This window comes from Leguminivora glycinivorella, chromosome Z (genome assembly GCF_023078275.1).
Source record: "Leguminivora glycinivorella isolate SPB_JAAS2020 chromosome Z, LegGlyc_1.1, whole genome shotgun sequence".
NCBI lineage: Eukaryota > Metazoa > Arthropoda > Insecta > Lepidoptera > Tortricidae > Leguminivora > Leguminivora glycinivorella.
The window spans coordinates 26,891,498-27,025,562 of NC_062998.1; the positions used below are offsets into that span (position 1 = coordinate 26,891,498).

Consider the following 134,065-nt stretch of genomic DNA (forward strand, 5'->3'; position numbering starts at 1 on the left):
TGTTTATGAACAAACATGCACATTTCACAAATATATAGAGAAGGAAGTGGTAACAAACCAAGTCTTTCAAAAAGCGGTCTGCAAGATTCACCTGGTCGCATCCCGTTTAATGCTCGAATGCATTTTTTTTGCGCGACAAAAGCTCGATTAAAGTCTGTGCTATTACCCCATATTATTAGGCCATAACGCAAAACTGACTCTACGTACGCATGATAGCAGGATAATGCCGTTTTAGCATCAGTAACTCTACGGAGTTGTTTGAGTGCGAACACATATTTATTTATTCGACTAGTAACGTTCTCCAATTGTGCCCTCCAGTCCAGATTCTCATCTAGAGTTATTCCTAGGAATTTTGTCTGCGTCACATTTTCTATGCTAGGAACTTGCAAATTAACATTTAAATTCGGATTTATTGATTTATTAAAATTTATATATTTAGATTTATCTAGATTTATTTTTAAGTTATTCGAATTAAGCCAGTATTTTACTTTATCGATCGTATATTCGTTAAATGAATATTATGTTAAATGACTGTCGGGCAAACAATAGACAACCGCTGTTGTGAGTACTGGCATGACGACGACTGTACATACGCAACCAATTTCAACGTACCTCCGAAGGCCGCCATCGGAACGAAAAGTGGACCAAATAGTCAATTAGTTAAAATGGTGGTTAAAGGCCACCACGCCTTACGCATTGTTGAGGAACCAGATTTCAAAGTTTTGTAGAAATGGTTTCGCATTGCCCAGGTTATAAATTGCCGTCTAGAAAGACGAAAATAATTTATTCAGCAAATAGGCCACAGGGGCACTTTTACACGTCACATGTACATATTTAGAAAATATTTAAAATTGAGTTGAAATTACAATTGATACTATTATACACTAATTCTAAGTTCTAACTAAAGTTAACTCTATACAATTAATTAGAGATGTAGAAGGTTCCGCACTATGCGTCCCATTTTTAATTTTGCAACGAAACATGTTTTCGTTGGATAGAAGTAGAACACGGCTAGAAATTATTTTTAATGAACTGGGAGACAGGGGACTGATGGATCGCCTGATGGTAAATGATCATCGTCGCCCATAGATCAGTATGTATGTTCATACGTATGAATGTATGTAGGTATGTATGAATGTATGTAGGTATGTATGTATGAATATAATTATGTAAATATGTATGTATGCTTGTAAATATACAGTGTTGGCCGAAAATCAATACAATTAACCATTATCATTACACATTGAAAACGTTAATTGCCAACATAAAAATAAGCCGTTTTCGTCATCCAACTCGCCTTGATGAGTTAATTGGGTGAGCAGTTTCTAAGATAGAGCTGGGTGGCTAGCCGAATGGCACAATCGCTCACGAAACGCTCACAAAACGAAGCGCTAGTAGATATCTATTTCTATCGCGCTTGCGTATTGGCGCGACAGAGCCAGCGGCGTATCGCTTTCGTTTGGCGTCGGAGAAATGCCATTCGGCTACGGGGCCTGATGCTGAACCCTGGCTTTTCCCAGGGGAACGCGGGTTTGGTTTAACATAGGCAAGCGCTGTTTTCGTCATCGGACTTGTTTTGATGAGTACTTGAGTGAGCAGTAACCAAGGTAGAGCTGATGCTGAACCCTGGCTTTTTCCAGGGGAACGCGGGTTTGGAGTAACATAGGCAAGCGCTGTTTTCGTCATCGGACTTGTCTTGATGAGTACTTGTGTGAGCAGTAACCAAGGTAGAGCTGTCCTGAACCCTGGCTATTCCTAGGGGAACGCGGGTTTGGAGTAACATAGACAAGCGCTGTTTTCGTCATCGGACTTGTCTTGATGAGTACTTGAGTAAGCAGTAACCAAGGTAGAGCTGATGCTGAACCCTGGCTATTCCTAAGGGAACTCGGGTTTCGTGCAACATAGGCAAACGCTGTTTTCGTCATCGGACTTGTTTTGATGAGTACTTGAGTGAGCAGTAACCAAGGTAGAGCTGATCCCGAACCCTGGCTTTTCCCAGGGGAACGCGGGTTTGGTGTAACATAGGCAAGCGCTGTTTTCGTCATCGGACTTGTCTTGATGAGTACTTGTGTGAGCAGTAACCAAGGTAGAGCTGATGCTGAACCCTGGCTATTTCTAAGGGAACTCGGGTTTCGTGCAACATAGGCAAACGCTGTTTTCGTCATCGGACTTGTATTGATGAGTACTTGAGTGAGCAGTAACCAAGGTAGAGCTGATGCTGAACCCTGGCTTTTCCCAGGGGAACGCGGGTTTGGAGTAACATAGGCAAGCGCTGTTTTCGTCATCGGACTTGTCTTGATGAGTACTTGAGTAAGCAGTAACCAAGGTAGAGCTGATGCTGAACCCTGGCTATTCCTAAGGGAACTCGGGTTTCGTGCAACATAGGCAAACGCTGTTTTCGTCATCGGACTTGTCTTGATGAGTACTTGAGTGAGCAGTAACCAAGGTAGAGCTGATGCTGAACCCTGGCTTTTCCCAGGGGAACGCGGGTTTGGAGTAACATAGGCAAGCGCTGTTTTCGTCATCGGACTTGTCTTGATGAGTACTTGTGTGAGCAGTAACCAAGGTAGAGCTGATGCTGAACCCTGGCTTTTTCCAGGGGAACGCGGGTTTGGAGTAACATAGGCAAGCGCTGTTTTCGTCATCGGACTTGTCTTGATGAGTACTTGTGTGAGCAGTAACCAAGGTAGAGCTGTCCTGAACCCTGGCTATTCCTAGGGGAACGCGGGTTTGGAGTAACATAGGCAAGCGCTGTTTTCGTCATCGGACTTGTCTTGATGAGTACTTGAGTAAGCAGTAACCAAGGTAGAGCTGATGCTGAACCCTGGCTATTCCTAAGGGAACTCGGGTTTCGTGCAACATAGGCAAACGCTGTTTTCGTCATCGGACTTGTTTTGATGAGTACTTGAGTGAGCAGTAACCAAGGTAGAGCTGATACTGAACCCTGGCTTTTCCCAGGTTTGCCTGTGTTACACTAAACCCGAGTTCCCCTAGGTGCAAACAGAGTTCAGCATCAGCTGGACTTTGGGTACTGCTCACTCGAGTACTCAAGACAAGTCCGATGACGAAAACAGCGTTTGCCTGTGTTACACTAAACCCGAGTTCAACTAGGTGCAGCCAGAGTTCAGCATCAGCTGGACTTTGGGTACTGCTCACTCGAGTACTCATCAAGACAAGTCCGATGACGAAAACAGCGTTTGCCTGTGTTACACTAAACCAGAGTTCCCCAAGGTGCAGCCAGACTTCAGCATCAGCTGGACTTTGGGTACTGCTTGCTCGAGTACTCATCAAGACAAGTCCGATGACGAAAACAGCGTTTAACTGGGTTACACTAAACCCGAGATCCCCTAGCTGCAGCCAGGGATTAGCATCAGCTGGATTTCGGGTACTGCTCACTCGAGTACTCATCAAGACAAGTCCGATGACGAAAACAGCGTTTGCCTGTGTTACACTAAACCCGAGTTCCCCTAGGTGCAGCCAGGGTTCAGCATCAGCTGGACTTTGGGTACTGCTCACTCGAGTACTCATCAAGACAAGTCCGATGACGAAAACAGCGTTTGCCTGTGTAACACTAAACCCGAGTTCCCCTAGGTGCAGCCAGGGTTCAGCATCAACTGCACTTCGGGTACTGCTCACTCGAGTACTCATCAAGACAAGTCCGATGACGAAAACAGCGTTTGCCTGTGTTACACTAAACCCGAGTTCCCATAGGTGCAGCCAGGGTTCTGCATCAATTGGACTTTGGGTACTGCTCACTCGAGTACTCATCAAGACAAGTCCGATGACGAAAACAGCGTTTGCCTGTGTTACACTAAACCCGAGTTCTCCTAGATGCAGCCAGGGTTCAGCATCAGCTGGACTTCGGGTACTGCTCACTCGAGTACTCATCAAGACAAGTCCGATGACGAAAACAGCGTTTGCCTGTGTTACACTAAACCCGAGTTCCCATAGGTGCAGCCAGAGTTCAGCATCAGCTGGACTTTGGGTACTGCTCGCTCGAGTACTCATCAAGACAAGTCCGATGACGAAAACAGCGTTTGCCTGGGTTACACTAAACCCGAGTTCCCCTAGGTACAGCCAGGGTTCAGCATCAGCTGGACTTCGGGTACTGCTCACTCGAGTACTCATCAAGACAAGTCCGATGACGAAAACAGCGTTTGCCTGTATTACACTAAACCCGAGTTCCCCTAGGTGCAGCCAGGGTTCAGTACCCTAATAAAACATTTTTGCCATTTTTTATTTTTGAACTTTGTTGGCGTGATTGATGTACATATTGGGACCAAATTTCAGCTTTCTAGTCTAATTGTTACTGAGATTATCCGCGGACGGACGGACGGACAGACAGACATGGCGAAACTATAAGGGTTCCTAGTTTACTACGGAACCCTAAAAAGCAGCGTTTGCCTGTGTTACACCCGAGCAAAGCAGGAGCCTATCATAACTATAAGTATTTGGTATTGAAAATTGAACCTTATTTTATCTACAGCCGTTTCCATTAAACAGAAACGCGCAAATATCACACACAGTGCCGCCATAGGTAACGATCGTATGTTATTTCGTTCGGAGTAATGTGTGCTTTATGAGCGAGGAACAGGATTTAAACTCGCACGATATGATCTATAAGGGAAAGCAAATAAAACCCAATATAAGGCTCACCCTTATGGCGTTAGGCTGAGCCGATGATAAGGGTTTTGAAAGGGTATTGGGCTATTTTAGGTAAGCGCTTTCGTTAGGGCTTTAAAAGCAAAATGAAAGGGTATCGCGTCAAAAGGGTAGGGTAAGTTAAGCCTAACGAAATACCCATACAAAACCCCGTATAAGGGATAGCGGGCCGGTCCCTGCTTCACACCCTCGGAAGTTTAAAGAATTTCAGGATAAATTCTTAAGTCCCATTCTGTAACTCAATTCCTGAAGTCTGGGTCCAAACAAAGGCTTCGTAAATATGTCAGCGAGTTGGGTTTCGCCAGGAACTTGTTCAACGCTGAAGTCTTCATTGTTCACACATTCCCTAACAAAGAAGTGTTTTAATTTAATGTGCTTGGTGCGCTTGTGATATTCATATTTAGGATTATGCGCTAGGTAGACAGCTGATTTGTTATCCAATCTCAGAACTGGCTTTTCCGTTTTAGTCAGATCGCTGAACAATCGATTTAGCCATAATATTTCTTGGGCTGCTTCGCTTGCTGCTATTACTTCAGCCTCTGTCGATGAAATGGAAACAGTAGTTTGCTTTTGGCTTCGCCAGCTTATTGCGGCGCCAGAGAACAAGCAAACCATACCAGATGTTGATCGTCCAGTATTCTGGTCTCCTCCGTGATCTGCGTCGCTATAGCAGACCAAGTGCGGCGGTGTCTGTTTTGTAAAGATTAGGGCCTTTTCTTGGGTCCCTTTTAGATATCTCAATATGCGCTTAACAAGCATCATATCTTCCTTAGTAGGTGCTTCCAAATGTCTTGAGGCTACTCCAACAGCGTAGGAGATATCAGGCCTCGTACCTACAGATAAATAGGCTAAAGCGCCTACGGCTTGCCTATAAGGAAAGTTTGATTTGATGTTGTCGTCTGCTCCCGCAATATCTTTTATCATCGGTGATGGTGCTGACTTGCAGTTAGACATACCATATTTTTCTAGTACTTTCTTGATGTACGATTTTTGAGATAGAGATATGGAGTCTTTTTGCACGTTGATTTCCATTCCGAGGAAGTAAGACGCTGGTTTGGTGGTTATTTGGAATCTGGCTCTTAACTCATTCAAGAACTCGTCTCCTGCTTTTGTAGAGTTATGCGCTACAAGTCCATCGTCCACGTATAGAGCTATCACAACCTTGGACTGTCCTCTGGTTCGCATAAACAGGCATGGATCCGCCTCGCTCTGCTTGAATCCGGTTTGCAGTAAATAGTCTGCTATGCAGGTATTCCAGCAGCGTGGCGCTTGCTTTAATCCATACAAACTTCGTTTCAATTTACAAACTCTTTTGGTACCATCACGATATCCTTCGGGTTGTTTCATAAAGATTTCTTCCTTGACTTCTCCGTTTAGGAAGGCGGTCGTGACGTCAAACTGTGTCAGTTTCAGATTTTCATGAGTAGCGATGGCAAGCAGTGAACGTACAGTGCTCAGACGAACCACTGGGCTGAACGTTCTGTCGTAGTCCACTCCAGGTATCTGGGAATAGCCTTTGATGACCATTCTGGCCTTGTACCTTTCGACGGAACCATCAGGGTTCATTTTTACCTTGTACACCCATTTGCATGGTAGGGCTTTACGTCCTTTGGGTAGCTCGACCAGATCCCATGTTTGGTTGTCCTTCAATGAGCGAATTTCACTTTTCATTGCTTCTTGCCATTTCTTGCTGTCTGGGCATTCCATTGCCTCTTTGAAAGTTTCAGGTTCTTTCGGTTTATGAAGATTTTCAACTTCTTCAGCTGCAGCCAAAATGAAATCGTCATACCTTTTTGGAGCTGCAATGGTAGACCTGTTTCTCAAAGTTCGAGTTGGAGTTGAAGTTGAAGCATGAACATCAATCGTCTCAGTTAGATCTTCTGCGTCAGCAGGATTAGAAGGTTCGTTATCATCGACAAAGTTGTGAGAACCGGAAAGAGACTCGTACTCACTTTCATAGTTTTGTGGTTCCTGTTGTTGAACACTATCAGTGCTGTTGACCGAGTTTGGTTGCAACGTATTGTCGAGATATTCATCTTCGGTGTCACTACTGGTGTTAAGCGGTGTCTCGTCTCCATCTTCATCGTCGTCAAGTTGTATTGTCACTTGTTTATGTGGTAATTTTGACGGTTTTGAAGGTTCTGGAGGTTTGGTGGAGCAGTCATCGTTGAAAAGGTCGGTGATGTCGTTTTTGTTTGTTTTGTCGTAAAACATGGATTTCATCACGCGGACGTCCTTCGATACAACCACTTTATTTTTAGATGGCAGAAGAATCTTGAATGCTTTTGATGTTTCAGAGTAGCCAACAAACATGCCAGGAATTGCTTTTGGTGCGAATTTGTGACCATTTGTGCCTTTAATGAGAACAAAAGTTTTAGAGCCAAATACATACAGGTGGTGAATGATAGGTTTTCTACCAACCCATAGTTCGAATGGTGTTTTGTTTTCGATAGCACTGTTTAAGCTTCTGTTCGACAGATAGTTTGCTGTTATGATTGCTTCACCCCAGAAATTTAATGGTGCTTTTGCGTCGATCATCAGGGCTCTTGCTTTTTCGATCAAAGTGCGATTTTTTCTCTCTGCTAATCCGTTTTGGTGAGCTGTGTGAGGTGCACTTAGTCTTCTCTGTATCCCACTACGTTTGAGATAAGCGTCGAAGTCCCTGTTGATATATTCTGTGCCATTATCGGATTGTAGTACCTTGAGTTTGTTCCCAGTGTGCGTTTCCGCTAACTCTTTGAACTCTTTAAATTTGTCCAAGACTTCGCTTTTGGATTTCATTAAGTACACTCGACAGTATCGGGAATAGTCATCGATGAATGTGACAAAGTACTTGTTCCCGTTTATTGTGGGCGTTCGGATAGGTCCACAAACATCTGAGTGAACAATTTGTAAGCGTTCAGTCGTTCTCTGAGTTGTTTTCTCACGAGGAGCCGGTACTCTATGCATTTTCGCTTGAATGCATGCTTCACATTCCGGTAATGTTTCTTTAGGGTTAAAGTGCAAGCCAATGATATTTTGATTTTCAAGTGCTAATTTCAAGTCTTTGGTGTTCATATGTCCCAATTTCTTGTGCCAATCTTCGATGCTTGATGATTCAGTTTTTTGTTTAGTAGTTGGAGGTGTTTCATCGTCATCTGTGGTCAGGTTGTAGCACTCGTGCTTGCTTGGTTTTATGTAGTAGAGACCGTTTTCTTTGAAGGCAGTAAGTACAATTTTCTCTTTTGGATTGTTTACTGTGGCCTTGTTCTTAGTAAATAGAACTGAACATCCAGCGTCTGTTATTTTGCTCACAGACAGTAGGTTGGTGCAAAGACTGGGTACATACAGCGTGTCTTTCAGGTGCGTGAGTGCATCACCGCTTCCATTTTTAGTTGTGAAAGAGACTGTACCTTTTCCTTCGATCTCTGCGGTAAAGTCTTCAGTTGCGAAGTTCAGTTGTCTGGATGTTTTCTCAATATTTTTGAATAGGTCTCTTTGAAAAGTCATATGAGAGGTACAGCCGCTGTCCACAATCCATGTGCTGTTTTCAGGCTTCTTGTTTCGTGTTAGAAGACACTGGGTAGCAATATGGTTACGATGAGAGTCAATGTTTTGTTTCTGCTTTGGCTTCTCATTATTTTTCTTCCAGCAGCTTGTACATATCTTATGTGCTTTGCGTTTGAAGATATTGCCTCTTCGTTTGCAAATACGACATGATGCGTATAACGCTTCTTCTTGATATGATGTTTCAGGTTCGTCGTCATTGGTCACGATTTTATTATGACGGGCTTCAAACTCTTCTAAGATTTTGGTTTTAAGCACTTCAGGCTTTGGAAGAGTATCGCGCGTTTCAATAGCGACTCTGAAGTTCTCGTATTCTGGAGAGAGACTGTACAACATCATGATCGTTAACAAATCATCGTTTATACTAACGTCCATGTCAGCCAGCTTGTCAACTGTATCCATAAATTTGTTCAAGTGTGTTCGTACATCTTGGTTTTCTAATTTAGTTAGGATTAATTGCTTGAGAAGGGTCGCTTTACGAGCAGGTCCCTTGCTGGCGTAAGTGTCCTTCAATTTGTCCCATAATGCCTTGGCAGTGCTGCAGTTTTTTATTTGCTTGAGTTCGGACGGAGCTATGATAAGGATAAGCTCGGATTTTGCAAGTCTGTCCTTTTCTTTCTCTTCAGCAGACGCATCGTCGGTCAGGGCGTTTTCTACATATTTAAATAGTTTGTGACGTACTAGAACGGCTTCGGCTTGTATAATCCAAGTGTCGTAGTTATCTTTTGTAAGTGGATCTATTTTCGTATTAGACATTTCGACTTACAGTTTCACCTCTGCTACCATGTAAAGTTCTCACTGATGAACGTGGAAGCTGGCGTGCGTGAGAACTTGATTAACGACTATTGAAAAGAAAGCTGAAGCACATTTTATATAATATTTTATATTATTCTAGTATAATAAATATGTTAATGTTATTTTGAAGTATATTATGACAGGATAGTTTTTCTCTACTTAAATTATTACTATGGCAACGAGGCCATAGATGAATCCTAGAACATAATCAAGAAGGTATGTCAGGTATAGCATACTTCACAAAGGTCTCTAAATGTCGAATTACAATCAACTAAATATAAAAAGTACAAATACAAAAAAAAGTCTAAAATTACTTTAGAGGTGCAATTATTTAGAAGTTTTTCAAGAAATACAGAGAAAAATCGCTTATCCAGCCGTCTGTCTAGGAACGGATGGCTGGACGTTATCAACCACCGATAGTTACATAGCCGTCCCAACCCATTTCATTGACGAAAATACAACGACGTTGTCGTCTGCTCTACTGGGGTGTGTGCAATATAATGAACGGCATACAGGTGCCAATTTAATTACTTTTTTAAAAACTATAATTCACGACTGGCAGCTCACAAATAAGATCGGTTGCATCGTGAGTGACAATGCTGCAAATATTATGTCGGCCATAAGGTTGGGAGGTTGGAGATCGATAGGTTGCTTTGTTCACTCCTTGAACCTAATGGTTCAGCAGGCCGTTAATGATGTTATGGACATGTGCGGTCGTGGACAAAGTAAAAGCCATTGTCGAATTTTTCAAACGGAGCTCAGTAAGCTTCAATAAATTGCTTGAAACTCAACAACAGACGGGCCTACCGCAGCTAAAATTAAAACAAGAATGCCCCACACGATGGAATTCGTGTTACGACATGATAGAGCGAATACTACGAGTGCAGCCAGCAATTACATTAGCTCGCCACATTAACTGCAATCATGCGTAACGATATTTGTTGCTTCAGACAAGCGAGTGGCAAATTATAGAAGCCATGGTACCCATTCTGAAGCCCTTCTATGAGATCACGGTTGAAGTGATCACGGTTCAGAAAAAATGGTGACACTGTCAAAAGTGTTAGATTTGTGCAGTTGATGGAAAAGCATTTGGCAGCATTGCCGCCAAACGGCATTGCCGAGATGGCTATTTTTACCAACACAATAAAGGAACAAATGAAGCTGAGGTTCCACGATTTGGAAAAAAACCAGCTCTATGCCGACTGCACAATGCTAGACCCTAGATTTAAAAAGAAAGGTTTTCGTACAGAAGACTCTTTTACAAAGGCTTCCGATAGCCTAAAAAAGAGAATTAGCGCTATACGGTTACCGCAAGACAACATATCTGTTGCAACTGCCCCTGCTGCTCCTCTTGCTGGAACCGACTTCGACAAAGAAATAGAGTTCATTGTCAGGCCTGAGAATAACACTGCAGCGGCAATAACAGAATACGATGCTTATATGAGGGAGCCATACTTGCCGCGAAAAGAGGATCCATTAAAATGGTGGCACAAGAAAAAAGAGGTTTACCCCAGAGTGTATCGCTACATGTTAAAACGATTGGAAATGCAGGCTACATCTGTATCATGTGAACGGGTTTTTTCAAGCGCAGGTCAGGTTATAAACCAACGCCCAACTCTGTTAAAACCGGAAAAAGTCAAGGTTTTGCTATTTTTACATAGCAACATGTAAATAAATGTGTAAATATGTGTATAGAACAAAAAAAAAGCAATCAGCCAATCATTGTATATATTTGATTTTAAAATACGCCATTCTAATATTCAAATCATACCATACGAATACGACGCATGTCGGTAAAATTAGAATGACAGTCCTAAGCCTGTAAAAGTATGAAGGGAAATCAAATAGAAAAAAACAATCAAATACATTAAAATATAATAATTTCGCCCCTATACTTTTCAAATTTGCCGCCTTTTGAAGTGACACGATTTGCTTGACCGTCCATAGATTTCGCTCTTTTTACATACTAACATTCGGACCGGATCCATGGCACGCGCATATTCACGATTCCGTGACGCAATATGCTCAGTATGTCTCTCGCTCTTTCGGTGTACTACTGTCCTAAATGTCCTAAAATAACGAATTAGTACACTTCGGAGATCGTACTAGATGGGAGCGATCTTTTCAGTGAACGAGCAGGCACAACTCTAGTTCTCGCAGCACGATCAAATAAATGGTGGCAACGTTTGTCTCCAAATCGGGTCACGTCGCGACTACTCCTCCTGAAGACCGAAGAACGGTCGATGCTGATTGGTATACAAGTATTTTGTCTACCGATTGTCTTCACTAATCTCCGAAAAAATAACCCTAAATGCCGCATCATACTTCACTACGATAATGCCAGCCCTCTCACTGTTCGGAGAACAAAAGACTATCTGGATGGTGAAAATGTTGAATTTCTGGACCATCCTCCGTACAGTTCCGACCTAAGTCCTAATGATTTTTTTACATTCCCGAAAACCAAGAATAAGTTGCGTGGTCAGTGTTTTCAGACACTGGAAGAAGTAGTTGTGGGGGATATCCCACAGGTCTAACACTATATAGCAGAGATCTATAGCACAAGGAAACCAAGAAAGTGTACACCAGGAATTTATTCAATGTTTACATGAGAACTGTTATTGACCGACTGACTTACAAAACGTAAACAAACATATCAAAGAATCGGTTGCTATACCAAATACAAAATATGACAGTATTCCTTCAACAGCCAGTACTGTGGCCTCTTAGGCACAACTCGATTCTATCGAATATCTCATTATCATTATATTCAATACGCCCCCTTAATGTGCATATTCAAAATAAATTGTAACACAATAAAACATACAAACAAACTAAAGTGATATCAAAGAACAACTATTAAAAATGTAAACAATTAACAAGCAATGCCCAAACCGCGCATGCACGTATAATGCTTTTCTCTAGGCAAAGCCTTCGTTAATATGTCAGCGAGCATTGAGTCGGTCGGTAAGTATTTTAACTCAATACTCTTATTGTCCTTTAATACACTTCGCACAAAATGATACTTTATATCAATATGTTTGGACCGAGAATGAAACATTGGATCGCTCGCAAGACATATTGCCCCCTGATTATCCACATGTAAAGATAATGGTGCATACTTACGTAACCCAATTTCAGTAAGCAAACTGTTCAGGTATATAGCTTCCTTCATTGCCGATGCCAAGCTTATATACTCCGATTGACAAGATGAAGTGCTCACACATCTCTGTTTTTCTGATCTCCAGCTTACACAACCAGCTCCTAACATGAAAACATAACCAGAATAAGAACGCCTGTCTATCAAACAACCTCCCCAATCAGCATCCGAATATCCATGCAATGATTTACCTGTCTTTTTGTAAATAAGTCCATATTGTTTCGTATGCTTCAGGTATCTTAAGACACTCTTTGCTGCATTCCAACATTCCTCGTTAGGGCAATCCAGGAATTGACTCAATACAGCCACCGTATTCGTAATATCAGGTCTCGTTCCCGTAGAAAGATACATCAACGAACCTATAATTTCGCGATATGGGTATTGTTCACGCGCACTGCACTTATTTACCGGTTTTTCTATCTTTTGCTTAAATTCCATAGGCGTAGATATCGGTTTACATGTATCCATATTAAATTTAATTAACAAATCGTCAATATATTTTTGTTGTGACAATTTTATCCCGTTGTCAAATCTGTCAAACTCTATGCCTAACATATACTTCGCAATACCATAATCTTTCAATTCAAACTTTTCGGCCAGTTCCTTTTTGAAATTTTCGATGCATTCACCTCTTTGCGATGCGACGAGTATGTCATCCACATAAATTAATACAAAGAGTTTAGTTTGCGAGTCTATATTTTTAAAATAAAGGCATGGCTCATTTAAAGATACTTGCAATCCCATGCACTTCAGCTGTTCATCCAGTCTGATGTTCCACTGTCTACCAGCTTGTTTCAGGCCGTACAGCGACCTCTTGAGCTTGCATACATTGCCTCCAGACCTCAGGTCGCATAACAACTTGCTAGCTCTTTCATATATGAATGAACCTGGCTGCTCCAATCGTGTTAAATCTTGCAAACATTCGTCAAGAAGATCTGGTACTTTCATGTATATCTCTTCTTCTAATAATCCATTTAAATATGCCGTATTTATGTCCAACTGATGAATTTCAAGATCCAGTTCCACTGCAAGTGCAACTAATAATCTCACTGAATCAAGTCTAGCGACTGGCGCAAAGGTTTTCTGGTAATCGACGCCGTAACGTTGGCTAAAGCCTTTCGCCACCAGTCTATGTGGGGGATATCCCACAGGTCTAACACTATATAGCAGAGATCTATAGCACAAGGAAACCAAGAAAGTGTACACCAGGAATTTATTCAATGTTTACATGAGAACTGTTATTGACCGACTGACTTACAAAACGTAAACAAACATATCAAAGAATCGGTTGCTATACCAAATACAAAATATGACAGTATTCCTTCAACAGCCAGTACTGTGGCCTCTTAGGCACAACTCGATTCTATCGAATATCTCATTATCATTATATTCAATAGTAGTCAACGATTATAAAATGATCATTTTGACTTTTCCACTTCAGAGCTTCATAATTGTTTTAAAAACTGGTTCGAAAGAATGCTTCTCAAAACGATTAAAGTACTTTTAGTCCATTTGAACGCATATTCTGTATCTTGTCTTGTCTGTGTTCACGAATAAATGTTTATTCTATTCTATTCTATTCTAATCAATTCCTGAAATTTCAGGGCAGCCCACTTATATGGATACAAAACCCCAAATCGAGTACCTATAGTGTTTGTTGTTTTTCATAAAAAATATGGCGGGCCAAAAAAGATTAACAAATAGTCGAAATTAGCCGTCATAGCAATTTGAGCTGGACAATTTAAACTATCACTAAAATACTATTAAAACATAAAATTCAGGAGATTAAAGGACATAAAAAAATAAAATAGTGTATAATTATGCAACTAACTGTAGACAAAAATGTAAAACCACATTAAAACTAAACTTTATAGTTTAGTTTTAAAATACTTTATGTTTGAGAGGCCGTCTCTCACGCGCATGCTATTACAAATTTCGTCGAAAACTTCACGGTCATGTAATTAGATCAGAGATTATTTTGTCTATCAACACCATCTACGATGAAATTATGAAAGAACTTACACGCTATCTGGACATACATGGAACTACAGTAAATAATGCTAAATGTGGAAGATATTTCGATTAGTTACAATTCCCCGCAGATATTATTGCCCCACCTGACCTTAAGCATATTTTCAGTTCAATTAATATTTTTCCATCGCATGTTACGTGCGTCGTGCGGGTCGTGCCGTAGTACTTAGTACTTTACCACGTGAATTGTATCACATAACATGTGCACTTTGTCTTTGTTATTTGAGCCTAAGCTATAGATATTTATGTTCAATGACCCTCGAAAAAACTCTAGCGCTCAAGTGGAACCGTAAAAACGTAAATGCGTGTTCTAAACGTTTCCACGTTTCCCTGTGACCCTTTCGAGTGCGTAATAAATGACCTCTGTTTGTTCTCGAGAGCACTCGAGCATGTTTGTGAAATGTTGCCTGTGACTTGTGGTTCCATGATTTAAATCTACGACTAAACCACAGTATAATAAAGAGAACTATATCTGACTAAACTATGGCGGTGACTCGTTCGCCATTCTTACCTAGGTACCTAGGTATACCTACGTATTTGTTTTAATCTTTACGACATATTTGTGGCGATAAAGTCTACATATATATTTTCAACAGGTAGTATTCAATCCGAAACTCAATGCATGTTAGCATCCATTTCAACACCTAAGTAAGTGTTATATAGGTATCTACTTTCTGCTAGATAATCTAAATTAGATACTTACTGTACGGTCCAGCGCTGTAAATCCGGAAAACCAATTAATCTTTGACTCGCCGTTGTATACTTCTCCGAAGAGTTGGTCTTTTCCACTGAGACGGCTAAAGCTAATAAAAAGAAAGGAAGTGACTTTCATTATAAGCTTTTATTTAATTGGTGTCATACTTGCAAGCCAATTTAAAATTTAATCCTTAATGAACGCTGAAACTTCCCTTTCACTTTTGTTAACATAATTACTAATGTCAGACTAATAGATTCAAGGCATTAGCAACCACTCAATCTTTGATTTAAATGAACAGTGTACCTACCTCTTTAGTTTGTAACAATACTATTTTTATATGTGATTTATGTGCACGATCCATCCAAGTGTGGTTTGCATTGCTCTGGAACTTAACCCTGCCTCTCCAATCTGAATATCCAATGTACTTAATAGTAGCTCGTCCCGAACTGAGAACTCGGTACAAGCTTTTGCAATATTAGTTAAGCTACTCAACTTACCAAACAATTAATTGTCAAAAACATGTTTTTATGAATTTATTTAATATTGCTTGTTGGAAACGAGCTAGGTATCTTGAGCATCGCCCCGATTAGTTGACGTACCAACTGACAAAAGTCTTGGTCTAATCATTACGCTTTTTCTTTTAACTATAAAAAATAGATTATCTATGCTTAAAATTGTAAATGTGCCAGTGTATCTGTCTGTTTGTGGCTTACCTTATCACGCTTAAACCCCCGGACCAATTTAGTTTAAATTTGGTAGCTTGCATTCCGGGAAGTATAGAATATTTTTATCATGGTTTTATCCCTTCCTTATTCATTAAGATGTTAAAAATTGTGTAACTAAAGTAAGCTCATAATATTTTTAAACCAAGTACTTAGTACTAAACTCATAACGTCCATACTTTCTTTGAAACGAGATGAACATACAAAAATAAAATTATAAGTACTACCAAGTAGGTACTTCCACAAAAAATAATTTACTAAAATAAAGTACGTTAAATTGACGAAAACTAACGCCGGGTGGAAGTTATTTAACTACTAAGGCTAAAATAATTCTGGTACATCCCTAGCCAGCCGTATGAAGTCGAATACAACAGTTACGCTGCGCTACACCAGGCGGGCCATATGCTTGTTTACCACCAATTTAAATATACAGTCTGTCTGTTCTCACTACCACACACACATGCCACGGTTAATTATCCCTCTATCTAATCTTTTTCCGAATAAGTGATATGAAAAATGTGTGTATTTTATTTTAGTGTTTTAATATTGTACCTATGTACATAAGTCTTTAACTTCAGACTTAAGCTGTGTATTAGCTGTGTGTGTACGTTCAGCTTAGGCTGTAGCTCAAGTCCTACATAGCCCGCTGTAATTACGTAACGAAACTGAGTTGACCCAACTTTTGACTGTATGTAGGTAAGATCATTTAAATCGTAGGCATTAGGGATGTTGCCCAATAAAGCAAATGTTAGGGTAAATTATGTTAGGACAAAACTTCAGTGGAAAACGAGGGTGCATGACCTCTTCGGACAAATTGACGAAACAAAGACTAATAACAAATAAAATGTTAGGCACAAGGGTCCGATTAAAAACGTAAAGACAAATTATGTACCTTCTAGTCAGTTAGGTATTTTAGCTCAATGTTTTCTCGCCAACCAAGACGTTGAGTATGAAGACTTGCAAGGGCAGCGCGATGAACTGCAGGCCATTGTCAACCGGTTCCAGCAATGCCAGGATATACACGAGCTGGCGTTACAACGCGTCCGGGACTTGCAACAGCAACTGGAGGAGTCGGAATCAAAACATATTTGCAAGTATTGCTCCGGCAACCCCGTGCCCGCTGACAATAATATGAGTATTTTTGCTGAATTAAATAGTTTTGATGTAGATTTAGTTCTTGATAGTACAGTGTCCTCTCCAATAATAGAAACTTTAGATATTAAAAATTCTGTGCAATTTGAGGACCACAGTGATGTTAGAGTTACATTGAAAGGTAACAATAAAATTAAAAAATACTTGAAATTGAACAGATTCATTAAGAAATCAAAGCTTTTGCTGAAACGTCATACTTCACTGTTTAAGACAGTGCAATCTAAATGTAAAAGTGTTTCCCTCAGCGAGGAACTTTTAAACTGTCAATATCAACTAGACAGGACAACTGAGGAGCTGAATCTCCGCTCCGATGAATTAAAAAAATTAGAATTAAAGTTGATAGACTTAACTAATAGGGATGAATTGTCAAGTAAAGCTTTACAGGAGTACATAGCCTTTATGAATAATGTTCTAGAACCGGGCAGCGGCTACAACCTGAGCTTCGAGTCACCACGGCCACCGACGCGCCCCGCCGCGCCGAGTTCGCCCGCGCTGCGTGCCGTCCTAGCCGCGCCGGGATCGCCCGCGCTGCGAGCGCTGTTCGCGTCGCGCCCGAGCCCCGCGCTCGAGCCCAGCAGAGACCTTCACCCCGTCTCGAGCTTCGGGGATCCTGCGCCAGTACCGGCTCAACCGCCATCGTCACCGCCGGGCGTCGTCGAGCGGGTTCCATCGCGACCGTCCATCGCCGGGCCGGCTCCATCGCCGCCGGCCCTCGTCTCGCCGGCCTCGTCGCCGCCCAGCCTAGCTACGCTGGCTCTGGCGCTGCTGACCTATGTCTCGCCCGCTCCGGCGCCGCCACCCCTCCCCTCGCCGCCCCCGCCCCGCCTCGCGCCGCCATCCTCCCCGCCGCCCCCGGCCGCCGCCGCGGCGTGCTCCCCGCCGCCGCCGCGCGCCGCCCGCGCCCGCGCCGTGCTGTACAGCGACGAGGCGGGCGCCGGGCTGGGCGCGCTGCTGGCGGAGCGCCTCCACCGGCGCGTCATCAACCACTGTCACCCGGGGGCCACCGTCGCTCGTTTGGTCGAGTGCATCTCTGCAGGCGAGTTTGACCGCGATTCGACGCTTATAGTTTTTGTAGGGAACAGTTTAGACTGTACTAAACGCGATATTTTAAATTTGTCCGCTACTCTGTCGGCGCTCGATCGGGGAGAGGTAGGGAAAATAATTATGTGTGCGCTCCCATACAGAAGGTCGAGAAAGGTGAATAAGAGAGTTTACCATTATAATTCTTTGTTGTACAATCTCTCAGTATATAGTAGTACGATTTCGTATTTTGATACGAATAAATTTATATATGATTTTGTAATGCCCTGTAACAGAACCTACCTACCGAAAAGATGTCTAGTAGATTGTGCTAACCTGTTAGCATATAATATTGAGGACTCCGTCGTATCTAGGGCGGCGTCTAGTAGTTTTACTTCGCGTAGCTCTTTATGTCTCGGTAGCGTGGGTTCCGAGACGGAGTCGCCTGGTGATTTGTATTTAAACTAACCGCTACGACAACGTCTGCACCGGCCGGCTCTGCTCGTATTGATGCTAGTATGCTTAGTGAAACCGAGTTATTAAATTTAGTTCACCAGAATATTCAAGGCTTTGCCAGCAAGGAACTCGAAATAGATTTGTTTTTACAGTCCTCGAATATTGACATTCTCTGTATAACCGAGCACTGGCTTAAAGGGCATGAATTTATGTTTAATTACAATAATCATAGTATAGTTAGTTATTTCTTCAGAAGATCCTGCATTCGCGGCGGGTCATTGATAATGGTTAAACATAGTATAAAAAGTAAAGAGCGTAGAGACATTGTTGACTTGTCTGTAGAACGCGTTATAGAACTTTCTTGTGTCGAGTTGGAACGATTTATTGTTGTATGCGTGTACAGGCCCCCATCGGTGGACTATAATGTATTTGAATCGGTTATAGATGAAGTCCTTAGTCGTGTTTTTAGAAGTCAGAAAACTATAGTTGTATGTGGCGATTTTAATATTAATTTGCTAGAAAATTCGCCTTTGTGTGGAAGGTTACTAAATACCTTTAAATCTTTTAATTTAGTAAATTTATTTTGTGAACCAACTAGAATCACGGCAACCAGTGCAACATGTATAGACAACATCTTCAGTAACGATATTGCGATTAGTAAATCTGTAATAAACACCTTGAGTTCTGACCACTGTGGACTAAAAGCCTCTTTTGGCGGGAAGATAGAGGATATTCCACAAGACACTGTGTGCAGACTGATTTCCGAAAGGCGCTTACAGTCATTCAATCGTAATATTAGGAACAACTTACCTTTTCTTTCATGTAACCGAGAGAACCCTGACTGTCTGAGTTCTGAGTTGTTTAACTGTATAAAAAAGGAATTTGATGCCTGCTTCATCCCCAAGAAGATGCAGGGCAAGGTCAAGGTTAAATTTAGCGACTGGGCTACGCCGGATATTCACGATAAGAGACGCCGGCTCTATGATTTGTATGATCTGCGAACAACTGATAAAAGGCCGGAATTTATAGAGTACGTAAAGAATTTCTCGAAATCTTTTAAAAGGATGTGTGTCGCCGCTAAAGCTGATTATTTATCCAAAAAGATCTTAAATTCCAGCGATAAAGTTAAAACTACATGGCAAGTGATCAGCAGTGAAACAGGAAAGCGTAAAATAAAAGAACGGCACTACAACCTACGAGTTGCTGATACTTTAGTAAGTTCCGACCGTGAAGTGGCAGATCACTTCGAGCGATTTTTCTCGAATATACCGGCAGAGACAACAAAGTCTCTTAACTCATCGCCAATTGTCGCTGAAGAAATGCTGCAAGCTAATGTAGAAGAATGTTCAGAAATATTCACATTTTCTTATGTTACTCCGACCATAGTTATTAAAACGTTCAGATCTTTAAATTTAAAGAAAACTGAAGATCTATGGGGCTTGTCAGTTAAAGTATTACACTCAATAGTAGAATCAATCGCACCCTATTTAGCTGAGATTTTCAACAGATGTATTGAAACTGGCATTTTTCCTGATATTATGAAACACAGCAAAATTATCCCGCTGTTTAAATCAGGAACGAAATCAGACCCGACCAACTTTAGACCTATTTCAATATTACCAGCGCTAAGTAAGGTCTTTGAGAAGCTTATTCTTAATCAACTGTTGTCTCACTTTAACAGAAATAAATTGCTTGACAATAATCAATTTGGTTTTACCAGAGGTCGTTCAACTACTGATGCCGGTGTGGTACTTCTAAAACACATCTTTGACGCCTGGGAAAGAGCTCAAGATGCTGTTGGAATTTTCTGTGATCTATCAAAGGCCTTTGATTGCGTTGATCACGAGAATTTAAAGAGAAAATTGAGCCACTATGGGGTTAAAGCTGCTGCCCTTGACCTTGTTTCATCGTACCTTTCCGACAGAACTCAGCGAGTTGTTATCAATGGGACTCAATCAGCAGGTGCACCGGTAGCACTTGGAGTGCCTCAAGGTTCAATTCTCGGTCCCTTCCTGTTCTTAGTATACATTAATGATCTACCGAAACTAGTGCAAGATAAACATGATATAGTGTTATTTGCTGACGACACTTCTCTTATATTCAAAGTTGACAGAAAGGAAAGCAGCTTCGATAACATCAACGATGCACTGTCTAGCATAACAGACTGGTTTACGGCGAATAACTTACTTCTAAACGCCAAGAAAACCAAGTGCATCAGATTTGCGCTTCCGAACGTTAAGCAGGTAAATAACAGTAAGATCCAAATGAAAGGTGAAACGCTGGAATTTGAAGATCGAACGGTTTTCCTTGGAGTCACTTTGGATTCAAAACTGCAATGGCATGCACATATAGCCACTTTAGCTGGCAAACTTAGTTCTGCAGCTTACGCAGTAAGGCGAATCAGACAACTAACAAACGTAGAGACGGCCAGGCTGGTATACTTTAGCTACTTCCACAGTGTTATGTCATATGGGATCCTGTTATGGGGAAAAGCTGCAGACATTCAGGCTATTTTTGTGCTGCAAAAACGAGCAGTCCGTTCAATCTACGGATTGGGCGGTCGAGCATCTTTAAGAGAAAAATTCAAAGAGGTGAACATTCTTACCGTTGCCTCTCAATACATATACGAAAATATTATGTATGTTCGGAAAAATATCCACGAATTCAAGCTTAACAGTGACATCCATAACTATAACACAAGGAACAAACATAAACTTGCTGTGACCGCCCACCGTCTCCGTAAGGTTGGTACGTCTTTCGTCGGGAACTGTACACGTTTTTATAACAAAGTACCAACCGATATAGTGGATTTGCCATTTGACAAATTTAAGGCACGCATTAAGCGTTTGTTGTTATGTAAGGCGTACTACACTGTGAAGGATTTTATAGATGATAGGGATGCCTTTAAGGTGGTTGCTTGTCAATAGATGAATGAAGTCGTATATATTTTTTCATTTTCTCTGCATTGTGTAATTAAGCATACTAGTGTTCAATTGACGTATGAGAACATATTCTCGTCTGATTATATTGTTTTTATTTAAGTTTAGTTGTGGACACTTGGAGACCTTATACATCTCCAAGATTATGTGTTTAATGTTTATCTTACTTTAATTTTATTGTATAAATCTATATTTCCTTCCTTTGTAACATACGAGCACAGAATATAGTGTCTTACAGCTATGTTTTATTATTTGAATATTTAATTTAGCCTGGCAGCTTGAACATGTCATGCACACTTAAAAGTCTTTGCTGCGGTGGCGTCGTTGATCGGGTCGCCACCTTCCCGAATAAAGGTTGAGGGAGGCGATGGCTGAGATACGCGTCATACTCGTGAACGGGTGCCGTCTGTGAAGACCGGTCTGTTTAAGCTTACTGGGGCTGTTATAACTTAGTAACTTTAATTCTAATTTTTATTAAATTAGGACACTTTGTTCGGTTGTCGTTTGTTTCCTTTCTTTTAGTGAATATTTTAAATATATGATTTTGACTCATGGAGACCATATACATCTCTAAGGAGAATTAGATTAAGTAGATATACATTTTATTTTTAGTTGTGACATTTAGAGTCATTTGCACCTCTAAAGTAATTTTAGACTTTTTTTTTTTTTGTATTTGTACTTTTTATATTAAAATTTAGTGTAGTTCTTGGTTGTAATTCGACATTTAGAGACCTTCTACATCTCTAATTAATTGTATAGAGTTAACTTTAGTTAGAACTTAGAATTAGTATATAATAGTATCAATTGTAATTTCAACTCAATTTTAAATATTTTTTTAAATACCTATGTACATGTGACGTGTAAAAGTGCCCCTGTGGCCTATTTGCTGAATAAATTATTTTGATTTTGATTTTTGATTTTGATTTTATTGGGTTGGTAAGAAAGTAATGAGCGAATCATAACCAATATTGTAATTTTTATTTAATTTATTATTTTAATCATTTATCAAAAATATAACGGCCTTCGTTATCTACTACTTGTCTCCATCGTTCTGGTAAAGAATGAATAGCATCGGCGAAGAAGTTCTTAGGTTTAGATTAAAAAAACTCAGCTATGTACTGTCGTAGATGGGCTTGATCATCGAACTTTTTTTCATTCAAGGCATTGCTTAGCGATCTGAACAATGCGTAATCCGTAGGTGCCAAGTCTGGAGAGTACGGTGGATGAGGTATCACTTTCCAACCTAGCTCCAATAGCTTTAGCCGAGTCACTTTTTCAATGTGTGGGCGAGCATTGTCGTGTAAGAAAAAAACTTTAGCATGCTGTGGACGATTCTGACAGATTTTTTGGTTTCAATTTTCAAGCTGATTACAGTATACTGATGCGGTAACAGTCATTCCACTTGGTAGGAGTTCCCAGTGAATAATACCATGAATATCCCACCAAACGGACAGCATAACTTTTTTCGGGTGAGGCTCTGTTTTTGGTGCCTCTATTCCTTTTTCGTTTGGAGCTAGCCACTGACGTTTGCGTGTGTGATTTATATATAAGACCCATTTTTCATCTCCAGTGATAAGATGGTCCAACCAGTTGAATGTGCGGCAAAAAGACAGAAGTTGTATGCAGATATCGGCACGGCGGTTTAGTTGATCTCTATCAAGTTCGTGCGGTATCCAAACACTGTATTTGTAGTTTTTTCCCAACTCGTGTAAATATGTTTCTATGGTGACATGAGAGCAGCCTAACTCGGTAGCAAGAGTACGACTCGTTAGCCTCGGATCTCCTTCAATTAAGGTTTTTAATTTGGCTACATCAATCTTCACCGGTCGACCAGACTTAGGTTGATCTGATGAAAAGTCGCCACTACGAAACCGCTGGAACCATCGTTTCGCCGTGGCCTCAGACACAACTTCAGGAGCAACACGCTGCCATATATTACGCACTGCTTCGGCGGCTGAATGGCCAGACTGAAATTCATATAGTAAGCAATGCCTTACATGCACTTTTAATTCGTCCATTTTTTTCCTTATATTAGCTCGGCGACAGCTAGTGAATGACTGACGAGAAACTGTGCGACTCGCCCTTTATATACTTTCGACCATAGAAGATTCTAGAACTCTCTCAAAAATTTTATGTGGAATTCAATCGATCGCTCATTACTTTCTTACCAACCCAATAGAACGTACTCGCACCGCCAGGCAATCACAGTAATTACAAGTTTAATTCGCTACGGAGCCTTATACTTCGACTTCAGGCCAAGTAGCTTAAATCGTGAAATTTATGTAAGTGCAGAAGAATTTTTGAAGTATTTTGAATTTGGATAAGATTTACTTCTTTTATTTCGGATTCATTAGTTAAACATAAATTAAATTAAAGTAAAACTAAATATTGATACAACGACCGTAAGTTATGTTTATATCACGCCCTACATACATGTCTCGTGTATGTTATTACATGCGAACGTTTCGGGAAGAGCTTGTGTGCATGTTAAGGCTAGTGCTTTCTGCCGTTAGTCTTATGCAGAGGCAGTAGTTTAAACCTGCAAATTATAACACCGTGAAAAAAACGAGAAGCCCCCGTTAAAAAAAGAGAATCGATATTAGACTTTCAATGAACTACCCACGTCAGTGGTCGGACGCTGAAGTTCTTACTTTTATTTTTGATCAAAATTTTAACTAAAGTACCTACTGTACCTATACTTAATTTTTTTTTGCATTAGAGAGAACGTAAAAGCACGAAGCACGAGGTCTTTTACATGAGTCACTTTTGACACAACTGTCATTCATTAACTGTAAGTATCTTAAACAGACATTTTAATAAAATACTCTATTGTTTTTTACACTAAAATTATAAAAGTGTGTTTGATATTTATATATAAATAATACTTACAATTATACATTTAATTTGAAAGTATTTGTTTTAGTCTGTATTATTTAAAAATTCCTAATTTAGTTCTGGAAAGGTTGCATATTAAAAAACCGGCCAAGAGCGTGTCGGACCACGCTCACTACGCTCAGTGTAGGGTTCCGTAGTTTTCCGTATTTTTCTCAAAAACTACTGAACCCATCAAGTTCAAAACAATTTTCTAGAAAGTCCATATTAAGATCTACTTTTGTGATTTTTTTCATATTTTTTAAACATATGGTTCAAAAGTTAGAGGGGGGGGGACGCACTTTTTTTTCCTTTAGGAGCGATTATTTCCAAAAATATTCACATTATCAAAAAACGATCTCAGTAAACCCTTATTCATTTTTAAATACCTATCCAACAATATATCACACCTTGGGGTTGGAACGAAAAAAAAAATCAGCCCCCACTTTACATGTAGGGGGGGTACCCTAATAAAACATATTTTTCCATTTTTTATTTTTGCACTTTGTTGGCGTGATTGATATACATATTGGTACCAAATTTCAGCTTTCTAGTGCTAACGGTTACTGAGATTATCCGCGGACGGACGGACGGACGGACGGACGGACGGACAGACAGACATGGCGAAACTATAAGGGTTCCTAGTTGACTACGGAACCCTAAAAACATAAAGAAGCAGACATTTGAAACAAACTATTGGTTCATTTTATGAGCTGTCAATGTTGTTAACGGTATTTATTTATTTATACATATTAGGGACGTTATTTGGCGTTTAGAATTTCATGATACGAGAACTTATGTTATTACTTTATTATTAATATTCTATTTTGTGCTGTGTGTTTGGTGGCATTCGACTGTGATTACTGCAATGGATCTGAGGCCCAAGTGGCTTGCAAAAATACCGTCATGTAATCCTCTGAAAATTAGTTTCTCGAATAAATAAATAATCACTCCAATTATGTTTAGCAAATGATCAAATGATGCGGTTGATATACCTACGGGTGCAATTAAAAAAAACCGCTAGAAATAACTAATATAGCCCTGTTATGTTCTCGTTCTGGTTAAAATTGTTAACATCTAATATTTGTCCTAAGGAGACAGGTTGACGACGACTGCTTCCTTGTTTACCAAATTTCTAATTCTAAAAAAAAACGAGGTATAGTTCTAAGTACATGCTTTTAATTGAAATAGTGCTGTTACGTGTTTCCGAGATAAAGGGCATTGACAGGCAGTATTAATTAACTGTACATTTCATCAAACAAAATAGCCTCCAGTGATAGACTGTACCAACTCCACATCCCGAATTCCTTCATATATGAAGATTAACTACGGAGTAATATGCAAGCACCTAGTATCATTTCAATTTTAAGCCTTAGAGTCCTGAATTTAGAATGTAAATTTAGCTGAACACAACATTTAGTAACGGATAGATATTAGAAACGCAAATGTAGAACTGCAGGACGAAATGTTAAGCCTGGGAGTGTTTGCGATTAGCGAAACAATGTTATCTGCGTTTGTGCGGGCACAGTGTTTGAATTTCATATTTTCTTGCAAGCAGTGTAAACGTATTTGGTTCCACATTCTTTGTGAGTAAACCACATAACAAAATGAGAAACTACTTTAAAGTTTTTAAACATTGTATGTTGTACGAGCAATTCAAAATCAGTCAATATACAGCCGCGGGTCAGATCGTTGGTATTTTCTTTTTCGGCGATAACTGTATAATTAGGTATAATAGTTAATGTCTTGTAACAATCTAATATCGATCCGTAGTTTTACCTAGTGACAGTGCTAAAGACTGTCCAGAGAGCGCATTAGAGCCCAGGTCCCGTAGCCTAATGGCATATGTTAGAAAAGACTATAAGGATTTGAATCATCATCATTTCCTGGCCATTTCCGCCGGCCGTAACTTTTACCAGACGCTTGAAAGTCCCTCTAACTTACCCTAATTTCTCAAGCTACGGCCGGCGCAAATGGTAAGGAAACGATGATAGTCAGTTCCTAACAGTAGTTTCTAACACATATATAAAAAATTATCCTTGAGAATTTAAGGAACGTTAGTGTTTTTTAATAAAAACCTTATAGCAAAAAAATGGCCGACGGGCCGAACTAGGTAAAATGCAGACATTAAACGTCGATACGAATTCTAAATTTTCCCAAAGTTTCATCCTTGAGAAAATGAGAAAGGTCTGGCGGTCAAAAAGCTAAGATTTGATGCAGAAATATCGGAATGGCTATATACATTTACATACACAAAACAAAGATTCGTCATTACTGAACAACAGACAAACGAAAAGTGAGTTAAGACACATTACATAATTTGTGAAATTGCGCTTCTGAAAGTCTGTGATCGAGTTCCAGATCGAAAACGTAAACAAAAAAATGCACGTTATCCACGTTAATCACCTGAGCTCGATCACCCAGGTGATTGTATGGGCCGATTATGTCTTCTGAGATCCCCCAGGTGATCCTATTGGACCACGTGTCTGTCATGCTCCCCCGGGTGATTTTACTGGACAAAATGATGTCCATTAGGATACCCCATGAAATAATATTATTCCACGAGTGATCCTAGTGGACAAACTTATCCTGCAAGATCACCCAGGTGATTATTTTGGATTATGCTGTATATTATAATCACCCAGGTGATTTTTATGGACATAACAATGTCCATTAAAATCACCCGGGTGATCTATTTACACTTTTTATATTTAAGACGTTTATTACAGTCTGATTACATCAGGCTGATGTTTTTTTTAAATCGGTCTATTAGGTTCGGACCATATTCCAATCAAACAAGCAAATAAAAAAATAAGGTAATAAGGTTCAAAAGTGTAAACATATTTTTGGCGTCGACTGTACTAATTACTTGATAAGATAATAAGTGTAAGTGCCAGTGATGTGATGTCATTATAATCGTCTTTAAAAAGGTTTCTATGCAAACTATTAGATATAAGCCAATGTCATTGTGACAATGTCTGTTGGATTTGTTTGTTCTTCGATTGTCGAACAGAAATAATATCAGATCGAAAAATGGCAAACGCGGAAGGAAATTCTGTTAAAGAAATAAAATACGTAAATCATAAAGGCTTGTTGTTGCTGTATGATGGACACCAGTATCATCAAAAGAAAGTGTACAAAAATGGTGGGGAATTATGGCGTTGCTCTAACTGGACTGGAGGAAATTTAATTGTAAAGGAACTATAACACTTAAGGTCGGTCGGTTTATTTGACTGTCTAACAAATTTAAATAGTATAACATTTGCCCGCTCATATTTTTCCCTTAAAAGTTCCGATACCAAAACTCTACAAATATATGCAATGTTCTTTGGAAAGTAGCAGAGTAGATTTAGTTAGATTTAGTTTATAAAATCTGGGTTGTACAATGCACGAAATGAAAGCTTACAAGTTAAAAAAGCACTAAAGTTGGTGCTGGTGCGGCTGCATCCTCGGCTGAAGACCTCAAACGTCGCAAGTATGCCAACCTCGGAAGTAGCTACATATTTGCGGCGTTTGGGGTTGAAACCTTGGGGCCGTGGGGGCCTAGTGCGCGTCGCCTTTATGAGGAGCTGTCCAAACGCCTCATAGACGCATCTCGTGACCAGAGGGCTGGCCAGTATTTCGCTCAGCGGATAAGTGTAGCTATCCAGCGGGGCAATGCGGCCAGCCTTCTGGGCACCTTACCCACTGGCGACGATTTGAGCCAATTTTTTTATTTGTAGATACGTAGTATAAGTTTTTATTTATAAGATTTTTAGTATAAGTGTTTAGTTGTAAGTTTTTTAATATGTTGTAATTAATGAATTGGTTTTGAATAAAGTAATTAATTATTAAAAAAAAAAAAAAACTTTTAAGAATACTTCAGATGTAGAAATTCCAAATTTTATGTTGGACCATTTACTTGCAGATTTCTGTTCCGATGGTGAACGTATTCTCATTTTTTGTTCAAAGAGAGCCTTAAAAGAAATCCGTTCCGTGAAGCATATCCTTTGCGACGGGACATTCAAAAGTTGCCCAAAGCCTTTTGAACAATTGTATTCGTTACATGGTGATTTGGGTAGTACTCATACGACAACATTTGTTGTTCCACTCGTTTATGTCTTTATGACACATAAAACAACTGAATCATACAACTATATGTGGAAGCTATTAAAATCCAAAATTACTCGTTTTTTGCCAGTCAAGTTCACCCTAGATTTTGAACTTCCAGCCATCAAAGTAATACGCGAGAATTTTCCTACGGTTGAGATAAAAGGTTGTTTATTTCATTTTTCCAGAAATATTCGGAAAAAGGGTAAAGATCTTAGATTATTAAAGTCAAAATTCACGAGAAGATTCGTCACCTTAAGTGTCGCTCTGGCTTTTTTACCGAAATTTCAGATAGAAGAAGGCTGGTCATACGTTTGTGAACAGCTTCCAACTGGCCATACACAACTAGGAAAATTCGCTGAGTATATGAAAACATATTATATTGAGTCTAACAACTACTTACCAAGCTTTTGGTCTATTTTCGGAGAACGACATCGGACTACGAATTGCTTAGAGTCGTGGCACTCAAGTCTAAACAAAATGGTTGGCAGAAAGCACCCTAATTTTGCAAGTTTATTGCATATTTTGAAGAGAGATGCTTCCTTTGCTTCGGCAAGAATTATAAGGCAAGAATCTAACAAACGGCTTCAGCAATATATCGATTACGATAATCTTGTTTATGAGGCTCAAATGGATTTAAGTTCTGGAAAAATTACAGTGGGGCATTATTTGGAAATGATTAAGTAATAGTGTGTTTGTTTCGTTGTACGAGTATAATGTATTATTTTGTAACAATAAATTTATATAGTAATACTTTTTTGACTTTTATACGTAAGCTGATTTATTGTCTGAGGTTACCCTGATAGTTACACACATTAATGGAAAATTGTTTATGTTCGGATTAATCGCGTTTACAGACTTGATTCACCCGAACTTGAAAAGTCGGGAAGTATTCTAAAATTCATTAAAAGTGATTAATTCTGTGACGACCCGGCATCGTCACAACGGACGACATCCGAAGCGGTGTAGCGCGACGCGCGACGAGCAGACTACTCCGGCTACACACCCCACCGTGCCCCGCCGACGCCGCACGCCTATATAACCGCGCGGAGCGCGGACCGACCGGCAGTCGCTGTGCTGAGCCCGAGCAAGGCACAACGGCTCCTCCGCTTGGTGTGGCGGCGTGGAAGCCCGCGTTTGCCCCAAGTGTCCCTAGGTATAAGTCTTCCGGCCGCGTGGCGCCCCGCGTAGTTAGCCAGGAGACTTCCCCCCGTAGTATAACCTCTCCCGGCCGCGTGAAAGCTCGCGTAGTCAGCCAGGGTGGTTATCCCCAGAACCGTTCCCACCGTGAACCTATCCCGGCCGCGTGGAAGCCCGCGTAGCTAGCCAGGACGGTTTATTCCCGACCCTGTTCCCCGGGGAACGTTCCGTTATCCAACATTTCCAGGGCACGCTGCCATACCTCGGGTTATCACATATACGTATCATATTCATATATATCGTTGGATATAGCTCGCTCCCGTCTGGAGCGAAACCAGTGTAATTAGACTTAAGAGTTCTTTACAAATAAAAGGCGCGTAAGACGCCAGTTCGTTAATTTTAAGTGGTGTTTCTTATCAGCTCATCCTCCCTACCCTGAGTTAGCTTGGAAACCTTCACAAGGCCCCTCAGGCTGAAGGATATGTGTGGCTCGCCCTCCGCGACGACCATCACATTTGGCGCCCAACTTTAAAACTCACTAGGAGTTTCGTTAGCTCAGGAGGATTCTGATAGGCTAGGGCGTGCACTCGACGCGTCCCACCCACCCGCTTAGAAAGATTAATACCGAGACTTAGCCGCATTACGCCGGCAACCGCAGAAAGTCAATCCGTCCGTACCGATACCGAGAGTCGAGCGAAAACACTAGTCTGAAGGACCTAAGTATCCCGACGCGCCAACCGCACCAGACCGTAATGATGTCAACAGCCTGGATCTACCAGTTGAAGAGGCCAGAGCTAGTTAAAGCAGCTGAGGAAAGGAACATAGAGACCGAAGGGTTAACAGTGGATCAGTTGAGAAAGTTACTGGTAGACACCGTTAACCGCCAGACCGCCGAAGCCGAGGGAAATAAACCTGACGAGTTCAAAACACCAGATAAGAAACATAACGCAGAGATGGACCAGCCCGGAAAAATGAGTCGACCGAAGATCATAGGGAAAATAATAAAGGAGTGGAACCTTACCTTCAAACCCGGTGACAGCGCGGTCGAATTCATAGAGAGAATAGAAGAGCTAATTTCGGCTAGCGAGATAGCAAGGGAGGATGTCCTGCTCGCGTTACCCCGGATACTGCAAGGGAAGGCCTTACTCTGGTATAGGAACAACGTGGACACGTGGAACTCATGGGAAGAGTTCATAGCGTTATTTAAACTATACTTTTTCCCCGCTAACTATGAAGATAACCTGATCGCGAGCATAATGTCCAGAAAACAAAAGTATAAAGAAAACTTCACCGATTATCTCACCGATTTACAAACTTTAATGAGACGTTATGGAAACCTGTCCGAGAAAGAGAAACTACACCGAATATACGAAAACATGCAGAAAAATTATAAACTTTACGTCAAGAAGCAGGATTTCAAGGACCTACCAGGTTTACTACAGCTTACTTCCGAATATGAAAATATAATATACCCGTATGATAACCGGTTTATGAGGGACAAACCGCAAAAAGAGGAAGACACGGCTCCGCAGACAGACCAAGGATGGTCACCGCCGAAGGAAGACTCCGTGAATAGACGCCGACTACAGAGAAGGGGTACCGAACCAGACAAAGAAGAGAAAATAAACCCCAAATACGACACAGAGACGTGTTGCTGGTCTTGTGGAAAGCTAGGACACGCAGCGAGGGAATGCCGGTCAAAGGGAAGGCTATTCTGTAGCATATGTGGAAAACTGGGGACACTGAGCAAGAATTGCTGCAAGAAAAAACAATGGGGGAAAAATGAATCCGCAGGAGCCGCGGGTGACCGAGAAGACAACCGTATATACGAACGTGTGAGGTTCATGGCTAAAGAATACCGCTGCCTGGTGGATACGGGTTCTACAAACACGTACATAAACCAACAGACATACAGGGAGTGTATGGAGAACGGCGCGGTGCAGGAAGAGGTTCACAGAGAAGTGACACTCGCAAACGGCGGAAGAGCGCAAGTGAACGCTAAAGTGTTGGTAGACATACAAATAAAGGGCATACGAATCAAACACTGGGTTCGAGTACTGCCCTCAGCATCGTGGATAATCATAGGTATGGATGTTCTGCGACGCATCGGTATGACCATCACGTGGGCCGCAAGCGCTTCCGCTAAGGGAAACGGGAGTACACAAAGCGAATCGCGCAAAGAAAATATGCCGGAACTGGAATACACTAAGAAGTCCTACCCAAGGAACCCCACACAACGACAGATCAGAAACACATATGTAAAAGCTACCCTGAATCAAGGTATAATTCAGAAATCCGATAGCCCGTACAGTTCACCGGTCCGGAGTGGGAAACATAACCATATCGCGGACGAACTATCCAGAAACCTTATATGTACAGCAGAAGAACATAATTTGTGCGACAGAAAACACACAGAAATAGGAAACGCCGCGGACCAGCCCCAGGAATGCTGCGTCAAAAATGGCAAGCTTTACAAGAAAGTAACCAGACTTGAGCACCAGAGAACAAAACCAGACCAGACCAGACTAAAGCACCAGACTAGCGCCAAGACCTCAACTCCCGGCAACTGGAACCCGGAGGAAGACCGTACAGCGGCAATACTAGAGCCGCCAGGTGATCAAGGGAGACATATTAATCGACGGAGGCGAGATACTGAGGCATTGCGCGGAAGTACGAACCCAACCCGACACCGAAACCCAGGCCCGCCCGGAACCCCACATCGAGGTACAGGTCGAAGCGGACAACCGACCGATAGGGGACCTCGATGGGTATCAGGCTCAAGACGCGGCCTACATAAAGAAATATACCGACATGGATCACTGAACCGATTAGCAGCGACCGGCGCCGACAGAACGAACCGCGCAACAAGAAGGAAAAAGAAGAAGTGATCGAGGCGGCGCAGGACCGCAGACTACTTATCCGAACTAAACAAAAGCCAAGAGAAAGGCAATAAAAGGAAAAGCGAATTCCGCAAATAAGAAAAAATAAACCAAGAACGGTTTTGTTTTATTTTATATATATTATATTTTATTTTCACTTTCTCTCATTTACTTCCGTAGATACCGAAGATTTGACCAGTTTATTATTTTTCTTTTCTCCCCGGTAGACTTTATTAAAGTAGATAATATTCCAGAATACATAAAGCTAAGAAAATAATTAACCCTAATCCGTAAATAAATAAATACCAGAATGGAACAGTAGATATATACTTATTTCAATTAAAAAATTAAGTAAATATAACTATTTGGCGTTGCAATACCCAAATTAGTATTATAACTACCAGCAAGGGGTATAGGTACCTAACCAGTTTAATTAACGGTGATTTTTACCCGAGGCAAAAATCTCCTCGTCGGGGGAGGCACTGTGACGACCCGGCATCGTCACAACGGACGGCATCCGAAGCGGTGTAGCGCGACGCGCGACGAGCAGACTACTCCGGCTACACACCCCACCGTGCCTCGCCGACGCCGCACGCCTATATAACCGCGCGGAGCGCGGACCGACCGGCAGTCGCTGTGCTGAGCCCGAGCAAGGCACAACGGCTACTCCGCTTGGTGTAGCGGCGTGGAAGCCCGCGTTCGCCCCAAGTGTCCCTAGGTATAAGTCTTCCGGCCGCGTGGCGCCCCGCGTAGTTAGCCAGGAGACTTCCCCCTTCCTTCCCCCCGTAGTATAACCTCTCCCGGCCGCGTGGAAGCCCGCGTAGCTAGCCAGGACGGTTTATTCCCGACCCTGTTCCCCGGGGAACGTTCCGTTATCCAACATTTCCAGGGCACGCTGCCATACCTCGGGTTATCACATATACGTATCATATATTATAATTATATAGTTGGATATAGCTCGCTCCCGTCTGGAGCGAAACCAGTGTAATTAGACCTAAGAGTTCTTTATAAATAAAAGGCGCGTAAGACGCCAGTTCGTTACTTTTAAGTGGTGTTTCTTATCAGCTCATCCTCCCTACCCTGAGTTAGCTTGGAAACCTTCACAAGACCCCTCAGGCTGAAGGATATGTGTGGCTCGCCCTCCGCGACGACCATCACATTTCTAACAAACAGTTTTTCATTAATAGAATATTATCCATTTAGAGAATCACCCGGGTGATTTTAATGGACATTGTGATGTCCATAAAAATCACCTGGGTGATTATAATATACAGCATAATCCAAAATAATCACCTGGGTGATCTTGCAGGATAAGTTTGTCCACTAGGATCACTCGTGGAATAATATTATTTCATGGGGTATCCTAATTGGACATCATTTTGTCCAGTAAAATCACCCGGGGGAGCATGACAGACACGTGGTCCAATAGGATCACCTGGGGGATCTCAGATCGGCCCATACAATCACCTGGGTGATCGAGCTCAGGTGATTAACGTGGATAACGTGAAAAAATATCAGTCAAAGTATGCTGACTGCCAATGGTAAGAAATTTTAAAACTTTGGTTCATAAATCATAATTAAAGTTGTCATGTTATAAAAAAAGATTCGTAATTACTGAACAACAGGCAATGGCAAGTGAGTTAAGACAATACAAATACTCTTTATTGCACACCTCGACAAAATACAACAATACAAAATAAAGAAGCAACACAAACAAAGGTAAGACACATTGTGGAATTGCGCTTATAGCTTACTTATAGATATTGTTCGGCGGACACGAACCTAAACCTAAACTTTTTCAATAATTATAACATTTATAACTATACTTGAACCGGAATACCACACCTACGTACCTACTTAGGAATGCGGATAACTTTAGGGAATGTCCGATAATCGCAGAGCTCTGAATAATCGGTCATGTACCTAGTATAGTAAGCATTAAATAGCTTCAACTGAATACAATAATATGAGTGTAATTAATACATTAACCGTATTGTAACCTGTAGCCGTTAAGAATAAGTAGGAAAGTTTTATAAAATATAAATCCCAATGAACAACTTTAATAGGTACATTACGATATAAATGAGGAAAAAAGTAAGGTCGAAACAAGTGGCGATTAATAATATTTTTTAAGAAAAAAAGCCGCCACTTTTGGAGTCCTGGTGAAAGATACTTGTGATTGTTGGATTATCTATGTGTATTTATTTTAACTGTTAATTTAAAACTTTGATTGTTTGATAGAATTACAAATGAATAGACATAGCTGGGCATTAACTCGTTAATCCGTTAATAGTTAATGAACGAAGTTAACATTTCGATTAACGGATTAACTTTTAAGTTAACTTGAAAAAATGTTAACGGACTCGTACTACCGCCCAAAGTGCCACAACAGTCCCATCACCGCCAGCATCTCTCCTGACAGTCCTGACACAGCTCTTGGCAGTAGCTCAGGCGATCACTGCCTTCCACGTGCAGCCTAGAGTTCAATAGGCTAGCTATACTTCGGCCTTTTACAGAAATATAATACGTTATAGTGGATACTGATGCAACTAAATATTTAAAGAAAAGTTCATTTTTTTCACGTGTTAACGGATTAACGATTAACTTTAACTTACGTTAAATTTGTCGAAATGTATCGCTTTAACGATTAACGAAGTTAACTTTTTTAGTAACGGATTAGCGATTAACGAAGTTAACTATTTGATTAACGGTGCCCAGCTATGTGAATAGACGTATACCGTTAATGTTTCCCTTAATTCCTCATGAAGCCGATATTCCGATTGTAAAAAATCGAGCTTAACAAAATTTGATTTGAAAACTCAATTTGCTTAACAAACATAGGTAGTACCAAAGAGCCCACGTTAATGTCATGAGAGCTCATGTTAGGTATTCTCCTAACATGAGCTATATACGTCTCTGAGGAGTTCCGCACTGATCATCATTAGTAGTTCCACTTCATCAAATGTTACATTTGTAATGTAATTTGTAAGTGATTTTCTCATAAAAATACAAAAGTCACTAAGTATAATTGTGCCGTTCATATTTGAGGAGTTTCCTTGGTTCCTCATCACCTCATCACCAGAATTCGAACTGGTGCAAAATGTGACATGGAAACCCAACATGCTAAACAAACATAACAAATCTCCTAACATGAGCTATGCGCTGTTGAGGAGTTCCGTTCTGATTATCATCAGCAGTTCCACTGCACCAAATTTCAGTGTTCTGAACGTTAATGCACGCTGCTGCTCTCATAAAAATACCAAAGTCCCTATAAGTGTACCGTTCAAATTTGAGGAGTTCCGTTCTGATCCTCATCAGCAGTTCCACTGCACCAAATGTCACTTTTCTAAACGTAAATGCATGCTGTTCTTATAAAAAAAACACAAAAATCACTATAATTAATACGTATTGCGCCTTTAATATTTGACGAGTTCCCTCGATTTCTCCAAGATCCCATCATCAGAACTGGGTTCTGATAAAAATATGACCAATTTGTATGTACCTATATACATTCAATAACAAAAAAACTTCAAAATCGGACGACGGAGATATATCGAATAACAAACATAATAACCTAACCACAAAATTAAAATTTTGAAAAAATCCCTGACCGCGACATAGTGGACCGATTTTCATGAAACATGGCTGAGAACACTTCCGACTAATACAGAATACAGAATACAGAATCATTTATTTGTCCAACATAGGTGTACATAAGTTGTTACATTACATTTCAGTTCAGTTTCACTATGTGGCGCCTTACGGCATACAAATTTGAGAGCATGCATGTCAAACTATAAATTAATAATTACCTACATAATTATATCCTAATATTCAGAAGTCTTTATCATCTAAGAATTCTTTTATAGAGTAGTAACTCTTTTGAGCTAACAACAATTTTAAGGCATTTTTAAACTTGTTAAGTGGTAATAATTGAATATGTTGTGGTATTTTGTTGAATATTCTTGGGGCCATTCCGACTACATTTTTTGGAATAGCATTGTCTTGGGTACAACTGAATGCAATATTTTTCCTTGTAGTCGTATGCTTTTAAAGCTTAAGAATAAATGAGAGTTACATTTGACAAAAATACACATTTCATAAATATACAGACTAGGAAGTGTTAGGATCTTAAGATTTTGAAAGTAAGGCTTGCACGATTCTTCAAAACTAATGCCACACAGGGATCTAACACACTTTTTTTGAGCCAGAAAAGCTAATTCTCGGTCTGTAGAGTTACCCCAAAATATTATTCCGTACCTTAGGGTCGATGTCACAAAGGCATGGTAAGCAGTGAGCACTGCTGGCATATTCACTCTTTTTCTTAAATTATACAGTGCATAGGAATATTGGTTTAATTTCTTACATATAGAGTCAATTTGGTCTTTCCATGTCAACTTATCATCTACATACAATCCTAGAAATTTAGTCACGTCCGTCTCATCAACATTTTGCCCCTTATAAGCTACAGTTTAATTAGGTAAATAATTAGTCTTTTGTTTAAATGTCATAAGTTTCGTTTTGTCCAAATTAATTCTCAAGTTATTACTTGTTAGCCAATCTATAATTTTACACAAAGTTCCATTGATGTCAACCTCATAAGAGTTCAAAACACTATCAGAAAATATAATGGTGCTGTCATCAGCAAAAAGAACCATTGAATGGTCTGTAGCATTTGGCATATCATTTATATAAATCAGAAACAACAGGGGCCCTAGAACGCTTCCCTGCGGCACCCCATAACGAACTTCTCTTATATTCGATACATATGTTACTTCCATCTTCGACTTTGGACATAGTTGATTGATTTGAGTAAATTGTTTCCTACCGCTTAAATAAGATTTTATTAAAGAATGTACATTGCCGCGTATTTCGTAGCGATGAAGTTTGTCCAAAAGTATTTGATGGTCAACATAATCGAACGCTTTCGACATGTCCATATACAACGCTGCGACTGGGCGCTTTTTATCCAAATTCTTTAAGACGGTTTGAACTAAGTCATAAATAGCCATATTGATCGACATATTCTTTCGGAAACCTTTTTACTCATTAGCAAATAAGTTATTGCATTCAAAGTAATTTGATACGCTGCTATATAAAAATTTTTCTATAATTTTTGAAAATACAGGAATTAGAGCTATTGGTCTATAATTATTAATGTTTTCTTTGCTACCTTTTTTATGAAGAGGTTTTACAATGGTCAACTTTAATTTGTCAGGAAATTTACCACACGTGATACATTGGTTTATGATATGACTTAAAATGGGTGAAATTATATCAGCAACTTTCTTTATTATAATCGTACTAATGCCATCACAGCCAGTGCTGTTCGTATTTTTAAGAGATCCTATTATATTGTTAATGTCTTTGGGAGTACACGGCTGCATAAATAAAGAATTCAGTACATTAAATGTCAAATTGTTATTAGAACTAATTGTACTAATTGGTTGAATTTGGTCAATGAAATTATTGTTAAATTCTTGGGCAATTTGTTGAGGATTCATTATAACATTATTATTCATTGCTATCTGTGAAATATATTGCTTCGGCTGATTGAGTTTTGAATGATTAATTATTTTCCAGGTAGCTTTGGATTTGTTTTCAGCAACAGTAATTAAATGATTATTTTGTGACTTTTGGGTTAAGTTAATAATTTTTTTAAGTCACTTAGGGTAATTTTTATATTTCTCTTTGTCGCCATTTTCACGAGAGCATCGACATTTCCAAAGTAGCATTCTCTTTTTTTTGCAGCAGTTTTTTATACCTTTCGATATCCATTTAGGTTTTTTTGTGGATGATACTTTTACCCTTTGGAAAGGGAAGCATAGATTATAAAATAGGCTAAATAAGTCAGAAAAAGCATTGAATGCTTCATTAGGATCAACGGATGAGTATACTTCATTAAAGTTTAAGTTTTGCAAGCAGTCAGTGAACTTATCTATATTTTCCTGGCTTAGGTCTCTCCTTTTAATGTACCAATGGGTCAGAAGGTTAATTTTCTTTACTGGACATTTTAGAATTTGAGCTGTGTGATCAGAAAGTGCTAATTCAATTACTTCAGCTTTACTGCCCCGTACATTATGGATTATATTGTCTATGCAAGTGTTACTACATAATCTTGTCGGCTCCAGAATAGCTAGTGTTAAATTGTAGCTGTATAATATATTCTTAAATTCTAATGATGACGAGGTCCTTTTTAGAATGTCAATATTAAAGTCACCACAGATTATTATTTTGTTATTTCTACTACATATGTGGTTTAAAATGGAATACAGTTTATCAAAAAATATTCTTACAGAATTATTGTCATTCTTAGGCACTCTATAAATTGTAACAATAATAATTTTGTGATCTGTTAGCTCCACCGCACAGCATTCAATTATATTAGGAATAGAAAAGCCAGCGATTTCTGGTAGAATATTATATTTATGAATGTTTCTGACTAATATGCATGACCCACCATTTCTATTATTTCTTGAAAAATGGGCGGCTAGATTGTAATTTGATATCACTAAATGAATGTCATCTTGTAAGTTCATGTTATGTTCTGTTATACAAATAACGTCTATTGGCTTACCAGATTCAAGTAAATTATCTAAATGGACGCTTAATGCGTCAGCTTTATTAATTATGCCATTTATGTTCTGATGTAACACATCATGTATATGATTATAAGTTACAAGATCTGCACTGCTACTTTTACCAAGCTCTGGTTTACTAGCCTTGCGGCTAGTTACGTTATTTATAAAAAAGAACCCTTATTATAGAATGCTTCATTCACGCTCTTTAACACGTTGTTTATACATTTGGCCAATTTGTATTTGCCCCTAAAATTCAGTTCATTACCATTTAATTTATAGTCAGCGGGCCCTAAATAAGTACTGTTTGGTTGAAGCCAAACGTTTGAGTGTGTTAGCAAATTTCTTATGCAGGGCAAAATTAATCTTTCCTATATAACTATTGTAATCTTCAGCGTACTGGTTAACACTATAGGGTATATCACAGATGATCACATTGGTGTGAGTGGCATTTTTAACAGTACTTTCTAAGAGACTTACAACCTTATTTACGGAGTTAATATTATGATCACTTCCTCCGCACAATATTACCAAACAATCACTTTTTGTAAAGTTAGCAATTTTTTCTTTGCCACCTTGTAAGACGCGTTCAGTAGTCCCATACTTAATAATATCCGCTGTGAAGTCGTAATCATTACGTCTGATTCTAACTCAGCTTTCAGACAAAAAAAAACTAAATCAAAATCGGTTCATCCGTTCGGGAGCTACGATGCCACAGACAGACACACACACAGACAGACAGACAAACAGACAGACAGACAGACAGACAGACAGACAGACAGACAGACGGACGGACGGACGGACAGACGGACAGACAGACACGTCAAAAGCCGGGTCCAGACATGTATCATTTGCCCGATCCTATCACCGTATCCGATCACCGTACCGTATCTGCGTATTGTATCAAGCCCCGTATCAAGTTGTGGACGCCTCCGATTTGCTCCGTATCCGTATCTTCACAATAGTCATGATCGCGTATCAAATTGCCCAGTTCAGTTTCTGCTCTTGATCAAACATGTCGTCGCAGTTGGTTGAAGTGTACGAGAATTTAGCAATTTCATGTGCCTGTTTTATTGTCATTCACAATATTCTAAGTTCATCCCAGTTTAGAGTTCATCCCAGGCTTCCTGCTTCAGATTCCTGTTGTAATAGCTTTTGTGGCTGGGGTCCCATAATACTTGCTTTTCTTTATAGGCCTCGATAAATTTAATAACATTTTCATTGTTCCAATTCATTGTTTTTATTTCACGGCAAGGACACGAAAATGACGCGCACGTGCAACCGACCGAGCGTCGCGAGTGATGCGTCCAGACTGACCCCCGTCCGTATCTGTATCACCTTTGATGATCGGACAAAAACCGACATGACATGGGTCGGGCCGTATCATAACGGCGTATCGAGATCGCGTATAATGATACGCGTATCATTACCCGTCCACATATGCGATCATGATACGCGTCGGCGATACGGATACGGTGATCGGATCGGGCAAATGATACATGTCTGGACCCGGCTAAACTTATACCACCGCTTCGTTTTTGCGTCGGGGGTTAAAAAAAAACATACCGACGAAATTGAGAACCCCCTTCCTTGAGATTTGGCCGACTCCCTTCGGTCGTGTTTTTAATCGACACTAGTTACGAATTACCTTTTCACACGTGTGTCGTACAACATTTTTGAGTACAGCGGCTCTGAAATTTCGATTTGACAAAAAAAATTACCCACTTCTCGCACTAGTGCCATAATAACCTAACCACAAAATTGAAATTTTGAAAAAACCCTCGACCGCGACATAGTACACCGATTTTCATGAAACATGGCTAAGAACACTCCCGACTAACTCAGCTTTCAGACAAAAAAAACTAAATCTAAATCGGTTCATCCATTCGGGAGCTACGATGCCACAGACAGACACACACACACAGACAGACAGACTGACATAACACCCCATTGTTTTTGCGTCGGGGGTTAAAAAAACACTAAGGTACAGCGGGGCAAATGACTGGGGGGCAAATGTAACTGGTGCATTTTTGTATGTTTTATACAATGTTTGCATTATTAAATAAAGTGTGCACCGGTTATATATTATGGTAGGCGTGTTCAGTGGATACATGTAAAACTCAACATCATAGTGCAGTCATGGAAATAGTTAACTAGTTTCAATTGTCCCCCAGTCGAGATTTGCCCCGCTGTACCTTATCTGTACTGAAAAAACACATACCTAACAATCTTCTATTATTAGTTTTACTTTTTTTAATTAGGTACAGGTAATGACTGCCTCGAGGTCTAGTAAAAAAGCTATTGCCAGAGCAAAGTTCGATTTTGTCGGCAGATTTGGTGAGAAACTCGCAGGCTACCCATCCGGGAGTCGCGCTTTCTGGTCTCTCGCCAAAGCTGCCGAGGGGAACTTTTGTCGGTCGTCTCTACCACCACTGCGAAATGCTGACGGTAATCTGGTCCATAGTGCAAAAGAGAAAGCCGATCTTCTAGGTACTCTTTTTGCCTCGAACTCGACTGTGAGCGATGACGGTAGCACCGTGCCACCTACCATACCGCGGTGCGCACACTCCATGCCGGAAATCCGCATCTCTCAGAAGGATGTTCGGCGGGAGCTACTGTCCTTAAACGTTCACAAGTCGAGCGGGCCAGACGGCATACCTGCAGTTGTGCTCAAACGCTGTGCTCCAGAGTTGTGTCCCGTGCTAACGCATCTCTTCACGCTTTCTATTAGCAAACGGGAAGTTCCATCTTCGTGGAAAACGGCCCTTGTGCACCCTGTCCCAAAAAAGGGCGACAGATCGGATCCATCAAACTATAGGCCTATCGCTATTACCTCCCTTCTCTCTAAGGTCATGGAGCGTGTAATTAACTCGAAGCTCCTTGGATACCTAGAAGAACACGATCTAATAAGCGACCGCCAGTATGGCTTTCGCCACGGTCGCTCTACTGGTGATCTTCTAGTGTATCTAACTCACCGCTGGGCTTCGGCCATTGAGAGTCAAGGTGAGGCATTGGCAGTTAGCCTAGATATAGCGAAGGCATTTGATCGGGTCTGGCATAGGGGCCTTTTGTCGAAGTTACCATCTTATGGACTGCCCGAGGGATTATGCAAATGGATTGCCAGCTTTTTGTCCGGCAGACGCATACGAGCCGTAGTAGACGGTAGCTGCTCCGATAGCATGGACATAAACGCTGGCGTCCCGCAAGGTTCTGTGCTATCCCCAACGCTGTTCTTGCTGCATATCAATGACATGTTGTCTATCGGCGACATCCATTGCTATGCGGATGACAGTACTGGGGATACATTTTACACGGGCCGTGCTAAAATCCGTCGTTCAATGGTGCTAGAAAGTCGTGAAAAGCTTGTGTCGGACATCGAGAGGATTCTGTCCGGAGTCTCGGTGTGGGGTCGGGACAACCTAGTCTGTTTCAATCCCACTAAGACACAGGTGTGTGCGTTCACCGCTAAGAAAACCCCATTTACTGTGGTTCCACAGTTTCAAGGCACAGCCCTTACCTTGTCAGGAAGTATTGGGATCCTCGGAGTCGACATTTCGAGTAGCGTCCAATTCCGTTGTCACTTGGAAGGGAAAGCTGCGTTGGCATCCAAAAAGCTCGGTGTGCTCAACAGAGCGAGGGGATACTTTACTCCGGGGCAAAGACTGCTCTTGTACAAGTCGCAAGTTAGACCCCACATGGAGTACTGCTGTCACCTTTGGGCAGGAGCACCTGGATACCAGCTTGGACCCTTTGACTCGATCCAGAGACGCGCTGTACGAATTGTCGACGATCCCAAACTCACAGGCGGTATTGAACCCTTAAGTCTAAGGAGGGACTTCGCCTCCTTATGTGTGTTCTATCGCCTGTACAATGGGTTGTGTTCTGAAGAACTGTTTGACATGATGCCAACGGCCACTTTTCATCATCGCACCGCTCGCCATCGACAGGGCGCTCATCCACACACCTTGCAACCTAAATGGTCGCGCACCGTGCGGTTTCAGAGGAATTTCCTCCCACGAACGCTCCGGCTGTGGAATGAGCTCCCTGTCGAGGTATTCCCGATGAACTACAGTATGGGGTTCTTCAAAAAAGGAGTGTACAAGTTTCTAATGGGTCGGCAACGCGCACGTGACACCCCTTGAGTTGCGGGCGTCCATAGGTTACGGTGACCGCTTTCCATCAGGCGGGCCGTATACCTGTTTGCCACCGACGTGGTATATAAAAAAAAAAAAAAAAAAAAAAATGACTTTATTGTGCACATGCAAAGAACATGGGTATAATATAACATTAATAAGTTAATAACATTATGTACCTACACAAAAATTAAATAAAAACATAGTCTCTATACAGGGTATCACAAGACTATGGGACATGAATGGAAAGTACCTTAAATAGGTATTGCAGATAGGGAATTTTGCTGAAAGAAGACTTTATTTTATTTTAAAGGCAGTAATTCTGAATTCAAAGATTTTCTGAGATTTTCAGAGTCAGTTTCATGTACTTACTCGTAGGGTATGTTTTTAATTTGATTAAAATAATTTATTTCACGTTGTTCCTTTCTTTTAAAACACAATTTTAGTTTTCAGAAGAGTTACTATTTATGACTATTCTTCCGATTGGCACCATACAATAAAAACAGGTGTGATTAGTTTTCCACATATTCTCAGACAAAGGAAGTAAGTCTTAGAAAAACTTTGTATGTAAAATGACTAAATTAAAAAAAATACGATATTTAAGGTCTGGAATCGATCGGTCTATATATATATATATCTACTAGCTATTGCCCGCGGCTTCGCTCGCGTTAGAAAGAGACAAAAACTTAAAACTAAATCAAATCCATCGATTTATCCAATATTTATGATTTAAAATCATCATTTATGTGTAAATTACATCAGTCAGCTTAAGACATCAAGTTAAAATTTGTAAATTAATGTAAGAATATATCTATAATATAAGAATAAATCTGTAAGAATACCACAACATTCCCATTAATTTATATAACATTTATGTTTCAAAATTATCATTTAGAAGTCAATTCTAATACTAGTTCGCTTATGACATCAATTTTAAATTTGTATGGAATTACTTATTGTTGATAAAACACTCACCGTTACGATTTTTTGAATCAACAGAATCTTCATCAGTTGATGTGATGAAAAAAGATAATAGTCACTCAACCATTTCCTACAATGCAGCGCCATCTAGTTAAAGCGGAGTGAACTATTTGTGGAGCTTTCCCACAATCTGCCTTTCACCAGCGCCAAGAGATCGGAATACTGGAAAACCAACTTTATTTTACCGTCACCTATTACGCTAGCGCCTACGCGAAATGTTTCAGAATGAGGGCTTGCCCATTAGTTTGCTATTTTGCCACCGGTTACACGTATATTGGTGTTGAGATTTGGTTTTCAGAAGTGTTATTTCAGTCCGCGCTCGTCCGCTCTTTCGTGATAACGTGTAACAAAATATTGACGGTTAGAACAGTAAATAATATAGATTACAACGTACTAAAAACTATGATACATAAGTTTCAGCTTCTGACAATTATGTGCTGAAAAAAACAAATTAGGTTTAAGAATCCTTTACTATTTGAACATACAGTTATTATTTTGTCTTAATCAAGGAACTTCAGAAAGCATATATAAGGATATAAAAGGATAAACAAGTGAAGATCATGACCGGTGTAATTTAAAAATGATGGGCACCATGGCAAAAATGTGTGCTTCTTCTGAAAGGTAGGTAAAAAATTTAATCATTTTAAATCCTTTAGGTACTTTATTTAACTTACTCGTATTTCCTGGTCTATTTCGTATTAATTTTCTATCAATGTTTTTTTATTCTTATAAGTACTCGCTTGATCGAACCTTTTTGTTCATATTTCTTTGCATTTTCGTGTTTCACTTGTAGAAAAAGACTGCCTGCCATGCGAACTCGTATTAAGCCAAATTCTGAAGACTGTGCAAAGCGAAATTGTTATTGCATGTAGTAAAATTTTTTGAAATCGGTAAATTTTTGAAGGTAATAAATCATAATAAGAATTAAAAATATTATGACACTCTGTGCAAAACACCAGTCGAAGAGCTAAGAAGCGCATTATTATAATTACTTACTGTGACATACAAAAATCACAAGAAACCGAAATGCTTAACTTTGTAAAAATTGTAAATTTCAATGTGACCCATTTTCGCTGTCTAGGCATTTGAGGCAAATGCTAGTAAATGGTGTGTTTTTTGTTAATATTGTACTAATATTTACATAAACAGTATAATTATCTGACAGGTTCGTAAGAATTACAATTAATGTATCCAAACTCGATAAGGTGGAGTCAGACTAAGCTAAGTTGGCAACGATTTGTTCGCCTCGTCTGCGTAAGGGTTAAAAGTAAACGACACAATTTCATCGCCTTATTGCCGTTTGAAGTAACATTTGCATCGGCGGAATTGTAAAAATCGCTACCAACTTAACTTTGTATGATTATACATGGAACCGTCGAGTCACACGTGTTTTTAACACTCCGTTTATAGTAACCAAAGAATTAAATTTATCTTAACCTAACACATAAAAACTAGATATGACCTACCACTTAGCCCATGTATTTCATTCACAATAAACACTAGAACCTACAAATGTAAACAGGTTCTAAGTATACACGTTAATCTTGACAGATAATAATTATTCACAAATTCCAAAATGTTTGATTGCAATACCGAAGTAATCACGAGTAAATATGAATGTAATTTCATTTATGCTCAGGGAATCACCCTTGTACGAATTAATTTATTTAACCAAGGACGATATACAACCGGGACTGACAAAGCTCATACAAAAATGTGTACCCCTGAAATGTATGGGTCTTTTAGGGATAAAACTAGATAGCGCTGTTTCGCAGCCTGAAAGTGCAAATATCATTTTTTTTCCCTAATATTTTTCCGTGTTTTTATTTTTTAAGAACAAATTACATATTTCTTTATTTTTAAATCATGATATCACGTCAATAAACATTTTGTAAAAAATAAATTTGTAGGCATCATCAGTGTAGTTATGACAGTATTTAACTAGTGGCGCTAAAAATTTAGGTACGATTCTTCTTAACGAAGATTGTCCATCCTTTATAAATTATTCTTGCTTTAAATTTACAAGGTAACATTATAATTATGAATAATTAATGATTAAAGGACATGCTTAGTTCTTACACCGATGACTGAATCCCACGGTAGGCTCAAGGAGGCTTGTATTGTTTGCACTCAGACAAAGATATACAGGGTGGCTCAGCATTGGTTCCATAATAAAATTCAAAAGTCACTATGCCGTTTGAACGGTGCTTTTTATTTCACCGTGTATATCAAAATATGGGTCATTCTGATTTTTTGTATAGGTAGTTAATGGGTCCTGAGGACATGACAAAAATGGAGAAAATCTAAAGCAAAATGTTACATGCGGGAGCCATCTGTTTTTAAATAAAGACTGTATCGTTAAGTATAAATACAACTTAATCCAGGTATCATAAACTATCCAGAGCTTTAAAAAGAAAGCTGATTAGGTAGACATAATTGTATGACATTGATCACAGAATTGATTTCCTTAAATTTGGTGTTCACATTTTGTTCGCATAAAAAAATGCGAGGCCTTACTACGCAACAGCGAAAATCGATTGTGGACAAATGGTGAACTGTAAAAGGTATCACGTACCTAAAACTAGTGCGCACAAACGGAAGGGGTTAGTGTGGTGTGGGGGCAGTTCAAACTGAAATTCATAAGTACGGTGAAGACTGTACTTTCAATGACCGACAACGACCAGGGCAAAAACCAGGTCCATCCAACCCAAAACTGGACCAAAAGATAGTAAAGGCGTTTGCATCTAATATATATGTATCTATTCGAGACATCGCTAAAAAATTGAGAACTAGTATCGGAATGGTCCATCGTGCTACAAAGAGAAATAATTTAGACATCCAAAAAATAGAATTAACTGAACAGAAGCGATAAGCGCAATGCATCTGTCAAAAAACATGTCCGGAAGTTGTACTACTCAATTTTGTCTAAAAATCATACCTGTGTTATAATGGATGACGAAACTTACGTGAATTCTGGACTACAAGTCTTTGCCAGGTCCCCAGTATTACACAGTTCGCGAAAGAACAGAGGCTTCACAACCTGAAAAGTCAATTTGCTTCGAGAAATTTGGAAAAATATGGTTTGGCTGGTTATTTGTGAATGTGGACTGAAATAGAGTGCATTTTTTACTACTTCACCTATTGACGCCGATATCTATTCTACATGAAGGAGTGTCTCCAGAAGCGAGTGTTGACTATGATAAAAAAGCACGACTGTTGAACTATATTTTGACCTGACAGCGTCATGCCATTATGCAGCGAAGGTACTGAAATGGTACAAAGAACTTAATCTGCTAAATTGTCCCGAACTTCGCCCCATCGAGCACTACTGGGCTATAATGAAAGCCAAATTGCGTAAAACAGCCCGCAGTGCCGATACAGAGCAGCAGTTTTGATCAAACTGGACCAAGGTGGCCTATACTTTTGGTCAAGCGGCTGGCGGAACTTTAATAAGCAGCATGAGACAAAAGGTCAGAAAACTGACAAAAAACGAATTAGTTTTGTTTCGTTCTAACATAATTTGGTTTGTGTGGTATTTATCTACATAGGAAATTAGATATATTATGAATAAAAATACAACGTCGAAAAATATAGCAATTGGTTTTTGTATTTATACTTAACGATACAGTCTTTATGTATGGGATAGGTATGCACCAGAGTCGTTAAATTTTATAATATTGTCCACAAAAGTGATGTTTACTAATTAAATACTGTATGTTAATACCTAGGGAGGATACGAGGGTTGGATATGTATGAAAAGGCGAGTTCGCCCGCGCTCTTTTCCGCATCAACCTGGCCGAATTTTACATGTGTTATATCTAGTCGTCTAGTTATAAGTATATATAGCTCCAGCTTAAACAAACAAACCAAATGGAGCGTAAACAAGTTTTCTATTGAACTGTGTTATCTGAAGCAAAGCAAACTAAATTACAGTAGGCGATCAAGCTAGTCGTTTTAGATTGAGAGCGTAACTACGTTTATAACAAAAACCGAGCCTGCTGCGAACTCTTAGGTATCTTTATTCAGAGCTGAAAAATACCGAATAGGTATTTTAAATTCTTTTATAGTTATACCTAATAAAAAATACGTGGAACCTATCCTTTTTCCAAAATCGGATTATTCATACAAACCTTATTGATTGAGTTAGAAACTTTTTTTTGATGCCAATCGATCCCATTCCTATTCAGGATCAAAAGCTTGCATGGGACCAAAAAAAAATGTCGGCTAAGAAAGTCATAAATCGCGAAAAACTTTTCCCATACAATTTGTATGAATTTGCTTTTTACATGGTGTTTTTCTGATGTCAATCGATTCCATTAAGATTATGATAAAGTCTCAAAATATTTTTAGAAGGTATATACCCAATTATTATTTTACCTTTTCTTTAATGTTTCTCCTTTAGTCAAATGTTGTAAGCTAAAAATATTCATTAGTAATTATTTTGCTTCATAAATTTTAATTACTGGCATTTCTAATAACTGACTCAACATTTTACACAAAGAGGAAAATGTTCATCTGTCCTCACAAAGGCCTGTTCGTTTAAACGTCACTCGCAAAATATTTGATGTTATTAAAATCTTTGTCCCTGATATAATTAATTTTTACCTACACATTTCTGGTTATATTTTGAAAAGTAGCCGAAGGCAAGACTAAAAGTTACTATTGAGTACCTTGAGCTATTTTAAGTAATGATTGTCGAAGTTTATGTAAAGTGTTACTAATCGTCACAGAATTTTCTTTCAAGAAATAAGTAGGTAACTCGCGATGGGGCAGGTTGTCCCTTTGGTTAAATTTCAAACTTTTCCGTCGGAAATTCAAACATCGAATTTTACCATATGGTTAAAGTTTTCCTGTTCAACGAAATAAAGGATGTCCCAGAAGTAAAGTGTGGCTGGCTAAAAATTGTCTTAAAAATCCAGAAAAGTTTTACGGTCACGACATCTATGTTCTGACGACCGGTATGGCCTAGCGGGTAGTGACTAGTGACCCTGCCTGCTAAGCCGCGGTCCCGGGTTCTAGTCTTGTTAAGGGCTCGAGCTCACTCCATCGTAGGCCACGTCTTTGCCTTTGGCTAGTCTGTGGTCAAGAGTAAGCCCATTTATAATAATAAATAATAATAATCACTATTCTATTATCACTGACAGGACTATTGTAGCCAATAAGCCTGACATTGTGATAATAGATCGACTGCAACGCCGGGCAGTGCTCGTTGACATCACCATCCCTCATGATGAGAATCTCGTGAAAGCCGAGAAGGACAAGTCCAGTATGTACCTAGACTTGGCTCACGAGATAACCGCCATGTGGGATGTTGATTCAACGATCATTGTTCCGTACGTATACAGGGTGTAACAAAAATGGTGGTGATCCGTTTAAGGGCGTATTCAGTATCGTATTCTCATCAGGAAAAAGTAGGATAAAAAATTTTTTTCGCAAAAATTTTTTTTATCTTTGTATGGAGATTCGACCGATTCGCGCGGCCCGGCTCATACAAAAGTGAAAATTTTTTTAGCGAAAAAAAAATTTTCTACTTTTTCCTGATAAGAATACGATACTGAGTACGCCCTTAAACGGATCACCACCATTTTTGTTACACTCTGTAGTCGTTTCAGCGAACGGTCTCATAGCGAAGAGTCTCGATCAACATCTTAAGAGACTCTCGCTAGGTGGCTGGATCAAGGGCCAGATGCAGAAGGCGGTGATCTTGGACACGGCGCGGATAGTCCGACGGTTCCTCTTTCTGCAGCCCTAACCACCGGCAGCTTGGGCCCTGCCCCGCTGCTGGCGGCACCCTAGGTTAGGTTTTTTATAATTTATGTTTATATGTCTTTATATTGTTTTGTAAGTGTTTTTTATTTTACTTTTATACTCATATTGTAAAAAACCTAGCTTAAGAGAAAAGAGAAATAAAGCAAATGATAATAATAAAAAAATGCATTTGTGTCATGAGCACAGCTATTTGTTCCTGAGTCATGGATTTTTTCTATGTTTATATTGGCATATATATAATCTAAATCGTTGTCTGAGTAGGTGAGTACCCACAACACAAGCCTTCTTGAGCTTACCGTAGGACTCAGTGATACTGTGTAATAATATTTATTTTATTTTTTTAGTATTATTTATTATTTATGGTTTCGTTATCTGTCGTTTAAAGTGAAAATTACGTACTGGTATAGTATTTTTCCCAAATAAGCGTCATGAATCTAATGGATAATATATAGTTGCCCTGATTTACGAGTTTCATATTTCGAGTTTTCATACCTGTGATAAGAGATGCTGCTTTTTCCCTAGTTAGTTAAGAGCGGAATTCCTTGCGCCTATATTCCGAGCTCATATACTTAACCCGGCAACCTTCAAATCAAGAGTGAACAGGCATCTTCTGGATGAGCTCATTCCATAGTAGGCCACGACTTTGCCTTCGGCTAGTCTGTGGCCAAGAGTAAGCCCATTTATAATTAAAAACAAAGACATGAAATGAATGTTACTGGTGAATTCTCAATACGATTTGAGACTCCGTCCGGTGCCGCAAACAATATAAAAATATTTACGGTGCTGTTCATTATGTCAGTAGATGTCGCTATACGCCACCTCAAAAGGTGTGTAAGTTGTGTTAAGAGCGGCCGCCCGGTATGTGGTTGATGTGGATTCGAGTCCCGCCAGAAGCTGAAATTTTTCCATATAAATATAAAACTTGAAATATCGTTAGCAGACGTTTCAGCTTGTTAAAATTGATTCAGGTGTAAAATATCTACGAATACTTTTCTTTGATTCGTTTATTTTACATATCCTTTCTCACGAAATAGTGACAGTGCTTACTCGTTTACTCCGATGCATATAAGTATAATAGTGTGCAAGTTTGCAACTTTGCACCTTAAAATATGCTGCTATACTGGTTCGTAACTCACCACGTTCACAAAAGTAATAAAACCATGAAAAAATCATAACAGAATACTTGTTATTTTTAAGCGCTAATATCACTGTCCGTCTTTGGGTCACAGGTTAACATATTTGTGCCAAACTTCAAGTTTAAATCGTTTCGGTAGTTAAGGAGAAAATTGGCTGTGACAGACCGACAGACAGACGCACGAGTGATTCTATAAGGGTTCAATTTTTTCCTTTTTGAGGTACGGAACCCTAAAAACGACGAATCACACAGTGGCTTAGTGAGCTATAGATCTTCGCGATGTGCCTAAAAACCGCAAAAGTGAAAAAGCATAGATTCAAATAGCATAGATAGTGTGTTGCTGTTGCTACCTACCTTACACAGTAGACGATAAGGAAATAATAGTGAGTGCTTGCATTCGCCAACAAACTGTCATACAGGTTTGGCGAAAATACTATAATTAGAATAATACTGTGTAACCTTTTTTGAGTAAAAAAAAAATCATTATCAAAGTTCAGTCACCCTCATAAATTCATGTGAATCGGTTTGGACTTGCGATTTGAAGAGAACATCTGGACATACAAAACAAATTATTAAACCTGTCGTGTAGCTCCGGTCAATAAAAAACTATATTCTTTTTTTCTTGATTTTTTACTACACATGATTAATGTTTGTAATGAAACTACTTTATTGGCAAATAAGGGGTTAAAAGAAAACGAAACTGTGGCATTGCAGTGAACAGCCTACGACCCATTCCCATAAGGGGTGGTGAAATTCTTAACCCGTCACCACACAGGCAGGTTGATTAATGTTTGTAATGTTTTACTATAGTAGAGTTATTATTTTACGTACTTATTATTAATTTTTTATTTATATGTAGGTATTTATTTTTTTGTCACGGCATAGAGTGATCAATAAAACACACAACAGAACACTAAAGAAAACAGTAAAAACATGTCTGAGGTGATATCTTCTGATAAAATAAGCATTCATTTAACATAAATCGGGTAAATTCTCGAGTTCCTTCTCGAGTCCAATAGACATATACATTCCATATAACGAGATTCAAAGCAAAGATAACGCTGTAAACCTTTGAATCCCTTCGGATGATCGAAAACAATTTAAAGATGAGAAGCCATCGTGCGGGATTAGATAGACGAAGGACCTAACTTAAAACATCTGTTGCCCCATTCTATTCGCACTTAAATCGTGCCTATAAAAGTACAAAACGACGCCCCAGGGACCATCTCGCAAATTGTTCCGGCGATCTCTCGTCCGACCCAAAAGGATTTACTTCTGATGGCCAAGTGAACCTTAATTATATAATTCGTAGTTTCGTTTACTTTTTCCTTGTTTCTCTTTTTGTTCTGTAGCTTTGTCTGTGATTACCTAATAGTCACTACCTACTGTATTTCATCACTATGGTACGTTTTTTTTCCGAGATTACCTTCATTTTTGCTTACTTTCAATACCTACGTAGTTTTCTATACACAATTGTTCTGCTGAAACGAAACATGATTAATTTGTTAGTCATTTTTAGTAATGAACCAATCCAACCATACTGAAAGTATCGATACCAAATGAATATTATCAAGATGGCATGAGCAATAAAATTCGATCGATTTCTAGAAGACTAAACTTGTCGACTAAAGACACTATAAGTACTTACTGCATAGTTAAAGCGATACCCCTATCTAAGTAATACCTATACAAACATATTCCTACGCAAAAACAATACACAGATAGCCAAGCGGAGTTCTGTTGATTCCTCAAATCCATAAGCCCATCACAAAAACTCGAGCTTGATCAAAATGTGACTTGAAAACTAAACGTGCTTAACGAACAAAATGAAGAGAAAAAATCTTCTAAATAATAATAATCTAAGAGAGATATAAAAGTAATGTCTTCCCTTAGTGTCTGAATTTCTAGTTGCTTGGAAACGATTATATGTATAACGTAATCATTAACACTTAACTGGTATTTCTAAGGCCCATATAATGTTTATAGAAAACGAGCAATTACATATATATACCTCTTGCGATTCCAAAAGTATGAATAAAAGCATTAAAGCTTTATAAACATCACATTATGTTATGTGTTATGTGTGTTATGTACTGTATTTCGTTGGATTTTTGGTAGATTGTCGAAAGTAATGTAAGTTACTAATACTTATAGTTTGTAACATAAGTGACCTTATTTGTTCACACGTATATTTTACATGAGTTAGTTGTTTGCTGAAACTTTGTTAGTTATTTATTTATACTTTCATCACCATTGAAACTATGTAATAACTTTTTCATAAAATGCATTCTATTTTTAAAGTCATACACAGGTCGAAAGCGATTAATTAACATTATTTTACCTTTTTTCTTGGTGTTTACATCTCCGGTGACACTTTGTTGGGACGTCAGTCTTCCACGACCACGGCCAGTGCAACCTGGCCGAAACGTTGCAAAAGAGGTAAAATAATGTTAATTAATCTCGTTCCACCTGTGTGTAACTTTAAATGTAGTGTAATAAACAGGCCTCGGATTATTTTTCGCATGGTAAGATGAAAGAAAACTATGGAGTCGATATTAAAACTAAACTTTAATTCATATTCATACTCATACTCACTAATTTTCTTAGTCCCGTAATACTTTTGTCCCTTGTGCAGGTTGACAGATCGAAAATGTTAATCGAAAATTAATCTTACTGAATGTAATTAAAATTATTTATGTGGTGTGATTTGGGAAGTCTTTTGCTTGGTAAAGTGTTACATTTACCCTGTAACTATATCAAATTAGTTACTATTTTGTTTGGTTCAGACTACTTTGTTGCGGTAAACGTAATGCTAAGTACTAGTAACACATTTCTCATGATCGTATTTTAGATCTTTGTAAGGTTCTATCCAGTATAAAATTGCAGAAACTTGCGGATCAGACATAATTGTTTACGTAATTATTGCACGCACCGATTGCAATAAATAATTAAGTGACACATCGCGTCGTGAATGATTGACATGACATTGACGTGCAAATGATTTTTGATAAATCAGCTAGTACTTAGCATTACGTTTACCGCAACAAAGTAGTCTGAACCAAACAAAATAGTAACTAATTTGATATAGTTACAGGGTAAATGTAACCCTTTACCAAGCAAAAGGCTTCCCAAATCACACCACATAAATAATTTTAATTACATTCAGTAAGATTAATTTTCGATTAACATTTTCGATCTGTCAACCTGCACAAGGGACAAAAGTATTACGGGACTAAGAAAATTAGTGAGTATGAGTATGAATATGAATTAAAGTTTAGTTTTAATATCGACTCCATAGTTTTCTTTCATCTTACCATGCGAAAAATAATCCGAGCCCTGGTAATAAAGCGCGATAACTTAAAGTGTTATGAAATACCTTCTCTTCAAAAATAAAATTACTTATTTGTGTTTCATAAATGGGCGGATTTTTATTTTGTTGTAGCGTTTTGAAAAACTAGTGTTTTTATAAATGTTGTTAGTTTGAATGATAACAATTGTTTTTTCGTGTTCATTAGTCATTCATCTACATAAAATTCAAAAAATTAACTATAAACACCTATTAAATGTAAAGAAGATGTTAGATTTATATAATATCATACTCGTAGGTAGGTAAGGCTAACAAAATCTTATAAAAATTTAAATTTACGTCTAAGAAATTGCTAGGACAATTTCTCAGTGGAACGTAACATAAAACTAAGGGTGCGATTAACATGGAACTAATTTAACTACGTCAAACAATTAAGCAAATTGTTTTTACGTGGATGTTAATATCTCAAATAAAAAATAAATTTATTAACTGAGCCTTTTTCAGTAAAAGTGTACATATTCAGTGTCTTCAAATATATTTACTTTTTCGACTTATTTTACGCCTCACGTATGAAAATTGAGGTCCTTAATTTAGAAATTTGTTTCCTTTGTATATTGCATCACATTCATGAAAATAATTAAACTTCCATATAAAAAAGTGACGATATTTTTTTTTCATGTATATGATGTGAAAATATAAATGTGTACTTATAACGCGGCTTTATCGTTCCACTGAGTTACTTTTTAATCCACTGAGAAACAATATTTCTCAATGGAACGTAACGGTTACGCTTTTGAGAAACAAAATTCTGGTTGTAAATTAAATTATACAAACTCTTCCCATAAACGTTATATATTATTAAAATAGATAAACTAACTAGTAATATGGACGGGTTGTTTCTTAATCAAATATACAAGATACCTTCGAAAACGTAGTCACTATGTGGAACTCAGAAACGGACCTCTAAAACACGCTCGAACAAATCCTTCCTTCACGAGTTGTGGCGTGCGACTGACAACAAATAACCAATATGACGTATAGTATGAATTTTTTGAAACGAACGTTTCTAAACAAAGGTATTGTTCCTTTTGTGTTGAGCGGGAGCTTCTGTATTTGCACGCGCTAAGACAACAAGAAGCAACTGTATCCTGATAATTGTAAGGTTCAAATCTGTACAGCAGCAAATTTGAGATAGATTATTTTGGAAATGTGAAGCGATAGACCACACCGCTATAGGTGCGAAAATACAGCGCTTCTAATACTTTGATACTTGATGGTGTAAGTATAGTACATATAGTTATAATAATCATCGGTAATATGTCAGTCTGTATAATAAAAATAACACGTTTAAACAGCGAAACTACGATTAAAAGGTTGATAAGCACCTGGCACCTTAAGGTGTCATCGCAAAGTGACAATAAACACTGATAAGGTTTTTCAATCTGACCGCCATTGTTATGTTTTGTTATAAATACGGTTTACGGTTTGTTTAGTTATTTATGTTATTTTATTTATCAAGACTTGTACCTAATATTTATGTAATTACTATTTATATATTGCTATATACAATTGTTGATTGTTAACAAAATCATTAATAAAAAATAACAGTGATAATATACGTGTTTCATTACTTACAGCACCACCACCAAGTATCAAAGTATTAGAAGCGCTGTATTTTCGCACCTATAGCGGTGTGGTCTATCGCTTCACATTTCCAAAATAATCTATCTCAAATTTGCTGCTGTACAGATTTGAACCTTACAATTATCAGGATACAGTTGCTTCTTGTTGTCTTAGCGCGTGCAAATACAGAAGCTCCCGCTCAACACAAAAGGAACAATACCTTTGTTTAGAAACGTTCGTTTCAAAAAATTCATACTATACACGGCAAGACATTATAATGTTGCCAGAATAAAAAATAACCTACCACTTTAGTAGTAAAATAAGTAAATATTGACGAAATTTCTCCGTAACTCAGTAGGATTTTCCACAGAGCTACTTTTTGTGGTTTATGTTTGAAATGATTTTTTAGTATTCTAAAACTATTTATGATAGATAAAGCGTTATTTAAATTAGAAATTAATGTACAAAGAAACATTTAAATAAATAAAAACATATTGTTATGATACAAAAATAATATTTTAACGCATATGAAACATAAGTACTTCATGGTAGGACATGGGAAAAACAACACTTTTGTTGACTTCAAACAAAAGTTTTTATTAAAAATATGACTAATATTCATTCAAAACTGATAATTTATGAAAGACAATTTATTTATTTATACATAAATATCAAACGCCTGTAAAAAAGTGATATAGAATTTGTGCAATCTTTGTCAAAAGAGGTAGGACATGCCAAATTTGGTACCATACAACAAAAAAAAAATTTGCCCAAATGTCAAGAAAAGTAAAAATGTAAGTGACCATGGAATTACTCAAATGATGTGTCAAAAACCACCAAATAATAATTTACCGTTGATTAGTATAAAAAACTATCACTAAAACTTTGTTTCTATAATTTTCTGTTGTTCGAAAGACCTTGCAAGACCGATTTTGACACAAAACCTCCTTTAAAATTATTAATATGGCACTTACAATGTTATGTCTCTCAAGTACCTACGGATTATTATTGTAAATAGACTAGGTTCACTATTTCAATAATACCTACGTTTATTGTCATTAGTAACAGAACTTATGGCTAAACTTGGTATTTTCTTATAATGCTATTAAATTAAATATAAAAAGGCATGATTAATTCACGAGTCCTTTCACGCCGTTCTCTATTTCTTGAAGACGTACAGAAAATGGCGAACTATTGTATTTTTCGAATGCCATTGGGAAACAAGCAGTACATTGTCTGAAACGGCTCAGTTAGCATACAAATGTTTGTCTTACTCACAATCAAATGGCCTGTCCCTAAACAAAGAAAGCTCAAAACTGGAAAGACTGCTTGAATGTTTTCAAGCATAGGGTAGGTACCTTTTAACAAATACACGATCGTCTTATTTTTAACAGTATTTCCTCACATATATATGAATTCCAACAGTTAAGATGGACAGAACTGATACACGTGTGTACAGTCAACCATTTTGAATTCTGGGTCACATTATGTAGAACCTTTTATTAGTCGTAAACTTTAATAGTATTTTATGCAATCGTGATTTACTATAGAGATTTTCAGTCGAGTACCATGTTAGGCCACGAAGCTTGCTGTGGTCTAATAGTACGGTACGAGACTAAGTAACTATTTTGGCTCAGTGATCCAAAGTGAATCTTGGCCTCCGAAACGAGAGATCGCCACCTGTCCCGATCCTGCGCAGCCTCTTGCCAGTCACTGACTTGAAGCCGACGCAGATCCGCCGCCACACTGTCCTCCCAGCGATACCTGGGTCGACCTGCCGGACGGCCACCAGCCGGTCGACCCAAGAACGCTCGCTCTCTTGACAGCCCGATCGTTTCCCATTCTAAGTAAGTGACCGAACCAGCGAAGTCTGTGGGCTTTCGTTTCGCCGATGATATTGGGTTCGGCCACTAACTCCTCGATCTCGGCATTTTTCCGGATCCTCCAGGTGCCATCGTCTCTCTGAATAGGTCCCAGGATCTTGCGCAAGATCCTGGGACGGTACGAGACTGAAAAGTTTAATTATATCACTACTTATTGTATACAATACTTTTTCTATGAGTCATCATCTTCATCATCAATGGACGAACAATATCATCATTCAAGTTAAAATTAATATTAATAGCGTCGTTCACCGCTGTATCAACATCGAATTTCCTGACAACCAATTTTTTGTAAAAACTGTCTCTGATTGGTCGATAACGCAGTAGATAAAAAAAAATGTGTTTCAGATGCAAAAAAAATTGCTAGGTATCGCAAATTAGTACTGACCTTGTATGAAGTTCTATTTTTTTAAATTACAGTTACAACTTAAGTTAAATATCCAACACTGAAAAGTCAGCACTTATGTTTTAGTCTGTGGTGTCCTAATTGACAGATTAAAGTCGACGAGTAGAAAAAAGCAAATAAAGCACGATGTCACAGTATAGTAAAGAGTACTATCGTACAGTATGGCCACTCTCGCTCCCCGCTGTAAGTGTCGCCCACCCCCTCTCGGTTACCTCACAGTTACCACCTGTCAAAAACGCGAACAGTCGGCCTGTCATATTTCACTCATACAAGCATAGTACGCGTTCACCTACACGAGCTTAGACTATGTGCTAGGAACGCGCCTCTTTCATATATTTGATCGCCAGTGTCCGAGGTGTGACGATGTCAAAAAAACAGGGTTCTGAATTGCCTAATATGTATAGACATTAGGCAATCTAACTTTAAGCGTTCAGTTTTTCGAGTAAGCTTACTGGTTCAGTTAAGGTTAGGTACGTTGCTCGGCTATCAGCCAATTAATTTCCCGCTCAGTCAGGTACGCACAGGCCCTACAGTTTCAAGGATAAGTAATTAGGCCCTTTTAATAGGTGACTTACACAACCCGGATCCCATCTGAGAAGACTAAATAAACTTGCCAATGATGTTTCGCTCTCCGTGAGGAAACCGGACGAATCGCAATGTGAGGCCTATTAGTTATCCTTCGGGTTGGAAGGTCAGATGGCAGTCACTTTCGTAAAACCGTCAAATCTTGGGATCAGTTGTCAAAGCGGACCCCAGGTCCTTACAAGCCGTGGCGAACGCCGGGATAACGCAAGGGACGACAATGTTTCGTTCTCCGAATTTCGGTGTTTCTAGTAACTTTAAATCAAGCTGTTGGGTATTGCTACCCAATAGCCTGCCCTGCTATTCCGCGACACAGCGATGCCATGAGAGCTAACGATGAATAAATTTTCGATTATCCCTCGTTTTCCTTAAACTTTTTCTTTTGCAGTTGTTCAAGCGGTTAGTGTTTTCTAGTGGCCTTTTTAGTGGCTAGGGTTTATGACGAACGTGCACGTTTCTCTAAAGATTGTCAGTGATTCGTTTTAACGAGCGTAACTATATGGGAGTAAATGTATTGTGATGTATTCAATTTAAAAAAAAACACCTTGTTCTACCACAAATAAAATTAAGTATTTATTCATTTGAAACATTATTAAAGAGGCTTACTTTGGTGAAAAATCTGGAGGTATCGCTGGCGTGATAATACTTTTAAAAAAATTGTTTAGTTTTGTATGGCAATATAACACAAAATTAATATTCTATATTTGTCCTTACTACATGCACAATAGGTATACATAGGTGAGGCACGTCAAATGGACTGCCCAGAAAAAAATATCAAAGTAAGATCATATTTCGTTTCTTTTTTTTTTATTCCTAAACCTGAAGTTTTGGGAGCTGAAACATACTCGAAACCAATACAAACACAAATCAATAAAAAAAAACCAAGCCAAAACCGGCTGGGGGCAGATTCACTTAGCTTATCCTGGCATGGCCTTTCATAGATATAGCTTCAATAGATCCTGAAATACCTGTGAAAATAGCTAATTTTGGCACTGACCGGTAATCAAAAGTTTTAGGCCACTTCCAATTGTCCTAGCGTTATGAAATTTGGCACACAGGTCGTACCTTACCTCAGAGGTTCCGTGAACAAAGTTTCGGAACACAAAAATATAATGATTCAAAGGGCGAGAGAAGGTTTCAATAATCAATTACGTTGATTAAACGTTCCATTCGTCAATCATTTTATTTGGAAGTCTGCTGTTAGTTACTAATTAAGTACCTGTTTTTTTTTCTGTGCTTACGCTGAGTAAGGATGATTTCTTATATAGGATTTACAATCTTCATACTAAGAATCGTACCTCGATTTTTAGTGCCACCTATTAAGAGGCTACAGGAGCGAAAATGCTAAAATGGAAAGGAGCCTCCCTTTCAATTTGGGAATGTTAGTTAAATGTACTAATGTAATAACTAAATTTATTGAAAAAAATAGTCCCTACAGAACAACTCAGTTAAAAGATATTGCGAAAAAAATCTTTAAAATCGAGGTTCCGCTCTTGACTGTTTCTTCCTCCAAAACTTAATCAATCGTAACGAAATATGAGAATCTGAATAACAATGAAATAATCTGTGTCAGACCGTGTAGTTTTTTTGGCTAATTGTTACCAATTTTGAATACCACACGTTTTTTTTGCGCCATAATCAATAAAACCCTTTTTTGGAATTTTTCGACGGGCTCTAGCGTCTTTAAAAATAAGAATATCAAAAAAATCAAAACGGTACGACACAGATAAAAATAATCTGTGTTGAAAAAATCATTGGTCTATCGTCAAAAACCAGGGAGGAAATAGTCGAGAGCGTTTGTATGGAGAATTGACCCCTCCTGTATCGTCTTAAATACTATAATAACTACACCGATGATGCCTACAATTTTTTTTTCAAACAGTGTATTGATGTGATATCATGATATTAAAATAAATAAATACCTATGTCATTTGTTTTTATAAAGAATAAAAACACGCAAAAATATTTCCCGTATATATCATCCTTGCACCGAGTATTTGCAAATAGGCGTAATGGAGTTGTTGTAGAATGTAGCAGTTGTAGGTAGGAACACGGATCGCTCCAAGTTCATAACTAAGTACTTAACCTATTCAATTAATATAATATTTTTTTTTAATGTTTTCTGATAACGTCATTTAAACACATAAGTGTATCAACAACCTCGGTTCGATTAGAAAGTTGTTACAGGAAAATTTGAAACAATCTCGAAAGCGAAAAGTTATAACGAGTTGTAAATAAAATTCTCATATTGTAGCCCGCGGCCGTTTTACATCTTATGGTCCAAGTGATAGGAAAGCGACATTGATTTGGATTAAAGAAACATCGTAATGTTTGTTACACAGGTAATAACTAACAAGTGTCTACTAGGTACCTTATCACAGTTATCACTACTACATAAATACTGATATTGTTATATAGATGTTTAAAATACAAGAAATTAAATCAGACGAACATTTAAGAATCAAATGAAGTGCCTCACAATAATGGCACTCAAATAGTTATTTGTTATACAAGAGTGCAAAGTTGTATTTTAACGCCGAGTGTGGAATTGAAAAACGAGCAAGCGAAAGGATTCTATAGTTGAACCACGAGCGAAGCGAGTGGTTCGAGAATAGAATCCTGAGCTTGCGAGTTTTTCAACACACGAGAAGTAAAATACATTTGCACTCGTGTGTAACACAAAACTTTTCCCCTCACTATAGCGAGGAAACTACAACGCAAGAAACGCCTTAATCACTGCTTCCAGTAGTTACACAGGTGGTAAAACATCTTCATTACTAGATTTACTCACTTTTATCAATTTTAAAGCAGAAAATTTGCCTCTATTCAAGGTCAAATTACTTTACCCACTAGTGGATAAAATGCGTTTTTACCCGCTGGTATTAAAGGACAAAACACGTGTTTCCGAGCTAGTGAGGGGAAAAGTAAATTTATTGACGTATAACCTCCTGGATCCTGAAGGTATTAAATCTGGAAAAACTGTATTTTTTTGGGAAAAATCGATTTAATAAGTAACCAGTAACGTAGGAAAAATAGTAAAAAAAATCATAGTGTTTTCCCCTCGATTTTTCCTTATGGGCTCAGGCGAGTACATGGGGACTTTGTCCTCACTCGAGACACCAAACAAATAAAACAAAATACTACAGAAATCAACTTTAATTACATAAAAAAATATAAAAAATACTTATTATATGAAAACTATATTAATTCAGTCTGAAATAAACCGAAATTCTAGAATCTTGCATAATAAACACAAAAAAATACTTCTGTAGGTACTTAATAGTACAGGCAAAAATAAATATTCGGTTTGATATTAAACTCTTCTGGAATAAATTGTGTAGGTACTATTAGTATAATAGTACATAATATGTACATATTATGTAACAAAGGAACGTAAGTTGCATATTAAGCAAATTACTTGAATGAAAACTAAACTAGAAATTACAGTAACAATTTTCCTTACTAAATAAATAACATTTTATAGCTGACATTTCTTAGGACATTTTTATCTTATCTTAACATAATTATAGTTTAGTTTTAATTCAGTACCTAACTTTAATCTTCAGTTTTAGATTTCATAGGACATTTTTATCTTACCCTACAGATTAGCTTTAATTAAGTAACTTAAATTCTCAATCTTACATTAAATAGGACTTTTCTCTTACATTAAAATTTAGTTTTTAGTACATGTGTTTTTCGGTATCAGTGACTAGTGAAGATAATTATTTTGTATCTTAATTTTATTAACAATACAAAATAATAAGACTCACAAAATTGACTGTTGATTGGTATGGAAATCAGTATACATACATAACAGTTTCTCTGAATAGTTAGACACGGATACCCAAAGAAGTAGTACCAAATGCTCTAGCTATAATTTAAAGCATGTGGTTCTACTCTTCTTCCAGTTTGAAGGCATCCTTGTTTGCTTTTCAGTCATCATAGGCATATGCCGAACCGTTTTGCTGATGAAGTCTAAATGAAGAAGATGCATGTGCAATCTCAATCTTCGTCTCTTTATCTCTTGGAGCCAGTTCACCCTCAGAAACATCTTCATCACAGCTGACGGTGTTTAGCTCTAATACAATCTTATTCTATCTGATAACTTCTGATATATCTCTTCTTTCCTCTATTCCACAGTTTTTTAGCCTGAAAATCGGAATTAAAATGTAATCAACTTTTATGTGAAATAAAAAATCTTACATTATTGAGACCGGTTGTACTCATCCGAGAACATAACTTACTTGTTTAAATCCACTAGTACTCACACGAGTACATAAACTTCAGAGCTATATAAAACCAAAGTTTTTTAACTATATGGATGAAATTTACTTACTGACACATGAAATACATTATATATTTATAAATTAAAACCAAACAAAAATATATAATTAGACTTTCAGTGAGATAAATTCGGATTTACTTACCGCGGGACACCGTGTAGCCGGTAGTGACAGATGTCAAAGCCGCACTGATCGCTGATTGGCCATCTGAGGCTAGGTGTCTTTTTTATTTGGTTGACAGTTTCGTTCGGTAACGTTTTATGCCTACAAACTTGTTATGCTGCTTTGACATTTCACAGGAGATTTTTTTTTATCTTATGTCCTCAAGTGAGGACCGGGGGATCCAGGAGGTTAATCCTCAAGTAGCTAAAATAATTATAAATACAGGGTACACATACCTTAAGTAAGCTTAAAACAACTTCATCGCCGTTTCCGGTCTCAAAACAGTTCGTTTTTTATGTATAATAAGACCTACATTACTACACCGTGTCCAATAAGTTCGAATACACATCTTTAAACCTTGAATCTAAAGACATACGGATAACAGGCCATCAAATTCTAATATTAAATAAAAAAGTATGTTGTCGTTGACAAAATACTATCATTTTAAACGTCACAGATGTGCAGCATACTTTGTATCCATTATGAAACTGTTTCGTGAAACGATTATTAAAAAGTTTTGCAATGGCGACCGCCCAGGTGCTATTTTCAAGGCGTTAAAACCCCTTGGAATTAAACGCAATCTAGTTTATACTACCATCAAAAGGTATAAAGAGACCTCCTCGATAGAAGACAGGAAAAGATCCGGTCGGCCACGTTCAGTTAGAACTGATTCAGTAGTGAAGGTTGTAAGAGAGCGTCTTCGGAGGAAAAAGCACCGGTCTATTCGAAAATTAGCTGCTGATCTGAAAATATCAAGAGGATCGGTACACAATATTTTAAGGGTGGATCTTGGATGCTATGCTTATAAAAAACGCAAAGTTCATGGCATTTCCGACGCTACCAAGAAAAAGAGAGAACAAAGATGTAACACAATACTTTCTTGGCACGCAGGTGACGAGTTTGTTTTTTCTGACGAGAAACTGTTTGTGTTAGAACAGCCTCATAATTCCCAAAATGACCGATTGTGGGCACCACGGATAGAAGACATTCCGGACAGCCAGAAAAATGTTCCTAGGTTCCAGAGCTCTCCATCGGTCATGGTGTGGGGTGCAGTATGTAAACGGGGTAAACTACCTTTAGTATTTATCAATAAAGGCGTTAAAATTAACGCACTTTACTATAAAACCGAGGTTTTGGAGAAAATTGTTGGTCCGAATATGAAATGTATGTTTGGAGATGAATATTATGTGTTCCAACAAGACGGAGCTCCTTCACATACAGCAAATGCTGTTCAAGATTGGTGTAAGGCAAATTTGACGGATTTTTTGCCCAAACATGAATGGCCACCCAGTTCTCCAGACTTGAACGTATTGGATTATTTTGTATGGTCGTACATGCTTTCGAAACTACAAGATTATAAAATAATAAACCTGGATCATTTCAAAAAGGTTATCGAGCGTATTTGGGATGAAATGCCAATGGAAATGGTGCGTGCTGCGTGTGACTCGTTCGAGAAGCGTTTGAGGCTGTTAAAAAAAGTTAAAGGTGGAGTAATTCCGAAACATTTGTTGTAAATATTGTATATAAGTGTGCCATTTATAAAATATAATTTTAGTTACAGTAACTATTCGTACTTTTATTTAATTCAATATTGAAACTGTATTTGAACTTATTGGACACGGTGTATATGTAGAGGCCGGGAAACGAAGGGTTGCAGACCATGTAGATATAACTCATATATACCTATTTTTAGAAATACGGAATAAATAGAAGTACGCAGCCGGCAACCCCGTTTCTCATCGAAATAATAACAGCGATTTTCTTAATAGTGCAAACAAAAAAAGTCTATTTCACATATACAAACAAAATAAGTCGTTAAATGTGTTCACATTCTTTGTATAATATCTATTAATTCTCTCCACGCGTCGCACAGGGTAGGTATTTACACTATTTACAGACCCGGTTGGAAGTGTCATGTAATGCATTTTGTGTCTATTTAAAATACAAACATACAACTCTTTTTAAAATACAAATGCCCGTGATATACACAATGTTTACCAAATTTTAGATTAAATGTATTGGAATACCTACATGCTGACATTTCGAATATTCGTCCACCATCTTGTAATTTTTGACAGATCGTGGAAGGCCCCACCCTGGGCGGCAAAATAGCTCATTACGTATAAGTATGCAGGCATGTAATAACACTGTTTACGAGTGAGTGTATGGTTCTCATTCATTATGATTCTCCGTAGCCAACTATTATATTCAAGAATAAAACTTCATACAAGTTTTATACTAATTTGCGCAACCTGGCAAATTTCTGCACCTGAAACACATTTTTTTTATCTGTTTCAGTCTATTTAATTAACCAATAAACTTGATGGAAGGAATCTTAAATGAAAGCCTTTTAGGATTACCACTGTAAATGAATTATTAATGAGCTTTTAATTCTTAGTATTTTGGTACATTGTTTGAAGGAGGTACTACAATAATAATAATTAATACTCAGAGTTTCCTGAAAAATATATAATATTAAGATTTTCACGAACGGCGGTCACCAAAGGAACTGAGAAAGACAATGAACAATTTTACTTTACAAAATAATTCTGTCCACAGTTTAAAGCAACATAAGAGTTACATGACTTACAATGTATACAATACATAGACTAAGGTAGACCGATTTTATTTTAAGCGGTATCTAAATAACCAAATGTAATCCTGTACACACTCGTAAGAAGTATGATACTGAAAGAGACAAATATAGCTGTACTCGATCTGAGTACCGCGTCACCGTTTTAGCTACGAAATTTGACGCACAGATTATAATCCAGTAACTTTATACATTTGTAGCAAATTTAGTCTACTTTAAAAACGTTCTAAGGAACCTTTTTCAAAAACTAGTCCTTTAGGGTTATAATCGCCAACATTAGAAAAATAAACGATTATTTCGTGGTTTTTTTGATTTTTGACAAAGTTGCGTTCGGCGCTCTAGGTCCCAAACAAGGTATTAATATCCTTGCCTCGATATAATACAAAAATCATTTAAGAAGTTTATAAACTTAGTTATCATTTTTCATTTTCATTTTCATTTTTCATTCAGGTAAAAATACTACTACTATAGTAATCTCTTTAACACTGGTCACACGTGCGAGAGGGACACCAGCCCCAACTGTGGCCACCAGCCCCTCTCATGTGGACACACTTTTACTAGTCTAATAAGAACGCCTTTCTGCACCGGTGATAAAGTTCAATTTAGTATGGCAAAAAAAGTGTGAGCTCAGTCCCTATGACTCAATTAAAAATTGGCTAAAAGTAATCGGAAAACAAGCAAAAAGGGTAGAATATATTTCTATAAGTTATTTCATTGGATTACATTACAAAATGAATGTATTATACATTATAATACTCGTTGTAATTGTATAGATTTAAATAAATAATGTTATTAGTTCAAATGAATGACCGTCAAGGAACAAAAACTATTGAGTCGCTATTAGACCGTTTTCACATTATCCGATCCGATAACGGATGTGTAAATAAAAAGTCGAAAAGTCTATTTGCTAAAATACTATTTGTAAAAATACTATATTGTAAAAGTACTAAGGTAAAAAAAAAAACTATTTGCTATGTATTTTATATTTCAATAGGCAGGCTTTTGTACCCATATTACAGTACTTTCAATATGTGCTATCCTATAATTAAATTCGAACACTCGCGTAGACACTTCTAATATTATTTGAATGGCGTTACATTAAATCTCCTTTTGAAAATAATCTTTAAATAATATCCTACTATCAGATCAGAGCCACTAATATTTAATTTAAAACAAATGCCTATAATAAATAAATCCGATTAACCTTTGAGTTGTCTGCTGTCGAATTTAATTATTTTCATAGAAAATATTTTAATTTGTTTTTGTCCAGCTCGAGATTCTTGGAAGCCTTGTAAATTTTTCTTTGTGATAACAAGATATGACATTTATTTCAGGAAATTTACACATACATACATTACATACATTTATTGTAATAAACGGAGTACAAGTGACCAAGATAAAGATGATACAGTAGGGTATTCTTAAAGTTTATGTAATGAAGAAGTAAAATTGCGGCCTTTTTTAGGTATATATTTCTATTTATGGAATAAATTGGAAATATCTAATATATACCTACATACTTATTATATATTGGTAGCGGCTCCATTCGTTCAATATTCGTTCGCAATTCATTTTGACATATAAGTCATTTGAGCATATTATGACAAAAGGTACGAGTATTTTGATAAAAAGTTTTTAGTGTGTCGCAGTTCCATTTGCAATTTTGATACTTAGGTCTGTATACACTAAGTTGTTTATGGCATGAACGATTTTTTTCCTAAGCAGATAAGAAGTTAACGTTATTAGCATCAACAAGAATGTTCTAAATGCAATTTAGACCCAGATTTTTAAAACATTTTTGTTATGAATTGTGCGTCCTTGTATTTAATGTCATTGCAGTAGCTTGTACTCATCAACTTATAATATAAATAAAAAATTAAAATTTGAATTTAAAAAGCTGTAATATCTTATGCGACACTGAGATTTGAACCCGTGACCTGTGGGATTATTCGGTGGGAAACGTCTGTTTTTAATTTACCTAAAATATTACTTATGTAGAAATAGGCATGTAATGAGGAGGTACATTCAAAGGATATGACAGATGGCGCCACCCTATTATTCATTAGCCCAAAATCTTAAACAAGTCTGCAAAAAATCAGAACTATCGGATTTGACGCATACGGCCTCCTTTCAGGCGACAAAGTTACTGTACTATTAGACATATGTCATTATTACTAGTGACTACTAGTGATGTGCAGTCTTCATCGTGAATAAAAGTTGACACCCATTATTGAATAAAAGTAGTTGGGCATTTTCGCGAAAAAAGATTTAAAAACCTTTTTTGTTCTAAATTAGAAAAACATAAAATTTATCTACCTTAAAAAATTTTTTTCGGTGATTTTTCTCGTGAAAATGCCCAAATCCATAATTTGCTGATACATAAAGCGCATTAAATGTATAATTCAAAGAGTTCAATTCTTGTATCCCTTCCGGTAGCAGCTATCTTCGAAGGGTGCTGAAAATGTCCTGAAGTATGGCGTCGCAATCCATTCTTGAGGTTTTTTAATCCTTTGTTTTAAGGAGTATTGGATGGATGGATGGATGGATGACTGGATGGCAACCTGTTTATAAATAAAAATATGAGTATGTGAAAATGTAATATGCACATAACTGTAGTAATAGATGTACCGTCCCCAACAATAGGTAGATAAAAAAAATTGACTGTGTTAATGTTAAAGCAAGTATTTACCGTGAAGGACCTTAAATCTTCTGATTTACTTTTATATTCATTTTTTACTTAGGTACTTTGTTTATCGATATGTTGATAAGTCATTTTGTCAACCTCTAGTTCCTGTGAGAAATTATTCTAGGCCTAATAATTAAGTATATACACAATATTGGGACATGATATTAAATATGTGTGTCGCAGATATAAATAATGATCTTAACAAACATTAATATACATATGTAGTTAATTTGTAAATAGAATTGTCGCTCACGCGTGAAAACTAACAATTTATAAATATATTTATTAGATGCGTGTATCTCATTAAGTGAAATGTAAATTTCTTTTGAGATTAATGAAACTCTTTAACGACATGATCAAAACATTCTGGTCTTAACGATTACCGGTGAAACGACGAATTATTATTTATTAATTTATTTAATCGTATGGCTATAAACTGGTCGCTTACTAACAAAATATTATCAACTTAAGGACGACAATTGTATATCTAGCTTCTTCACCCAACGGGCTGCGTTCACATCAGGGCTGAGCAAGTCCAGGGAATGGCCTGTGTATTTCCTGTTTGGGCAGTCGTGAGTTATGTGTTGTATTGTCTGGACAAAGGCTCCGCAGTCACATGCCGGAGAGTTTCTCCAGCCACACTTAAACATGTAGTCTCCAGAGCCCAATTATTACTATTATTTTGTTCTTTGGAAACCGTATTTCGTTTTTTACCACCCCGTACCACACAGGTAAGAAAACTTTGTAAAGCATTCCTTATAAGTATACACCTCACAACAAATCGACGTCATGTACATCATAAAGTACATCTAAATAATGAAATTCTATTATCTTTGCTCGCATATATTTGAACTTCGAAATTCTATGAACATTCAATACTCAATACTCAATACTCAAATCTTTATTGCAAATAAGGACAAATCCATGCAGTAGTGGATACACAGTATCAATAGAATCTTAAGCTAAACTAAACCAAATAGGTATGTAGGAATATTCATCTCAAAAAGGTATTAATAAAATTCACATTATAACATTAAACAATTCATAGTGTAAAATTTAAAACGATGCGATAAAATGATGAATAAGAATAAAAATTAGAACATAGATATGATAAAATTACAATACAAAAATTGACAATACAAAAATTACGAGTATAATATGACGTTTTAACTATAAAACTCCCGTGAGACTCATACATATTTAAAAATATTTTAAGCGGGTTACTCACGTATTAAGTCGATATAGCGTTCGACATGTTTCGGTCCATTTTCGTGGACCTTTTTTTTAAATATTATATGACGTTTACTACAAAATTTCTGTAAACTTAATTTAGTAGGTATGACGTTGCATAATGTTTGCAGTAAATTACTGATCGAAAAATAATTAAAATACATAGTTCCTTAACGATTACGCGGAAAAAGAATGTCTGGATTAATTTTTCTCTCGTGTTGAAGTTACATTATGTATATCGGTAATAGTTGATTTCAAGAAGTTTGTACATTGTTAATGTACACATTAACTGGTGAAATAGTAGGTCAATCCGACCCTTTTAGGTCGAGGTTATTTCATCTGACCCTTCCTGGGACAGTTCATCCCGAATCTAAATGACCGTAGCGACGACGAAAAAGAATACAAAGACGTCTATCGTCCATTTTCTTAACAAACGAAGCAATTTACGAGACAAAAACTTGGCGCCACTCTCAAATGAAAATAATTTAATACGAAAGATGACTGGATCTAATTAGGTAGTTTAAGACTGACAATTACTGTAATATTGGCAGAGTAAATTAGCTAATTACTTACTTAGGTACAAGTTTTTTTACCAGTGTTTTTTTTTTGTGTTTCACCTAATTTACCTATCTGCATGCCAACTTTGAACTTTCTAGGTAATAGGAACTTTATAGGTAATATAAGTGCTAAATTTGACACGTTTATGTGGAATTTTATTTTTTGAGTTGTGACACGGTGCTGCACGCCAGTTCTGTTACTTGAACTTGGCACATTACCGCGTGTCTATATTATTAATCTAGTGTGTGGAATTGAAACATGAGCTAGCGAAAGGATTCTAATATTAAATTTGGACCGGCTAGCGAATGGATCCTCCAAATTAAGTCCTGGAGTACACAATTTATAAACATCTATTTTGAATTAAAGGAAAAATGGAACAAATCACATCTTCGGCAGGACGAACATGTGACCGACTGTTATGCCGGAGCAGTCTCTGGGCTATTACCACCTTAGCCACGGAGGCCTGCTGATAATATAATATTAACCCTTAAATGCATGGTGATGTATATATGCATCATATATTTGATGGCCTGTGGCTCAATATGTGGCTATCCAAAATCACATTTATAGCTTAATTATTATTCAGTATTTATTATTATTTAATAAATAATTAAATAAATTAAATAATATAATGATTTACTATTTACTATTTAAGGATAAAGATGAAATGGTGGAAAAGTGTGAAAAGGCAGGATGATGGCGATTTTTAGTATGTGATTCAGGCAGATTTTTTCGGAGTTAGTAATTAGTTTATGTTTAAACATTTTATCATGGGGGTTTCACAAATAGTGTACCTTTCTAATACGAGTAGTAGTAAAACTTTACAAATAAAACTTACCAATAATTATATATTTATATAAATAAGTTTTGGCCTATTTAACTTCTAACACTGATTTAGTATTAAAATCGGTATTAAATATTTATTATTTTTCCCAGAGTCAGAAAGCCGTTGTCTATCACAAGTATCACATACATTAATATCTCGTTAAAAGAAAAAATCATGCATTTAAGGGTTAAGACGCAATCTTATAAGGTAGTTGTCACAATACGCCACACTAAGGCTTTTAGGATTTTTTTTTAGTTTATTAGGTTGAATTAAGGGGAGGCATTTCAATTAAAATCGCCAACTCACTATGTATGGTGCCTGTAAACGGACTAAACTTGTAACGTCGTTGTAACATCGATGCAGATTCCGTATTCCGCCGTGCAAGCGGAAATCGCTACTGCCAGTGATGCAGAGAGCTGGCACGCTCGTACTCGAATGCCGGCACGGCATGCCGTGTGAATACCGTATCGGGGTGATAATCAGTTCATTAGCATAGGTACATAATTATGTAGTTATCATCGGAAATAACAACATTCTTACTTACCTCTATCAAGTTTTTACACCGAATAAATCAAAATGTTTTATTCTGTTTGTCAGCCTCCCGAGCTCTTACAAATCAATAATTAATTTACACCGCGTCAGTCTGTGTGTCTGATGTGTTCGTGATTAACTCAAAAACTACTGAACATAATTATTTTCATGCTGTTCATTTTCACCTATGAATAGAGTGATTCTCTAGGAAAGTTTTAATTTGTTAATATTTTGTTTGAACAATCATTGAAAAATCATCGTTCTATAGAGTATATGTGTTTACCATGAATAAACTATTGAATCTTGAATCTATATTATAGGTGCACTTATTTAATATAATTTAGTGTAAGATATACAATTATTCATTACTTTGCTTCAGATCCCGAAACACAACATACAACATAATGAAGATACCTCTCCAGAAGAATATACAAGCGCCGATTATTACGTGACTAATTACTCATGACTTAGGAGAAATACATAACAATACTCTTCAGGGTGACATGGACATATGTCTAAAGAAATTCCAGAAAAGGATGCTAAAAAGAAATCACAATTTTAAATCCCTGAATTTGTATAGTATCGTCCTCATAATTTGTCTGTCACTAAATTTTGTAAATTCCAATACGACCTATAACAGTCGTTATTTGAGCGAAAAGAGCAGCGTAAGCAAAGAATTTAACTTTAGTGTCGTTACACGTGACAGTCACGACCCGCACGACGACTACGAGGGCGTGGTTCCGAGCATTCCGCAGAAGACTTGCATTATACTAAAGTCAATTTCGAAGAAAACCCGTTTTTTGATAGTGATAAATATGTAAATATGAAGAAAAAAAATTACGGCAATGAACCCAATTCTTACAGCAACTACGAGGACTACAAACATTTTTATTTAAGCCCCTCAAATCCATTGCCAAATACGAATGTGAAATTTAAAATAAGTAGTAGAATAGTTCAGACTAAATATGGTAAACTTCAGGGCATCATTTTGGGCATGGATGAACATAAATATTTAAAACCACTCGAAGTATTTTTAGGTGTTCCATATGCCACTCCCCCCGTAGGATCAAACAGGTAATACCGTTCATTGATATATTATTCTTTAACATAAATAAATAAGTAGATGAATAGTTGAACATGGTCAAACTTTAGCACCCTTAGTTTTGACGGCATTTAATTGTTATTTATTACACGTAAATATTTCCGGGCTGCAAGGAGGCAAATAGTTTAAAAAAACATGAAAATGGTTATTTCAGCAAATGTAACATTGTCACTGTTTACAGGTTCAGCCCAACAAGGGCACCATCACCATGGGATGGTGTGCGGGTCTCCGACCGGCCAGGCCCTGCGTGTCCGCAGAAGTTGCCCGACCTCCACGATGAAAGGACCATGTTAGACACTATGCCTAAAGGCAGACTGGAATACTTGAGAAGACTGATGCCTTATCTTAAAAACCAGAGTGAAGATTGTCTTTACTTGAACATTTTTGCGCCCTTGCAAAGTAAGTTAACATACTTATTCCTGTTCCTTTGTGCTAATCGAAATCAGGTAGGTAGGTATCACGATTTAAAAAATCGATTTGACTCAAATTATTTATTTGTAAACTTAAGTAACTGTACCTAAGTAGCAGATTGGCCTGAGACGATGAAATTTATATATAAAACTGCTTGTTTATTTGTAACACACAGACGAATCACACAATGCCACGCAATGCAACATTTTGGCAGCTTACAAAAGTATTTAAGAAGCTATCCTCCGCCGATAGATAGGCATATATTATTACAAAATAAAATTAAAAATTAGATAGTTATACACAAACTATCTAAAATGTAGTCATTAGCCGTAATACCATAAGCTAGAAAGTTCAGCGTGAGAAATTTAGAAATCAGAAATATTGACGACCGACCGGTCTGGCTCAGTCGGTAGTGACCCTGCCTGCTAAGCTGCGGTCCTGGGTTCGAATCCCGGTAAGGGCATTTATTTGTGTGATGAGCACAGATATCTGTTCCTGAGTCATGGGTGTTTTCTATGTATATAAGTATGTATTTATCTATTTAAGTATGCTCATTACTTTCTTACCAACCCAATATATCGTCGCTTAGCACTTATAGTACAAGCTTTGCTTAGTTTAGAGCTAAGTTGATCTGTGTAAGGTGTCCCCAATATTTATTTATTATTTATTGCAAACTATTTGTATTCAGATGTTAGGTATTCTTTATTCCCGGGCGAACACAATCTGGGTGTATATATTCAAGTCAAGAGTGAATAGGCTATTATTACTGAACCAGTGAGCTACAATCTCAGCCTTGTCACTTTCCATCAGGTGCGACTAAGGTCAATCACTGGCCAGTTTATAATAAATAATAATAATAATAAGGCGGCACCCTAGGTTAGGTTTTTTATAATGTGTTTATATATTTTGTATTGTTTTGTATGTGGTTTTGTATTTTACTTTTATAATCATATTATAAAATAACCTAATCTAAGAGAAAAGATAAATAAAGGAAATAATAATAATAAGGTCCGGGACCCCATGGGCCCGAGATATGTAAAGAACAAACATAAATAATAATAATAGCAGAACAATAAGCACCTATCAATCTGAAAGGGGTATTGCAAATGACCTTGAGGCACTGGTCCCACCGCGAGCTAGTAAGCTATGAGCTATCGGCTATAAAAACGAACAAAAGATAGTCGCTCCTGTGCAAATAAAAGAGACTCTCTTATTCACACGGTCTCTTTTATTTACACGGGAGTGCTTATCTTTTGTTCGTTTTTATAGCCGATAGCTCATAGCTTACTAGCTCGCAGTGGGACCAGTGCCTGAAGCTACTAAGAACTATATTATAAATGCTCTAATTATATTAATAGGTCAAACTACTCATACAAAAAAAGTTCATCTAGTATTTACATAGCTGCTTAGTAACGTATTATAGATAAACCTGATTCCAGAATGTACACCTATAACGGCTATAACTATAAATTGTTAACTTTTTCACAAATAGTTTTAAATACACTTTTACTCATTTACCGCCATCGCCATATGAAAAACGTGACGACGTAATGTTGTAAACTGATGAACATATTACCTATTTGTCTTACTAGCTAAGCCGTGTGAATTGTGAACAAAGAATGAAAGGAAAATGAAACATACACTCAAGTGACCATTCATTCAAGTGAACCGTCATCTGATATCACCTTTAGTTTCGGACCCGTACCTACCTATGGGCAGTTACTACTGTCCTGCAATATAATATACGTATTACCTTACCTTGGTTGGAATCAGAGCTTTATATTACAGTTTTGTTTGGTTATTTAAGACAATCGGCAGATATAGTTCGAAATTTTAATGGTGTCAATGTGGAACTAAATTCGGCATTACCGATTTTATAGAAAAACAATGATATAGATGGCCTAGTAGTAATAAATAATAATATGTATAATAAAATTAATAGGTTCTAGTTGCCCCTAATGTTATTTGTTTTTCAGTGGATGAAGTCAAAATGCCGATTCCAGTGCTAGTTTACATACACGGGGAAAGCTTTTCGTGGAGCTCTGGAAATCCATACGATGGAGCTGTTCTAGCCAGTTACGCAGATTTGATAATTGTCACCTTAAATTTTCGACTTGGTATCTTAGGTAAGCGATATTTAAGTATAATCATTAAACTATCGAACCTGGCTCCGTAGCCGAATGGCATTTCTACGACGCGAAACGAAAACGAAACGCCGCGAAAGATAGTCTGGCTCAGGGTGGCTAGCCGAATGGCACAATCGCTCACGAAACGCTCACGAAACGAAGCGCTAGTAGATATCTATCTCTATCGCGCTTGCGTATTGGCGCGACAGAGCCAGCGGCGTATCGCTTTCGTTTGGCGTCGGAGAAATGCCATTCGGCTACGGGGCCTGTTACGCTAATACGCAAGAACAATAGAGATAGATAGCTACGATTCGTTTCGTGAGCGTTTGTACATTCGGCTACGCACGCTGTAAAGAAACTTACTCGTACAATTGAATATAAACAGTCTTGTCTCGGTTTCACCTTAGAAACAGAAACAATTTTCATATTACCTAACGCAATGAAGTCAAGTCATTATCGTCCGTAGCATAGGTACACGTTTACAAAATTATAATTACTTGATACTTTTATTAGTCTAAATCAATGTGATATTAACAAGGTTCGAAAAAACGACCGTCATTTTGTTTTGAAATGTAGCCATAATTTGTACCCATTTTTATTAGTCTGAATTTTGTTCGTACACACAGTCGAGAGCCGTTATATGACTTATAGGGTACATTTAAACGTTAACATAACGAAATCGGAGTTATAATGTCGTATGGAACAGGGTGAGAATTTCCTTAATGGCGGGCGTTTTTCCGAGCCTTGGATATTAATAACACGAGTAAGTATTTCACGTATTAACTTTATTTCCATAAAAACTCTAAAGCCCTGATTTGTGTTCATTTATTTTTAACTAATACAAAAGATAAAGATAAACGAGGAATAGTTAATCTAGAGTTGTAGTGTATTAACGTGTAACTGTAACTCTGTGTGTGTAGCGTGTAACTACTTTAATGCGTAAGTAGTAGGCGGGAACTGTAAGCATCATCCAATTCTAATGAACACAAGTTAAATTATAATCTATTGAAAATATTTCAACTTGTGCTGTCTTAAAATAGTCACACTACTATGTATATAAATTAAAACCGAAATAAATTACACATATGAAAGAAAAAGTGACCAAGTCCTCTGGTGCCTGAGGCTGGAATCGAACCAGCGTACTTTCCAATCGCGGGAAATGCCTCTTTATCCGCTCGGCCACCCAGGTCACAGCTGTCGAGGTCGAAATTATCATCCAATTCGCTCAGCTCAACATTAAGCGTAGTATGGAAAATATTAATTTTATGGAATGTTCATTACGTTGAAGGCTTATAGTACCTACCTAGTATCGTAATTTATAATAACAGTTGTTACAGTATAAGTGTTGGGAAAAAGAGGTCAAGTGCGAGTTTGTTTTACTCGCGCACTGACAGTCTGAATAAACTTCTCGTGTAACAAAGGCGACTTATGTATTTATTTGTATTATCTTAACTTACTTATTTTACTAGCGCACTAATTTAAAATGAGGTTAGGCCTCCTAAACAAGAGTACATTTGTTCGGTCTTCTCCGGTCTGTTGTACGGTTCGGCCCGGACCAACATAGGCCTTGGGAAATATCGTATACTAAGTAACATAGTGGGAAAGTGTAAGCGACAGGGTTGAGTGGAGGAAAAGAGGGCAGGCCCTTACCCAGGACTAAAGCAGGCTAAAAAATAAAGTAAAATGGTATATACTAGGTTATCCAAGGGCATAGCGAATGAAATTCCGCTTTGTGTGGTAGGACACAGCACAGCGGATATCATCTCGCTTGAATCTAAAGCAGAGCCCAACTGGGGAAGTACCTCCGCCTTACAGAAGACCACAGCCAAATAGCACTAGACCCTACTCATAGTGTTGTGTTTCTGCCGGTGAGTAAGGCTGCCAGAGCTCAACGAGGGTGCGGTGTGCTGGTGACGGAAGGACCTACGGAACTAATTTGTTCCGTCTATTGTCCTTTGAGTCGTCGGCAACCCAAACCCTCCTTTTTTGCTGTGTACGTAACACGGCAAAAAGGAGTGTACAAGTTTCTAATGGGTTGGCAACGCGCACTGACACTCCTTGAGTTGCAGGCGTCCATAGATGACGGTGACCGCTTTCCATCAGGCGGACCGTATGCTTGTTTGCCACCGACATAGTATTAAAAATAAACTTTACCAGTAAACATAAGGTGATAGTTATACAGTACTTATAGTAATATAAATACACAAAAAAACATGATTTTGCTTCGTAAATGTCGGAGATGGTATTTTTTTTGCATTGACAATTTGAGCCCTTTAATAGACACCCTCAATTTACTAGCTACGAGTATAACAACAATTTTGACAGACAGGGTCGCACTAAAAGGGTTCCTTTACTTTCCATACTTCTTTGGCACGGAACCCTAAAAACAAGTGAACATACTAACAACTACCACGGTACGAGAATTACGAGACAATATTGTAAAATTTACTACACCTTTAACTAATGAGTTGTGGCATGTTGTTGTTTTAACCTTTTAATCGGTTAGATTTTTTTATCTAGAGTGTATGAACGTAACTTTGTACCGCCGCTAGTACGAAGATATATTTACGAAGATTCTTATTTATCAGACTTTGCAAAATCTGCATAATATTTCATATCTGCACGGGAAGCATGGTCGCGCGATAGACGATAAAATATCAGGCCGTCCCTATCGCACTTACAAATAGTGCGATAGGGACGGCCTGCTATTTTATCGTCTATCGCGCGACCATGCTTCCCGTGCTGATATGTATTATATGTATATTGGACTAGGGCTGTTACAGGGTTAATTAGTGTTAGGTATAGTGTACAAGAGGAGATATTGTAATAATTTATTTAACAGGGTTCCTTAATGCAAATCCGGCGCCACATTTAAAAGCCCGGGTGGCAAATTATGGTTTGATGGATCAAATAGCTGCGTTGCATTGGGTACAGCAGAATATTGTGTTATTTGGAGGTGATCCAACTAACATTACACTAATGGGACACGGCTCAGGGGCCGCCTGCATTAATTTTCTCATGATATCTCCCACTGTCATGCCAGGTAAACATAGTCTCTTTTTACGAATATGGTTAAGTGTTTAATGCCTCACTACATATAATTTGATAACATTTTTCAGGTTTATTCCACAGAGCACTACTTCTTTCCGGTTCGGCGCTAAGTTCATGGGCTATTGTAGACGATCCAGTATTTTATACACTAAAATTAGCAAAGCACATGAATTGTGCTATACCAGAAGACTTGACGAAAGATCATGAAATCATTGTTGATTGTCTCAGAGATGCCACTACGGAACAGCTGTTAGCAATAGACATATCCCCTCCAAGTTTTATGACAGCATTTGGCCCCTCTGTCGACGGAGTTGTGATAAAGACAGACTTTGCAAAAGATTTTTTAACCACATTTCCGACAGGCGATTTTCCAAGTTTCGGACCGTTGAATAATATGAATCAAAATTATAACATACACTCTAAGAGAAGTGATAGTGGAAGAAGACGTTTTCAAAATAAATACGACTTGATGTTTGGTGTGGTAACCAGTGAAGCATTGTGGAAGTTTTCAGCTCATGACATTCAAAATGGGATTGATCCTGACAAAAGAGACCGCATGTTAAGGTAAGACATAACGGCACGTTGTATATTAAAGGGGTATGGCAAAGATTGCCATCAAGAGGTTGTTAAAAGCTCGGCGCTGAAGGCGGAGGCCTTAAATGGCTCAAGTTTGTAATCCTATTGCCACCGGTGATATACACAAAAATTTTCTTCACGCTGTCGAAGTAAAAACTAAATCTAATGAAATAAGTGTACCTACACATCGGTAACTAGTGGCATTTTGGTGGCACTTGACAGTTGTTAACTGACTAGTGATGTGACAATGTTTTTCCTGTACCTACGAGTCGGGAAAAAAACAATTAAAAGAATGATTGTTAATAATTTAATATATTATGACATTCATGATAAACAATTAATATTTGTTCTAAATGTTCACAAGTCAGCCTACGTCTTCTACTTGAGAAAATCCACTTTGTGTTTAAGAAAACGATCTTTCAACTTCCACTGACGTAATTGTAAAATAGCTCTGAATATAAGTTCTGAATGCTCTCTTAATGTAGTAGGGCTTGCAATTATCCGCCCAATTTTGTACCCGGATCCCCATGGTATAATTATTTATCTTTTCTGAAAAAACTTATCACATCACTATTCTGCCAAGAGCCACCTAAAGAAATGCCACGAGTTACAGATGTGTAGAAATAACTCTTAAATACTTTTTTCTACTCCCGAACTGTTTACAGGGTCGTATATAGATCATTAAAACCCTACATAAAAGTCAATTCCCCAAAGCCAACGTCCGCCGGCTGTCCGCGCATGCGCGCAGTATCGAAAAAAACTGAAAGCGCATTGTTTGGCTCTGTAACCATGGCAACAACAGTTATAACGACACTGCGCGACTGCGCGGGAAGGCTTTGGGCAGCTGAGCTGACAGTGCAAACCTTTGCGTCAAAATACAGAAAACAGTGTTATCACGAAAGTTATTCAAGAAAACTATTAAAAATTAAGTGCATGGTCGTAGAAAAAGTATTGTTTGCAACGGTGTTTAACTGAGTCAAAAAATACTCGTGGCGTCTTAATAACAATTTTCGGCTTCGCCTCAAATTGTTACCCACGCCACTCATCTTTTTTGACCTCCTTTAAACGCCTGTTGCATAAAATACTATAACATTTCAAACATTCGTCCGCCACATTGCACTATTTTGACAGATTTGGCATCGAAGGGGCAGACCCATCAATAGGTATACGGCCACGATAGAAAACAATTTGTTTTTAATCGATTATTACAAGCTTTTATTGAACTTGCCTTGTTAGTCTGTTAGTTTAGGTCAAAACGTAGAAGCTAAATTTGAGCCATTTCCCGGTTTCTGATTGAGCTGAAATTTTGCACACATACGTAAATCACGTAACACTGCAATATTATGATATCATGGTGCTGTGTGCGTAGCTGAATTGCCCGAGGGCCAGACAAACTGTTTTCAGTAAGGAAAGGTTTGCAGATTCACGTAAACCACGTAGTGATTTCATTGTATACATTAATTTCCTTACTCTTATTGAAACAATAGCCATATTATTATGTTCCCTACAGTTGAGTTTATCATCCATAATAATTCCGAGATTTTAATCAAACTGGTTTTGTTATGAAATCAAAATTGCATTGTTGAGCTGAAGTTATATTGTTAGTACAGAGAGGTTAGGCTCAAAACTTTCCAATGCACCCTGCATTGGAAAGTTTTTGAGCCTTACCTATAAAAAAGCGGATTTAGTGTAAATAATTATTTTACTTCTCTACATAATCTCCAGAACGATCTAAAAACTTTTGCCATCTGGTTTCTAAGTTTCGAATTCCTTATAAAAAAAAGAATCTTCAAGGTCATCAAAATATTGAGCTACAGCTTCTTGTACCTCGATATTCGTCGAAATTTTTTGTCCTGCCATGTCACAAGTCTTTAATGTCCTTACCTCCTGAGTTACACACAATGTTTAACATCACATTTGAGAGAAAAATACAGAGGAAACAGTCATAAGGCAAAACCTTCAACCGGCGGCGTTGTGACCAGTAGTGTAACTTGATCTACATCAGATTATTCATATTAAATCCATTGTTTTGATAACAACCACTTTTTGAACGAAAACAAACACGAAAATACTGCATATAAATTAAATGCAACGTTCAAAAAAGCATATACATCATATAATTAAACTAAAATTTTACTTCTTTTTCATTCATTTAAATATTTTGATCTGTTGTAGGTACTCTCCGTTGCTAGGCAACGGTAGGTGCCTCGCGTACGCACGCGGTCATTCGGTCAAGCGCGAGTAGAGAGCATATTGTCAGATTGTAAATTATAACTATTTATCTGAGTTAAATTTACGAAATAAATGCAAAACACACTGAAATAATTGTAAAACATAAATAAAATGCATTTTTCATACCGTATAATATATTTTATAGCTTAATAGTCAAATTTTGGTTTTGCAATAAAAATCCTTGGCAGATTGAATCATCCTTTGCCTGAAGTATTGTACGAATTGTATTAATTTTTAAAATTAAATCCATTTTTCCCTTGGGAATAAAATAGTACATTATGCTTCAGTACACGTAGACGCAATGATACCTTTAAACAGCAAATGTGATGAAAGATATAATATTGTCTTTGTTTTTCAGGACGTATGTGAGAAATTCGTACTTATATCATTTAAGTGAAATATTCTACACCATTATCAACGAGTACACAGACTGGGAAAAAACGGTACAGGTTTTTTTTTAAATATAGTTATCTCAACATTTCATAGCCTTTTTAATAAAATATTTTTTCTCAAACTTGCAATGAAATGTTGTCATTACGTGCTTCAAATTCGGTCGGAAAGTACTACGTATCTGGTTCGTTGAGTGAGGAAGATATGTAATGGAATTTCATAGTAATTTCCCCACCTAAGCCAGTAACGCCAGAGTCATTTGTTTCTAAACGTCAAATTCTGAGTTCTGACACAACGCTACAGAATAAAATTAATACTTAGAAATAAGTCATCATCAGAAAAAAAACATGCAAAACCGTTTGTACGTAGACGGTGGCGCACCCTATTAATTTCTACTCTTTTTTGCCAGACCATAATGCGGTAAATGTCACCGGTTATAACTTTACCTGAAACATTTAAAAAAAGTTTGGCGCAGAATTTTAATGTCACCATTTAAAAGGTTACCGCAAACAGCTTTAAAAAAAAGTGTAAACGCGGAAATTAAATAAAAATAATAATATAATTATGTTTGCTCGGATTTGCAAATATTTTATCAAGAGCTTTTTCAAATTTCAAAATGAGTTCGGACAAAAGTGGATGTCGATTTAAAGTGTACATGAGACATGAGTTGCAAGTTTGAGAAAAGCATATACACGGTGTTTCCGGTATCACTCAAAACCTCAGACACCCCAACTGATTTTTATTTTTTGAAACTCATCTAGAGTATTCATCTTTTAATCTGATCGTTACTTTTTTTTTAATTGAATTTTTAATTTTCTGTACAGCTCTACTTGACTTTTAGCTCTACACTCAATAAAATAATTGCTAACTACCATCATAAACCATAAGACTATTTATTTGTGTACGTTACTGCAACGACATAAGGTTTACCAATAGACAGCTAAGATGTCACTGTAAAACACTTTAAAGCTTTGTCACAGTAAACTTCAAATTGGACAGGTAATCGCAGTAAGCAAATAAACTCAATATTCAAAATGACAAGGTTGTAATTAGGTACGAGTTCAATTTGTTATGACTTATGATAAACATTAAGATTAAACTGACAAACAACGTCAAACTAGTAGCGAAAAAAATAATCGTCCAAGTAACCGGCCAGTATTAATACCCCTAAATACTGAAAAAAGGTAAACAACCTCTAGCAATGCGATATACACAATGTTGTATTACGAGTACAATAGAATGGGCACGTAAAAAATAACTAATAATACTAATTTAAATAAAAATATTACCCCCATCAAGATATAGCTCAATCGATTCTACTCTCGATTCTGAATAAACTGTTTTCAGGTTTTTAGTGTTAAGTGAAACACGGTGTACATTCCTTGAAAAGGGCTTACAGGCATATCACTATCTGGATATACCTGATATACCTAAATACCTACTAACCCTTAATGTCTGCCTATTATATTGTATTTTTACCCACACGCAACATTTTAATTAAATGTTACGTGTAAATACTTTATAAAATAATATGAAATCATTTGAATAATGACTATCATCAAATTGGCATACCGAAGATATTTGATTATTTTCAGTATTTCTGGAAACGCGGTAGGGTGTCATTAAAAATACTGTTCCTAGGATTTACTTAATGGGGATAATATTTTTATTTAAATTAGTATTATTAGTTATTTTTTATTGCCTATTATATTGATTCGTAATACAACATTATCGCATTTTTCCGCTGGTTACTTGGACGATTATTTTTTCCGCTACGAGTTTGACGTTGTTTGTCAATTGTGTCGATTAACTTCACAACTGGGTAAATCCATTCTGCTATTAGGTTGATTATTTTTCAGATCATATTATATTTTTTATATATTCAACCTTAAAGCAGAATGGATTTACCCAGGTTTGAAGTTAAGCGACACAATTTCATCTTAATGTTTATCATAAGTCATAACAAATTGAACTCGTACCTAATTACAACCTTGTCATTTTGAATATTTGCTTTTGCATTTTAAATTTGCTTACTGCGATTACCTGTCCAATTTGAAGTTTATTTTGACAAGACTTTAAGGTGTTTTACAGTGACATCTTATCTGTCTATTGGTAAACCTTATGTCGTTGCAGTAACGTACACAAATAAATAGTTTAATGGTGTATGATGGTAGTTAGCAATAAAATTATTTTATTGAGTGTAGAGCTAAAAGTCAAGTAAAGCTGTACAGAAAATTAAAAATTTTATTTAAAAAAAAGTAACCATCAGATCAAAAGATGAATACTCTAGATGAGTTTAAAAAAATAAAAATCAGTTGGGGTGTCTGAGGTTTTGAGTGATACCGGAAACACGTTGTATATGAATAGTGAGGTATCTAGAAAAATTACATCTCGTAGTCCAATAGGAGCATCTGAAATAACTTAATTTAATTATTTAATAGTTGAGCTTTTATGATGACGAAGATAATTATTGACTGACATGTTCTTATTTATATTATCACATATTTTGCTTCTTTTTATTATTATTATTTTATTGTGTAATGATTAATGTAGTTCTGTTTATAACTTGTAAATAGCTACAATTAGTTTTTAAGGTAATTGAAACGCCCTAACAGGGTATCATGTACCGACTTATTGTATCTTTACCACCTGTATATATAATGAAATTAATGAACATGAATGCAATAAATGATATGAATATGAAATATATTAAGATATGCATACCATAAATATCTTACATTTAATTTTATATGTTGTAAATACGCTATATTTAATGAACAACGGTTTTTCTTCTTAGAACTTGATCAATACCAGAGACGCGACGGTGGCTGCATTCTCAGATGCTCAATATGTGGCACCGTTAGTACAGAGCGGAGATTTGCTCAGCGGGGGGCCTAAACCAGCACCAAGCGACGAGGACGGGCCACGCCGACCAACTAAAACATTTTTTTACGTGTTTGACTATCAGACTAAAGACGGTTTTTATCCTCCGGTAAGTGTAGAACAACTATTTTTGTAGTGAAAATTGTGACGTGTTTGGCTGAGCAAACATGGAAGACTAGCGAACTCATCAACCAAGCCTATAGTCCACCAAAACGAATTTGTTCAATCGAAATTATATTAATGACTATGTATAGGTGGGGAAATATCAGTACACACCTAATTATTGTGCCTATACTGTCTGATAGTGTCTATAAATGTTTAGACCAGTTTGAAACATACCTAGGTATAACACAAGCTTCCGTGTACACTTTATTGCGTTGTGCCTTTTGTTCTGTTTCAAAGGCAACACGACTCCCTGGTATGATAACCATTATAATGTAAATGTATTCATATCGCTGCATGTCGCTTCTTAGGCTCAGGTGACTTTAAAACTTTCCGTAACAAAATAATACGCAATAAAACCAAATACTTCAATAATTTTCTAACTGTTGGTAGACATATTTAGCAAATCTTATCAAAAAATTTATTTTTATTTTGAACTAATACTATTTTAAGAAAAATATTGCAGCGCCCGAATCCAATATCTTATTAGCTTTCACAAAAATGTAAGGAATATAAAATTCAGGCACTGCGATAAATATTTCTCCCGAAAAGTTTATGGCATCTGAAATTCGTATACTTACTCAAAAATGTAATACGAGTAGATATAGAATTATTTGTACAAGATTTTGCGATTTTGCTCTACAGTCACAATCTCACAATCAAAAGTGTATACCTAACTGTGAATTAGATATTTGGATGTACGATACTTTCCTAAATCCAGATAGAAATCCACGGTGTAATACATGAGGAAACCGAATAATTTAAACAGCGTATTCCTGATCACGTAAGAAGACCACAATGTCATATAAACTCTTCTGGATTACGCCACTTTCAGAGTTAGTAGCATTTATAAAAATAATAATTACTTATTATTTCTCATTACAAAATGCTCTTTTGATGACGATGATGACATTAATCGGGCATAATCTATACACAAACATTTTTTTTGTGAAATTTCCTTGACTTCATATAACATTTTTTTTTTCCCAATTTATTTTTCTTTCGGTGTCCTCGTATTACACCGTATATGTAGGTATGTATGTCTATATATGTAAGTCAATGTCAAGGTACTGATCCCACCGAAAGCCAGTAAGCGATGAGCTATCGGCGATAGAAATGTACAAAAATAGTCGCTCCCGTGTAAATAAAAGAGAGAACAAGCGATTACACTGGCGACCGGTCTGGCCTAGTCCGTTTTCAAATTATCCGATCCGATATCGGATGTCGGAAGGATTTCAATGGAAAAAATCCAAGATGGCGCCTGGAATGTATGGGATATCGGTCCGACATCCGATATCGGATCGGATAATGTGAAAACGCACTTAGTCGGTAGTGACCCTGATTGCTAAGCCGCGGTCCTGGGTTCGAATCCCGGTAAGGGCATGTATTTGTGTGATGAGCACAGATATCTGTTTCTGAGTCATGGATGTTTTCTATGTATATAAGTATGTATTTATCTATTTAAGTATGTATATCGTCGCTTAGCACTCACAGTAAAAGCTTTGCCTAGTTTAGGGCTAAGTTGATCTGTGTAAGGTGTCCCCAATATTTATTTTTTTTTATTTATTTATAATTTACTAATTCCCATCAATTTTACTTAGTACCGGGTATGATTATTTTTAGTTGAGTTGAATTTATTAAAAACGGAGTGCACGCAACACGTTGTTCAGATGGATTTTTCTTATATTTCTAGAGAATGGGCGTCGTCCACGGTGAAGAGCTGCCATATATTTTCGGCGCTCCCGTCGTAGATGGGTTTGGCCATTTCCCTCGAAATTACACAAAGTCTGAGGTTGCATTGTCAGAATCTATGATGCTCTTTGTATCTAACTTTGTGAGAACAGGGTAAGAGATCCATTAGTAAAATTACGTTCTATTTAGGTAGTTCGGTACATTGGAATTAAACTAAATTTGCTTTATACAATAGCGTTTCAATTTTATGTCGAAGAGATACGTTACGTTACGTAATTATAATTAAGGCTATATAAAATGCACAATAAAACCATAAGTAACATAAGTATATTGATTGAATTTTAATCATCCAATAAGCGTTAATTTGTTATAGAAATCCAAACGACAACACCAGACAGGAGGTTTTGTTGCCAGCGTCGAGGGAGCGTAATAAATTTCGTGGCATAAATTGGGAAGAGTACGACTCCACGCACCAAAAGTACTTAGAAATAGGTCAGTGATACGCGTAGTGATATACGACCGATATAGAGCGGATGTGTAGCGAGACGATGAGTATTTCTTTTCGAGTAACTTTGAAAAGAGGCTTGCCAAACTGTTTGTAAGTTCGTTTGTCTGTCGCTACAGGCTCATATTATGGTGCTGTGTTGCTTGACTTAGTTGAACTTTTGATAGGTAAGATAGAAGAGCACTAGGCTAGCGATCCCGTGGTCGTGGTTTCGAGTCCCACCAAAGACAGCATATTTTTCCACTTTATAGCATTGTCGTTTCTGTTTGTGTTGTTTGTTGTTGTTCTGTCAATTAATTTAAAGGTGCAGTTTTTTCTTATTTCAAACAAAACTAAGAATATGAAAATACTATCTGCTGCTACAAATATGTAAGTTACAATGTCACTAGTTCTGTTAGATAAGTAGTATGAATTTTTGCCATATATGAATCACTTTTGTGTACCAGTTAAGTATTTTAAAAATACACCGCATATTTTTTTGTTTTCCGTTAAATTCAACACGTCGATAGGTTCATTATTACTATTATCAGGTACAACCCTAAATTGGAAGAAAATATTTTTTTAATTATTTTATATTCGGCACGTACTAGGTTCATTATCAGGAACCACCCTGTATTTTAGTTAAAATTCGTAAAAAACATTTTTCCATCATTTTCATACTTATTAAATGAATTTATTAGTGTGAGAGACTCTTAAGAATAACATTCAAGTTAGTGTCAAGTGTTTGACGGCACATGTCAAAACAAATAACATTAGGAATTGGTAAAGGCTGTCACACACGTGTTCAGTAGGTAATTATCTTTTTTTTTAATAACTCGATAACCGTAAGAGTTAAGACGCTAGTTTCATAGAGAAATTAATTGTATTTGATCTAAAGAACCTTCCCTTAAAGTTAACGGAATTCAATAAAAACACAGTGTATAATATAATGAACAAATTAATTAGTGTGAACGTTAGTGTCAAGTAATTTACGTCACAGGTCATGTAAGAAGTTATGATACTTATTGAGCCAGTCAATTTTTTTTTGAATAGGTAACTCGATAACAGTAAGTTGAGTAAGTGGTAACACACTTGTTTCTCTGAGAAATTAATTGTAATTCACCTAAAGAACTTTCCCTTAACGTCAAAGGAAATCAATAACAACAACAAATAAACTATAGGTACCATGTCAAAATATATAATTAAGGGTTAAGTATTTCAAACAGTAACGAGATCTATCACTGCGAGATAATTAAAGGGTTATTAATAGTAACTTTCAGTACGTGGGTACGTAGAGTTTCCCTATTTTTCTACTCTTGTTATTTTTTGTGTGTAACATGTTCTGTTTTTTTTTATTGTTCAGGTGTGAAACCGCGTCTGAAGAATCACTTTAGGGCTCATCAACTTTCTGTCTGGCTGAGGCTAGTCCCTGAGTTGCACAGAACGGGAATGGAAGATATTTCTACTAGGCATAACTTGTTTAAAAATCACAACGAGCAAGAACTATACGAAGGCGTCGTCAGGCCTGACCCTCTGGCAAGGAATCTCAACGACAACGATCAAATGAAACGAGTAAATGGATCAGTTTATGCTGATGCGGCTTTGACTACCGTTGATTCTATTTTAGTGACATGCGTAACACTATTACCAAATAGTAGGGACGTACAAACATTGAATGCCACAGAAAACACTTTAGCTAATTTGGAGGCAGCTGGGTACGCCGCCTATTCGACGGCATTAAGTGTTACGATAGCTATTGGTTGCTCACTATTGATTCTAAATGTTTTGATATTCGCCGGAGTATACTATCAGCGGGATAAATCTAGGTCACGCGGGAAACAACAACGCTTTAATGAGAAACACTTTGAGACTATCTCCGGAAAACACTCACATTACCACATGGATCCGACGCATACTCCCAGCTTAGTCGTAGACGTGGAAAGACACAATCGAAAGAAACACCAAATGGGCAGTGATTCTCACTTGGCTAACCTGAACTTTAAAGGTCCGCTGAACATACCAAAATCGCCACCGAGTCCTTCACTTAGTATAGAAAATATGATGATACCCAGTAAATTAGGAAGTAGAAACAGTAGTTTAAGATTGCCCAACGTGAGTTACACCCAAATGGGTGGGTACGGCACGATGCCAAAGAATTTGAACCAGTTTAATAACTCGCCGCCCTCACAGGAGTTGAGACAGCAGAAATTCCTGCCTCCAAACGGTTCGGCTTCGCAGGGCTCCCCCTTAGGGCGGGAGGACGCGGCGAGAGGGGGGCCTCACGCCACTCTCCGGCGCGGAAAGAACCCCCACAACGCCTCGAGTCTGCCACAAGCAGCTATTGACGAAATGAGAGTGTGACGCTTAATTATATTTGACTGTACTTAAAAACTCTGAACATTTCACTTGTGACTTCATATATCTTGAAGTAAAATTTTGTACATATTGGCTGCATTTTGTTCGTTGAAATGTACTTGTATTTCTCAATTACTTGTGTATTATAAAACTATGTCTAATTCAATTAAAATGTGTTTCATTATAATCTGTTTGCATCAAATAATATGGCATATATATTTATACTAACCGTTAATATTTTGATACTCAATTAAATCAAGTTATATTGTTCAAACCCCTAATCCATTAGCGCCCATTGTACCGGTTAAAGTTAATTTATTAGTGTGGATGTAGATGTAGGTACATATACGAGGGCGACGCTGAAGGCTTTGTGAAATGGCCACTTGTATATAATTAAAAAAAATAAGTTCACATTTAAATATAATTAGAACTCTTTGTCTATATAATTGTATGTATTTCATTCATTTATCATTTGTTTTACGATTTGGAGGCAAAATCAAAATTGTATGTTTCACTTCAGTATGTATTTCACGAGAGAAAATTTTCGTACCATGATTTTGTATGACTTTCAATATCATTTAATAATTATAATAGACTTAGTTTGGTCTACAATGAAGCCTCATCTCGTATCTCGTGGCACCGGTTTTATAAAATTAAACGTGGTCACACTAATTTCACCGATGATCAGCGTGAGGAACGGCCTTTTACGGCGATGACTGAAGTCACACCAGTGTTGTGCGGCGTATGATAGAGACTGACAAAAGAGTGATCTACCAGCATATTTCGACAACAGGCATCGGTATGAGATATACAATCTTTTATTTATGCACTTGATTAGCTTCATGTTGAAGCCGAAATTTTAAATGTAGTTAGAAGAGTTTTTGTCACCTGGGGGCCGATTTTTGAATCTCACGGCGTTCGAATTCAGAAAATTGTCACGGTGAATTGCCTACTATTTTCAGTTACAATTTTCTGAATTCGAACGACGTGAGATTCAAAAATCGGCCCCCTGGTCGTTCTGCAGGGTCGCAAGTAATATATCAAATGGACCACGTAGGACAAATAAAAAAATAGTTGTATTTAAAAGGTAGGTAGTACTAACCCAGAGGGTAAATCAATGGTGGAGGATAGCCTCCAGGTTATTTTATTACCCTATTAGAAGCTCTATCCGGTATAAATAATCTATTTTTATTTTTATTTCGGGGCTTTCCTAAATGTTTCATTTGAAGTGACGTTGTACTTACATAATGGAATCAAAAAGAGGTACCTTAAAACGATCATTTTGCTGCGAACATCTTGCGGTCGACGATAAACACGGCCATAAAAGGGTCTTTGTTTGGTTCCCGGGCGGGTATGGCAGCCGCATACGTAATTGGAATTGGAGAAAGACCAGTGATGTACCCGGTATTAAACTTATTTTATGCTATTTATTGATATGTATATTTAACAATTTATTTACGTTTCACTTAAGTCATAAAATATCTACAACAAGAGTTATCGATTTCGGCATCATTCGCCCTGCAGTCAGCAGTATTGTCGCACTGCAACCAGCTGGTTTCCTGCCGCAAAGTCAAAATGATCGTATGGATGAATGGTCGTAAATCGTCAACTTAGTTAAAAGGTAAAAACTTATCAGAATTCTTAACTTTTTTTCACTTACTGTACCGGCGAATAATATCACCACATTTGTTGCACTGTTTTTCTCACTAGCACAAAGGACTACTACCACACAATATTTAATAGTACTATTCGATTATTTAAATTAGTACCTAAGGTACATTAAATAATGTTAATTAATTATTTGGCTTTGAGAGCTTTTTTATAATCTGCAGTTTTTTCAGACGTCTTCTCTATTTACAAATATAAAACAAGAGTGCTAAGACAAAACATGAATGATAGGTACTTTATACTATTGCCGTACTGCATAAATTCATAGTATTCATACTCACTAAACGAGTATTTTCAGCGATGACGATGCGTTGTAATTGGCGAAGCATATACTATAATAATATTACTTTATGTATTAAATATTACACGAAAATACATTCCCCAGAATCGGGATAATGACTGTCTAAACATAATTATGTATCTACATGAAACACATATTTAGACCTAATTTTAAAAATTAACGATAGGCTTATTTGAAAATGAACATTCGTTAAAAATTTGCTTTAATACGATAGGCATGGTCACATGCAAAACCGCAGTCATCAAAAGCACCTATTAGCTCAGATACTGCTCAGTTCTCACCGGTGAGTAAATTTTCCAGAACTCAACAAGTGTGACGAGTGTGAGAGTCGACAACGTGGCTGTGACTCACCTGGCGGTCTAGCACAACTAGCACTCGTCGAGTCCATACTTGAAGTCGCGCTTGATGTATGGACTCGCGCTCGCGACAACGGAAGTTGTGCTAAACCGTCTGGAGGTAAGTATCTACAGGCTGACTTGTAATTCGATCTATTCCTTCAAAAGGGTTATTCTATAGGTTATTTGCAATGTTTTTGGCCCAGTCAACTGGGGGTCGAAAATCACTAGTTTTTGAGTTATGCGAGTTTTTAGTTTTTTTCGAAAAAATTCTGCCTCTCGGCCTATGAATGCAAATTGTAAAAAAAGTATTTGCATTAGGATATTAATTTTTTTTTTGTTTCGTAGCCCATGAATTGACAATTATTTTTAACATTAAAATCATGTAATAAAAGTTATGCATGCTTAAGAAATATAAGGTTAAAGTCACAAAACGGAGTATTTTTTTTACATTTTTCTTAAACAAAGGCGGATTAGTCAAAAAAAATGTATGACACTTCGCGTACAAATTGCAGAAACGAATTCTGTATGTCATTCCCTTTCCAGAAATGTACAAACTTTGACATTTTTAACTCAATTATTGAAAATAATGATTTTAATTGAGAGCGCGTACCGACTTACCGCGTGCGCTGGAAGCGTACCTGACCCGAAGTCGGTTAGTTTGTCTAATGTTTGTTTCTCTTTGTGCATTTTTTGCATTCTTCTTATCATGCCTTATCTTATCTTTTGTTTATTTAGGCTTTAACAGTCAGGTTCGGACATGTTCGTATGAATGATTAGTTAAGGAGGTCTTTATCAGGAATCGGGTCTTGTTTTGTATTTTTGTAATAAAACAAAGTAGGTTTGATTGTTTAGGTGTAGTTAAACACAATTTGTATTTAAATCTTTATTCATAAGTTTACTTCAATTCAGTTAATCAAATACAGGCATAATTTTACTTAAATTTAATCAATCACAGTTACAAGTTTTACATGTCATAATAAATCTTATAATAAATTAATAAATAACAATCAATTTTAATAAAAATAAACTTAATTACATCTTAAATACTAACAATCATAAATCTTGCTCGAATTGCAGCTTACCTCGGTTTCGTATGCAAGCACGAAGCCTCTTGCGTACTTCAGTGATTGTTACTCGTGTTGACTTTCCTTCATTGTTTCGGCAGCCGCTACAATTTTATCTCGCAAGTCTTCTACATTTTGTATTGGCCTATCGTACACCAAGGCTTTCATTTGACCCCAGATATAAAAATCACATGGAGTCAAATCTGGACTTCTTGCTGGCCAAGGGATTGGGCCACCTCGCTCTATCCACCTCTCTCGATAATTAATGTCCAACCACTGTCTCACACTCCGGTAGTAGTGAGCTGGACAGCCGTCGTGTTGGTAAATCATGTTCATCCTTGTACCAAGCGGTAAGTCCTCCAGCAGCACGGGTAATTCTTCCTTTAAAAAATGTTCGTATGCCACACCGTTTAAACGTGCTGGCAGGAAGAAGGGTCCGACCAAGTTATCGTGCACAATTCGGGCGAATAGGGCGATCTACTCTCTGCTACCTAGTCTGCGGACGCAGAGGGGAGGATCAGAACACAAGCCTATAGGTTGCCTATCTCAGCTTCGCTGGCTGAATTGTACAGTTCTAGTAGGGATACACTTGTACATATTCTGAACACAAGATCTATGGTAAGTGAGGGTCTGTGTTTCAGATATGTTAGAGTAGGGAAAACAATAGGATTAGGGTAGCGTCAATCGAAAATAGAGCGTAGCCGATGATTACCAAAATATTTTTTAATATTTGTTTCATGTATGTTTCACTCACTAACTTCTATTCTAAAATTTTCTTCATTACGTCATTAATTTTCTTACTCATAACTTTCTAGGCCTAAATCTGATAAAAGACTCTTCTATAACACTATATTTTTATGCTACAATAACCTTTATTCTTCTTTAAAATATAAATAAATAAAATTTTAAATATTAGTCAAAAATACAGCTGATACTCATTAAAGGATCTAGGTTATCGCGGTTCACATCGAAGGGTTCGACTTATTCACGCTAGACGATCACAAGGCCAAATTTACGGGGTATATATTTAAAGGGGGGTTAGCTATACTGTTGGTTAGACAAGTAAGTAAGTAAATAAGTAAGGTGAGCGGAGGTTTAGTTACATAATTCATCGAAAGAAATAGAGAAAAAGGTACTTAAATTTCCTAAAAAACCGACAATGACTGATTTTGCTAAAAATTCTGAAGTGTTTGAAAATTATCATTAATAAAAGATCCAATATTCGACAATGATTCTCATATTAGGACAATACTTTTTAGTGCCAAGTACTTGATGATTTTAATGGGGTAAGTAATTTATAAACGTGCCGACGAAATACAAATTAATAAATTAGGTTTAAGTTGATAAAACACACTCATCTCAGCATACACTTTGGTGTTTTATTGAATTCTTTTCTTTTTGAGCTGGCACTAGGAAACCATGCGAGCTTATGAGGCATTACTGCTTTTATGTATTAGGGATGAGATGTCAGCCTTCCTTCAACCATGTCATGTGAGATTTGGTACACCGTTAGGGTGTGAATTAGCCATTCGTGCAACTGGGCATTTAGCCATGGCACATGAACATAGCGACACCATAAATAAATAACATTAGGTACATTATTTATATTATTATTTTATTGGCGTTATTTATGCTCAATTTATTAGATCGAACTTAAATTTCAGTAATAATCTAAATTAATCGGTATTGAAGCGGCAAAAACTTAAAATTTTACTTCTTTTCACATAGCACTGAATATTTTAGGCATAGTCTTCAAGTTCAGAAGCAAATCGTAGTATTTGGTATTACATTCATTCACAAGCATCATCATCGGCCTCAAAGTCTATAACAGACTATACAAGCAGTCAAGTGGGGCGACAGCGTTTTTCATGGCTATGTAAGCCAATACGGGAGCGACAAACACGACCACAACTCGGGCAGGTAAAGTGTGCACTTGGCGAACACGTATCGCGCTGATGACGCTTGGCGCGCTTACTTGCGAGTGTCGCAAACCAAGCATTGTCGTGGATTTTACGTCCGTCGAACACCAGTTTGCGCCATTTGTCCCTGTCCTCGGCAAGCTCTTCCCATGTGGGCCGGGATGTTGAAGGCGTGCATGTCACGTTTAGTGCAATCTTTATATCGTAACATTGGCCGACCAACGCTTCTTTTGGCATCAGCTACGGCACCAAGCATGACACGCCGTGGCAAACGAGTAGGTTGCATTCGATGCACATGCCCCAGCCAGCGCAAGCGTCTCTGCTTTAGCAGCGCAAAGAGGCTGGGCAGCTGAGCAATCTCAAGCACCCTCTCGTCGTGACCTTGTCTTTCCAATGTATGCCCAAAATGTTCCGGATGCAGCGCATGTGGAATGCGTTGAGTCGACGCTCGTGCTTGGCGTACGATGTCCAAGTCTCAGCCCCGTACAAGAGTATGCTCAGGATGCAGGTTTGATAGACTATTGTCTTGGTTTTCCTTGTCAGGTGTTTATTTTGCCATACTCTTGTACTCAACTTCCCAAACATCGTCGCGGCTTTTCCGATTCGAACGTCGATTTCTACATCCGGAGAAAGGTTATTAGCTACTGTCGACCCGAGGTAACAAAACTTGTCAACCGACTCCAGCGGAGCGCCATCCAACATTATCATCGGTGTTTCCGCGCACCCTTGAGCCAGCACAACAGTTTTCCGGGGATTGATGGACATAGAGAACAGAGCACAGGCACGAGAAAACTTATCCATAATACTCTGAAGCTCTGACTACGATGTGGCGACGAAGGCTGCGTCGTCGGCAAACAGCAAACTGTCAACGAATAAGTCGTCTCGCTTTTGTTTAGATTTTAGCAAGGAAACATTGTACAGTTTACCGTCAGCTCTTGTATGCAGATGGATACCCTGTTGGTTGTTGCCGAAAGCAGTTTTGAGCAGCAACGAGAAGAATATACCAAACAGGGTAGGTGCAAGGACACAGCCTTGCCGAACACCTCGACGCACAGAGAACGGGTCAGACACGTCGCCATCGAACACCACCGCTCCCTGCATACCCTCGTGAAAAGACTCTATAAGTCTCAAGAGATTTGGTGGGCATCCGATGTGTTCCAGTACAGAATAAAGACCTTCACGGCTGACCGTGTCGAAGGCTTTATTCAAATCAACGAATGCAACAACCAATGGTGTTCTCTGTTCTCTACACTTTTCCTGGATTTGCCGAAGTGTAAAGATCATGTCTGTCGTGGAACGCTGGGAACGGAATCCACATTGACTTTCGGGATATACGCGATTAACAAGTTGCTGTAATCTTTTTTATAATTCATTCACAAGCATAACGTCGTAGTTACTTTATACACTTTTCACAAAGACGTGTGCATATTTTACTAAACTCTATCTAAGTCTATTACCACCAGTGTATTTACCATTAATACCACAAAATCAAAAGATTTGAGAAGCAAATGTATGGAAAATGATGTATATAAAAGAATGATTTATTTTTTTACAAAAAATTAAGGTGTAGGTACATGTAGGTACCTAGGAATAAATAATAAAATCTGTCTTTTTGGGCTAGCTTGGATATCTTTTGTCCCTACTCGAGTCTGATAAAGGTAATTCAATATTTCTTTTATTACAGTAATGCGAACAAGACGTTATGCAATTCTTGTAAATTATTACTTTTATTTTATTTCGATGCTCAATGGATAAAAAATAACTTTAACGTTGACCACTATCAGAAAACTGGCACTAAAACCTCGTTTGTATCGTTAACTGTAGTTCGAAATACCTTGCGAGACCGATTTTGACGCAAAATGGGCTTTCCTGTAAAATTACTAAAATGAAAATTTCTGTGTTATATGCCTTTCAGGTACGGAGTTATTGTCTTAAACGTCGATTTATAACAAATTTCAGTTTAAAATTGTATTATTTCATCGAAAATCCACCAGAAAACCAAACCAAAACAAATTGTTCAATTCCGGAACTAGTTCCGGAATTCCGGAATTGAAGTCCAATCTCGAAAACCAGTTCCGGAATTGAAAACCGTCCGATATTGCAAGCCCTAATAGCGACACCGTCATCGTAAAATGAAAAATTGGATATAAAGTAAAGAATGCCTTTAACGCTATAGAAAGGGATGTAATCTTAAAAGAAGTCAAAAATCACACACCTTCATTGTTCCCTTTCCTATTCCAGTGATATTCGTCACCTAGCGACCTTTATTTCGTAATAAGATCGCTTTGCAAGTCGGTGCTCAGCAAGGTGACCCTTTGGGCCCCCTTGTCTATTGTTTGGCCATGCAGAGTACAATAATGGCTTTCCAATCACCTTTGAATGTTTCATATCTCGATGATGGTACTATTATAGGAGGTGATTCTGTAGCCGTCCTTGACGATATTGCCTTAAAGTTTTTACCAGCGTTGCGGCTGATGCATAGAAATTAACCCCGAGAAGTGTGAGTCGTTTCCTTATGGCTCTTTGACGCACATTACCCTGTCAGACTTTGAGTTCGTGTGTAATGGGCGCCATGGGCTGAGCTGCGTTAGGCGCAAGCTCCTCCGACGCGCTTTGGCCTCAACTAATATCCCCTGCGTTTATGAGCCACCTGGTCTAGACCGCACGATGGCAAGCGGACGTACGGCCTCGTCCTGGTCCATGGGCAAAAAGTCGGAGCCTGTGGGATGTCACATGCGTGTGTACTTTTGCTCCCACGCATGTTGACAACGTTGAGCAAAAAGGCAGGTGCAGCAGCTGAGACCGCTGCCAAATCAAAACACAGCAAAGCAAGTATGTGAACATGGGACCAGTGTACGATATCGTGCCGGTTGCCATCGAAACGGCTGCACCTTGGTGTGCCGAGGCCAAGGAGATGGTTGCGGACGTCGAACGTCGATTGAGAGATAGAGCTGCAAAAGTGCATGGCAAATTTATCAATGAATTCATTCATATTTGCTGCATGCACTTTTGCAGCTGATAGTACATTTAAGTTTGTTGGAAGGCAAGCGGAAGCACGGCGGTCAGCACCTGCGCTACAAGGATGTGCTCAAACGTCACCTGAACGCCTGTAACATCAATCCAGACCGTTGGGAGGAGCTTGCTACAGACAGGTCATCTAGGCGATTTACCATCTTTAACAGTGTTAAATCGTTTGAGGAAAACCGCCTCATGACATTAGATACCAAACGCCAACAGCACAAGGACAGACCAAAGCCCTCCTACGTTTATACTTACAATACGTCCAGAGGCCGTGAGTTCAAGTCTCACCCAAGGCAGACATTTTCCACTTTTAAATTTATTCTAAGCCTAGTGGCATCGATTGCAGACGTTTCTGCTAATCAGAAGTTAAAATTGAGCCCATAACAGGCAAAACAATTCATAATCTGCTGAGGTCGCCGTCATCGAAACCGAAGAGGAGGACTATACTAGAGGTATACATTTAAGTTTACTTGTAAGTTTAGTTTTTAATACCTACTTCCTTAGTTTATTTCATAATTACTTCTACAGTACACAATTTATAATAAAGGGTGTTTTTTTTAGAGGTATAGAACTTTAATTTAGCAACACTTTTTTAATTGGCGGTAATTTTGTAAACTGTAAAGTGATTTGTGTTTAGTTTGGTTTGGCATTTCAAGATTGAATAAATAGGCGCTTGGACAACGCTTCCAGATTGTGAAAATTTATTTTGAAAATCATGGATCTGTTCCAAAGACTTCGTCGATTTTCATAAGCGAATTTTGTTTAGGGATGAAGCTCACTTTTGCTTCAATGGATTCGTCAAAAAACAAAACTGCCACATTTCGTGTGATGATAATCCTCAAGCCTATGTTGAGACACCATTACATCCAGAAAAACTGACCGTTTGGTGTGCTTTATGGCCTGGTGGAATAATTGGTCCGTACTTCTTTAAAAACGATGCTGGCCAGAACGTTACAGTCAATGGTGACCGCTATAGGGCCATGATTACTGATTTTTTCGTTCAACCATTGAACGATCATGATGTGCAGGAACTGTGGTTCCAACAAGACGGGGCAACTTGCCACACAGCTCGTGCCACAGTGAACTTATTGAAGGAAACATTTGGTGATCGCATAATTTCACGTTTCGGGCGTGTCGGCCCCGTGAATTAGCCTCCAAGATCGTGCGATTTAACGCCACTCGACTATATTCTGTGGGGATATTATGTGAAGTCTCTAGTCTACGACGATAAACCCGAAACCGCGTTGACCACTTGAAGGACAACATTTGCCGCGTTCTTGCCGATATACGGCCACAAATGTCGGAAAAAGTAATCGAAAACTGAACCTCCAGATTAGACTACGTCCGAGCCAGCCGTGGCGGTCATATGCCAGAAGTTATATTCAAATTATAATGCCAGAAAATTGTCTATCGAATAAAGTTAATTTCATGTCAGTTGAAAAATAGCATCTTTGTTTTATTCCATTTCAAAGTTCTATACCTCTAAAAAAAACACCCTTTACTACCATCAGTTACGTCGGGATTTGCTTTTAGGATAAATTCACAAAAATATTAAAAATAAAGTGTTTAACACACGCTTTTTAATTTTTTATTAATTATTTATATTCTTTCGTGCACAAGACTAGTGGTAACAAAGACCACACCCATCTGACCTTTACATTTTCAGACCCGCCCTCAATGTCAAATCGACATTTTCCATTTAGGAAATAGTTTTTTGATGAAGGTTCCCACGAAATGAATCCATAAAATTGCTGAATACTGCCAACCCCTACGAAAAACGCACGCGTCCTCGTTTGCAATTTTTAGGCTTCCATTTAGGATGAAAGTTTTCACAAACTGTATTTTGGCCATTTGTTACTCAGATTTTGAGGATCAGTATTAAGAGTCCGTCAAAGTCAAATAGTAGGAAACTACCTACGAAATAACAAGCTACCTAAAGAGATTTTACAAATGAATGATGTAAATAAATTTAAAAAAAATATATATTACATATATATATATAAACGGCAAAGTCCTGAGAGACTGACTGACTTAAATCAACGCACAGCCTAAACCGCTGGTGCTAAAGATTCCAAATTTGGCATGTAGGTTACTTTTAAGGTCTAGGGGCGCACTAAGGAAGGATTTTTCAAAATTCATTCCCTAAGGGGGTGAAACGGGTGTGTTTGTATGGGGATCTACCGTTATACTGAGATATGAGCTTGAAACTTCGTATACAGGTAGCAAATTAAAATGGAAGAAAAGTAAGCCTGACTAAAAACATGCGAGTGCATCTTCGGGGCGACGTATACGCCGGGGAATTATCTGATCTTCTGCTTAAAATAGGCAATGGAGAATATCCGATAATTGAAGGTAAAATTGTCATCCCACCAGAGCTTGCGTCAGTTGTGCACACCGTTCAAGACCTAATAGACCGAATTTACCCTGATGTTCAAAACCTCCTCAATAAACCCACGGAGTGGTTGTGTGAACGTGCTATTCTGACTCCTAAGAATGACCAAGCTTCTCTTATAAATGATACTTTATTGACGGCGTTCGAAGGCGCAGAATACCAATATAAATCTGTGGACTCTGTAGTAAATATGGATGATGCTATTCACTATCCTGTAGAATTCTTGAACTCGCTCAACCCGCCAGGACTACCAACCCACAAACTTGTCCTTAAAGAGGGTGCACCAGTAATGTTACTGCGTAACCTAAGCCCTCCCAAGTTGTGCAATAGGACTAGATTACGTATAAAAACATTACACAAAAATATGGTAGAGGCCACTGTCATTAGTGGTTGCGCTAAAGGGGTATCAATGTATATACCACACATACCGCTAATACCAACGGTTTACCTGTTCGAATTTAAAAGGTTGCAGTTGCAAAGCATCTCAGGGGCAGACATTGAGCATGGCGGGGATAGATCTAAGGGGGGACTGCTTCTCATACGGGCAGTTCTACGTGGCTTTTTCCAGGGTGAGTTCACCGAGCGGCTTGGTCATTTTAGCACCGCAAGGCAGAACCACCAATGTAGTTTATAAAGAAGTACTATAGTTATAGCATACAAAAAGTTTTCACAATAACGTTTTGTTTCAAAACATTAATTGGCACTGACCCTTGAGCAGTTTCATGTACTCTGTCTACCCCGTTTGTGAGTACAGGAGCGAGTTTATATGTAGGTATATGTATGTAAAAGATGCTACAGGTGCTACAGGATGCATCAATAAAAAAAATAACAAAGGTACTATTCTTCGCGTGCGAAGCCGCGGGAACAAGCTAGTGAAGAGATAAAACCAAAGATTTGCTCAATTAAAAAAACCTGTAATTGGGTATTAGTAGATTTGGTAGTAACTTTGAATATTGACTGGTATCCCCAAAGTATGACAGTGATGACGTCATTCAAATGATTTTGACAGTGGCAATGAGTGCGAGAGGGACACCAGCCCCAATTTTACCCTCTCATGTGGGCACATTTTTTGGCCTAACAACTCAATCTAGCTTAATATATCTAAATCTATGACTGGAAATGATTGTATGGAATGTTAAATAACCATATAACCATAAGTAGTAAGTAGTATAATAAGTTGGTATGTTTAATAGTTCAATAGTTCTTTATTTGCATCATATACATTTTACAATAGGTACATGGACCCTGAAAGGGTATAGCAAATTAGTGGTTTAAACTAAAAATTAAAATTTTGGAAAAACCCCCGACCGCGACATTGTGGACCGATTTTCATAAACACTCCCGACTAACTCAGCTTTCAGACAAAAAAACGAAATCAAAATCGGTTCATCCGTTCGAGACCTACGATGCCACAGACAGACACACAGACAGACTAACAGACAGACAGACAGACAGACAGACAGACAGACAGGCAGACAGGCAGACAGGCAGACAGACAGACAGACATACACACAGACAGACACGTCAAACTTATAACACACGTCATTTTTGCGTCAGGGGTTAAAAACAGTGTATATGTAATATTGTGTAGTCCTGTCTAGTTCGTTAATTTTATTCAATGTACTACACAGTTGTGATTTAGTGTAATATAACCTATAACTTACATGTTTGGTTTACCTGTTAGTTTAAGTTGGTTGATAATAAATGAAATGAATATGGCAACTGGGTATAATTGTATATATTTAAGCATAGGTTTATTGAAACAAAATACAAAAAATAAAGTCTCCTAGTGGATATTGTATCCCTTACGCATAACCAATTCACTTAAATAGTAAACTTATAAAACAAACTAAAATAACAATAAGCACTTATTTGTGTAATCATTATACCAATACTACTTTTAATACCTTCGGTTTTTATTCTTAAATAAAATGCGAAAAAACACTACTACTAGATCAAGAGCCCAGGCCCGCCAGACCTTCCTCAAATTCTCAAGGATGAAACTTTGGGACAATGTAGAGTTCACATCGGCGTTTAATGTGTGCATATTTTCTAGTTCGGCCCATCGGCCAATTTTTTGCTATCAAGTGATGAAGTTGAAAAAAAAAGTGCTTACTTTCCTTAAATTCTCAAGGCTGATTTTTATATATGTGTTAGAGCACGTTGTTAGAAATTGGTTATCATCAATGCCAGACCGTTTCCGCCGGCCATAACTTTTACCAGACGCGACAAAGTTGGCAAAAAACGACTCTAACTTACCTCATTTTCTCAAGCCTGATTTTGATATATGATACGCAGGGACCTATAACTAGACCGTTTGTAAGCAGCCAGACCAATCGGATGGACCCAACTATCCGCCAGACCGACTTAAAGTGTCGATATGAGCATTAGTAGAATTGAAATATTCCGGGTCTATAAAAGCTAAAAACTTGAATTTCCTACATTAAGCTACGTGTATATTGTATACTTGACGTAATAAGCGACTTTCAAAAATTTTACTTCTAAGGAAATAAAAAAATGAAAGTTTATATGTGGTGCAAGATTAATTTTAAGGTATGAATTTTATTTACACTGCGTAAGTACATGTGCATTTTATTATAAATATAACTTTTACCAGACGCGACAAAGTTGGCAAAAAACGACTCTAACTTACCTCATTTTCTCAAGCCTGATTTTGATATATGATACGCAGGGACCTGTAACTAGACCATTTGTAAGCAGCCAGACCAATCGGATGGACCCAACCATCCGCCAGACCGACTTAAAGTTTCGATATGAGCATTAGTAGAATTGAAATATTCTGGGTCTATAAAAGCTAAAAACTTGAATTTTCTACATTAAGCTACGTGTATATTGTATACTTGACGTAATAAGCGACTTTCAAAAATTTTACTTCTAAGGAAATAAAAAAATGAAAGTTTGTATGTGGTGCAAGATTAATTTTAAGCTATGAATTTTATTTACACTGCGTAAGTACATGTGTATTTTATTATAAATATAACTTTTAAGGTAACGGCGGCTATCAACGCGGGTATCGAAATCGTCGTCCATTACCGCCGCATTTGCAAATACGCATTTTATAGGCAAACCGACCAATTTCTTAAAAAAAGTTACTCACACAAAGGAAGCCTGTTTAGTTGACTAACGCACATATAGGCGATAGAGAGTGTGAATGAAAGAAGACGCTCGCTATTTGACAGTTTTTGCCACGGGGCCGCGAGAAGAGTTTGTGTCATACTGACGTGTGACGCTAAACCTAAGTGAACTCCAATCTCATTTAGTAGTTTACGTAATAATTATGGCAAACAGGTGAAAGTTATGCATTTCAAATTATTGTTTATAGTTTTCTACATGACTTCTGAGTACTTTTTAGGTATTGTTTAGCCTGGAAATGTGTTTAAAGTGGAAATTAAAAGACAGCGGTGAAAGGCGCCATTTCGTGAGTAGATTCTATTACTGTGGTATACCACGGTAATAGTTAAAGTAGTGATATTAGTTCTTTTTGCTTTATTTTAAGTATATGTGATCAGTTATATAATGTCTTACAGTTGTTTCAATCTTGATCTATTCACGCTATCAAAGAACTATTTACGCGGTATGAAAATTATTCAACAAAACCTTAATTTTTAGCAAAAACTTCATGACTGATTTCGTAGTTTCTATGAAAACCGTTAATTTGTCAATTTTTTAAACATTGACATAAAGTCTGATGCTTACTTACCAGTTATGTAAGCTTGGTTTAAATATAAGGTTGCAATATTTTATTTTGATTTGTAATGAAAATACATCTGTATGACTTTGTTTTTATGGGTCGGAATTAGATTTTATAATACTCCAATTTATGCCTATTACCGATGGTACGATCAGATAACCCTCGGTAATAGAATATATAAGAATCTATTACCGATCCATGCAATATTTGTTTGGGTCGGTAATGGGTTCCTATAGAAGTATCTATTACCGAGCGACATATTAGTCTTGTATCAAAATATGACATTTAGTGTACCGTAAGTACAGATTTCTTAGGTGAAACTGAGTCTTCTGTGGGTATTCATAAAGGAGGATAGTATAGGTATATGTATTTGTCATAATTTGTATATTCAACCGTCGGTATTAAGCTCCGAATTTTGAGATGGGTTTCTATTTACCGATGGCAGAAAAACACTGTCATTCATACCCTCGGTAATGAAATCGCAATTCGCGTTAATAGAACTGCAACCTGTTCATTACCACGGTAATAGAAAATTTAGGTATGTTGGCTTCAATAATCATTTTATGACATATAATAAACTAAAATGATCCTAAAACTCTTCAAAACTAATAGTTCAATAAATACTCTTCCATAAAAAAAATATTTGTGGTCGTTAATGAGCTTTGATACCCTTAATTTTTTGGTATCTTTTGAAATCTGCTTAAGTACCACGTTAATAGGCGCCGTTACCTTACCAGACGCGACAAAGTTGGCAAAAAACGACTCTAACTTACCTCATTTTCTCAAGCCTGATTTTGATATATGATACGCAGGGACCTGTAACTAGACCATTTGTAAGCAGCCAGACTAATCGGATGGACCCAACCATCCGCCAGACCGACTTAAAGTTTCGATATGAGCATTAGTAGAATTGAAATATTCCGGGTCTATAAAAGCTAAAAACTTGAATAACGAATTGAATTTTATATTATAAATAACGTAAACGCAGTGTAAATAAAATTCATAGCTTAAAATTAATCTTGCACCACATATAAACTTTCATTTTTTTATTTCCTTAGAAGTAAAATTTTTGAAAGTCGCTTATTACGTCAAGTATACAATATACACGTAGCTTAATGTAGAAAATTCAAGTTTTTAGCTTTTATAGACCCAGAATATTTCAATTCTACTAATGCTCATATCGAAACTTTAAGTCGGTCTAGCGGATGGTTGGGTCCATCCGATTGGTCTGGCTGCTTACAAATGGTCTAGTTACAGGTCCCTGCGTATCATATATCAAAATCAGGCTTGAGAAAATGAGGTAAGTTAGAGTCGTTTTTTGCCAACTTTGTCGCGTCTGGTAAAAGTTATATTTATAATAAAATACACATGTACTTACGCAGTGTAAATAAAATTCATAGCTTAAAATTAATCTTGCACCACATATAAACTTTCATTTTTTTATTTCCTTAGAAGTAAAATTTTTGAAAGTCGCTTATTACGTCAAGTATACAATATACACGTAGCTTAATGTAGAAAATTCAAGTTTTTAGCTTTTATAGACCCAGAATATTTCAATTCTACTAATGCTCATATCGAAACTTTAAGTCGGTCTGGCGGATGGTTGGGTCCATCCGATTGGTCTGGCTGCTTACAAATGGTCTAGTTACAGGTCCCTGCGTATCATATATCAAAATCAGGCTTGAGAAAATGAGGTAAGTTAGAGTCGTTTTTTGCCAACTTTGTCGCGTCTGGTAAAAGTTATATTTATAATAAAATGCACATGTACTTACGCAGTGTAAATAAAATTCATAGCTTAAAATTAATCTTGCACCACATATAAACTTTCATTTTTTTATTTCCTTAGAAGTAAAATTTTTGAAAGTCGCTTATTACGTCAAGTATACAATATACACGTAGCTTAATGTAGAAAATTCAAGTTTTTAGCTTTTATAGACCCAGAATATTTCAATTCTACTAATGCTCATATCGAAACTTTAAGTCGGTCTGGCGGATGGTTGGGTCCATCCGATTGGTCTGGCTGCTTACAAACGGTTTAGTTACAGGTCCCTGCGTATCATATATCAAAATCAGGCTTGAGAAAATGAGGTAAGTTAGAGTCGTTTTTTGCCAACTTTGTCGCGTCTGGTAAAAGTTATGGCCGGCGGAAACGGTCTGGCATTGATGATAACCAATTTCTAACAACGTGCTCTAACACATATATAAAAATCAGGCTTGAGAATTTAAGGAAAGTAAGCACTTTTTTTTTTCATCTTCATCACTTGATAGCAAAAAATTGGCCGATGGGCCGAACTAGAAAATATGCACACATTAACCGCCGATATGAACTCTACATTGTCCCAAAATTTCATCCTTGAGAATTTGAGGAAGGTCTGGCGGGCCTGGGCTCTGGGTCTATACTTACTTACAACGAAATAAAACAATCCGAACTATCAATTTTCCCATGGACATTGACGGATTATTTGACAATCCAAAGGCGTATTTTTGAAGCTTTTAAACTTGCGTGCATAATTTCGAGTTTGCTATTCATCTAACATAATTTATTTCATTGGGGTGCCATAAAAACATAAACATTTACGATTTGGGACGATTGTTTAATGTACAACTACATTTTAATTTAATCGATCCATTTATGCCCCGACGTATTGCAAATAACGTAAAATAATTATGACAAATCGCGTAACATATATTATTGAGGTTTTTTGAACGTGCATTAAGTTAAAACATGGTAGACGCCTCTACTTTGACAGTAGAAGACGCGTTTCGTTCCAATCATGTTCTGTTTACACGACTCATTATGACCGATTTTTCAAAGTATAAACCATTTTATAAATTATGTTTAGTATGACTAAAAGTAAACAATTACATATGAAATATTAACGTTTTAAATATTAATCACTTAATAGTATGTTTATAGTTTTATTCTGTCTCAGTAAACTAGACTAATATGAAAACAGCTCGGTAAGTAGTCGTAAAATGGAACGTATATACTTTTTACGCACTAGTTCGTAAAATACAACTTCTCGCACGCTAAACAGCCAAAAAACGGGCACTTTTTGAGCAACTGTATTACAAATTACTTTTCGCAGAAACTGTATCCCGCTTAGTTCGTTTTTCTGTAATTTCTTCAATAACAAACAGTACCTACATCCTGTCGAACATAATGTATCCCGCTTAGTTCGTTTTTCTGTAATTTCTTCAATAACAAACAGTACCTACATCCTGTCGAACATAATATCGCATTTTTTTCTATTGGGTGCTGGGTTTGAGAACAAATTTTTCATTATTTTGTGGTCATAAAACTTTGATTCATTTCTCAATCTTTGTAAAAAGTCATTATATACCCGGGTGTTTACCCATTTTCCTATTCAAACGCCGATGCCAGCCTTCTGCCAGGTTGTTAGTGCGGTGTTTGTCAGTAGCGGAGCTAAATGTCTGTGGCGTAATAATTTTTAACCATTCTCTACGAAAGTAATTCGTAAATACTGTCATATTTGGAATATTGGGGCACATTTCTAGAATGTCTTGCCAATTTTCCATTATTAACTCGGCTGGTAGTAATGCTAAATTGCTGATCAGTCGCAATACTTTCCTCGCATCACAATGTTTGTGTAAATTTAATTTTTCAGCCTTTTTCCATACAGCCCTTGAAAAGTGGAAATGACAGCCAGAAATAACCACACCAGGGAAAACGTGACGAACTGCATTTATGACAGCTATTTCGAAATCGCACTTAAAGTACAACATATCTAGGTTTAGTGCCTCTTTAACACATTGGAAAAATCGCGTGTAGGTTTCTGGAGTTTTATTGGGAAGCAACCCATATATCACAGGAGCTGCATTAACAGCCGTTGCCGACGATCCCAAATCAACATGTACTCGTATAGTGTACAGGTGGGAGAATATAGACGGACAACTTTTGTAAGTTCCATCTCCAATAAAACAGTGCAGATGCCGGAAGCAGGTAGGTACTTTAAATATTTTCGTGACGTTTTTGATGGAAAAATCAATATTTTGTCATTTTGCCCGTAGTCACAAATCAAAAAGTCATCAGCTAGGACCTCAGGAACTTTAAGTTTAGCTAAATCATTTTGCCGTAAACTTTCTACGCGAAGAAATTTTTTTCTTGCCCTGTACATAGAATCCTTTATTTCCTTTACTGTTGGCACGTAGTTGATGTATTCTGAGACTTCTTTTACTGGTGCAAACACCTTTTCTATAATAGTTGGGACTGGGGAAAAGTCTGTACATACCGCCTCTTTACATTTTTGCCTTATTAAAAACGTTTCGTTACTCTTCTCGTCACTGCAACACAAGTGAACGCTTTTTCTCACAATTTCGACTTCAGCCGAAGTTTTAACAGATTCCTCAATACCTCAAATACCTCTTAATAAAAATCTAGATTGTCAGTCCTAAGCCTAATCAAGAATGAAGTTTGGAAGGACGCTGAAATGGCAGAACTTTCGAAGAGGCACACTCAGATTAACGAAATGTATATAATTATAATGCTGGTAGTATGTTCAAAAATCAGAGCTGTTAGCTGACTATTTATATATTATGCATTATGACTGGACTATCAACTAAAAACGGGTCAAATGTTTAAAACGTATCAATATAAAGTCGATCGAACTCGGTGAATTCACAGTATTATGACCGCATAACTTTTATAGCCCTGCGACCTATAAAAATGGCGAATTATCAAACTGGGTCGGAATTACCCACATAAATTATTACGGTTTTGAGGGGTTAGTGAGAAGTTTAAGACCGGGACAATTTACGAATGTGTAGGTATATCGGCCTCTACTTTCTAAAGAAACTCGTATAATATTAATATTTGTGTCTATTTTCTATGAGAGAAAGGGCCTTGTATTGTTGACGCACTTTATAGAAAGTAATTTTATTCCCAACAATGAAATAAATAGGCGCTCGAAAGCATTTTTTTAACTATAAACGGGCTTACTCATGGCCACAGACTAGCTGAGACGTGGCCTATGATGGAGCGAACTCATCCAGAACCGTCGCAGCTTAAAGAGCAACCACTGAACAATATATTTGTTAATAAATTATTTTACATAAATTAATTTACATTAAGTTGCCTCTCGCCTCCTTAAGATGGCGTCCGAAGAGTAGGATAGTCCATGGTGCCAGAGACGATCAACTGCGGCCCCGCAAGAGGTACAGCTGTGGTTAAACAAACATCAGCCCTATTTCGGAGTCCAACTGCTATGTACGGAGGGTTCCCGGATCAATGAATGTAGGTAGGTAGGTGCTTGCAATCAATGTCGAGACTAAGGCCGGTACACCGCCAGGGCTACTTTTTGTCCGTGTTAGGAAAACTAAACAATAAAAAAAGCAATCCACCTTAATCAATTATAAACACGTTATTATAAAATTTATTTTGTAGACCTAATTCAGAGCCATTACAATTCTGAACGAACAGTGTAAAATCTTCAACATTTATCTAATTTAATGACGGTTAAAACAGCATGTGCACTGGCATGAGTCCCTGTATATTCGCAACCTAGTTACCTACAGTGCCTTATGATCGTCAAAAGGTTTGATTAGCTTAATAGGTAGTCATATTGTAGGTATAAATGTTTTCGTACGAGAGCCAGGAGCAATTACACGGAGAGAGGGTGGGTAAGTAGTTAAACGTTGAGTAGGGCAGAAATTGGTCGGTTAACGAGAGAGAGTTGTAACTAGTAGAAATAAAATATCCCCAGTAAATAGTGTAGGGCCGAAACGTAGCGTCATTTGTACCGCTATCATTCAATCTTGCTGGTCGGAGGGCAGAAATTACAATGCTTATTTAGGTACCATTTTTCATGATTTATTTCCTAGTTTTGAAAAAACTGTATACATATGTATATCTAAAACGGAACAGGAGGGGTCAATTACAAACGCTCTCGACTATTTCGTCCCTGGATTTTGAAGTTAGAGTAATGATTTTTTCAACACAGATTTTTTATGTGTCGGACTGTTTTGTTATATAGATATTTGTATTTTGAAAGGCTTCACATCAAAACTTTTTCATTATGTCGCAAAAAAGGTAAGTTAAGTATTCAAAATTGAAAACAATTAGCCAAAAGTTAGTCCGACACAAATGATTTCAGTGTTATTTAAATTTCGTTCCGATTGATTAAGTTTTGGAGAAGGAAACAGACGAGCTACACCTCGAATTTTTTTTTGATTGAAAGGAGGTCTTTTCATTTTAGCATGTTCGCTCCTGTTGCCTCTTGATATAGCAGGTGTAGCAATTTGGTGATGCATTGTGGTTTTATAATCATCAGTATTCTTTGATGATCATTTATACGTTATTGAAAAACAAACAATATAACGGATTATGCGACGTTCTTGCCAATGTCACTTCTTCCTATTCGCAATTCTGGACAATCTGAATTCTACGCAATTAGTATTTCACCTCATTCGCTATTGTGCACAGTTATTACTTGTGGACAGTGGCGATTCTTCCTGTTCGCAATTCTGCACATTCTGAATTGCACACAGTAGTTTATGACCTCATGCGCTATTATGTGCAGTCATTATTTGTGTACAATAGCGATTCTTCCTGTTCGCAATTCTGCACAATCTAAGTTCCACACGATAGGTATTTCGCCTCATTCGCTACTGTGCATAGCCATTATTTGTGTATAGAATAGTTTCTTCCTATTCTCAATTCTACGTAATCCGAATTCGACGCAATAGGTATTTCACCTCATTCGTTATTGAGCACAGTCATTATTTGTATACAGTATAGTTTCTTCCTATTCGCAATTCTACACAATTCGAATTCCACACAATAGGTATTTCGCCTCATGCGCTATTGTGCACAGTCATTATTTGTGTACAGTATACTTTCTTCCTATTCGCAATTCTACACAATCTGAATTCGACTCAATAGTATTTCACCTCATTCGAATTTATGCACAGTCATTACTTGTGTACAATCTCGTTCTGCACAATCTCAGCTTCGTCAATCCCCGCAAACACGCACACATAGAAACGCAGAAATCTCCTTACATGAGCTATACGTCGCTGAGGAGTTTCGTTATGATCTATTATCAGCAGTTCTACTTCATCAAATGTCACAATGTGAACTATTATAGCATGACAAATACGAACGTTTCCCGAAAAATACTTAGTAAATAGTAGTAGTAATTATTTAGTAAATATTGGCCTATACCTATAGTCAGCAAAGGTTCGATTTTAACATTTTGTTTACAATATATTGATATGGTGACTGGTTAGATTTAATTTATATTGAAACTGGGTGTCAAAATTGAATACAGTGCCTGTAACAACGCCATCTGACACCTAAATGTTACTTTTGCTGAATGTGTATAACGGTAGTTAATATTAATAATGCTATTTGGAGCTTTGCCTACTCTAGTGCGCCGCGGAAGGCACTTTCTGCGTTTCTATGTGTGCGTGTTTGCGGGGATTGAGGAAGCTGAGATTATGCAAAACAAGATTGTACACAAGTAATGACTGTGCATAAAATCGAATGAGTTGAAATACTATTTATTGGGTTGAATTCAGATTGCGTTGAATTGCGAATAGGAAGAAAGTATACTGTACACAAATAATGACTGTGCACAATATCGCATGAGGCGAAATACCTATTGTGTGGAATTCGAATTGTGTAGAATTGCGAATAGGAAGAAACTATACTGTATACAAATAATGACTGTGCTGAATAACGAATGAGGTGAAATACCTATTGCGTCGAATTCGGATTGCGTAGAATTGGGAATAGGAAGAAACTATTCTGTACACAAATAATGGCTGTGCACAGTAGCGAATGAGGCGAAATACCTATTGTGTGGAACTTAGATTGTGCAGAATTGCGAACAGGAAGAATCACTATTGTACACAAATAATGACTACACATAATAGCGCATGAGGTCAAAAACTACTGTGTGCAATTCAGAATGTGCAGTATTGCGAACAGGAAGAATCGCCACTGTTCACAAGTAATAACTGTGCATAATAGCGAATAGGAAGAAGTGACTTTGGCAAGAACATCGCATAATCCAAAAAACCTCACCGAAGTCGCTGCCACCGGGCAGTGTGCTCAGAAGGCTGGCCGCATTGCTACGTTGGATGGCAATGCTTATGCGTTAAGCAAAATATTGGCCAGCCCTCTGGTCACCTGTGACGTCATTTAGGCGCGCCGCTAGCTCTTTGTATAGCTGACGCGCGCTTGGCCCCCATGGCCACACCAAATGATCTAAATTAGTGCTGAAATAGATATTCTAATCTATTATATTATAATTCAATGTGTTGAAGTAAATAAAACTGAAAGAAAGTACATAAGTAAATAATGGACCCCACTATATTATATATTGCTACAAAATGTGCTTCGAACTTTTTGGGGATATGTGCGCATGCGCATCAGTCATTTATCTTAATTGCACTTGGATTTATTGTACTAGTACGAAAAAGATCTAAAATTACTCAGCGTGCCAGGGTCGTTAATACATAGCTGCTGCTAATATGAGGTCGCTCAGAGCTGGCATGTCGCCAGTAGCTGCCGATGTTAATGCCTAAGGTATACATGGAGCAACGAAATCCTGATCCTCTCGATCTATGCTCAGATTAATGCCTTCAAATCCTTTTACAATGTACAACTTTTAAAGGGCCGACTTTATCAATGGAGTCATAAACAAAACTGTACCTACCATGTTCATTGAACCGCTGTCATTTTGGATAACTATATTATTTTAGAAAGTGATGGAGCTTTAACTTATTCATGAAAATTAATTATTAGAAGTAGAACCCATTTAAAACTTTAAAAACCACTTAGTTTTTAGTTGGTTAGGCTTGGTAACTAGTTTAAATACAACATTAAAGTACCACATTTACACCCAAGTGTAATTATGTACCTAAAAAAACATGCATGTTTATTATCTAGGGCTATGAGTCTAAAACCGGTTTAATAAGAACCACGTTACGTAAAAGTGTGTTGAAAAACGGTTTACACAAAATGTGTAAATAAATGTGCTTACTGTACCACGCCTTCAACTCCGACAAATTGAGGCGAAGGCTCCGGATTGTCGTGTTTCTTCGCAGCGTTTAAAGCTTTCTAGCCACATATTACCCACATAACATAACTGTACCGTTACCATGGGCTGCCCAAGTGAGAGCCGTATTACTTTACTCAAAAAGTAAGTGAGTTTACGTTTGTTTACAATATATTGTGCCTAACTTCACGCCAAAGAAGCTGCTTCTATCCCTTTCTAAGTTTATCAATAAACGGAGAAAGAACTATAGGCGAATGCTACGCCTCTGGTGTTTACGCGATGGAACTAAAATCATAAGTAAATGTAATTTACCTATCGAAATCTGTCAATACAGGGTCTACTGCAAATTTCGAAACATACGCACTGAGGATTCTTCCTCTTTCACTTTATACTGATAAGAGTAAAAGAGACTCATGTCCACATGTCGATAACTTCGGTATTCGGTAGTAGGCCTCAAACCATAGGCAAAGTCATTCTGACGTGACATTTCTGTCAAGTTATACAAAAATCACACGGAATTTTCACAATTATATTTGCAGTTTTAAATTAAATTATGACTAACATATTGCATTAATTTATAATCATCATTCCCTTGCCCTTTTCCCATTATTTGGGGTCGGCGCAGCAGATCATCTTCCTCCATTTCTCTCTATCAGCCGTCATTTCCATACTAATACCTTTCACTCTCATATCGTTGTTCACACATTCCATCCATCTTTTCTTAGGCCTTCCACTACCATTGCATTAATTTATAATATTACGTGAAATTCAAGATTAGCTAAAATTGAATAAAAAGATAAACCAGTGAACAAATCAAATAAGGTAATGAGTTATTTTTGGCCATCATATTGTACTATTTACAATTGAGATGATTATAATGCTCAAAGCAGTTTTTGGTTTCAGAAGGATGACGGAAGCTATGATTGAAATCAATATTTCCGAACAAACTCGTATGGTATTCAGTCAACATGGAAGATGGTTCAATTGATATTAATACTGTGGCACTCTGGCAGTTACGCTACTCAAAACCTTAGGGCAGCAGAAGAGGGGAGCAGTACCAATTTATAGGTGTTTTTGTTCCGCGATGCACTTAATGGTATTATTGGCCATGATCATCACAGGTATATGTATAGAAGTGCTCCAATAAAGGAAAAAACCTCAACTCCAAAAAATAATCCTGTTACTAAAATAAAGTATTTCATTAATTGACTTTGTTTATTGGTGATGTTCTTGAGTAGTAAAGAAATAGAAATATGTTTTACAGAAAAAGGGTACATATCATCTTATATAGAATTAGCTTTTGCCCGCGGTTTCGCTCGCGTACTAAAAGAATTCTTATTCAAACATATACAAATAATAAAATTTTCATTTGGATCCGTAGGTTTCTATGCAGACGTTTGTCTGCGTTTTTTTCAATTACTCATATTACTATTGTTTTTAAAAAAGAAATGCTTGCAGTGGTTGTACAAATGTTACACAGCAACCACAGCGTAGGTAGTAGGTACGAGTAGGTATGTATTCTATATACACTGAGGAAATTACATATTGTACAACAGAACTCACATAGCTCCGTATCTGAGCACTATTGTCGGTGGGTAAAAAGTACTTTCTCGCATTATCGCTTACAATTACCGATTGCCGACCGATTACCCCTATCCCTATCCCTAACCCTACCCCTATCCCTATTAGGGTTTGTTGGGATTTTCCGCCAAGCAAAGAACCGGGAAATGAACTTGAAGGCTGTAGGCATAAACCCTATAATTTATGAATTTATTATGCACACTATTGGCGCTTTGTAAATAATTTGTAATTGTTCAAAAATACTTCTTTTCATTCATAAAACATTGTATTGTGTAGTTACTAAATAGTCATTAGTTTAGCATTTCAATATGTGCAATATTACTTTTATGATTAACAAAGTAATTGTTATTCCTGTAATTGTTTTTCCTGTGCTGTATGTTGTATTAAATATTGTATGTTTGTGCTGATTGCCAAGTTGCCAATGTTCCTAATAAATAAAAATAAAAATTAGCTTTGTCAACTTTGACACTAGGACTTAGCTGAAATGTCAATCGTTGACGCTGAACCATGGACTTTAAATCTATGCGCTAAACGCCGATCGAAATTCAGTCTAGCTCTCTCATGTCAATACGGAAAAGTGATAGAGATAGCTAAGCTACGATAACGATGTTAATCATAATCGTTTGTGCATTTGGCTACGTGCCCTGCCAAAAAATTAGATACAATTTTTACTTGTTTCAAAATGCTTTTTCTACTCACTTTTGTATCAAATTATAATCTTCATATACACCCCATAATGGCTTATCGCCTTCAAAAGTTCTATACCTTACCTTAGACTTTGTCGTTAGCGTTACCTATGTCGATGTCGTTGTAATTGATGTTTGATATGTACGAAAACGCTGAATTTTAGGTTTTTAGTTTTCATTTCACATCAATTTATTAAATACTTAGCCTGTTACTCAAGAATATTACAAAATAAACAAAGTCACAGAATGAGATACTTTATTTCAGTAATAGGATAATTTTTTTGAAGTTTTTTCCTTTGGTTCACTTCTAATATATACCCACGAGATATGGTGGTAGGAACTAACATGCCCATGAATTGGTACTGCCTGCTGCTGTAGGTAATCAGTTGATTCTTAACTACCTCATTCCTTATCATTATCAATTTGAACAATCTTCTACGTTGGGTTTGCTGAATACCATACGGCTGGCATGGAAATATTGTTTTCAATAATATCTTCTTTTTCTGAAAGCAAACAATATAATCATCTCAACGGTAGCTAAACAGTACAAAATGATGAATAAATATAACTCATTACCTTTGTAAAAGTATCAAACACTGGTTTCATAACTGGTTTATCTTTTTATCGAACTACTGACTAACTGCTACATTTAAGCTGTTCTTGAATTTCACGTAATATTATAAATTAATACATATTAGTCATAATTGTATTTAAAATTGCAAATATAATCGAGAAAATGTTGTGAGATTGTTATATAATTTGACAGTAATGACACATCACAGTGAATTGGTGGTTTACTTTTACGCTAGTTACTGTCAATGATTACTCACGTAAAGTATTGAGTTTTCACTAGAGACTGTCAAATAGTTCTGGTTCTATTGACTTCATACAATCAGAAAGAGAGCGCCTTAGCTGTAAAGTTAGGAACGTATTGAAAACTCGGAGTAAACACGTTAATAACTTATGGTACCGATGAAAATTTTAGTACGTGAGCGTTTCCGCTTGGAGCGCTATTCAGTTTTTCCATACATTTTCTGTAACTCTCACTGAAAACGTAACGTATTTTTTAACTCAAAAAAGTCATGGTAAGGCTACTGATATTCTCAAGTACGTGCATGCTATAAACAAGCGCCCCTGACGCTTATGTCGCGTTGAGTGGGTAGTTGTTGCCTGCGGCCTGCGGCTCCGCAACCGCCGCTTAACTCGACTTGTTCGTATTATTAAACATGCTAACGGTTAGGAAGATTCTGCAGTAATGCTTTTATTTTAGTTAACTTTCTATCATCTATTTAAAAAAAATATTGTTTTAACGTTTCGCTTATCTATAATACAAGATTGTTTTAATGACCTTATTTAATATAGATAATTAAGATAAAATTGAGAGCCATAAATATTAATAATTACTTATTTATAGTACCTAACTATGTATACAAATGAATCGACTTAATTAGAATTATTTAGGTAAGTACTTATATAATCATAGGGGGACTATTTATAATTATGTTTATAACGCAAACTAATTTTATTTGGGGTAAGTATATAAAATTTATTGAGTATCAGTTGGCTTTAACCCTTAAATGCATGGTGATGTATATATGCATCATATATTTGACGGCCCGTGGCTCGATATGTAGCTATCCAAAATCACATTTATTGCTTAGTTATTATGCATTATTCTCTTTATTCATTTTGATTCTTAGGCTAGGCTTTTTTATAATATGATTATAAAAGTAAAATACAAAACCACATACAAAACAATACAAAATATATAAACACATTATAAAAAACCTAACCTAGGGTGCCGCCAGCAGCGGGGCAGGGCCCAAGCTGCCGGTGGTTAGGGCTGCAGAGAGAGGAACCGTCGAACTATCCGCGCTGTGTCCAAGATCACCGCCTTCTGCATCTGGCCCTTGATCCAGCCACCTAGCGAGAGTCTCTTAAGGTGTTGGTCGAGACTCTTCGCTATGAGACCGTTCGCTGAAACGACTATCGGAACAATGATCGTTGATTCAACATCCCACATGGCGGTTATCTCGTGAGCCAAGTCTAGGTACTTACTGGACTTGTCCTTCTCGGCTTTCACGAGATTCTCATCATGGGGGATGGTGATGTCAACGAGCACTGCCCGGCGTTGCATTCGATCTATTATCACAATGTCAGGCTTATTGGCTACAATAGTCCTGTCAGTGATAATAGATCGATCCCAATAGAGCGTGGCACGACCATTTTCGAGAACTGGCGCAGGTAAGTACTTGTAGTACGGTACTTCGCGGTCCACAAGGCCGTATTGAAGAGCAAGTTGCTGGTGAATGATCCTGGCTACGAGATTATGTCTGTGCAAGTACTCGCCGTTAGCTAGATGAGAACAACCGGAAATGATATGCCTGAGTGACTCTCCGGGACGGCGGCATGCCCGACAAATGTCGACCGTACCGTCCTTCAGGATATATTTCCGGTAGTTGTTCGTCATCATAACTTCGTCCGCAATTTATGCATTATTTATTATTATTTAATATACAATTAAGTAAATTGAATAATATAATGATTTACTATTTATTATTTAAGGATTAAGATGAAATGGCGGAAAAGTGTGAAAAAACGGGACGATGGCGATTTTCAGTATGTGATTTAGGCTGATTTTTTCGGAGTTAGTAATTAGTTTATGTTTAAACATATTATCTTAAAGGTTTCACAAATAGTGTACCTTTTTAACAGTAGTATTTTTTTTAAATAAAACTTACCAATTACGATATACTTGTATAAATAAGATTTGGCTTATTTAACTTCTAGCAGTCATTCAAGTTTTAACTCACTTAGCGGTAGAATTTTTATGTATCAGTGAAATATCATAAATAAGCAAAATTTTATCTTAAACTGTCCATGATTGGGTACGTCACCTTATGAAGGTACCTACAGTACATGGTGGCTAAAAGCCTGAAGTTTGGCAGGCATTGCCATTTATAAGAATATCGTTCATCAAACCATAAGATGTAGAAATTTCGTTAAAATATCTTCATCGTCAATAATAATTGAAACAATTTTTGTAAAAAAATGTACAGATTTTTTTTTGTTTATTTTCGTTACAATTTAAGTACTATTCGTATTCGTATAATAATGGCTTTCTGCTTATGTATGTTGTTGCAAAATGACGACAGATGTAGCGTTAATAGATACGAGAAAAAAATGTAGCGTCATGCTACAATATATAATAACTTAAATAATAGTATGTAATCTATAGTCATTTGATATTTGCCAGTCGCTTTTCGGTGAAGGAAAACATCGTGAGGAAACCGGACTAATTCCAATAAGGTCTAGTTATCCTTCGGGTTGGAAGGTCAGATGGCAGTCGCTTTCGCCAAATCTTGGGATTAGTTGTCAAAGCGGACCTCAGGCTCCCATGAGCCGTGGCAAATGCCGGGATAACGCAAGGAGGATGATGATGATAAGTAATAGTGGGCGCACACACAACGCGGGTTGCCGTTGCTCAGAGTGGACGTGTGCTTGTTTGAGATACTTTATGGAATTCTGTTTTTCGATTTAATTTAGTGAACTTATTTAGTGGACAATTGTTATTATCGGTACCTCCTTGTCTATTTACAGTCCTGTGGAACTTACACTGTCGGCCATATTGAATTGTGTCGGACCTTTCACTCGCACTTGCCTGTGTTTTGAAGTTGAGTGCTAATTGCTGAGTGTCGGAGTGAGCATCAAAGTTTTGCATTTTTGCGGGGTTTGAACTCGCGCCCGCTGCGCCGCAGCCGACCACCCAAACCGCTACGCCACGGGATAGTGATAAGCGCGGCGCGAATCTACGATACCAGTTACACAGCTTTACCGAGTGTCATTACAATTTGAACCTTATTTTCAAATGATTTAGTGTTATTGTCGAGTGTCAATATGCTGTGTTTATCCTGCAATGAACCCATTACTGACAGCACATTTTTGAAATGCACCGCGTGCGAGAGCAGCTATCATTGTAGCTGTTTAGGTATAAATTCTAGACAATGTACAGAAAGCTTTCTTGGGAGCTGGTTATGCTCTTTTTGTACGTCAGTAAACACACGCCGAAGAAGGAATGACAACACTCCAATTCATCCTGGGCCAAGAATATCGACGTTTGATGACTCTGTGATGTCATGTGATGAGACAATCGATAACTCAAGAGAGGCGACGGGCCTTCAGTGCACAAATTTATCAATAAACAGCACTTTACTTGCAACACCGCTTAACCCTTATCAGGTTCGTCAAGAAAATAGTACCCTAATGCCACACGAGTTATTGAATGATATCTTGGCTAAAGTAACGGCTTTACAGACGCAATTCTCTGCTATTCAGGTAATACAGAACGATATATCCCAAGTTAGGTCCGATATAGCTGAAATAAAGACCAGTATTGACATTAAATTAGACGACTTGGCTGGAAGAATGACTACTATAGAGTCCCGCGTCAGTGCGTTGGAAGATAGTAAAACGGAGCTCGATGATATCAAAAGAGTGATAGATGATAATAATAAATGATTCCAGGAAAAATGAGCAGTGGGTTCGGCGCTCTAACATACAGATAAATGGGGTCCCTGAAGTTAAAGGTGAGAATCTGTATGCGGTGTTAAAGTCCTTAGCCGAAGTGAGTGGTTTTCCGTTGAATACTAAAACCGACATAGACTTTGTTACCCGGGTCGCGGTGAGGAACGATTCGGACAACGCCAAGCCCAAGCCCATAATCGTGAAAATGCAGGCTCGTTATAAGAAGGACGAGTTTATGTCGTCGCTGAGGAAAATTAAAAACTTAAAGGCGTCCGACCTGGGATATTCTAACAGCGTGAATAGAGTCTACATTAACGATCACCTGTCTAGCTACAATAAACACCTCCTCAAGGAAGCGAAACAGAGGGCAATCAAGAAACAGTACAAATTTTGTTGGGTTCGTAATTGTACTATCATGGTGCGTCGCAACGAGAACCCTTAATAATCAAATAATAGGTATTTCAATATATTACCAAAACGTCCGTGGATTGCGGTCAAAAACAACCGAATTCTTACGCAATTTACTACGATTTAATTATGATATAATATGTATTAGTTATTACGGAACCTGGCTTCTACCTGGTATTTTTGATAGTGAACTCTTCGATGCGCGCTACAATGTTTACCGGACTGATCGGACATTTTTCTATTACGTTTAACATTAAGTAAAAAGTGTCAATGGTTTTATCAATGTCACCTGCTGGAAGTTGACGTTGCCAGTCTGTTTTTTCTAATTCTACATTTACTGCGTCATAGTCTGCTGCGAAAAAACAACGAACTATACGAGTTGCATTGCAGGTTTCAAACTATGGTCAATCGATCTTAACTCAATATTTATGCAAAATACCGGATGATGACCATCTATCGGTACTAAAGGCTCAACAGAAAATAATTTAATACAACTATTATTTGACAAAACTAAATCTAACTGCCTATAGATTATTCTTATTCGGAATATTATTAAATTGTTGCCATCCCGTAAAACTCATAAATGCAGAAAGCTGAGTCGTTAACATATTGTAATTAGGATTTTCCATTTTAAAATTATTTCCATCATGATCCACTGGCACCCAAAGCGCCTCCGTGATATTAAAGTCTAAAGCAATAAAAAAATCATCAGGAATGTCTGTGTGAATATTAGATACATTGGAGCTTCTGAACAGTTCCTCGGTCCATATATATAATACTTAAGTCTAGTGAAACTAAGCGTGAATCATAACTCTCATTATTTTCAATCAAACAAAACATGTTCCTCTTTTTTAGGGTTCCGTAGTCAACTAGGAACTAGGGATTGCAATCCGGATTTTCGGATTATTTGTAGGAAAGATCCGGATTCCGGTTTAAATCCGGATTTTTAAGGTTTTTTTAGTTACCACCAAAAATAAATAAATTATAAATAAAATAAAAAAATAAAAATAAAATGCGTTTATTTTCAGACAACATTGGTCCATAGCTTTGTTAGTATGTAAACTTGAACTTAAACACTAAAAAATAACTAAAACTAAATGTGTTAGTATTATAAACTAGACTAAATTTAATTACAAAACTTTGACTAAGTAACTCAGCCTCGCGGACCGGATTATCGAGCCACACGCACCACCGGAGCACGCAGCTCGCTAAACCTGCCGAGCACGGCGCTGTCTGGCCTGCCGGCCACGACCTGCAGGAGACTGTTGAGGCTTCCCCTGACCCGTCTGATGAGCGACGTGACTTTATTGCGCATAAGTGCATAAAAGTCATCAGTGTGCGCGTCGGCAAACATACCGGACGCGCTGCAGTATCGAGGAAGCCCCACCATTGCCCGGAACAGATTATTGTACAATATTCGAAGGGTATTATACGCTTTTTGAGTATGATTGGTCCACAGACTGCTGGTGTAGAAAGTTTGGCAATATGCCTTAAAAAGCGTGACCTTGACCTCAAGGGTACAACCTGCGAATCTGCGAACCAGCATGTTTCCTCTTACAGTCAATGCCCTTCTTTCCCTTTCTATGTCACTATCATCTTTTAACTCCTCATTGAGAATGTGCCCAAGGTACCTAAATTGCGAAACCCTTTGCAATGGAGTACCATTGAGATTTAGTGGTGGAACAGTTGCTGGAGGTTTATTTTTTCCTTTAAATACCAAGAGCTCACTCTTTTTGGAATTGTACTTTAATCCATGCTTCTCAGCATACGTCTCGCAAATAGTTATTAATTTACGCAAACTGCCAATCGTGGGTCCCAGCAGCACCATGTCGTCTGCGTAGCTTATATTGTTGAAGCAAACTCCATCCACATGACATCCAACATAGGTGCTGCTGAGTTCCTCTATCAGCTGATTCACGTAAATGTTAAAAAGCCTTGGAGATGTCAAACCTCCCTGCCTCACCCCACATTCAAGTCCATACTGGCCAGACAGCGAGTTGGCCCATTTAACATTATTTGTCTGATGTTGATACCAGTAGGAAAGTACGCCTATGAGCTCGGCAGGGACACCCGCATCCTCTAGCTTCTCCCACAGGAAATCATACGACACTAAGTCGAAAGCCTCCGACAGATCCAGGAAACAAGCGTACACTGGGGTTTTACGGTCTAGGTAGTACTTAACTGTGTTCTTAACAGCCAGTATAGCACTCTCAGTAGACAGACCCTCACGGAAGCCAAACTGTGCGTCGTGAAGCTTAGTGTGTGCAAAAAGCTAAAATAAAGCAAAATTCAAGAGTTTAAGAAGTAAACAGTATTTTTAAACATTAGTAAACACACAACAGTACGTATATGCGTGTTTTGCTACGCAAATTTCAAACAAAAAATGAATTATTTCATTAAACTTATATTGACTGGGGTATAAATAGACCGTGACGTGGTTAGGTGGTTACCTTTCTATTCTTTTGTGGAGCTTCTGAACAGGTCCTCGGTCCATATATAATACTTAAGTCTAGTGAAACTAAGCGTGAATCATAACTCTCATTATTTTCAATCAGACAAAACATGTTCCTCTTTTTTAGGGTTCCGTAGTCAACTAGAAACTTAAACACAAACCTCATCATCATCATCAAGGTGATCTAATATGTGCGAAGGAAAAGATCTGGAAGGCGAAGGAGTAGAATTGTTCCGTTGGATATTATGCCTTCTTGCAAGACTATTGGCAGGGGAGGACTGAATGCTGTTAATTGTCTCATTAGCAATTCTTCTTACTTCCTAATAACAAAAAAGATAAAAGGGTAAGCAAAGGGTATACATTGAGAACAACATTGTAGTCAAAGTAAAAAGAACATGCTTACTCTTCGTTTTTGCAGTCGGAATAAAATAACTTGCTGGTTAAAGTCCATGAGGGAAATGGGATATTCTAGTTGTGAATTTATGAGATTGAGTAGTTGATGTCGCAACTCCAGCTGAATTACCCTATTACGGTAATTGCAATGGGTATTGTCCCATAGTGTAGGATATAAAGTAATTCTTCAAAGTATACACATACTTGCACCTTTATTAATTGGATATTTTTCCCACTTATCTCAGATTGGGAATTTCCTTCGAAGTCTGGCCCCTAATGATACAGAAAACAATTCTAATCATTTCGAAGTAAGTCACAATATTTACTTATTTATTTATTAAATTTAAACCTACTTTCTCCACTTACTCCCTTTCCTTGCCATTCCCCCCCCCCCTTTTTTAAACAATTTTTTTTTTTCAGATACCAGAGAGAGAATAACTTCTATAATTGATTATAACATTTTTTTTTTCGTAAATATGTGTTAACTTTGTAATTCTTTTAATAATTATCTTAAGCATTTCGTTTTTTAAATAAAACTTTGCTAATTCTTTAATCTCTTTTTTTTTATTTGAAAAGGAAAATATTTGAACAAAACATTTCTTTTATTTATTACCAGTCAGAGTTAAATAATTACTTTTTATCTATGCTCTTTTAATTCTAACTGGCTTACAATCTACGTGAAATATGTATCGTATTGTATTTTCCTTTTATTTCATTTGTTGTAGGATCCATTAGAATATATACATTTTGATATGGTACCGCTGCTACCACAAAAGGTCCTTCGTATAATTTCCCAAATTTCTTTGTCAATTTCCGTTCTGCATCAGATTTGTGATATAATTTTATCTTAACCCAATCTCCAATCTGATATTGCGCCAAGTTATATTTATTATAAAATTTATCTTGTCTATATGTTGCCATTTCTAATAAATTCCTTCGTGCATTTTCTCGTACTAAGTCCAACTCCAATCGTTTGTTCAGATTTAGCTCTCTATCTATTGTCAATTCTTCAGATTCTCCATACATAATCTCACATGGACTATATCCTGTACTATTATGATATGTGTTATTATACAATTTCTCCAATGTTGGTAAAATTGCAACCCAACCTTTATGATTTGAACTGAAATAAATTCTAAATAAACTATTTAAATCTCTATTAGTCCGTTCGCAAAAGTTTGGTCTAGAATTTCTAACAGTTGTATATATTGGTTTCACTTCTTCATTTGACATAAAACTCTTCCAATGTTTGCTACTATATTGTGAACCATTATCTATCATAATAACCTTTGGTTTTATTATTTTAAAGAAATGCCTCATTTTACTAATAACAGATTTCGCTGTTGCTTTTTTTATAGCATAGAATTTTACAAATTTGCTGAATGAATCTTGCACCACTAAAATGTAATTCATCCCAAATTGTCCTGTTGGTAACGGTCCATATAAATCACTTACTATTAAATCTCCAATATCTTCAGGAACTATAGATCGACAAGGTCCCACTTGCTTCCTCGTGTTCCATTTGGATAATTGACATTCATGACAAGCTCTTGTAAATCTTTTAACTTCTTTAGTTAAACCTCTCCAATAAAATCTATCTTTAATGTATTTAATAACTTTGTAAGCCCCTTGATGCCCCATCTCCATGTGTACTTGTTTTATCACATCAAATCTTAAGGTTTTTGGTAAATATACAACCTTTTCTTTAGTGTTTTCTAAGACAAAGTATAAAATTCCTTCCTCTTTTACACATTTCTGTGCTATCCTTCCTAATTTATCAGAATACTCTCCCTCTTTTATTTCTTTAATTATCAGTTCCGCTTCTTTGTCTACACTCTGTAATTCTTTAATTTTTTTAAATCTATTTAGCAATTCTTTGTTCATATTAGTTTCTGTGTATAGAATTTCTGGTAATTTTACTTTATCTTCCTGTAATAATTCACTTTGTGGGAGATACCTATCAGGTACCAAATTATCTCTTCCTGGTTTATGTTCGATTTCATATTGAAATTGTTCCAAGTAATTTATCCAACGAGTTACCCTTGAATTGTATAATTTCCAGTTTTTCACAAACATTAATGCCTTATGATCTGTTTGTATAATGACTTTAGTCCCTCTCAAATATGTCTCAAATTTTTCTAAACAATTTATCACTGCAAATAATTATTTTTCCGTTGTTGTGTAATTCAATTGGGCCCCTCTCAGAGATTTACTATGAAATCCCAATATTTTCTCTAGCCCTTTATCATCCTTTTGCATAAGTACTCCTGCTAGACCAATATCAGAACTATCTGTTTGCAAATAAAATGGCTTATTTAAAATCTGGATGCTGCAATTCCAAATTTTGTAAAAACACAGATTTAATTTTTTCAAATGCTTCTGTTCTTTAGTTGTCCAACTCCATTTTATATGTTTCTTTAATAAATAGCACAAAGGCTGTATATGTTCATTGTAATTTGATATGAATCTTCGATAAAAATTACATAACCTTAAGAAAGCTCTTACATGTTTAACTTTCTTTGGAATCGGAAAGTCTTGAATAGCTTTTATTTTATCTGGGTCAGTTTTTATTCCAGTTGTTGGTATAATATATCCTAGCATTCTTACTTCCTTACACAAAAATTCACATTTCTCAAGATAAGTCATTCCTGCTTTTGCTAATCTTCCCAATACTATATTTATGTATTCTATGTGTTCTTCTAAGCTACCTGTTGTTATGATTGCAAGATCATCAAGATAATTAACACAGAAATTTCGTACTTCATGTCCTAAAATCACATCCATTGCTCGACTAAAGCTACCTACAGAGGTCTTTAATCCTTGTGGCAATACATTATAAACATAAGATTTTCCATTGAAACTGAATCCTGTGTACTTTTTACTGTCCTCCGTTATAGGTATTTGAAAATAGGTGTTATTTAGATCAATTACACTTATATAATTCGCTCCATGAAATGAATTCATAACATCTATTTGCATTGGTGGTTTTTCTGTTTCAGCTATCATAAATTTATTTATTTCTCTTGCATCCAATAATACTCTTATGGATCCATCCTTTTTCAAAGTAAACGTCAATGGGCTACAATAAGGAGTTGAAGTTCTACTAATTATACCCTGCTCCTCCATCTCTCTCAATTTCTCTTCAATTTTATTCCGATAAGCATAAGGTATTTTTTAACTATTGGAGATTTGTTTTCCATTTTTATGTCATGTTTATAACAATTTGCCCTTCCCAATTTAGACTGAAATAAACTTTCATAATTATTTAATATTTCTTTAAATCTTTTCCCTTCTTCTATATTCAATTCACTTCCTATTTTATAATTTGGTTTCACCACCTCTTCCATTTCATTTGTTTCAATTAAATTTTGTTGTTGCATTTTGGTAAGAAATTATATATCATCTTCTATATTTCTAAATCTTATCCATAATGGTTCACTTTCATGGTTTATTAACATCCCACCTCCTCGTTTTTTTAATTTTAAAGTCACTTCATTTTCTTTCAGCCAATCAAACCCAATTATTATTGGCAAAGTAAATCAGGTACTATCAACAAATTAATATCCTTTGTTATGTTTTCAAACCTTAATGGAAGTATTGTCATAAACTTTACATCTTTACTTTTATATCCAGCCGCAGTCTTAATATTGAACGGTTTTACCGGCATTTTTGATAATTCTGAATATCTTCCACTCAATTCTTCCCAAAATTTTTCTGACATACAAGTTATATCACTGCCTGTATCTATTAAACCTATTACATCATAATCTTTAACTTTTATAGTTATCTCTGACTTAAAATATGCTTGCTCGTCTAATTCTAGTTCTTTTTCTTCAAAAACTGAAAAAACTTACAAAATGGGGACAAAGGGTTGAATATGATGTTAAAAATGGGGTGGAAACCAGGACAGAAATTGGGAATAAATGGGAGAGGATTAAAAAAACCCATTAAAGAAGATGAAGGTCAAAAGGATAAGTCTGAATTAGGATATTCTATTAAAAAGAAAGAAAATGTAAATTTGAAGGATATAATTGAAGGTTAAAAATTTAAAATAGAGGAAATGGGATTAAATGATAGAAATTCAAGAAGAATTTGTTCTTATTCTGTTATTATGAACGATTGTTGCACATATCGTGGATAATGTCTCATAATATCGGCCACTATTTGTGATTCAGGTATTTTATGAATTAACATTTTCGCTCTTCCTACCAATTTCAGAAAATATTCCAACATTGTGGTATTTTGTTGTTTTTCCCAAGTTCCATGAACTAAATTTCGACGTAATTCATTTTGCTCCTTTTCTCCCCAATAAGCGGCGAGGAAATCTATTTTGAAATCTTCCACAGATTCCCAACGGTCCTTATAAATTCTAGCCCAATCCCTAGCCCCTTCCTCCAAGCATTCTAATATTACATCTATTTCTGTTCCTTCAATAGCACTTCTTTTAAGATAACTATCCAAATCTTCCAAAAAATTTACTGGGTGAATATTCCCCACCTTCCCAAATCTAGGATTTCTACATTCAAATTTTTAAATTATATATAATATTCCTCTTATCATTAGTTAGATCATTTCCTTTTGCATACTGCGAGACGTTATATTGCAATTCATTAATGCTTGAATTTTGACCGGCTTGGTTAACCTGAGTTTCTTGGATGTCTTCATTTAATATTTATTCAAATTCACCCTCCCTTAATTCATCTTCTTACATAAATCCCCTGTATATCTCTTCGAAAAGCTGTCATGGATGGCCACTCGCAGGTCTCTTGGAGTACGCACTTGTAGCGTACAGCTGATAACTCCTCGGCATGCAACAGCTGCTTTTCGTGGCTGCTTCAAGTACAATGCGACCAAGTGCTGGAACATAATCCCTCCTCCCCTCAGGAACCTACAAAGTGTAACAAGTTTTAAAACTAAACTAAAAGAACTCATATTTAAACACCAGCAGTCACAGTTATATCTGATATTATATTATTTGTATATATTACTGCATACCTACTTAAATAGTGCATACCTGTTTTTCTGTCCTTTCCTCGCTATCAATTTTAATGTACCTAAATGTTCGTGCTGTTGTAGTTGTGATTAGTTTATTTCTGATGTGCCACATTGAGGTTATGTTTAGTATCCTGTAATTCTCTTCCAAGCTACGTGTTTTTGTTTTCTTTCTTTATTTCTCCCTTAGTGTGCATTGTATAACTTTTAATCACGAAAACCTAACATAATCACTCCACTTAAGCTTTCTCCTTTGTATAGGAAAATATATTACTATTTAAGTCTCCATGTTACGTTGTGTTGTACCAACATTTATCTTTGCTATTATAGCCACTTTATTATGATATTTTACCACCAATGTTTATTTAGTTATAGTCTAACTTTTATGCCATATCAGCGTAATCAAATTACTTTGCTGTGCGGCATGGCTCCATTGATATTATGTGAGATGTCACCATTGTCAAAAATGACGCAATGATACCCTGCCATAGATATAAGACAAGATGGCGTTGATCGCTTCAATAAGGATGCGTTCGAATTGCGATGGGGCTGTGTCGTGCGGCTGCGTTCGTGGTCTCACAAATGGTCTCGTCGGAAGATCAGCGCTGACCTCCGGGTCAGCATTATGCTGAGACGGGACCTTTTCGCGATAAACTTATTAATCCCTTGTACGTTTGTAGTTTTAGTAATACTGTTTTTTTGCATATTGTGTAGTTTTAAGTTTATTACGAATAAATATTTTTGATTGATTGATTGATTGATTGATTCTTCCATTGTTGTTGTTTTCTCTTGCTCTCGTAAACCTTGTATTTCTGTTCTCATTTGTTTTAATTCCAATTTCATCCTTCCCTCAGTTTTTTTTAGTAAATTGTAAATTATACTCAATCCATTCTTCATCGGCTTTGGCTTTTCTATAATCCTGTTTCCAATCTCTGTTTCTTTATCAAGTATAGTTCTTTTCCCATTAACTACTCTCCCTGAAGTTGCTTGCTGTACCGCTCCTTGTGGTGTCTTTTGTTTTTTGTTTTGGCCATTTTTCTCTCACCCACTCTTTTTTTTTAAACAATTTCTTTAGACACTAAAATAAAAAACTATGCATATATTTTTTTCCTTTTTTCTCTTTTTTTAATTTTTTTTAATTTTTTTTTTACTTCTGCTTAAATTGTATCCACATACTCAAATTATCTATGTTAACTTCATATTCTTCATTATTAACTTTTGTCATATTATGAACTCCCAGTATTATACTTATGTTTAGATTCGGTACTATATAAAATAATAATATGGTTTCCAAAACTACATTCTGTATTACCAATGGTAATACTGTTAAATAATTAACTTCTTCCATAACAGTTCCTATTAAAGATTTTACAAAAAATTGAGTTATTAGAACTTTTGGCAATTCTGAGTCCTTCCCCTTTATCTTTTCCCACAATGTTTCTGATATAAAAGACACAGTACTACTAGTATCTATTATTCCATCAATCTTTTCGTACATTGTCTCTATTTCTTTCTTCATTTCCATAAACTAAATTTCAACCAACTGTTATCCTGAAACAAATTATAACTGTGTTTCTTCTCTCATATATATATTTTCCCAAATTAATGTATTCCCCCTTTTAAAAAACCCTTCTGCATGTAAAAATAATGTATCTTCTACATTCCACAAAATTGCATACAATTTGTCTATTGTTTTGTTTATAGAACCTTTAACAACCTTATTCGCTAGAGTGTTTTTACGTTATTTTCTATCATGTCATGTGACATTTCATCTTATCTTGCAACCAACAAGGCGATTCATACATTCAGTTCCTAATTTGTGAAATCCCGCTAAATGTTTATACTAGAGAGATCATTTGCCTATTGTGATTATCGTAGAACTTGGTATTGTTACTATAATTTGAAAAATTTGCTGTACTTCAAATTGTCAACTATGGAATGCTTGTTCAACCTCTAACTACAAATATGAACAGATTAACTATTAAATACCAAGAAATTGTAACATCAAGCAACTAGACAAAATACTACAATCACTATAAGGAAATGGGGAAGAAGACAGGTTCGTATTATTTTTGTTTTATTAATCCTTGCGTTATCTACCAGAAGTCAATATAGTCTCTAAGCTACTTTGTTCTGCATATTTTCTCTTATAAGGGAGAAGTTCCTCCTAATCCTCCTAATCTTTTCTTATGGTGGTTTCTGTGATAAATTGTATGTTTTGACATTTTATATCCTCTAATTTTGATTTTCAGAATTGCAGTGCAAATACAACAATCAAAATGGATTGAAATAACTTGAAAGCTAAAAAGAAGTTGAAACTAGTGTTGGTTTGTTAAACCTGTGACTCTTAACTGGACAAATCCATTTCTTGGAATCCTTTCCTGTGAAAACTATATCAAGTAAGTTTGAAATATTTAAACTACTTATTCAAAAGTATTATGCTCAACAATGTGTTCATGTAACTATATAAGACGAAATGTAAATGTGAAAGTAATTGAACTTGAACATGTCATACTGCCCTCACAAGAGTGGAAATCTGTGGAGATAATCCCCACACTAGGTCAATGTGAATTGAGACTTCACATATTTCTTTGTATTTATTGACTGACATATGCAAGTCTCTTCATGATGTTTAAATGAATACAAAATACAAATATCTCTGCCCTTAGCCCCTTATTACAGTGAACCCTTTAACCAAGTCACTGTTTATAACCTAAGCTAGATTAGATAATATTGTTCCTCAAAATTTTATACAACAAAAGCACTAATCCCCTTTGAAAATGAAAGCTAACTCTCCTGACTTGTTATTTGTTTGCATTCTTAAACAAAATTTGCTTTGATAATTTCAGAGTACCAGAATGAACAGGTGTACCTTTTTTTTTGTTTAGGGGGGGAAAATGCGTTCCGCATACCACTCGGGTGCGAGGGGGGACCCGAGCGGTTATGTGGGACTCCCGTATTGGCTAATGAGGCCACGGTATACCCACTAACCCCCCCCCCCCCCCCACATGCCACCTCGCCGCCTTGTTGGCGAGGTTACCGGTACACTTGCGCTTACATCGGCAACCCCGCCGGCGGCAGCCGCACACGTGCGGGTTCTCCGCGGATGCCCAAGGGCCCTCCACAGTGAGTGCGCCAGATGACAGGGCGCACCTTCCTCCTCGGCCGCTTACAAGTACAGTGACGGACCCCCTCGAGTCCGCCACAAAGAGGCCATGGGCGCCAGAATGTTCCGGCGCCCAGCGGTGGAAATGGTCTTTGGTTCCACCGCTAACCAAGTCGGCCGCAAGGGATAGGGAGAACGGCGCACCGTAATACCGGCACTCCTCTTCCCTTGCGGCCCCACCAAAGCCGCTACAGCGGAGCGGCCCCGCCAAGGTCGCAGGGGGTAGGGAGAGTGGCGCACCGCTATACCATCACGCCTCTCCCCCTGCGATCCCACCTCGGCCGCCGAGGACAGGGAGAACGGCTCACCGCAATACCGACACTCCTCTTCCTCGACGGTCCTCCACCAATGCGTCACCAGCGGGCTTATGAAGCCCACTTGGAGCATCCTCCTCAGGCCAGCTCGCCCAACAACAAGCCGGCCCTGGTTGCCTCTTCGCTTCACCGTGGGTGACCAAGCCACGGTTACTAAGCCCCTCCACCACGACAAGGTAACCACAATAACGCGAGTAATGCTTTCGACTGGAGACCACAGAATGCAAGCCGTGACCCCAGGCACCCTGTCCACTCATAGAAGCAGTCCATCAAAAATGAGCTACGAGCGGCTGGTTTGAGCTGGGGCGAAGCCACAAGAGTCACTCAAAATAGGAAGGTGCGGCGTGAACCCATGAAGGCCCCTTGCACCAGACCTCCGGGGAGCCTTAGGACTACAACAACAATAGTCCTGGCTTGACTGTAAATGTTTATTGTTTTATTAGTATTAATGATATGAATACCTACTGTTTAGTGATGTCTACATTTTTGTTATTGTATTTTATTCCTCTGTACCTGCCTAGACTTTAACCCTTTAACGGGCAAGACTAAAAAAAATCGTGAGTTCAAACCTTATCGCCATCCTGTAGTCCTAAAAATTCTGTACAGGAAAAAAATACAAAAAGATAGTCATACAGGTCTTTTTTGAGACCAGTGCCCTATAAAGGGTTAACCTAGAGAATGAAGCTACCAACCAAGGCGTTAAAACCTAAACACTGGGAGAAAAAACGCCTTGAGAAAAAAACTCATCCAGTGTGCCTAATATCTAATAAATTAATGCACTAGCAAAATTAGCATTAGCTCAGACACAAAAGTCAGCAAAAGCAAAACTAAATTGAACAGGAAAGGCAATTGATAATGAAGATAATAAATAAATTATTCAAGGAGATGATTAAGGTCTCTGAAACTCTCTCTAATAGTATAGTACACAAAATATGAACAAGGTTTCGTTATGTCCATAGATTTACAGCAGCGTTTCTCCTGATTAGCTGTTGTACACTATTAACGGAAACCATATAATCAATCTGGAAACCTTCTGATCCATCCAAGAAATATTATTCAAACTTCTTATCAATGCCTATTCCAAAGTAACGTATATATTTAAAAGTATGTTGTAGCGAGACAGAATAACATTACCACGCACGAGCGCGCGGGCTCGAATACTTTCTCGCTCGCACACCATCACCCGTCGCGCTCAGCGGATCGACCGGCCCGAGCGCGCGCGAAGTACTCCGAGCGGCGCAGGCAGCGCAGGCGGCGGGGAAACCGTAATAAAAGGCGCCGCGCGGCCGACGATCAGTCAGTTGTTAGCTAGTGGTCTAGCTTGGGAGACGGCCTCTGCTATGCCCCAAGTCCAACCAACAAATGAAGCACGGGTCGAGACCGTCTATACGGACCGCCCATAAGCTTCATAATCGGTTGGCCTTTGGTCTTGTAGTGGTCGTCCCTGAGGACCTTCAACTCATGTTTAGCTAGGTACTCCACTTGTATGATGATTATTTGTAATATTGGAAGTTAAACCAATAAACAACTGGTTCCTACTTGGCGTCTCATTCCGCCCCCCTACATTCTGGCGCCCAACTTAAAAACAAGTAGGACAATGGAAAAGTCAAGAGGGAACAAAATCACTACAAGAGGCAAAAACTACGCAATTTCTACGAGTATAGTTTTGGTGCAGGGGGAGGGTTCTGGCGAACACCCTCACTAGCAATGCTGCGTCAACGAGAAACTGGAAGACAATTAGCTGTACATGGATCCTGTTATTCCTGGTACTCTTACGGGACGTCACAGAGTACCAGAGGGGGAGAATGCAGCAAGACAAACTAATTCAGTTGTGACCTACCGGTCAAGCATGAGAGACGGCCCATGCTATGCCTCAAGCCTAACCACCAAATGATCACGACGGGTCGAGACCGTCTACACGGACCGCCCATAAGCTCATATTCGGTTAGCCGTTAGTCTATCGACAAAGTAAGGGGTGAGAATGCCGATGCGTACCGCCCCCGATCATAACTTTCGCCCAAGTAGGGCCCATGAATGAAATGTACTGTCGGACCTGCGATAATGGAAACTACCCGCACTCGGAAAAAAAAAGTCGCTCTTACCCTACAATAAGGCTGTAAGTGGCGAATTATTTACAAAGGAGGTAGCAACGGAAGAATCTTCAGATACATCAATACAGAGTTGAATTGCACTATGGACACTATCGGACCAGCTTCACTCCAGGGGAGGGTTCCGAAGAAAACCTTATCAAGCAGTTCTGTAACATGACGAAACTGAAGAATTTGTTCTACTCACGTACCAGAGGGAGAGACAACAACTCCTGCTATTCCTGGTACTCTTACGGGACGTTAAAGAGTACCAGAGGGGGAGAATGTAGCGAGACAGAATAACATTACCACGCACGAGCGCGCGGGCTCGAATACTTTCTCGCTCGCACACCATCACCCGTCGCGCTCAGCGGATCGACCGGCCCGAGCGCGCGCGAAGTACTCCGAGCGGCGCAGGCAGCGCAGGCGGCGGGGAAACCGTAATAAAAGGCGCCGCGCGGCCGACGATCAGTCAGTTGTTAGCTAGTGGTCTAGCTTGGGAGACGGCCTCTGCTATGCCCCAAGTCTAACCAACAAATGAAGCACGGGTCGAGACCGTCTACACGGACCGCCCATAAGCTTCATAATCGGTTGGCCTTTGGTCTTGCAGTGGTCGTCCCTGAGGACCTTCAACTCATGTTTAGCTAGGTACTCCACTTGTATGATGATTATTTGTAATATTGGAAGTTAAACCAATAAACAACTGGTTCCTACTTGGCGTCTTATTCCAACCACCCTACAATGTGTATTATTTAATAAGATTTTATATCTCAGAACAAAATCCTTATAGAACTGTACCTTTTTAGTCCTTCAAATATTTTCCAAATTTCTCAATGATCATCATAATGGCGGGCGGGTGGTCTAGTGGTGAAGACGTTAGCCGCGTAAGCTGAAAACCCGGGTTCGATTCCCGGCTCGGCCACCAGTGGGCCTTGTCGTTTTTTCTTTCGTGTATGATATCTATTTCAATTTATCATTACATAAGTCAAATAAATTCAAATGGCTAAATCAGTCCGCACAAAAATAATAACAAGCAAAGCTTTCAAATACTAAGGCATAATATAATCCAAATAACTCACAAATCAAATAATAAGGCATAAGCATCCTGCACAAATAATAATAACAAGCAAAGCTTTCA

General features: G+C 37.5%; 2 protein-coding genes across 2 annotated transcripts; both read left to right on the forward strand.

Moving 5' to 3' along the window:
* The first annotated feature begins 14,443 nt into the window (after window positions 1–14,443).
* LOC125240439 (basic proline-rich protein-like) lies at window positions 14,444–29,753 on the forward strand. Its single transcript, XM_048148332.1, has 5 exons — window positions 14,444–14,480; window positions 14,788–14,839; window positions 16,510–16,745; window positions 17,178–17,798; window positions 29,698–29,753. The coding sequence occupies exons 1-5, from the start codon at window positions 14,444–14,446 to the stop codon at window positions 29,751–29,753; spliced, it is 1,002 nt and encodes a 333-aa protein (XP_048004289.1).
* Window positions 29,754–44,177: 14,424 nt separating this feature from the next.
* Window positions 44,178–89,062, forward strand: LOC125241555 (neuroligin-4, Y-linked-like). The gene is made up of 11 exons (XM_048150092.1): window positions 44,178–44,469; window positions 71,802–72,496; window positions 72,706–72,923; window positions 74,912–75,061; window positions 77,904–78,104; window positions 78,181–78,676; window positions 81,279–81,363; window positions 84,108–84,302; window positions 86,049–86,200; window positions 86,421–86,539; window positions 87,895–89,062. The coding sequence occupies exons 2-11, from the start codon at window positions 72,246–72,248 to the stop codon at window positions 88,890–88,892; spliced, it is 2,865 nt and encodes a 954-aa protein (XP_048006049.1). The 5' UTR covers window positions 44,178–44,469; window positions 71,802–72,245; the 3' UTR covers window positions 88,893–89,062.
* Window positions 89,063–134,065: the final 45,003 nt, after the last annotated feature.

Excerpts from the sequence above, each read along its gene's own strand:
- LOC125240439 (XM_048148332.1), top strand. The coding sequence starts at position 14,444 with ATGACCCTCGAAAAAACTCTAGCGCTCAAGTGGAACC. Across the intron at positions 14,481-14,787 it reads TCTAGCGCTCAAGTGGAACC|GTAGTATTCAATCCGAAACT; the intron begins GTAAAAACGTAA and ends TATTTTCAACAG. Across the intron at positions 14,840-16,509 it reads GCATCCATTTCAACACCTAA|TCAGTTAGGTATTTTAGCTC; the intron begins GTAAGTGTTATA and ends TGTACCTTCTAG.
- LOC125241555 (XM_048150092.1), top strand. The coding sequence starts at position 72,246 with ATGAAGAAAAAAAATTACGGCAATGAACCCAATTCTTACAGCAACTAC. Across the intron at positions 75,062-77,903 it reads TTTTCGACTTGGTATCTTAG|GGTTCCTTAATGCAAATCCG; the intron begins GTAAGCGATATT and ends TTTATTTAACAG. Across the intron at positions 86,540-87,894 it reads CCAAAAGTACTTAGAAATAG|GTGTGAAACCGCGTCTGAAG; the intron begins GTCAGTGATACG and ends TTTATTGTTCAG.